General features: G+C 43.8%; 1 protein-coding gene and 1 long non-coding RNA gene across 2 annotated transcripts; both read right to left on the reverse strand.

The window, feature by feature from the left end:
- Positions 1-9,954: 9,954 nt before the first annotated feature.
- Positions 9,955-118,949, reverse strand: LOC130295093 (protein SIX6OS1-like). The gene is made up of 18 exons (XM_056545390.1): positions 118,838-118,949; positions 92,197-92,294; positions 92,061-92,117; positions 83,804-83,930; positions 78,255-78,344; positions 64,948-65,135; positions 64,809-64,851; positions 62,622-62,742; positions 62,270-62,352; positions 57,700-57,836; positions 57,472-57,560; positions 44,308-44,381; positions 42,435-42,487; positions 22,599-22,663; positions 21,554-21,753; positions 18,815-18,938; positions 11,543-11,597; positions 9,955-10,660 (listed from the first exon to the last, which is right to left on the reverse strand). Exons 2-18 carry the CDS (start codon positions 92,243-92,245, stop codon positions 10,479-10,481), a joined length of 1,737 nt encoding a protein of 578 aa, XP_056401365.1. The 5' UTR covers positions 92,246-92,294; positions 118,838-118,949; the 3' UTR covers positions 9,955-10,478.
- Positions 54,983-57,463, reverse strand: LOC130295094 (uncharacterized). The gene is made up of 3 exons (XR_008848697.1): positions 56,519-57,463; positions 55,793-55,834; positions 54,983-55,066 (listed from the first exon to the last, which is right to left on the reverse strand). It is a non-coding gene; the product is annotated as an uncharacterized LOC130295094 (long non-coding RNA).
- Positions 118,950-144,179: the final 25,230 nt, after the last annotated feature.

Here is a 144,179-nt window from a genome sequence, read left to right on the forward strand (position 1 = left end):
CAGGGGCGTCACTAGATTAAAACATTAGGGGCCTGTTTCCCAAATAAAAAGACAAGTGGCCCAATTGTTAGCTGCTGAGTGCAGGGTGCCTCCAGCTGTTGCAAAACTACAACTCCTAGCATTCTCAGATAGCCAAAGGCTGTCCGGGCATGCTGGGAGTGGTAGTTTTGAAACATCTGCTTGGGAAACCCTGCCATACACTCAGCAATATTGGCCTGTCAGCTCAGCTCCTCCCCCTTCTACGCCCCCTGTTGTGCATGTGATCTCAGACTCACACAGAGGCCTGCTGGGGTCAGAGGAAAGATTTGAGACAGCAAGAGAACAGAAGATTAGCAAGCTACAAAGGTAAGAGTTTAAAGGGGTTATCCAGGAAAAAACTATATATAAATATATATATATATATATATATATATATATATATATATATAACTGATAATGTAGAGAGCTAGGCACTGCGTATCCTATTGGGCTTAACTACGAGGCAGGTGTATGAAACAGTCCCTTAGCTAGGTGCGGTGCAAGCGTGGAACAGCAGGTAACTTGTATCACCAATGAAGTAAGAAAAACACTGCAACTCACCACCTTCAAGCTTGTCTTTATTGCCGTCTTATCTTCCAACAAAAGAGTGGTGCATGCGGTCAATCGACATCAGGGCTGTGCTCAGGGGAGAGGGAGATGGTGTGAAGCGGGAGAAAGAGATGGTGCGATATATATCAACTGGCTCCAGAAAGTTAAACAGATTTGTAAATTACTTCTATTAAAAAATCTTAATCCTTTCAGAACTTATGAGCTGCTGAAGTTGAGTTGTTCTTTTCTGTCTAAGTGCTCTCTGATGACACCTGTCTACTGAACTGTCCAGAGTAGAAGCAAATTCCCATAGCAAACCTCTTCTACTCTGTGCTGTTACCGAGACAATCAGAGATGTCAGCAGAGAGCACTGTTGCCAGACAGAAAAAGAACAACTCAACTTCAGCAGCTGGTAATTATTGGAACAATTAAGATTTTTTAATAGAAGTAATTTACAAATCTGTTTACATTTCTGGAGCTAGTTGATATAAAAAAAAAAGTTTTCCCTGGAATACCCCTTTAAATACTATGCCCTGGCCCCTACCATTTTATACTACCCCACCCCAACACAGTGCATATTAACTCTGATCGTTGCACCATGCTGGAGCCGACAGGGAAATAAGAAAGAAGAGCCACAGAAGGTATGTATGCCTGTGGTGGAAATTGCTGCCTACTATAGTGGAACTGTTGCCTGCAATGGGGTAACTGCTGCCTCCTATGGGGGAACTGCTGCCTGCTATGGGGGAACTGCTGCCAACTAGGAGGCAATGGTTGCCTACTATGGGGGGGGGACCTCTGCTGCCTACCTAATGTGGGGGACTTCTGCTGGATACCTAATGTGGGGGATATCTACTAGATACCTAATGTGGGGATTTCTGCTGCCTACCTAATGTGGGGAGCTATCTACTACCTACAAGCTATTATGGAGACTAACTACCAAGCTAATAGGGGTGCTACCTACTACCTACATAGCTTGTATGAGGGTTTTCATTTATGGGACAGCTATCTGGTGGTTTTACTTTTACATTCATTACATTTATTGTTTTGTTTAATATAGAAAAAGCCCGTCCCTGATAAAAACTGAAAGCATAATAAATGTTACATAACATTTAAAATAGTATCGTAATTGGTATCGGCAAGTACTAAAAAAAATAAAATAATCAATACTTGTACTCAGTCTTAAAAGAATGGTATCGGGACATCCCTAATAACTAGATTTATTTGGCATGACTATCTCTCTTACAAGTAGAGAATTTCAAATCTAGAAAAATGCAAAAAACTACAGCATGTATCAACAAAATGTACTACTAATATAAAGTACAATATGTCACAAAAACAACCTCAAGCAAAAAAAAACAAAAAAAAAACAAAAAAAAAGAAAAAATTCTAGTTTCACAAAGGCAAAAATTCTAGTTTGTACGAAGGCGTTCAGTAAATATTCTAGTTTGTACAAAGGCATTCAGTAAATATTCTAGATTGTACGGAAGCGTTTTCACAAAGACGTTCAGTCAAAACTAGTTTTCAATGGGGAGAAGCAGTCAATACTAGTTTCCACAAAGGCATTCAGTCAAAATTAGTTTTCACTGGAGAAAAGGAGTCAATACTAGTTTTCATAAAGGCATTTAGTCACTAGGGAAAACCAGTTTTAGCTAAAAACAAGTTTTAACTGTAACATATACAGTATATATAATTGAGTAAAAATTTTTTATTCTCACTTATTGGTAAGTTGGAAATAACTGTTAGACTCACTGCAGACGACTGGTACCCAGGAGGTAGTAGATCTGTAATACCACGGTGGTCTGGACCAGGAGATATAGGGGATCCGCTGGTCCTGTGAGGAAGATGACGCTGGCCGTGCCAGGGAGGGGAGTCTAAGGTGCCACTGGTTTTCACCAGAGCCCACCACAAAGCGGGATGGACTTGCTGCGGCAGGCGGCAGCCAAGTCGCTACCCCTGGCACGACGCGACCACACAGACGGCTGAGGTGAAGCGTGGCACCGAAGGAAATAGACAGGACGTAGTCAGGCTAGCAAGAGGTAAAGGCAGGCGGCACAGGAGCGTAGTCAGTAGGGAAGCAGAAGTTCAATAGGCAGGCGGCTAGGAACAAGGCCAGGTCATGGAATGCAAGGTCTGGTACACGGCAAGGAACACTAAAGACTGCTTTCTCTAAGGCGCTAAGGCAAACAAAGATCCAGAAGAGAGTGGGGGGAGGTGCAGAAACTTATAAAGAATGTGCAGGTGCAAACATAATTACGGGCGCACTGGCCCTTTAAATCTGAGAGCTAGGAGGTGGGGACACCCTCTTCACTTCCTTGCATTCAGTTCATGAGACCAGACTTTACACCAGTGCATAAATGTAAAACCCACACCATCAACACCACTGGAAAACAGTGAAAAACATAAACATCTCCGATAGTCAGAGTTAGAAAGTAACTTGCTTTGCCAGTCAAAATTAAGTATATGCTACCACTATACCAATATAAACAAAGATACAAAATCTTTGGGGGGAATATTCAAAGACTTGTGTTATTATGGCTCTCTTTTTTTCCAATCAAAGAGTGTTAACTGCGCCTCATTTTCAGAAGTGTGTTTGGTCTTTTGAAAATGTGGGGCTAATAGCACATGATTTAATACCAAGTTTACTGGTGGCAACACTTTTGAGTGCCAGAAAGTTGTGCTAAATCTTTGAAAATAGGTTGTAAATAGCACAAAAAATTTGGCAAACAGGGTGCAAAATCGGGTGCTAAATATCTGAATATGTGGCACTATTAGTGAGCGCCACATTTTAAGTAAATGTGGTGCAGCTAAAGCCAAAAAAGGGGTGCTAAATTCTTTGAATATCCACCCTCCCCCCCTTTTGTCCTTAGGAGGAGCCATGAGGTCACCTAGGTAAGGACCAGTAGTGGTCAACCTCATTGAATCATGTAATCAAGCGTATAACATGGAAGAGAGAGAAAAAAACGTCAAGGCACAAAAGTCAATTTAACAGAACATGAATGTTAGTCCTGATAAATGTGGCAATACCCTGTTAAGTAATCAGGAAATCGTTCTAAGTGCAAGAGATCACTGAAAGAAATGGAATTTCATAATCCCTTTGCTTAATTTAAAGGGGTATTCCGGGAATTTTTTTTATTTGACTATGCTACAGGGGCTGTAAAGATAGTGTAGTTCATAATATAGTGTCTGTACCTGTGTGTGACGGTTTTCTCACAATTCTTATGTGATTTTCACCCCAATATTTATTTTTACCAGCATACAAAATGACTGCTGTCTCGGATTTTTCCCAGCTTGCAATGTGGTCGAGACCTGACTCACTAGTCAGCTGATGACTGGGAGCCTGTCTGCTTCAATGGGTGGAGAGAGCAATCTGCAAGTAATGCAACAGCTGGAGGAACTCTAATTGAAAACCACAGGTCTGCAGCTCATTTATGTTTCAATGGGTGGGGTAGCTGAAGAAGGAAAATTGTATCATGGGATTTGTAGGCAAACAAGAAAACAGAAAACAGGAAATACAAGTTCACAGAAAGCTAGACACATTGTTATGGTAATCTCACAACATAGCCATTTATCCCAAGACAAGCGCAGATCCTTCCTAAGCATGTCCATTACTGTCTGCCAGGTACGTGCTAAAATCACCTTATGGTGGAGAACCCCTTTAACTAACTACAGCGCCAGACGAGGGATTGAAAAACAGGAATAATCATACCCTTATTGATGTTAACCCCTTAAGGACCATGCCATATTACACCTTAGGACCGGAGCGTTTTTTGCACATCTGATCACTGTCACTTTAAACATTAATAACTCTTGGATGCTTTTACCTATCATTCTGATTCTGAGACTGTTTTTTCGTGACATATTCTACTTTATGTTATTGGTAAAATTTTGTCGATACTTGCATCGTTTCTTAGTGAAAAATTCCAAAATTTGATGAAAAAATAGAAAATTTTGCATTTTTCTAACTTTGAAGCTCTCTGCTTGTAAGGAAAATGGATATTCCAAATAATTTTTTTTATTCACATATACAATATATCTACTTTATGTTTGCATCATAAAATTGACAAGTGTTTACTTTTGGAAGACACCAGAGGGCTTCAAAGTTCAGCAGCAAGTTTCCAATTTTTCACAAAATTTCCAAAATCACAATTTTTCAGGGACCAGTTCAGGTTTGAAGTGGATTTGAAGGGTCTTCATCTTAGAAATACCCCACAAATGACCCCATTATAAAAACTGCACCCCCCCAAAGTATTCAAAATGACATTCAGTCAGCATTTTAACCCTTTATGTGTTTCACAGGAATAGCAGAAAAGTAAGGGAGAAAATTCACAATCTTCATTTTTTACACTCGCATGTTCTTGTAGACCCAATTCTGAAGGGCCAGATGTTACAGAACTACAACTCCCAGCATGCCTGGACAGTAAGGGCATGCTGAGGATGTGTAGTTTTGCAACATCTGGAAAGGCACAGTGGTCCCAAAACTGCGGAAATCCCGATGTTGCAAAACTGCAACTCCCAGCATGCCCAGACACCAAGGGCTGTCTGGGCATGCTGGGAGTTGTAGTATACAGGGTCCCAATACAGCAATTCATGTCGCTTTACGGCGACGTGCATTGCTGTAAAGGGCCCGACCGCGGCTGAAGAGGAACTCACCTGTCGCCGCCGTCTTCAGCACTTCCCCGTCCCCCGCCGCGTCCTCCGGTCTTCTTCCCGTCCTCTCTGGACTTCCAGGGGCCGGGCAGGGCAGGAGGAAGTAACCGCCCCCCCTGCGATTGGTCGGTTAGCTAACCGACGGATCCCATGGGATAAGAAGAGGTGGCAGGCTTCCCACCTCACTCCTAGCCTCCGGCATGGTCCTGGCTGTCTGTGACAACCGGGATCATGCAAAATTACCGGGCGGTCGGGTCCCAGAGACCCGATCAGCCCGGTATCGCCGCAGATCGCAAGGGTGATTTCCCTACATGGCCCCCCTCCGCGTTTTGCCCTGGATGCCTTCTGAAGCATTTCAGCAAGCATCCGCTTCCGATCTCTGCCTGGCAAACGGCAGGGACCGGAAAACGCCATGACATTGTGGGACGTCATTGGTCCTTAAAGCCCAGGGTGCCATGACGTTCCACAACGTCATTGGTCCTTAAGAGGTTAAAGGGGTTATCCAAGAAAAACCTTTTTTTTATATATCAACTGGCTCCAGAAAGTTAAACAGATTTGTAAATTACTTCTATTAAAAAAATCTTAATCCTTTCATTACTTCTGAAGTTAAGGTTGTTCTTTTCTGTATAAGTGCTCTCTGATGACACATGTCTCGGGAACCACCCAGTTTAGAAGCAAATTCCCATAGCAAACCTCTTCTAAACTGGGCGTTTCCCGAGACACGAGTCATCAGAGAGCACTTAGACAGCAAAGAACAACCTTAACTTCAGAAGCTCATAAGTACTGAAAGGATTAAGATTTTTTAATAGAAGTAATTTACAAATCTGTTTAACTTTCTGGAGCCAGTTGATATATAAAAAAAAGTTTTTTCCTGGATAACCCCTTTAACCAAGATAGGTGTAAGGACTTGGTCTTCTTTCATTAGTCAGCTTGCCAACATGTAGTTAGTAGTAGAAATAGGCATTACCTTTGATGGACACAGTGGAACACACAATGGTGATGATAGAAATATTATTTATAGTAATAGTGATAATAAAAATTTCATTTCGCATAACAAAAGTAACTCACCGATTGTGTTTTCCACCCAATATAGCACAGAGTTCCAAACAATTAAAAAAGTGATCAACAGGTATATGCCTATCTTAACCAGTGATCCAGATTTCAAACAAGCCTTGATAGGGGGCCATATATGTGTGTCTAAGAAAGCACCCACTATTGGTCAGTGCCTCTCTCCTAGCTTGTTCCAGGATAAAGCTTCTACCAAAACCCACATTGGCTGACCTACATTGGATCATTCAAGTGTGGGGCTAAAAGATGCATCTGCTGCAGTTATGCTTTAAATTCCACCACATTTGTATCTACAGTTAATAATGTTAGTTAATTAGTACGTGAATTGCAACACAACCGGTGTTGTGTATTTGTTCACGTGCAAAAGTTATCAGGTACAGTACGTCGGGTGCACCACGAGCTCTCTGAAAATGAGGATTCGGAAGCACATTTCCGATGTACCACACTTCCTATTTAGGAATGTTTCAATGGTATCTAAGCACTGTGCGGAAGTACATGCTGGGGATACCTCCAGTTTCCAACTTCAGGGGATCGAAAGAGTCACGGTTCTGGCTAGAGGCGGTAATCTCAGACATAAGATTCTGGACCGTGGGATCTTTTGGATCCTGAAGTTGGGGACGAGATATCCATGGGGTTTGAACAAAAGAATGGACACGATTCTACACTATTAATGCACATCTAGAGTTTTTTCTTCTATCCCGGGTTACTGCTCACGTGTTCATATGTTCTTCAGTCAGATTTGTCTAAGTTTCATTTTTATGATTATTATTTTTTGTTTTATATATTTTTATTTTTATTGTTATTCATAATGGTAATTTGTTTTTCCATATGACTCAATCTGACTGACCAACATTTATATTACTCTTTTTTCATATCAGTATAAATTTTGATACATCATCATGGTTCGAGCTGTTATATCTATAGTGCAATAGCATAATTCCGCAGTACACTCATATATGTAAATTATGATTGTGAGTGTCTTTAGGATATGCGGTTTGTCTTTTTTGTTATTATTATGGAACATAGATTTCTGTGATACAAACAGGATATTGACATCTTTCTTCCTTTTAACATATTTTTGTAATAAAGATACTGCTTTGTTTATGTACTTTTAACACTGTTTCATGTAAAACATTTATATTTGGTTAATTACATACAATTTTATAAATATTCCTTTCAATGTTCTATATGTTTTGCAGTGGCGGGTGCTACTAGTTTTTACATGTGGGCGGGCTACACCTGGATTTGTAGGTGTGTTCCATGATGTCATGTCCACCTGTGATTGCAGGTGTGTCATTGTGTCATGTCCGCCCACCCACATGTTTAAAAATCGGTCTTTTTTATACTATCTGTTGTGTATGACTAAGGCCTTATTTTAAGGCCGAAACGCGTCACTGTACCTTGTGTTCCTGTTTGTGACCATCTGGTGAAATAAATATCATCCTCTGAGTTATCGGACGCTGGACTCCTTTCTCTTCTTGCAGTAGTAGAAACAAGTAGTATATTACAGAGGCATGTGGGATGCCAGTTGAATTAACTCCCAAAGTATTAACATGACATGAATACGAGCTTGAATAGTCAAGCTATTCAAGCTCGTATTCATGTCATGTTAATACTTTGGGAGTTAATTCAACTGGCATCCCACATGCCTCTGTAATATACTACTTGTTTCTACTACTAACTACATGTTGGCAAGCTGACTAATGAAAGAAGACCAAGTCCTTACACCTATCTTGGTTAAAGGGGTTATCCAGGAAAAAACTTTGTTTATTTGCATCTTATAGTCTGTACAGTGTTTTAACTATGAAGAAATAAAATTGTGAAGTGTTTATTAATCCGGAGCAGGGGACCATTTCTTTCTTTCTGCCTGATCCATTTAATCCAATATGTAAATCAGCTGCTTGTTGGGCAGGCCCAATTATGGAAAGAGCCTACTTTCTCCTTTTGCTATCCCAGCTCTGAATCTTCTTTATGACTAGATTCTTAACAGCCCTTTTGCTCTCTGAATTCACATGTCTAGTACTGCAACGCAAAAGGGATGTCAGCCAAGGAGGCATGGGGCTGAAACAGGGAAGGATGGCTTGTTTAATGGCGCTAAAGAGTAGCCCTAAAAAATAGTGGTCTGGGGGAAGGTGATTTGCCCATATTACCTTCCTTGTCCAAAATCCACCCATGCTCTAGCTGCACCAATGTATTTACTGTACATTATGTTCTTTTGTTTTAACACAAGTCATTGTGTGGCTATTGTACTGTTTCCTTTTATTCTTACTGCGTACAGAGTTGATGTTTTATCTATTGTTTCTTTTAAAATGTAGAATTTACAATTGAAAATATTGTATCTTACTGCATAAACAAAAGGCATATTTATTAAAGATCTGCTTATACATGAAACAAGCAAAAGCAAATTAGGATTTTCAGAATAGCAATAAAATAATAATAATAAAATAACTACATTATACCAAGTAGTAAACTTTTTTTCAACTTAAACTTGGATATGAAAGTAATTTCTTAATATTTATTTCTTCTCAGACACAGGGCAATTACTGCAGTATGACAGCCTGTGTTTGTTCCCCCGTAGAAGGCATTAAAGGGGTACTCCGGTGAAAAACTTTTCTTTTTTAAATAAACTGGTGCCAGAAAGTTAAACAGATTTGTAAATGACTTCTATTATAAAAATCTTAATCCTTCCTGTACTTATTAGCTGCTGAATACTACAGTGGAAATGATTTTCCGTTTTAAACACAGAGCTGTCTGCTGACATCATGAGCACAGTGCTCTCTGCTGACACCTCTGTCCATTTTAGGAACTGTCCAGAGTAAAAGAAAATCCCCATAGCAAACATATGCTGTTCTGGACAGTTCCTAAAATGGACAGAGATGTCAGCAGAGAGCACTGTGCTCATGATGTCAGCAGAAAAAGAAAATCATTTCCGCTGTAGTTTCAAAAAGAAAATCATTTCCGCTGTAGTATTCAGCAACTAATAAGTACAGGAAGGATTAAGATTTTTTAATAGACGTAATTTACAAATCTGTTTAACTTTCTGGCACCAGTTGATTTATAAAAAAAAAAAAAGTTTTCCACCGGAGTACCCCTTTAAGGCTGATGTATATGTTGACCTGCACTATGCTGAAAGACATTGCAGGCATTAGCAGGCATTTCTTCTCCCCACAAGTGTGCCATCATAAGAATTGCTAAGCATTTATCATAATAGTTATGCCAGGGATCTCCTGTAAAATTCCCTGGTATAAAGAGAAACCTACAGATACAGAAACAGTGCCACCTATGTCTACAGCTTGTGTCTAGCACTACAGCTCTCCCCTATTTTTCAGGCTGTATGAATACCCTTTTAAAGGGGTATTCCACTGCTCAGCATTTGGAACAAACTGTTCTGAATGCTGGAGCCGGCGCCGGGAGGTCATGACGCCATAGCCCTGCCCCCTCATGTCACACCCCGCCCCCTCAATGCAAGTCTATGGGAGGGGGCGTGGCAGATGTCAGGCCCCCTCCCATAGACTTGCATTGAGGGGTGGGGCATGATGTCATGAAGGGGTGGGGCTATGACATCATGAGCTCCCCCGCACCAGCTCCAGCGTTCAGAACAGTTTGTTTCAAACGCTGAGCAGCTGAATACCTCTTTAAAAGGGTATTCATGCAGCCTGAAAAATAGGGCAGAGCTGCAGTGCTAGACACAAGCTGTAGACATAGGTGGCACTGTTTCTGTATCTATCTGCTACAATATATTTGTAAACTAGAAATAATTAGAAGGCCTATTTAGAACTAAGGTTTAACGTCTACATAACAGTTGAGGAACTTTGTAAATACATTGTAATACCTAGCTTGTAATGATCCTGACTACTATATTATATTTCATATTAGGTTATTTTATAGTCCAGAGCTACATTCATAATTCAGCTGACATGCTTGTTGACATTGTATAGAGTAAGAACCCTACATTCTAGAATGTAATTTTTCAGAGCAAACCAACAAAGAGTGCATATAATTTAGGCTGAAACTCAGGATTAGTACAAGATATGCAAGGTCATAATAATATTATTTTTCAAGCATATGCAATAATATTATTTTTCAATGAAAATGTAACATGCTTATACAAAGTATTCTAAATTATGTTAAATGTATCATGCAGATGATCATTAGATATGTCATCTCTGATACTGAATTAAAGGAGGCATGTGGACCTAAAAAAATGAAAATTTTGTTTGGCTTTCAGTGGATTCAGACTCCACAGAGTTTCTTCTATCCTGTCCAAATGGTAACATGAAGGCAAAGTCATCTTTTTCAACATCTGAAGCTTGAGAAGGCTTTGAAGCAAACAAAAATGAAAAATCATCATCTGTCTCCATGTTCTGGAATATATTTCCTGAAAAACATTTAACAGTTCTTCATTAAAAAGCATAAAATCATAATTATGTGAACAGAATTTATAAATGTTAAAGTTATATTTGTGTTTTTATAAGCCCCACCACAATTCATTAGACAGATGTTTTAATTTTAGGATCTTTGTTAGAAACACTAGTGTAAAGAGGCCAATGGATTTTTTGGATGTGCATCCAAAAAACAGCCCCCAACAAAAGAAAGGAGTGATGGACTGTGCTCCTTTTATATATTAGCATTGATCAATATCTGTTGCATGCACACACACACACACACATATATATGTGTGTGTGTGTGTATATATATATATATATATATATATATATATATATATATATAATTTAATTGTAGAAAGTTTGGAGGGCACAGCTCTGCTTCTTAATATTCATATATTTCCGGGTGGTGGAATTGTATATGCAGTATCAGTGGCCGTGGTGCTAAGTGTTACAAAGTACTAGAATACATATATAATAACTGAAGAAAGTTCACTTGCACTCACTTGCACTCACCGGTCTTGTGGTAGTCTGTTTTCCGGATTATCCGTTATGCTGGAAGACGAATGGAGGAGGGTGCTCAGAGGCTAACAGCCGCTTTAACGCACAGCCGTGCGCTTCTTCCGGCCTCCAAGAAGCGCACGGCTGTTAGCCTCTGAGCACCCTCCTCCATTCGTCTACCAGCATAACGGATAATCCGGAAAACAGACTACCACAAGACCGGTGAGAGCAAGTGAACTTTCTTCAGTTATATATATATATATATATATATATATATATATATATATATATATTTCTTGGAGTACATATACATTGATGATGTGGTGTACATAGTATGCTGTGAGTTTCACCATTACCATGAATATAATACTAACCTATGTCTTTTGTAGGTGATTCTGGATTTGTGTCTGGTGCAATAAAGCTATCTTCCTAAATGAAAAGACATGAAAACACACTAAATATAAACCTATAATATTAGTACATTATGATGCTTATTTTAACTGATGCAAGCACTGATAACATCTGGTTACTATAGGCAAAACTAACTGTTACGCCGAGCGCTCCGGGTCCCCGCTCCTCCCCGGAGCGCTCGCTTCACTCTCCCCGCGGCAGCGCTCCGGTCACGTCCTCTGACCCGGGGCGCTGCGATTCCGCTGCCAGCCGGGATGCGATTCGCAATGCGGGTAGCGCCCGCTCGCGATGCGCACCCCGGCTCCCCTACCTGACTCGCTCTCCGTCTGTTCTGTCCCGGCGCGCGCGGCCCCGCTCCCTAGGGCGCGCGCGCGCCGGGTCTCTGCGATTTAAAGGGCCACTGCGCCGCTGATTGGCGCAGTGGTTCCAATTAGTGTGTTCACCTGTGCACTTCCCTATATCACCTCACTTCCCCTGCACTCCCTTGCCGGATCTTGTTGCCTTAGTGCCAGTGAAAGCGTTCCTTGTGTGTTCCTTGCCTGTGTTTCCAGACCTTCTGCCGTTGCCCCTGACTACGATCCTTGCTGCCTGCCCCGACCTTCTGCTACGTCCGACCTTGCTTTTGCCTACTCCCTTGTACCGCGCCTATCTTCAGCAGCCAGAGAGGTGAGCCGTTGCTAGTGGATACGACCTGGTCACTACCGCCGCAGCAAGACCATCCCGCTTTGCGGCGGGCTCTGGTGAAAACCAGTAGTGGCTTAGAACCGGTCCACTAGCACGGTCCACGCCAATCCCTCTCTGGCACAGAGGATCCACTACCTGCCAGCCGGCATCGTGACAGTAGATCCGGCCATGGATCCCGCTGAAGTTCCTCTGCCAGTTGTCGCTGACCTCACCACGGTGGTCGCCCAGCAGTCACAACAGATAGCGCAACAAGGCCAACAGCTGTCTCAACTGACCGTTATGCTACAACAGTTACTACCACAGCTTCAGCAGTCATCTCCTCCGCCAGCTCCTGCACCTCCTCCGCAGCGAGTGGCCGCTCCTGGGATACGCTTATCCTTGCCGGATAAATTTGATGGGGACTCTAAGTTTTGCCGTGGCTTTCTTTCCCAATGTTCCCTGCATCTGGAGATGATGTCGGACCTGTTTCCCACTGAAAGGTCTAAGGTGGCTTTCGTAGTCAGCCTTCTGTCCGGAAAAGCCCTGTCATGGGCCACACCGCTCTGGGACCGCAATGACCCCGTCACTGCCTCTGTACACTCCTTCTTCTCGGAAATCCGAAGTGTCTTTGAGGAACCTGCCCGAGCCTCTTCTGCTGAGACTGCCCTGTTGAACCTGGTCCAGGGTAATTCTTCCGTTGGCGAGTATGCCGTACAATTCCGTACTCTTGCTTCAGAATTGTCCTGGAATAATGAGGCCCTCTGCGCGACCTTCAAAAAAGGCCTATCCAGCAACATTAAAGATGTTCTGGCCGCACGAGAAATTCCTGCTAATCTACATGAACTTATTCACCTAGCCACTCGCATTGACATGCGTTTTTCCGAAAGGCGTCAGGAACTCCGCCAAGATATGGACTCTGTTCGCACGAGGCGTTTCTTCTCCTCGGCTCCTCTCTCCTCTGGTCCCCTGCAATCTGTTCCTGTGCCTCCCGCCGTGGAGGCTATGCAGGTCGACCGGTCTCGCCTGACACCTCAAGAGAGGACACGACGCCGTATGGAGAACCTCTGCCTGTACTGTGCTAGTACCGAACACTTCCTGAGAGATTGTCCTATCCGTCCTCCCCGCCTGGAAAGACGTACGCTGACTCCGCACAAAGGTGAGACAGTCCTTGATGTCTACTCTGCTTCTCCACGTCTTACTGTGCCTGTGCGGATGTCTGCCTCTGCCTTCTCCTTCTCTACAGTGGCCTTCTTGGACTCTGGATCTGCAGGAAATTTTATTTTGGCCTCTCTCGTCAACAGGTTCAACATCCCGGTGACCAGTCTCGCCAGACCCCTCTACATCAATTGTGTAAATAATGAAAGATTGGACTGTACCATACGTTTCCGCACGGAGCCCCTTCTTATGAGCATCGGATCTCATCATGAGAGGATTGAACTTTTGGTCCTCCCCAATTGCACCTCGGAAATTCTCCTTGGACTTCCCTGGCTTCAACTTCATTCCCCTACCCTGGATTGGTCCACTGGGGAGATCAAGAGTTGGGGGTCCTCTTGTTCCAAGAACTGTCTAAAACCGGTTCCCAGTAACCCTTGCCGTAACTCTGTGGTTCCTCCAGTAACCGGTCTCCCTAAGGCCTATATGGACTTCGCGGATGTTTTCTGCAAAAAACAAGCTGAGACTCTACCTCCTCACAGGCCTTATGATTGCCCTATCGACCTCCTCCCGGGCACTACTCCACCCCGGGGCAGAATTTATCCTCTCTCTGCCCCAGAGACTCTTGCCATGTCCGAATACGTCCAGGAGAATCTAAAAAAGGGCTTTATCCGTAAATCCTCCTCTCCTGCCGGAGCCGGATTTTTCTTTGTGTCCAAAAAAGATGGCTCCCTACGTCCTTGCATTGACTACCGCGGTCTTAATAAAATCACGGTTAAGAACCGCTACCCCTTACCCCTCATCTCTGAACTCTTTGATCGCCTCCAAGGTGCCCACATCTTCACTAAATTGGACTTAAGAGGCGCCTATAACCTCATCCGCATCAGAGAGGGGGACGAGTGGAAAACGGCATTTAACACCAGAGATGGACACTTTGAGTATCTGGTCATGCCCTTTGGACTGTGCAACGCCCCTGCCGTCTTCCAAGACTTTGTCAATGAAATTTTTCGTGATCTGTTATACTCCTGTGTTGTTGTATATCTGGACGATATCCTAATTTTTTCTGCCAATCTAGAAGAACACCGCCAGCATGTCCGTATGGTTCTTCAGAGACTTCGTGACAACCAACTCTATGCCAAAATTGAGAAATGTCTGTTTGAATGCCAATCTCTTCCTTTTCTAGGATATTTGGTCTCTGGCCAGGGACTACAGATGGATCCAGACAAACTCTCTGCCGTCTTAGATTGGCCACGCCCCTCCGGACTCCGTGCTATCCAACGCTTTTTGGGGTTCGCCAATTATTACAGGCAATTTATTCCACATTTTTCTACCATTGTGGCTCCTATCGTGGCTTTAACCAAAAAAAATGCTGATCCCAAGTCCTGGCCTCCTCAAGCAGAAGACGCCTTTAAACGACTCAAGTCTGCCTTTTCTTCGGCTCCCGTCCTCTCCAGACCTGACCCTTCCAAACCCTTCCTATTGGAGGTTGATGCCTCCTCAGTGGGAGCTGGAGCTGTTCTTCTACAAAAAAATTCTTCCGGGCATGCTGTCACTTGTGGTTTTTTCTCTAGGACCTTCTCTCCAGCGGAGAGGAACTACTCCATCGGGGATCGAGAGCTTCTAGCCATTAAATTAGCACTTGAGGAATGGAGGCATCTGCTGGAGGGATCAAGTTCTCCTGTTATTATCTACACCGACCACAAGAACCTCTCCTACCTCCAGTCTGCCCAACGGCTGAATCCTCGCCAGGCCCGGTGGTCTCTGTTCTTTGCCCGATTTAATTTTGAGATTCACTTTCGTCCTGCCGATAAGAACATTAGGGCCGATGCTCTCTCTCGTTCCTCGGATGCCTCAGAAGTTGAACTCTCTCCGCAACACATCATTCCACCTGACTGCCTGATCTCCACTTCTCCTGCCTCCATCAGGCAGACTCCTCCAGGAAAGACCTTTGTTTCTCCTCGTCAACGCCTCGGAATCCTCAAATGGGGTCACTCCTCCCATCTCGCAGGTCATGCGGGTATCAAGAAATCTGTGCAACTCATCTCCCGCTTCTATTGGTGGCCGACTCTGGAGACGGATGTTGTGGACTTTGTGCGAGCCTGCACTATCTGTGCCCGGGATAAGACTCCTCGCCAGAAGCCCGCTGGTTTTCTTCATCCTCTGCCTGTCCCCGAACAGCCTTGGTCTCTGATTGGTATGGATTTTATTACTGATTTACCCCCTTCCCGTGGCAACACTGTTATTTGGGTGGTCGTTGATCGATTCTCCAAAATGGCACATTTCATCCCTCTTCCTGGTCTTCCTTCTGCGCCTCAGTTGGCTAAACAATTTTTTGTACACATTTTTCGTCTTCACGGGTTGCCTACGCAGATTGTCTCGGATAGAGGCGTCCAATTCGTGTCTAAATTCTGGAGGGCTCTCTGTAAACAACTCAAGATTAAATTAAATTTTTCTTCTGCATATCATCCCCAGTCCAATGGACAAGTAGAAAGGATTAACCAGATCTTGGGTGATTATTTGCGACATTTTGTTTCCTCCCGCCAGGATGACTGGGCAGATCTCCTTCCATGGGCCGAATTCTCGTATAACTTCAGAGTCTCTGAATCTTCCTCCAAATCCCCATTTTTCGTGGTGTACGGCCGTCACCCTCTTCCCCCCCTCCCTACTCCCTTGCCCTCTGGTCTGCCCGCTGTGGATGAAATTTCTCGTGACCTTTCCATCATATGGAGAGAGACCCAAAATTCTCTCTTACAGGCTTCATCACGCATGAAGAAGTTCGCGGATAAGAAAAGAAGAGCTCCCCCCGTTTTTTCCCCTGGAGACAAGGTATGGCTCTCCGCTAAATATGTCCGCTTCCGTGTCCCTAGCTACAAGTTGGGACCACGCTATCTTGGTCCTTTCAAAATTTTGTGTCAAATTAATCCTGTCTCTTATAAACTTCTTCTTCCTCCCTCTCTTCGTATCCCTAATGCCTTTCACGTCTCTCTTCTCAAACCACTCATCCTCAACCGTTTTTCTCCCAAATCTGTTCCTCCCACTCCTGTTTCCGGCTCCTCGGACATCTTCTCGGTCAAAGAAATTTTAGCTGCCAAAAAGGTCAGAGGGAAAAATTTTTTTTTAGTGGACTGGGAGGGTTGTGGTCCTGAAGAGAGATCCTGGGAACCTGAGGACAACATCCTAGACAAAAGCCTGCTCCTCAGGTTCTCAGGCTCTAAGAAGAGGGGGAGACCCAAGGGGGGGGGTACTGTTACGCCGAGCGCTCCGGGTCCCCGCTCCTCCCCGGAGCGCTCGCTTCACTCTCCCCGCGGCAGCGCTCCGGTCACGTCCTCTGACCCGGGGCGCTGCGATTCCGCTGCCAGCCGGGATGCGATTCGCGATGCGGGTAGCGCCCGCTCGCGATGCGCACCCCGGCTCCCCTACCTGACTCGCTCTCCGTCTGTTCTGTCCCGGCGCGCGCGGCCCCGCTCCCTAGGGCGCGCGCGCGCCGGGTCTCTGCGATTTAAAGGGCCACTGCGCCGCTGATTGGCGCAGTGGTTCCAATTAGTGTGTTCACCTGTGCACTTTCCTATATCACCTCACTTCCCCTGCACTCCCTTGCCGGATCTTGTTGCCTTAGTGCCAGTGAAAGCGTTCCTTGTGTGTTCCTTGCCTGTGTTTCCAGACCTTCTGCCGTTGCCCCTGACTACGATCCTTGCTGCCTGCCCCGACCTTCTGCTACGTCCGACCTTGCTTTTGCCTACTCCCTTGTACCGCGCCTATCTTCAGCAGCCAGAGAGGTGAGCCGTTGCTAGTGGATACGACCTGGTCACTACCGCCGCAGCAAGACCATCCCGCTTTGCGGCGGGCTCTGGTGAAAACCAGTAGTGGCTTAGAACCGGTCCACTAGCACGGTCCACGCCAATCCCTCTCTGGCACAGAGGATCCACTACCTGCCAGCCGGCATCGTGACACTAACCTCTCTACATCTTACAAAGTTATCATTGTTTTATTTATTTTTTGTTATAAAATTGTTACCTTAATTCATTGTCAGATTGGGTTGCTGAGGGTCCAAGCGTACAGTTACTGTACATGGAAATATTACCTATCATTTTAGGTCTCATGCACATAATGGCATGCTTTCACCATATTTAATTAAATGGGCACTGTGCCAATGACCATGCAATCACCATGACGTAAAAGGAAGTCATGGTGCACTTACTATCTATGGCCCTTGTGGTATTGTTATGTCAAGGTGTGGTAAGGGTAGGGATAGAGATGAGCGAACTTCCAGTAATTCGATTCGTCACGAACTTCTCAGCTCGGCAGTTGATGTCTTTTCCTGCATAAATTAGTTCAGCTTTCAGGTGCTGCGGTGGGCTGGAAATGGTGGATACAGTCCTAGGAGAATCTCTCCTAGGACTGTAGCCACCTTTTCCAGCCCACCGGAGCACCTGAAAGCTGAACTCATTTATGCAGGCTAAAGTCCGCAAACGCCGAGCCGAGAAGTTCGTGACTGATTGAATTACTGTAAGTTCGCTCATCTCTAGGTAGGGTTAACCCTTTAGGGTGGGGGTTTACACTTTTTAATTCCCCATGGGAGACTTTGATATGCAATCATTAAATTGCATTCACTGTATGATGCTATGCCAGGCTACATTAGTGAATCGGCGATCGGCGGCAGGTAAGGGGACCCTCCTCCGCCATTTTAGCTCATGATCACGTTGCTGGGGTTCTGTGAACCCCTCTGAGCTTCCATAGATTTTTAGTTTCCCTTTAGACACTGTGATCGGTATTGATCATGGCATCTAAAGGGTTAATGCGGCTTCGGCGGTATTAACAGTGTGTGTCCAGCTACTGTTAGTAGCCGACACTTTCTGTTATGAAGCAAGCGCAGCTCCTAACTCACTTTAAAGCCTCTTAAAGGGGTTATCCAGGAAAATACTTTTTTTTTTATAAATCAACTGGCTCCAGGAAGTTAAATAGATTTGTAAATTACTTCTATTAAAAAATCTTAATCCTTTCAGTACTTATGAGCTGCTGAAGTTGAGTTGTTCTTTTCTGTCTAAGTGCTCTTTGATGACACGTGTCTTTAGAAGCAAATCCCCATAGCAAACCTCTTATACACTGTGCAGTTCCCGAGACAGACAGAGATGTCAGCAGAGAGCACTGTTGCCAGACAGAAAACAACAACTCAACTTCAGCAGCTGATAATTATTGAAAGGATTAAGATTTTTTAATAGAAGTAATTTACAAATCTGTTTAACTTTCTGGAGCCAGTTGATAGAAAAAAAAACGTTTTTCCCTGGAATACCCCTTTAAGGACTCAGGGCATACAGGTACGCCCTGGGTCCTACTCTTTTAGTACCAGGTTGCAAGGGCATACCTATACGCCCTTTGGCCTTAACAGGTAAAATAGGAGGTATGATACATATAAACTTTACCTGATCTTGAAATCTTACTGTTGCAAATGATTTAAAACCACTAAGATTAGGGGTTTTAGGTGTGGAAGTCTTAAAAAGATTTAAACAAGAAGATGCATCTGTGTTTTTTGATGTTCTGGAGAATCTGCAAAGAAATTGATAACAATTTTTACAATTAAAGAAAAACATAACTGAGTTTCAGTATTTTAATTGAATATTAAGATTTTTGAAAAAAATATGTATTTTAAAATGAACTCTTCCTCCCTTGTTAATGTATCACCAATGTGTATTAATATCTTAACCATTGAGTTGTCCACATACAGATGGCCACTTACTGTATGAGAGAATAAGACAAGTGAATTATGGGAAATGCAAATAAAACACTGCTAATTGCCCACTCCTTTTTTAACCACGAAGAGCGAATGCCTGAAGGGTCTTACATATAAATTAGGTCATTGGTGAATTTTAACTAACATATCAATATTCACAAAAGGAATTTGATTTGTGGGGAAAGAAGAGATCTAATTTGATCCGTAAACACCCTAGGTAGTCTGTTGCTTTAGAATGACTAAACGTAGCCCTATGGTTCAGATGACCCCTTCTTCTATGAATCTTTTAGGGTAGGTTAAGCTAACAAGAAAGGTTTCTTTAGACACAGTCGGTGTCCATTGAAATTAACAAACATCCATTGATTTCAATGTGTGCCCTGCAATGCTTTGTTTTCCTTGCAGACGTGTGGACAATGATCATTTAAATTGCAGTGTTTTCCACCAATAGCAGCTGTGAGGAGCGGCTGCTGTGACCATTTTGATCACTTACTAGCAGAGATGGGGGGCAGCAAACTGGACCTTAAAGTAAATGTCCACCCTTTAACATCATTTGTGCTTTTTATTAATCAAATAGACCCAGAATTCTGTATGGATTCATTTCATAGCAACAAGAGTTTGATTTTTCTGATACTATGCTCCAAATCTCCTGTTTAGATATTGGGAGGGATTTAAGTTGTAATGCCAACATTTTATGAAATAAAGTGCACCAAATTTTTCTTAAGAAACAAATTAATACATTTGGCGCATCTTTAACTATCCATGCATAACACTGTGCATTTTGCCTGATGTACATGTACATTTCTGCTATAATCTATACCATTTTATTTTTTTTGGGAAATTTGGTCTGCATAATTTGGGCTGTCTTTTGGGCTGCATAAGAGGGTTTTTATCCCACAAAGCTGCACACATTTTCCAAGTCAGTTTTAAATGGGCACTGTCAGATGTAAAAACCTTTGATAAGCTGTCACTGGTGAAAATTTAACATTTTAAATATTTAATAAATAAAATGTCTCCTTAAAATACAACCATTAGTGGTCTCCATACCTACTGGGACACTAACCAGTCCTGCAACAGCATTGGGCTTGTCCATAAGTTATTGACAAAAGATGACTCATGGACAAGGCTGCATGAGCGGACACACCAATCACCTCCCACCACCACAAGGGAGAACACGCCCCCTGCCTCTAAGAGGATTTTGAACACTTAAGAACACTAATGAAAACATTTATTTTCATAATAAATATAGATAATAGAGGCATAAAAATGAGATGTAAATGGTCAGGATTAGGTACAAAGTAACATATATATTTTTTTGTGGGCTCTGACAGGTACACTTTAAAGGTAACAAATGAAGCACAAAAATGTGTGACATTTATACAGCAAACAATTGAACTACATCACCTTCTCATAGACTTAAAGGGGTACTCCAGTGAAAACCTTTTTTCTTTTAAATCAACTAATGCCAGAAAGTTAAACATATTTGTAAATTACTTCTATTGAAAAATCTTAATCCTTCCAGTACTTATTAGCTGCTGAATGCTACAGAGGAAATTCCTTTCTTTTTGGAACACTGATGACATGCTCTCGCAGCAGATGTATGCAAAGGTCAGCATGGTGGCTCAGTGGTTAGCGCTGCTGCCTTGCAGTGCTGGGGCCTTGGGTTCAAATCTCACTAAGGACAACAATAAATAAAGAGTTATTGTTATTATAATGATGTCAACAAAGAGCACTGTGCCCGTGATGTCATCAGAGAGAATTCCAAAAAGAAAAGAATTTCCTCTGTAGTATTCAGCAGCTAATAAGTACAGGAAATATTAAGATTTTTTAATAGAAGTAATTTACAAATCTGTTTAACTTTCTGGCACCAGTTGATTTAAAAGAAAAAAGGTTTTCACCGGAGTACCCCTTTAAGTAGGTCTGATCAGTGGAGTTAAGACAATGGAACCGGACAGAAGTAAATTTTTTCCTGAGTGAATAGAACAGCGTGCATGCCCAGCCACTGCTTTTTTCATTTTCTATGGGATTTCCAAACATTTTAGAAAGCTAAATTTGGCTATGTTCAATACTCCCATACACAGTAAATGGAGCAGTGGCCGAGCATACACAATGCCACTACTTTAAGAGATGAATGGCCTCCTTCTCAAGAGTCCCAGTGGTCAGACCCCCACTGAACAGCTGTTTATACCCTGAACTTTGAATATAGGATAACTTTCCATCTTGCAGCATGAAGTAAGCTCCTGCCATTATAAATATATATTAAGAAATAATTAACACAGCATGTGAAATCTAAATATGACAAATTAATGTTAAAATGTGGTAAAACCTTGTGTTATGTTTTTGAATCTAATGTTGTGTACCAAAGATGGATTTGTTATACATTTGATAGAGTGCAATTGTGTTAGCAAGTTCTGAAACCAAAGACTGTACATACAAGTTTATTGCAGATTTTGTGATGTTCTGACTTTTTCTTCCTTTGTTTCGTTCACATTTTCGAATTGATGTCTTTGTTGAAACTGACGGAGGGTCAGGTACAATAAAGGGCGATGGAATCTGTGGCAAAGCAAATACTTGATTTGATGACATTTCTCCATCAGTTAAGCAGTCCATGTCTTCGAAACTTGCAGACTTTCCCTGCGCAATTCAAGCATCCATTGAAGTCATATGTTAAATGCCAATAAAACTTTAGCTTTCTTTTTATAGCCTGGGGCTACATATAAGTTATTTATGAAGCATGTAGGGGGAGATTTATCAAAACCCGTCCAGAGGTAAAGTTGTCATCAAGTTACCCATAGTAACCAATCAGATTGCTTCTTTCATTTTTGAAAAAGCCTCTGAACAATGGAAGAAGGGATTGGTTGCATTAGAAATACATTTTTATTGTCATAACATTCCATACATGTTTAGTGTAGTTACATAATATTCTTAAAGTGTAGGGGATACGCAAGTCCTCACTTCAACATTTTTTCTCAGCAAATTTTCACTGGACAGGTTTTATAAATTTCCCCCGTAGTGTGTAACATATGGTGCGGATTTAAGGGGTTGTCCAGGGAGCAATAAAGGTCCTACTTGTTCTCCTCCCTGGTCATCTTGGAAGTATACTGCTTCGAGACAGGTGGAGAGGACTGCTTGTCCCGATCATTGTGTTCAGGCAAAACCAGGTACACATTCAATGTTCAATAGATGAATGATTTCACCACAACATTAGTAACATCATGCAGCTACTGGACATTGCATGCAGGCATAGTTTTGCCTGTACTCAATGGTCAGGACAAGAACAGCCCCCTCCCATCTGGGAACAGTATACTTACAAGACGAACAGGGAGTGGAAGTGGAGCACCAGACAACCCCTTTAAGTTGGAGCTCTTGATCTATGAAAAGTGTGTGTAGCCCTGGCCATGAAGATTGTAAAATTAAAATAATTATTACAAATGAAATCTATAAAGCCATAGCTGAATTATCACACATAAACTCAATACCTCAGAAACATAACCGGAATCTTTGGAATTATCTGGCACTTCAGTGAACTGTTGTCTTCTGACTTCTGCTTAAACAAACAGATAAAAAAGTACTTGTACTAGTTATGTTGGCATGAAGCATCTCACATTTTTACTAGGGGCTGCTCACATAAACTTTTCGCTGTACACCACAAATATACAATGAAATATAGAAAAAAACATAGGAAAAAAAAAAAGAAAAACAACGTCAGTGGGCGTGCTCAATCTGTCAGGTCGTCCGAAAATCCAGTACAGTGTAGACCCCTGATGACTACACCAGGGTTTTTGACAAGAAAAAATAATTTTGACAAGCAAAAAGTAATTAATGAAGAAGGAATGTACTGGTTCTCAAGGACATAGTAAATATGAGCAGACGTGGATGCGACCGTGGCTAAAGATAAAAATATATGAAGCCTAAAATGCCAAAAAGTATATAGGTAGTAAAGATTGATAATTTATTGAAAGTTTATAATATGAGTCCACTCACCAAGAATGTACACAAGAAGCGCCACGGCTACACTTTGCACTTGATCGCGCACTGAAGATTGCTGTGCTCTCTGTAACAATGTGGATGGGTGTGCCCACAACAAAGATGGCCGACGATGTGTATGTTCATGTAGGGCGCATGCGCTACATCGCTCTACTCGCAAGGTCATGTGATTCTCTGACAGAGCCGCAGCTTCCGGCTCCGGCTTAGCGGCGTGTGCTGTTTCCCCTGGCAATGGCGTCCTCGTGGCGCTTCTTGTGTACATTCTTGGTGAGTGGACTCATCTCTCCGCCCAGTTAATTATGAATTTAATCTTCACCTGTGCACTACTATTATGTAATTAATATTTTACACTGTATACTGCTAACGCTGATATGTTTGGGAACAGGATCGGCTTTTGTGAGTGTGTATCCCATGTATATATGCGTCTTAAACACTCCACTATTGTTATATTTATTGTTATTTATGTACTTTTATACACTTTTGTACACTATTTAATGTATTGGATCTTAATGACTGTATACCCTATATATACCTTACACTGAGAGTCATTTATTGCTTGAAAATGGCTGGGTGAGCCAGCTGAAACGTTGCCTAACACGTTTTTTTGAAATAAATCACCTTTCTTTTTTTCACTTGGTGTGCCACTGTTTATTTTTGCTTTGTGTCTTGGAGGGGTCCCCAACCTGGACCTGACACAGTAGGCACCCATGCACCTTTTTTCCTCTGGAGTGCTGCTTTCCTGTTCCTTACATTTTTGGTTTATGAGCTTGCACCCAAATTATTATTTTTTCATCATGGAATCTACTACTAGTACAATATCATCGGATCTTCCTACAGCAACTTCCAATGTGTTTTCTTATACAGAGGGCGATGCAAGCAGGATTATGGGTCTTTTGGACGGTAACCCTTCATTTCTACATACTCCATCTACCATAGATCTACAGAGAAGGTATGAGGCGGAATCCAAACGGTTACTTTCATTGGACTTACATCTTACTACACTTGCTGAATACTATAAACATCAGCGCATACCAAGAGGGATGAGAATGCAACCACATGATAACTCTTTCTCACATGATACAGACTTCCGTGCTCGATATGAACAGATTTCTAACAAGTATTCATTAGATCTTATACTTTTACAACTTGAATTCTTGCAACGTGATGTGGGGGTTTCAAAGAAAAAATTGTTAGACTTGGAACATACATTGAAAGAACATCTACCTTCTGCTGATTATGAAAAACTTGTGTGCAAACAAAATACTTTTTTGGCTAAATATAGGAGTGAACAAGAGGACTCTAAAAGACTCAAATGGGCACGTGACTCTGGGGATTATGATAGTGGAAAAGTATACCGCTGGGGTATACCCGTTGTACCAAATAAGAGACCTGCCAATAGGAGGATACGTGCTGACAAATATGTTGATCAAGCTGCTGACTCCACTGTTGTTCCTTCTACAGATAACCCTAATTTTTTAGGTATCAAGGACTCACCCGACGTAAACGCACTAGAAGAGGAGGGCGGAGACACAAATGGAGTCATCCGCACCAGGGGACAGCGAACCATGACCAACAGCAAGAACGTGACGTCCAAACAGAACCCACCAAGAAAAATAATGAAGAATTAGTGGTAAATATTTCATCCACTAAACTTACTGATGATCAATTGAATTTACTTGCTAAAGGACTTAATTTTTGCCCTGCACAAATGCCAGAATGGTTCCAGCTTGAGCTAGACCTACAACAATTGGTCAGAAAGCTCAAGCTGAAACTATGGTTCTCTACTAAATCTGAGAGTAATGTGTGTCATACAGTCGAGTCCCAAGGTACCAATGCATTTCAGTTTTCAGGTTTGGGGATTAGATCTCCGAGTGATTTTACACCAAATGTAACTTCTCCTTTAATTGATACCTTCTATACCATGGTTAAAAAAGACATGGAGAAATTGAAGCGTGAGGTGACATCATTATCACACCCTAATATAACACACAATCAATTGGAGGCACTTAATGGATTGATCCATGACCACAACCTCATTGTCAAACCTGCGGACAAAGGAGTTGCGGTTGTGGTCATGGATCGATCCAAATACATTCAGGAAGCAAATAGACAACTGAATGATATCAATACTTATTCACCTCTCAGTTCAGACCCTAAATGGCGACTGGGTCGTGAGATTGAGCAGACAGTACGTACAGCATTCGAGAGAAAATTGATTGATAAATCTTTATTTGACTACCTGATTGTTAAACATCCCATCACTCCACAACTCTGTTTATTGCCTAAAATTCATAAGACCTTATGTGACCCCCCGGGCAGACCAATTGTGTCTGGCCGGGAGTCTTTGACTAGTCATATTTCAATTTTTTTGGACAAGATACTGAGACCGTACGTCTATACAGCTAGATCTTATATCCGTGACACTGGGGACCTACTGACTAAAAAAGACACACTGACTATTCCAGAAGGCACGATAGTAGCATCTTTTGTAGCATCTTTTGACATTGTAAGCCTGTACACCTCCATCCCACATGGTGGGGGTGTACAGGCTGTTAAGTCCTTTATACAGAATGACTTGAGTCCTGAAAAATGTTCCTTAATCATTGATATATTTCTTTATATTTTTAGATTACTGGACACTGAAGATGGGATTCACTCACTCAAGAATTCTACACTTTATTTTGTATTTTTTATTTAGAACAGTACACGCCTTCACAATAGAATTTGTATCCCAAAGATGCATTACATCATGAAGCCATCAATATGTATGAAAGCCACCCGAATTGCATCCAAGGAAAGAGGATGCACTTCTTCACATTGTGCCAACAGCGCCCCCGAAACCCGGTGACATCAGGGCAACTGGTGCTCAGGACAGTAGGAGGTATAGGTTTGCCAGACTGAGACGGGAATCCGCCTATTGCTTGGCTACACCTTGCGCTTGATCGCGCACTGAAGATTGCTGTGCTCTCTGTAACGATGTGGATGGGTGTGCCCACAACAAAGATGGCCGACGATGTGTATGTCATGTAGGGCGCATGCGCTACATCACTCTACTCGCAAGGTCATGTGATTCTCCAACAGAGCCGCAGCTTCCGGCTCCGGCTTAGCGGCGTGTGCTGTTTCCCCTGGCAATGGCGTCCTCGTGGCGCTTCTTGTGTACATTCTTGGTGAGTGGACTCATCTCTCCGCCCAGTTAATTATGAATTTAATCTTCACCTGTGCACTACTATTGTGTAATTAATATTTTACACTGTATACTGCTAACGCTGATATGTTTGGGAACAGGATCGGCTTTTGTGAGTGTGTATCCCATGTATATATGCGTCTTAAACACTCCACTATTGTTATATTTATTGTTATTTATGTACTTTTATACACTTTTGTACACTAATTAATGTATTGGATCTTAATGACTGTATACCCTATATATACCTTACACTGAGAGTCATTTATTGCTTGAAAATGGCTGGATGAGCCAGCTGAAACGTTGCCTAACACGTTTTTTTTTTATAAATCACCTTTCTTTTTTTCACTTGGTGTGCCACTGTTTATTTCTGTTTTATATATATATATATATATATATATATATATATATATATATATATGTAGCCTAAGGAAATGTAAAAATACATAGATTAAAATGTTGGAAATAATAGTTTAAAAATGTTTAAAAATGTAAACTGTGAGAGTGGGCATGCAGGAAGGAAGCGTGTCTTGATATATCTTATGTTAAAAAGCCAAATAATTCTAGGTCCGCATTAAGCCCGAAAGGTGCTAAGATGTTGAATTCATAAATCATTTAGCTCTGCTCCCTTGACATTCTTGGGATGTGGTCTCCAGTCAATTTTTTACAGTTTTTAAAGCTAAAAAAAGATATACCGGATGGATCACAATTGTGTGCTTCTTTGAAATGCATGGCTAAAATGTGTTTTTCGAAGCCTATTTTTATATTATGTATATGTTCACTCACTCTTATTTTTAGGCTTCTTTTTGTTTTGCCGATATATTGTTTTTGGCATGGGCACATTATCATGTAGAGTACAGAGGTGCTTGTGCATGTCAGAAACTCTGTGATGTCATATTGGTAGTTGCTGCTGTTAGATTTTATAGTCTCTGTCTTTTTTGGAAATTTTGTCATCTTACAATTGCTGCATTTCCCACATTTATAAAATCCTTTCAAAGCTAGCCATGTTTTCTGTTCTCCTTTCATTCCAGGATTGGTTGTTTGGTTTTAGTCCCAAGTCCCAAGTTTGGCACCTTGGTGTACACAATTCTTGCTTTGTTCGTTAAGATTGGAGCTACAGCTCTGTCCTATTGGAGTAGCGGCCAATATTTGCTTATAATATTTTCCACTTTTTTTGTATTGGTTGTTGAAGGGTAAGATCAATTTCATCTGTTGTTCTTTTTTCTCCTCCATAATGTTTTTTCTTTGAAGTAATCTTCCCTCTTTTGTTCTCTGATTTTGGCCAATGATTCTGCTAATAGTTCTTCTGGATAATTTTTCTCAGTTTTAGGACTTCTTTTTCTAAATTTGCTTGGTCAGTACAATTCCTTTTCAACCTTCTATATTGTCCTTGCAGTACATTTAAAAGCCAAAGTGGTAAGTGGCAACTGGAGAATAGAATAAAATAATTTCTGGACGTCGGTTTCCTGGCTTTCTGGCTTTGTCTCTTTTACCTTAATTGTAAGGTCCAAGAATTTCACATGAGTTCTGCTTGTCTGTGGGGTGAAGAGAAGATTAAGGGAATTGTTGTTTAGGGTAGTTAAAAATGTGTTCAATTACTCCTCAGTGCCTCTCCATATCATAAAAATGTAGTCTATGTACCTGCGCCAGAGGACCAGACTCGCACCGAACAATGGGCCAATGGTAAGGTGTTCCCAAAAAACAGATTGGCATAACTCGGCAAGAACCTGGTCCCCATGGTGGTACCAACTCTCTGACGATAAAATTAAAAAAAAGAAATAATTATGATTCAAAATGAAATCCATGCTGTCTGTTAAAATCCAATCTGAAGGGGTGGGACGTCGCATTGGTTGGTCAAAAAATAAAAAGCGGCTTGAATTCCTTGTTGGTGATTGATGCAAGGATACAAGGAACTCATGTATAAGGTGCATAAAATCCAATCTTTTTCCCCTTCTAAACTTTCTACTGCTCTAATGATGTCCGTTGTGTATTTCAAGTATGAGGGAATCCGCTTTACTAATGGTTGGAGGTACTGGTCCACATATTCTGAAAGGTTTGTGGTTAGGGAGTGTATCCCTGAAACTATTGGTCTTCCTGGAGCTTGTGTAGCATTTTTATGCACCTTTGGTGATACGTAGAATAGTGGAAGTCTTTTTTCGGTACCTAGTAAAAAGTCCCTCTCTGATTTGTTTAACATATGATCCATAAAAGCTTTATTGCACAGTGTTTCCATCTTGGTCACAAATTCTTCAGTGGGGTCCGATGATAGTTTTTTCAGAAGTGTCCTGGCCCTGTAGTTGACGATTACACTCCTGGACATAGTACTCTGTATCTAGGATCACAATCGCCCCTCCTTTGTCTGCAGATCGGATAGTAATTTTATGTTCATCTTGCAATTCTTGTATTGCTTTTATTTCTTTCAGTGTAATGTTTCTTTGTGGTTTCTTCGGAGGTGGTAGTTTTCTGATTTCTTTCTCTACAGCAAACCTGAAAGCATTCATCTCCCCTCCTATTTCATTTGTGGGGAAAAATGTGGATTTCTTCTTTGGATCCGAATGAGTATAGATGTTGTCAGTTTTGTTATTTCTTACAATTGGGTTTTTCATTTAAAAAAATATCAGACTTAGGTTCCTAAGGAATTTCTCCACTCCTATGTACACCTCAAATTTATTCAGTTTTTTGTGTGGGCGCAAATTTTAGGCCCTTGTTTAGTAATCTTTCTTGATTTGAGGTTAAATGAATACTACTCAAATTGATGATGCATGAGTCATTTTCTATCTTGTTCTCCATTTCTGCACAGGGCTTCCCCCTAGATCTATTAGTTCTGGCTCTAGTTCTAAGCCTCTTTTTTGGGTCTCTTTTGGATGGTTCGGATGATTCTTGACCATTGTTTTCTGTGGTGATGGGTGGTTTGAGTGTGTTTCTTGTTGGTGTATTTGTGCTGTCACTATTATTTCTTTTTTTTTTCTGTTGCAGTGGGTTCTGTAGTGGCATGGCTTGGTTGTGGATGGGTTCTGGTAATAATGTCACAGGTTGAATCTGTGGGAGTACCAAAAGGTCTTACACTTTACAAACAATTGGCCACAGATCTTTATAATGAGGACTTCAGTACTACATGGGAAAATTTCTTCAATGAAAAATTAAGGGAACTCATACAATAAATTATAGATAGGAGAACGATCATAACCCATGAGTTGGAAAAGGAATTAAATTTGCATAAAACAGAATAGAAAAGTTCCAAAAAAATGACGAATATCTTAAATATCAAACGGCAGTTGTACATGCACTAAACCAGCAGAAACTAAATACAAGACATATCAGAGGTCATATCATCCAATTTAAAATCAACAGTTCACACCAGATCACGTGGTAACCAGTACGAGGTTCGAGGTTCCTATATAAGACAGAACACCTCATATAATCAAGGCCATTACAATAGAACAGAAACGTATCAGAACAACAGGCAACTCATCCGATACCAACCAACCGACAGATTTAGACCCTATGTCCACCATTCTCATCCACAGAGAAACACTTACCATATGCAAGAACATTTTTTAGGGAGTGGTTCGTTCAATCACAAACATCCACCAAGAACCTACCAAGAAAAACAGAAGACAATGCACCGAACATCTCCTCACCACCCACCTTCAATACCCCCACTGATTCGACCTGTGACATTATTACCAGAACCCATCCACAACCAAGCCATGCCACTACAGAACCCACTGGAACAGAAAAAAAAAAAAAGAAATAATAGTGACAGCACAAATAGACCAACAAGAAACACACTCAAACCACCCATCACCACAGAAAACAACGGTCAAGAATCATCCGAACCATCCAAAAGAGACCCAAAAAATAGACTTAGAACTAGAACCAGAACTAATAGATCTAGGAGGAAGCCCTGTGCTGAAGCGGAGAACAAGATAGAAAATGACTCATGCGGAGATGGCCGCGTAGCTCTGCAGCTCCGGAGCTTAGCAACATTCACAGCGACCTGTGGCGCTCAATCTTTACTTGTTCACCTGCCGGTTACTGCTAAATGGTACCGGAATAGCCCCTGCAGCTATGGCCACCAGGAGATGGGCGAGAATGACGGGGAGACCTAAAAACGAACAGATTTCTACTATACTCCCAGAAGCAGGGTGCCTCAAAATGGCGCTGAGATGCTGAAGCCCAGTTCATCCCCGCCTTCCCCTGCTAGCAGAGACCAGTGCTCACCTAGTGATGAAGGCTCCCATACACAGAGACCTCACAGCAGCTCTCTTCCTGCGCTGGAGGACGGAGGGTCCCGCAACTCATCTGCACCCGTGCTTGGAAAAACACAGATGGAACAGGCGATATACAGGTGCGTGATACAGGCTCAACCTCCTCTGCTTCATCCCCGTCGGGCAGCCCCAGCTAAACAGAGGCCCAGACTTTCATGTACCTCACAGGCCCAGGTTCACCTTACATACCAAGGATCAACATTAACCCTGTCTGATCCGTTTCTCCATCTCACCACATCTGAAGTGCCGGTGACCGAGAGCTCTCCTAAGAACATGCTACAAGCACTGCATACCTCCATCCACAGTAGTATAATCCTCGCCTTGCTACCTCTGCTGTCCTCCATTACTGAAATTGAAGCAAGAGTGGACCGTGCGGAGACTAAAATGGCGGAGCTTACGGGCTCACATAATTCTCTGATAGATGTTCATTATCCTTGAGGAAGAAGTACAGAATCTACGAGCAAAGATAGCAGACATGGAGGACCGCTCCCGAAGAAATAACATCAAATTCCGGGGGGGTCCCTGAAGATGCATCCTCTAAAGAACTGGTCCCCTATATCCAGGACCTTATTAAAACAGTCCTACCAGATTGCACTCTGCGAGACTTGCTCCTAGATAGAGCACACATGGTGCCGAAACCTAAGCATCTCCCTGACACTGTTCCCCGCGATGTACTAGCACGTATACACTTTTATCATATCATAGACGCGTTCATGATGTGTACTAGGAATAAGGAATCTCTTCCAGCCAGGTTCTTCGGAGTTACTGTTTATGCAGATCTATCAGCTGTGACTCTTCAAATCAGGCGCAGTTTAATCCCCATTACTAAAGCCTTACGGGATAAAACAACTCCATATAAGTGGGGATACCCTACTCGTCTTCTCATTCAATACCATGATGGTACTCATGTAGTTCGCTCCATAGATAAAGGCACCAAGCTCCTGACACAATGGAATATCCAGATCAAAGATGTAGGAGAGAAGAATAAGACTGAGACCTGCCGTATTTCTCCGGACTGGCAGATTTCAGGACAAAACGGTCATGAGCGCCGTTGAACTTTCCTGAACATGTAGCTCTTTTCCCCCCAGGCTGCACTCTGCACTTGTCTTGGAAACGACTTACAAGAAACTGCTTGTACCCCCGACTTCCATGGATGTCATCAAGGCGATATCCACTTTCTATATACTCTCAGTTCTAACTCCAAAAGGAGTTACTTTATGTTTTTCTTTGTTTGTGTGTTGTGTTTGTTTGTGTTCTTTTCCAGGCAAAGAATGGCAAGTCTTGCAAGGAATGACAAGGATACTAAGATTCTGATGTACTCGCTGCTTCCATCAAAACCCGATATAGAGACTGATCTAGATACAAGCTCTTCTTTGCTTCTGCCATGACACTGAAGGTTCTTTCTATTAATGCTAATGGACTGAATGTCCCTCAGAAGAAGGCTTCCCTCTGGAATGAGGCAAGAAGGGCGAGATGTGACATCCTATGCGTACAAGAAACGCATTTAGTAGCGGCAGAAACAGACCGGAGGTGCAGCTCATCCTTCCCAGTTTTATATCAATCTCACTATTAATCTAAGTCTTGAGGTGTATTGTTAGCTGTGGACAACTCAATAGCCTTTCATGAAATTTCTATCCATATCGATTTACATGGTAGATACATTAAATTAGTATGCTCCTGTAATAATGTCACTTACACGATTGCCTCCATATATGCCCCCAAAAGGGGACAGATTTGTTTCCTCAACAAAATGTTTTGTATTAGTAACAAGTATAAACAGGGTCATTTGCTCTTGTGCGGAGATTTTAATGTTATATTGGATCCCTGTTTAGACTCCTCCTCAACTAGTAGACCTAAGCCAGTATCTCTTTCGAGTCTCCTTCATAGAGAGGAACTTTTTGATATTTGGAGGGTTTTGCATACCACTGAGCATGATTATACGTTCTACTCAGCGACACATAACTCCTATTCGTGGATAGACCTTTTCCTTGTCAGTCACTCACTTTTACATCTTGTGCGTTCATCTTCAATATTGGACGCCACATGGTCAGATCATTCTCCAATTCTATTGGAGATGCGAGAACTTGATTCGCAACCCCCGATGTACTTGTGGAGCTGCAATACATTTCTGATGCATCACACTTAATATGGGGGAGAGATAGAGGGAGATCTGGCTTCGTATTTCTTAACTAATGTAAACCCGGAGGTAGGGCCATCTACCATTTGGAATGCCCATAAGGCATATATACGGGGCACTTTTAGTTGGGACATATGTACAAAGAACAACAAACTGCCCGAATTAATAGACTTGTACAAACACAACGTCAGCTAGAGTTACACATTAGGAACTCTCCTACCCCCCAGCTAGCTAAGGAATTAATGGAAGTACGTTTACAGATCAGAGAACAGCTCATTTTACAATACGCTAAGTCACTAGCCAGAACCAAATTGAAATTCTATGCATCAGATAATAGAACAGGGAAGTTATTAGATACACGACTGAAAACCACCTACACTAAGTCTCGTATCTCACATCTTAAGGGAGATAGCCCTAATGAGAAGCTATACCATCCTCAGATGATAGCAATTAAATTTATGTCATACCACAAATCCCTGTATAACTTAGACTCTGACCCTCACACCCCCAAGCCCACCGAACAGACTATACATGAGTTCTTAAGCACTTTGGGTCTTCCTTCCTTATCCGAATCTCAACGCCCCCATAACGATGGAGGAAATATGCAAAATAATTACCTCCCTTCCAAATGGTAAGGCCCACGGCCCCGACTGCCTCTCCACTACCTACTAGAAAAGGTTCCTATCTACACTTCTCCCTCATACATTCTTGACTGAAGCGTTCCTTAGGGGATCAATACCAAAAGAAAACCAAGCTGCCCTCATCATCACTCTCCCAAAACCAGGGAAACCCCCAGATACACCCAGTAATTTCCGCCCGATCTCGTTACTCAATGTGGATCTTAAAATGTATGCAAAATTATTAGCATTACATTTAGCTCCTATTCTCCCCCACCTGATACATGTAGACCAGGTAGGTTTTGTTCAGAAAAGGCAGGCATACGAAAAAACTAGACGAGTCCTTAATTTGTTACATGCGGTGGAGCAAAGAGGACTCCCGTCTTTAGTCTTATTCCTTGATGCTGAAAAGGCATTCGACCATATTAACTGGAACTTTGTCTTCTTGGTCCTAAGCAGAGCAGGTTTTGGGGGAAAATTTTTGGGCGCCATGAAGGCTCGAATGGTACCTTATCGGCTGAGTTCAGCATTGCCAATGGGACTAGGCAGGGTTGCCTGCTCTCCCGATTAATCTTTGTGTTGTACATGGAGCCGTTGGCCCGGCCATGAGAACTGATCCTCAAATTTCGGGTATCCAAGTGGGTGGCCATGAACTTTTAGTGTCGCTTTATACGGACAATGTTATTATCAATTTATCCAATCCAGAGCAATCCCTGTCGAGGACCCTGGCTTTGCTGAAAGAATTTGGGGTATTATCTTATTATAAATTAAATGCCGCTAAGTCTCAAGCCCTCCCAATTCATCTCTCTACACTATCATATGAACACCTTTCAACTACCTACCGGTTAGACTGGCAGAAAGACAAAATCTCCTACCTTGGAGTTTCATTGACTAGGACATTTAGTATGCTCTACAAGTACAACTACATTCCTTTCATACAAACTATGCAACAGGATTTGGATAGATTAGGGAGATATGAGATTCCCTGGTTGGGAAGGATCCCAGCGTTTAAGATGCTAATACTACCAAAATTGCTTTACTTATACCGCACATTATCCCTTGGCCTACCATCTACTTTTTTCACACGGATACAATCTGTATTGTCGAAATTTGTATGGGGGAATAAGAAACCGAGGATCTCATGTTCTTTAATGATGAAAGACAAAGTCAAAGGGGGGCTAGGCTATCCGGACTTACGCAGGTACTACTCACATGTATTACTACTACTCACATGTATTATGGTTTTGCCCCTTTTGCGGGATTACTGGTCTGATATTGCGTTGATGTTACGCTCCATATATACCCCTATGCCGGCTTTGACACACAAATTGGCTCTTTTATTGATTGAATAAACAGATTTTCCTGCTGAATTTTGTCCTTTGTTGTGTAAGATAATGGTCATAGCCAAGTTAGTAGTGACCAGACTATTATTCACACATTAACTAATCCCCTATGTGAATGGAAACATGAAGGTGTGTCAAAAGACAAACCTCACATCAAGATGGAATTATATGTACCATATCCTGTTTTTATGCGTAATATCTTTGAGATGTTCAATAGTGCTCAAATTGTACCTTTTTCGGATATATGTACACTGCAACTTTGCCTGGACTTATACCTATACTTGTTCTTTGTATGTTCTGATTCCGCTGTTGGAATTTTGTTACTTTTGGAAAAACTTGAATGGTTAAAAAAAAAACAAAAAAAAAACATTCATGCATCATCAATTTGAGTAGTATTCATTTAACCTCAAATCAAGAAAGATTACTAATCAAGGGCCTAAAATTTGCACACACGCGAAAACTGAATAAATTTGAGGTGTACATTTTCATTAGGAACCTAAGTCTGACATTTTTTTTTATGAAAAATCTGATTGTAAGGAATAACCAAATTGACAACATCTATACCCATTCTGATCTAAAGAAGAAATCCACATTTTTTCCCACACATGAAATAGGAGGGGAGATAAATGCTTTCCGGTTTGCTGTAAAGAAAGAAAGAACTGCCACCTCCGAAGAAACCACAAAGAAACATTACACAGAAAGAAATAAAAGCAATAAAAGAATTGCAAGTTGAACATAAAATTACTATACGACCTGCAGACAAAGGAGGGGCAATTGTGATCCTAGATACAGAGTATTATGTCCAGGAGTGTAATCGTCAACTACAGGACCAGGACACTTATGAAAAACTACCATCGGACCCCACTGAAGAATACACGACCAAGATGGAAACACTGTGCAATAAAGCTTTTATGGATCATATTTTAAACATATCTGAGAAGGACTTTTTACTAGGTACCAAAAAAAGACTTCCACTATTCTACATATTACCAAAGGTGCATAAAATCGCTACACAACCTCCAGGAAGACCCATAGTTTCAGGGGTACAATCCCGAACCACAAACCTTTCAGAATATGTGGACCAGTACCTCCAGCCATTAGTAAAACGGATTCCCTCATACCTGAAAGACACAACTGACATCATTAGAGTCATAGAAAGTTTAGAATGGGAAAAAGATTTTACGCACCTTAGATGTGAGTTCCTTGTATACTTGCATCAATCACCAACAAGGAATTCAAGCCACTTTTAATTTTTTGACCAACCAAGGCGACGTCCCACCCCTTCAGATTGGATTTTTAACAGACAGCATGGATTTCATTTTGAATCATAATAATACATTTTTTAATAAACAATTTTATTGTCAGAGAGTCGGTACCGCCATGGGGACCAGGTTTGTGCCGAGTTATGCCAATCTGTTTAGGGGTTTTTGGGAACACCTTACCATTGGCCCATTGCTCGGCACAAGTCTGGTCTTCTGGTGCCGGTACATAGACAACATTTTTATGATATGGAGAGGCACTGAGGAGTCATTGAACACATTTTTAACTACCCTAAACAACAATTCCTTCAATCTTCTCTTCATCCCACAGACAAGCAGAACTCATGTGGAATTCTTGGACCATACAATTAAGGTAAAAGAGACAAAGCTGGAATGCGAAACTTTTCGGAAACCGACAGCCAGAAATTCTTTTATTCTATACTCCAGTTGCCACTTACCACGTTGGCTTGTAAATGTACCGCAAAGACAATATAGAAGGTTGAAAAGGAATTGTACTGACCAAACAGATTTCAAAAAATGAAACCCTAAAACTGACAGAAGATTTTAAAGAGAAAAATTATCCAGAAGAACTATTAGCAGAATCATTGGCCAAAATCAGAGAACAAAAGAGGGAAGATTACTTCAAAGAAAAAGCCATGATGGAGGATAAAAAAAGAACAACAGATGAAATTGATCTTACCCTTCAACAACCAATACAAAAAAGTGGAACATATTATAAACAAATATTGGCCGCTACTCCAATAGGACAGAGCTTTAGCTCCAATCTAAACAAACAAAGCATTGTGTAAACCAAGGTGCCAAACTTGGGACCTACTACCAAATAACCGATCCTGGAAATGAAAGGAGAACAGAAAACATGGCTAGCTTTGAAAGGATTTTATAAATGTGGGAAATGCAGCAATTGTAAGATGACAAAATTTCCAAAAAAGACAGAGACTATCACGTCTAACAGCAACAACTACCAATATGACATCACAGAGTTTCTAACATGCACAAGCACCTCTGTACTCTACATGATAACCTGCCCCTGCCAAAAACAACAAATCGGCAAAACGAAAAAAAGCCTAAAAATAAGAGTGAGTGAACCTATACATAATATAAAAATAGGCTTAGAAAAACACACTTTATCCATGCATTTCAGCTTTAAAAACAGTAAAAAAAAAAAAAAAGACTGGAGAGGAGGAGACCACATCCCAAGAATGTCAAGGGAGGAAAGCAAAATTATTTATGAATTCAACACTTTAACACCTTTCGGGCTTAATGGGGACCTAGAATTATTCGGCTTTTTAACATAATATATATGAAGACAAGTTTCCTTCCTGCATGCCGACTCTCACAGTTTACATTTTTAAACTTCTATTTCCCACATTTTAATTTATGTATTTTTATATTTTCCTTACGCCATATTTATATATATATATATATATATTTTTATGCATTGTAATAATTTTTACATTTTACACCATTCTAACATACTTTTTTAATATATTTCATATGTGACCAATGATAGCTTTTTACAATCATCCATTCATATTTATTTGTTTCATGCACTTTCACTTTTTCATCCAGTTCGGGTTTTACCTTTTCAGCCACCAAAAGTATGTGGATATAGTGATCCACTACGGGTTTTACATAATGCCTATCAAGAGCCCTATAAATAGAATCTCAAGCACACTAAATCCATGCATCACTGAGGAAGAGCCCAGTAGCCTCGAAACGCCTCTGATGACTAACTGAACCTGCGCCACACTTCCATCTAGCCGTCCTAACAAGCCTGCCACAGCATGACAAAGGACCATCTACCACCCTGCGTATCATCAAAGTGCGCACTATTCCACAAGGACCCACACAGCAAGACACCCTGCACGCCAGTACACTGCTCGCTATCGGGCTTGTCTGTCTTGGCAGACTCCCTGTTACGCCGAGCGCTCCGGGTCCCTGCTCCTCCCCGGAGCGCTCACGGCGTCTCTCTCCCTGCAGCGCCCCGGTCAGACCCGCTGATCGGGAGCGCTGCACTGACATTGCCGGCGGGGATGCGATTCGCATAGCGGGACGCGCCCGCTCGCGAATCGCATCCCAAGTCACTTACCCGTCCCGGTCCCCGGCTGTCATGTGCTGGCGCGCGCGGCTCCGCTCTCTAGGGCGCGCGCGCCAGCTCTCTGAGACTTAAAGGGCCAGTGCACCAATGATTGGTGCCTGGCCCAATTAGCCTGATTAGCTTCCACCTGCTCCCTGGCTATAATACCTCACTTCCCCTGCACTCCCTTGCCGGATCTTGTTGCCTTGTGCCAGTGAAAGCGTTTAGTGTTGTCCAAGCCTGTGTTACCTGATCTCCTGCTATCCATATTGACTACGAACCTTGCCGCCTGCCCCGACCTTCTGCTACGTCTGACCTTGCCTCTGCCTAGTCCTTCTGTCCCACGCCTTCTCAGCAGTCAGCAAGGTTGAGCCGTTGCTAGTGGATACGACCTGGTTGCTGCCGCCGCAGCAAGACCATCCCGCTTTGCGGTGGGCTCTGGTGAACACCAGTAGCCACTTAGAACCGGTCCACCGGCACGGTCCACGCCAATCCCTCGCTGACACAGTGGATCCACAACCTGTAAGCCGAATCGTGACACTCCCCTACTTGAAGCTAGAGCACCGCCGCCACATATTGCGACCTGAAGACTGTGGACGTCCTTCTCCCTGTCATACAATGAAATACTTTAAAATTTATATTGTAGCATATACTTTGGCGTGCTGTAAGGTTCAACAAACCTAATATTGTCTACATGCAACTACTTGCTTCCTTTTTAAGCAGTAGTTTTTAAATGTTACCTCCCCTGCGTGATCTTTTTACATGATATATAACCTAAAAACAACATGAAAATTTGGAGTCATTTGTTGAAAATTTAATGAAAATACTTTATTGATACACAATATTAAATAAAAACACAAGGAAGGGGATTCCACATAAATGGGGGAAGGAAAACAAACAGGTGTCACATGGTACCCTGGCTACATACCACACAGACCAAATAACAAAAGCAAAGGGCTAAATGATATAGACTACAAGCTATTTGGAGAGAGTGCACACAATATGCATGCTACATACAATTATCTCCCACCATAAATGTTACAATGAACTAGATACATACACAGTAAAGCTTGGAGAATTACAGCCTGTAACCAGAGTGACACCACCCCAACGTGGCGTTTCGGTATTAACCTTGATCCAGGATCCCTACTCACTGTACCCCCTAGCGAATACCTTGAGGGGTCTAGTTTTTAAAATGGTGTCATTTGGTGGGGGGTGTTCCTATGTTCTACCACCTTCAAATTTCTGCAAACCTTGCATAGCACATAAAAAAAAGATGTACTTTTCAAATTTAAAATTGAATTAAAAACAAAAAAAATGCTGTCAAAATAAAGTAGACATCTGAAAGTATAAGTTTCATAAACTATTTGGTCAGGAAGTATAAATATATGCACCCTATTAGTGTTAAAATAGCAAAAAATCTAATTTTTTTAAAATAAATTTCATGATTTTTTGCATTGTAAAAAAAAAACTACTAATTATATAGGCTTACTTTTACTATGTACATGAAGGACAACTTGTGACAAAAAAACAATGTCAGAATTATCGTGATTGGCAAAACGTTACCAGAGTTATTCTCTAATAAAGACAGCCATCCCCGATGTGAAAAAACAGGCCTGGTCTTTCAGGGGCGTACAGGTTTATTTGTATTGGTCCTTAAGGGGTTAATATTGTGTATCAATAAAGTATTTTCATTAAATTTTAAACAAATGACTCCAAATTTTCATGTTGTTTTTGAGTAATAGTTGGGAGGTCATATCAGCAATTATCTATTTGGGTTGAATTTTTTGTACAATGGTATATGTAATTTTAGGATTGTTATTCCCTATATACTTAAATTAAAGAATATGCATTTTTGCTACAAACAACCCTGTGTTTGAAATTTATGCTAATGATATTTAACCTGAAACCTTAATTGTGAGATGTTATGGCTCATTCTATCAAAATGGTACAGAATAGGAAAAATTAGTTTTTTGCAGCGGATCGTGGATTTGTGTCGGTCTATGCAGTCTCCTACACGCTCTATGGTTTTGCCAATGTATAGGAGACCGCATGGACACTTGATGGAGTACACCACATTCTTTGAGTCCCATGTGTAAAAGGACTTGATCTTAATATTTTCCCTACTCTGGGGATGTTGAAGGGTGTCACCATCCCCTTTCCTACAAAATAGATAATGTGGTTAAAGGGGTACTCTGGGGCTAAGACATCTTATCCCCTATCCAAAGGATAGGGGATAAGATGCCTGATCGCGTGGGTCCCGCCGCTGGGGAACCCCGTGATCTTTCACGCAGTACCCTGATACCATCAGCCCCAGGATCATGTTCACTCCTAGTCTGATGACTGCCAATCACGGGGCTGGACTGTTGTGACGTCACGGCTCTGCCCCGGTGTCAGCATTGAGGGGGCAGAGCATGATGTCACACGGGGCGGAGCCGTGATGTCACAATACTCCGGCCCCGTGATCGGAAGTCATCAGACCCGGAGCGAACATGCTCCGGGGCCTGATGGTAACGGGGTGCTGCGTGAAAGATCACGGGGGTCCCCAGCAGCGGGACCCCCACAATAAGGCATCTTATCCCCTATCCTTTGCATAGGGGATAAGATGTCTTAGCACCGGAGTACCCCTTTAAGAAGTATTGGTATCTCCTAAATAGGTATTTTCCGAAAATTGATGAGTTTAAATATCCACCACTTATCTGTAATAAAAGGGCACCCAATCTACGTGACAAACTCGTCAGGGCAGACATTGGCTCTACACTCACTACCACATGCCAGACCTTCCTTCAGAGCCGAAAGAATGTGACTTATCCATGCCACCATTGCACCCAATGCAAGCATATAATTAGGGGTGACACCCTTCAACATCCCCAGAGTTGTGAAAATATTAAGATCAAGTCCTTTTACACATGTGACTCGAAGAATGTGGTGTACTCCATCAAGTGTCCATGTGGTCTCCTATATATTGGCGAAACCAGAAAGCATGTAGGAGACTGCATAAACTGCACAAACAAACCTAATTTTTCCTATTCCGTACCAATTTGATAGAATGAGCCATAACATCTAACAATTAAGGTTTCAGGTTATAGATCATGTATAAAGGCTATGCAGGGGAGGTAACATTAAAAAACTACTGCTTAAAAAGGAAGCATTTTGGATCAACTGCCTTAATACCTATAGAACCCAGAGGTCTGAACCAAGACTATGAATTAAGCCAGATCTTGTGAACATGCCATCTTTGATCACCATATTTTAATTGCTTTTTATATTTTCTTTTAGCTACACCATTGAGGTCAACCCACTTCTACAAGTATAGAGCACGGTCAGAATGGTTCCTTATGAATCTCTCTATAGCCTCAGTTCAGGTCGTATACTATATAGTTATGTGCATCTCTGCCTTGAGATATTGCTCTACTTTAGTAATCTATGGTTGTGCTATATATATTTGTATTTTTGGTTATGGTTATTTATACCCTCACTTTGGTTACTGTAAAGTAAAGATACCTTCCGGTTTTTGACAGGTGTTTTTACCTATCACCCAGAAGGGGATGGCTTCCTCTCCCTATATACCTGTGCCTTTATTGTACAGGTAGATCAGTTGATGAAGGCCAAGAGGGGGCCGAAACGAGTCCTGTGTGTCGCTACTATGCTGTATGCATAATTCTGGTCATATACACTTAAGGTGATTCAGCATCTACCTGTGAGTGCTGGGATTTATTCTACCTACTGCATATGTTTACTGGTCCGTGTGCACCACGCTACTGAGACAAGTGCTGACTCCTCCTACCTCTACTAACTTGTATATCTTTTACTGTCTCATAGAGATGCATGGTGGGGGTGTGTCAATACCCACTCTATGCACCTAGATAGTTGGGGTGCCATCCTGTCGATAGGGGGATAAAAAGTAAAGTAGAACAGTACCTCTTTAAGATGTTGTACTGAAACCTAAATTGTTCATTTCCACCACTAGTTGTGTATCACATAATTTGATTGTAAGAGAGTGCCTGATGTAAAGAAGTGGATTAGCCCTTTCCCTGCAATTCAGTTTAAGGGTATGTTCACACGTACGCAGATTTGATGCACAGGAATTTTCTGCTGCAGATTTCAATGTAAACTAAATGACCGAGCACAGCTTCTAATCAGCAGTTACAAATCCTGCGCATCAAATCTGCGCAGGATCCTATATGTGTGAACGTACCCTAACAGGTTTTGAGTTTGTTTATAAAATATGTTGCTACATGAACTGCTTTACGAATGGAGTGTCAATGTTTCAGTCTATATAAAATGATCATTAGGAGATCCTATCTAAAATGTTTCCCGATATTATCTAAAATTTTACTTTTTGCTATCAAAAGATGCAGCAAAGATCTTTTGAGATAAATTAGATAAATTAAGACATAAGGTTGAACGTCTCCTTACCTGATTCTTTGAGATCCAGCTTTGACTGGATTGGCATTTGAATAAGACCCAACCTGTAAAATTAGCACATTTGCATCTAAATGTTAAAAAAAACGTGCATGTTGCAAATTTTATCCTATCAGTTCAATCTCACATTTGGTCTTTTATTTCTTTTGTTTGGAAATACCAAAACTCTAGAGGAAAGCTGGAAACAAACCTGATCTAAATGTTCTCTACGGGAAAAGTTTCTTCTTGTGACAATTGTGGTGTTGGATGTTTCCTTGAGATGTACGGAAAACACTGCATGCAGCATTTAAATAACTGGCTATGGATGATGGACCAATGCACAATGTGCACAGGTTTAATCTTTAGTTGTGTCCAAAACAGACACAAAATAAGTAATTGGACAAAAATCATATCTGTGAACCCACTTTTTTTTGTGTCTTTTTTTTGCCTATATCACTATAACTGGTCCTACAGTGTAATTTGCTTTATTTCAGCACAGCTGCTTTTTTGTGTTTCATTATTCTAAGTAAGTCATGTGATCACCAGTCTGAATCTCCAGATCTTCCAATACTTTATGGTGAAAACACATGAAAACTGCACAGTGTAACTTACAACAACCCACTTATGAGTCTAATGAGTTCACCTGCAGCACCAGCAGACTGATTTGTAAATAGATTTGTAAATTACTTCTATTTTAAAACCTTTATCATTCCAGTACTTATTAGCTGTTATATGCTCCACTGCAAGTTCTTTTCTTTTTGAATTTATTTTCTGTCTGACCACAGTGCTCTCTGCTGACACCTCTGTCCATGTCAGGAACTGTCCAGAGCATTATAGGTTTGCTATGGGGATTTGCTGCTACTCTGGACAGTTCCTGACATGGACAGATATGTCAGCAGAGAGCACTGTGGTCAGACAGAAAGGAAATCCAAAAAGAAAATAACTTACTGTGGAGCATATAGCAGCTGATAAGTACTGGAAGGATTAAGATTTGTTAAATAGAAGTAATTTACAAATCTGTTTAACTTTCTGGCACCAGTTGATTTAAAAAAAAAAAAGTTTTCCATTGGAGTACCCCTTAAAAGCTTTTCACTAAACTCTTAGAGGATTGGTTAAGAGCGGTCCCACCGGGCTTGGTGAGCAAAGATCAGGTGGGTTATATTGTCTATTGACAGGCAAAGGATGTATTAGACATGTCATAGACTTCATTGATGTTCTTCACAAAACCAAAACTTCTGATCTTCTCCTCAGTCTGCAGAAAAGGCATTAGAGTTCACACTACGTACAGGAACCGGATACAGCTGGGGGGAGCAAAAACCGGGCCCTCCCAACTGGATCTGGCCCCAACCCCATTAATTTCAATGAGCCGACCGCTCGATTTTAGGTCCGGTTAGAAAACCGTATACTGTGCAAAAATTAGCTGACCCGAGTCAGCGTTTTACTCCGGTCAGCTCATTGAAATGTATTACATATGGGCCGGGTCCGTGTGGGATTTTTCGCTCCCCCCAGCCGTATCCAGTTCCCGTACACTACAAATGTAGTGTGAACCGACCCTTAGCTGGCCTTTTTTGATTTCAACATTAGAGGTCTATGGTTTCTCTGGTTTGTTCATTACCGTGACTCCATCGGCTTTAGTCTGATTGCCACACACCACCTTGTCCCCACATATTTAATGGTACGGAAAAGCAATGCCCATTAGTTTTTGTACTGAGTATTAAACTCTTAGGGTCTATTCATACGGCAGAATTTCTGCTATTGGAATTCTCCCATGGGAGTGCGGAATCCCATAGAAGTCTATGGCCTTTAATTTGAGGCAGAATTCTGCAAGCACAATTCCGCTATAAACAGTTCAAGTAAAAAAAATTTACACAGTGTTTACTACTTTTACCTTAGCTGACCTTGTCGCTGAACATTTGTTGTTGGTGAAATAATGCCTTTACTTCCATTATTAATAAGTGATGTCTGTAAAAAAAAAAAAGAAAAAAAAAAAAGATACAAAACTTTTTACATTAACAGATACATAATCTGTTATCTTTCAGTAATTCATGCATGACTACAGATATCCCACAAAGATGAATGGCTATTAAACCAAAGGTCAGATGTGGCAGATAACTTTTTGTTACGTGTATTTGAGGGTGAAATCCACTGTAAAAATCCACAAAACCACTAATATGGAACTCATGATTTCAAAAAAAATTTGAAGGGGACATCCATATGTATTGTACGGTAAACTGTCTGCAATTTTCAGTACAGAATACACATCAAAGTTTTTTTTTTTTTTTTTTTTTACAAATCTTCTATGTTTAAAGTCAAGGTTGATCTTTAGTGGGCTATTTTTTACAGAAATTTGTGTTCTATAAATTGGACTGCACACAGTAGGCTAAGTACTGCATTAAAGGCACAGACAATTTGACTTCCTTGTAGCTTTTGTGCTTTATAATTGAATTATTCCCACTTGTAAACAGATATTCCAATAATACAACTGTATTATGAAACTGTGGCATATAACATTTCCTAATATATGAGCCTGTCTTAAATTAAATGGATTTTCCTTTGATGGCCTATCCTCAAAATAGGCCTTTAATGTCTGATAGATGGGGGTCCCACACTGAACACCCCCACAGCCGCGGTTTCTACAATACACAGTAAATGGTGCAAGCAGACAGCACCATACAGTGGCAGTCACCATGCTGGGTTAGGGTGGGTTCACACCATGATTTTGCTATACAGTTTCTGGATACATTTTTTTTTTTTTTAGAAAACCGGATTGCTAAAAAACGCACCAAACCGTATTCAACCATATTCACTAAAAATCCGCTGTATACGGTTTAAAACCGTAAACTGTTAAAAATTTGTAGTCCGGTTGTATACGGTTTTTATCATGAAAAATCTATATATTTTTTATATTCCACCTTTTTTTTTAAATAAAGTTACAGTTGTTCTATTGCAATTCCAAGTGAAGTAGGAGGGGTTTGCCAACTGTCCTTGCCTTGCTAGGTTGGAGAGAGAAGGAAAACAGGTAATTTTTTGAGCTTGAGATTCTGTGTGTATTTTCAGTGATTTAACCATGCCTATTGTGCCCATTTTGTGCCTAAAGCTGTTACAGCTCCAAGAGTGTAAGGGGGAGCTTGTGTGGAGGCGATTTTCACATGTTTTGGGTGCACCCGGTGAATGCCATTCGGCCTAGGCTAGGTGCGTTTGATTCACTATGTCCAATTACGTATGTATCCGGACAACTTCCATGACTATCTGCGGATGGCCCTTCCAGTTTTGACCTCCTGTTGGATCTGGTTAGAGAGGACATTCTGCGGCAGGATACGCAGTTTCACCTTGCTGTATCCCCTGAACAGCGTCTGGTGATCACCCTCAGGTAAGATTTAGTTTTAAATTTTTATTATTTTTTTTATAGTAACATAGTCCACCAGCTGTTTGCTGGCTGGCAAATCAGGGATTGCATGGTCAGGGATATGAAAAGTGTATTGAAGTATCTATGAGTTCTGTGTTGGAATGCTGAGATTTGTAGTTCCCCCAAGCTGCATGGTCTGTGTTTGGACACACTGTCTAGTAGCTGATATTATAATTTTTCTTTTTGTAATATGTTTGCTTTTTTAAGATGCACTGCTCTAATTTAAAAAATGTTTTGCAAGTGTTGCATCTGCCCATAGAAATCATGTAATTCTGTATGTGCAAAGCATGATCTTTAAAGGGGTACTCCGTCCCTAGACATCTTATCCCCTATCCAAAGGATAGGGGATAAGATGTCTGATCGCGGGGGTCCCTTCGCTGGGGACCCCCGCATTCTACCATGCGGCACATACCTGTAACGGCTTCCGGAACCGCTGGAGGCCCTCAGGCTAATACCATCCCGACCACGGGGACGGAAGATCATGACGTCACGACTCCTCCCTCGTGTGACGTCACACCCCGCCCCCTCAATGCAAGTCTATAGGAGGGGGCGTGACAACATGCTGTTTTATATATTTTTTTATATCTTTGAAAAAAAAACAGAGGCAAGTTTTAGTTATAAAACTTTACTTTATAAAAGTTTACAAAATATACAAATGTGTCAGTGTCTTTGGTCAGTACTAGGGATGTCCCGATACCGATACTGGTATTGGTATCGGGGCCGATGCTAGCTATTTGCATGGTATCGGGGAATTGTTTAATGTCCCCGATACCTGCTGCCGCTCCACTGTCCCGTTCTTCCGTCCTCCGGGCCGCATCGTGTCGTCCTATGGAGGAGAATGTGACACAGGCGTCACTCCGCCTCCTCCCCTGCGCCCGGCATAACCCTACGAAGGAAGCGGAGTGACGTGTATGTCACATGCTCCTCCATAGGACGACACGATGTGGCCGCTGTTTAAACGGGGGCCCTGCTGCTGCTGTCTAAAGGGGGTCCCTGCTGTCTAAAGGGGGGCTCTGCTGCTGCTGTCTCAAGGGGGGGGGCCTGCTGCTGTCTAAAGGGGGGGGCCTACTGCTGTCTAAAGGGGGGGGCTGCTGCTGTCTAAAGGGGGCCCCTGCTGCTGCTGTCTAAAGGGGGGCCCTGCTGCTGATGTCTAAAGGGGGGCTCTGCTGCTGCTGTCTCAAGAGGGGGGCCTGCTGCTGTCTAAAGGGGGGGGGGCCTGCTGCTGTCTAAAGGGGAGGGCTGCTGCTATCTAAAGGGGGCCCCTGCTGCTATCTAAAGAGGGGCCCTGCTGCTGTCTAAAGTGGGCCCTTGCTGCTGTCTAAAGGGGGGCCCCTACTGCTGTCTAAAGGGGGCCCCTACTGCTGTCTAAAGGGGGCCCCTGCTGCTGTCTAAAGGGGGGGCTGCTGCTGGTTAAATGGAGGCCCACTATCTAAAGGGGGGCTGCTACTTATGTCTACAGGGGGGCAGTTGTCTACAAGGGGGCTGCTGCTAATGTCTGCAAGGGGATACTACCTACTATTAAAGACAATCTTACAGCAGAGTCACCTGCACTAACTTGAATTTATAGGTAGATAGGTCAGATGACCCGGTTTCTACCGCTGCTCACCATGTTAACATCAGTCTCACTGCCAATGCAAATTCCCTGTTCTGTCCAATGGAGAAGAGAGAAATCTTGGCTCGTACTACAGCAGCCACCTCCATTGTACACAACAAGGAACCCACATATACGGTAACCAGCGGCAGAAACTGGGTCACCCTGGTGTCAGATTCCCTTTAAAATATAAGTACTCGTACTTGGTATCGGCGAGTACTAGAATTAAAGTATCGGTACTCGTACTTGGTCTTAAAAAAATGGTATTGGGACATCCCTAGTCAGTGCACATGAATTTTCTAAAGCTATACTGTTACGCCGAGCGCTCCGGGTCCCCGCTCCTCCCCGGAGCGCTCGCAACATCCTCGCATTTGCAGCGCCCCGGTCAGACCTGCTGACCGGGTGCGCTGCAATACCTCTCTCAGCCGGGATGCGATTCACGATGCGGGAGGCGCCCGCTCGCGATGCGCATCCCGGCTCCCGTACCTGACTCGCTCTCCGTCGGTCTTGTCCCGGCACGCGCGGCCCCGCTCCTTAGGGCGCGCGCGCCGGGTCTCTGCAATTTAAAGGGCCACTGCGCCACTGATTGGCGCAGCTGGCTTAATTAGTGTGTTCACCTGTGCACTCCCTATTTATACCTCACTTCCCCTGCACTCCCTCGCCGGATCTTGTTGCCATTGTGCCAGTGAAAGCGTTTCCTTGTGTGTTCCTAGCCTGTGTTCCAGACCTCCTGCCGTTGCCCCTGACTACGATCCTTGCTGCCTGCCCTGACCTTCTGCTACGTCCGACCTTGCTCTTGTCTACTCCCTTGTACCGCGCCTATCTTCAGCAGTCAGAGAGGTTGAGCCGTTGCTGGTGGATACGACCTGGTTGCTACCGCCGCTGCAAGACCATCCCGCTTTGCGGTGGGCTCTGGTGAATACCAGTAGTAACTTAGAACCGGTCCACCAGCACGGTCCACGCCAATCCCTCTCTGGCACAGAGGATCCACCTCCTGCCAGCCGAATCGTGACAGTAGATCCGGCCATGGATCCCGCTGAAGTCCCACTGCCAGTTGTCGCCGACCTCACCACGGTGGTCGCCCAGCAGTCGCAACAGATAGCGCAACAAGGCCACCAGCTGTCTCAACTGACCGTGATGCTACAGCAGCTACTACCACAGCTTCAGCAATCATCTCCTCCGCCAGCTCCTGCACCTCCTCCGCAGCGAGTGGCCGCTTCCGGCCTACGATTATCCTTGCCGGATAAATTTGATGGGGACTCTAAGTTTTGCCGTGGCTTTCTTTCGCAATGTTCCCTGCACTTGGAGATGATGTCGGACCAGTTTCCTACTGAAAGGTCTAAGGTGGCTTTCGTAGTCAGCCTTCTGTCTGGGAAAGCTCTGTCATGGGCCACACTGCTCTGGGACCGCAATGACCCCGTCACTGCCTCTGTACACTCCTTCTTCACGGAGATTCGAAGTGTCTTTGAGGAACCTGCCCGAGCCTCTTCTGCTGAGACTGCCCTGCTGAACCTGGTCCAGGGTAATTCTTCTGTTGGCGAGTACGCCATCCAATTCCATACTCTTGCCTCCGAATTATCCTGGAATAATGAGGCCCTCTGCGCGACTTTTAAAAAAGGCCTATCCAGCAACATTAAAGATGTGCTGGCCGCACGAGAAATTCCTGCTAACCTGCATGAACTTATTCATCTGGCCACCCGCATTGACATGCGTTTTTCCGAAAGGCGTCAGGAGCTCCGCCAGGATATGGACTTTGTTCGCACGAGGCGTTTTTTCTCCCCGGCTCCTCTCTCCTCTGGTCCTCTGCAATCCGTTCCTGTGCCTCCCGCCGTGGAGGCTATGCAAGTTGACCGGTCTCGCTTGACACCTCAAGAGAGGACACGACGCCGCATGGAGAATCTGTGCCTGTACTGTGCCGGTACCGAACACTTCTTGAAGGATTGTCCTATCCGTCCTCCCCGCCTGGAAAGACGTATGCTGACTCCGCACAAAGATGAGACAGTTCTTGATGTCTACTCTGCTTCTCCACGCCTTACTGTGCCTGTGCGGATATCTTCCTCTACCTTCTCCTTCTCTGCTATGGCCTTCTTGGATTCCGGATCTGCAGGAAATTTTATTTTGGCCTCTCTCATCAACAGGTTCAACATCCCGGTGACCAGTCTCGCCAGACCCCTCTACATCAATTCTGTTAACAATGAAAGATTGGACTGTACCGTGCGTTACCGCACGGAACCTCTCCTAATGTGCATCGGACCTCATCACGAAAAAATTGAATTTTTGGTCCTCTCCAACTGCACTTCCGAAATTCTTCTTGGATTACCGTGGCTTCAACGCCATTCCCCAACCCTTGATTGGTCCACAGGAGAAATCAAGAACTGGGGTACTTCTTGTTTCAAGGACTGTCTTAAACCGGTTCCCAGTACTCCCTGCCGTGACCCTGTGGTTCCCCCTGTAACCGGTCTTCCTAAGGCTTATATGGACTATGCTGACGTATTTTGCAAAAAGCAAGCTGAGACTTTACCTCCTCACAGGCCTTATGACTGTCCTATTGACCTCCTCCCGGGTACTACTCCACCCCGGGGCAGAATTTATCCTCTGTTTGCTCCAGAGACTCTTGCCATGTCAGAGTACATCCAGGAAAATTTAAAAAAGGGGTTTATCCGCAAATCCTCCTCTCCTGCCGGAGCTGGATTTTTTTTTGTGTCTAAAAAAGATGGCTCCCTACGTCCTTGCATTGATTACCACGGACTTAATAAAATCACGGTAAAGAACCGCTACCCCCTACCTCTTATCTCGGAACTCTTTGATCGCCTACAAGGTGCCCACATCTTTACCAAACTGGACTTAAGAGGTGCTTATAATCTCATCCGCATCAGGGAGGGGGACGAATGGAAGACTGCATTTAACACCAGAGATGGACACTTTGAGTATCTGGTCATTCCCTTTGGCCTGTGCAACGCCCCTGCTGTCTTCCAAGACTTTGTTAATGAAATTTTTCGTGATCTCTTATATTCCTGTGTTGTGGTTTATCTGGACGATATTCTGATTTTTTCTGCCAACTTAGAAGAACACCGCCAGCATGTCCGCATGGTTCTTCAGAGACTTCGAGACAATCAACTTTATGCCAAAATGGAGAAATGTCTGTTTGAATGTCAATCTCTTCCTTTCCTAGGATACTTGGTCTCTGGCCAGGGACTACAAATGGACCCAGATAAACTCTCTGCCGTCTTAGATTGGCCACGCCCCTCCGGACTCCGTGCTATCCAACGTTTTTTGGGGTTCGCCAATTATTACAGACAATTTATTCCACACTTTTCCACTATTGTGGCTCCTATCGTGGCTTTAACCAAGAAAAATGCCAATCCCAAGTCCTGGTCTCCCCAAGCGGAAGACGCATTTAAACATCTCAAGTCTGCCTTTTCTTCTGCTCCCGTGCTCTCCAGACCTGACCCATCTAAACCCTTCCTATTGGAGGTAGATGCCTCCTCAGTGGGAGCTGGAGCTGTCCTTCTACAAAAAAATTCTTCCGGGCATGCTGTTACTTGTGTTTTTTTTTCTAGGACCTTCTCTCCGGCGGAGAGAAACTACTCCATCGGGGATCGAGAACTACTGGCCATTAAATTGGCGCTTGAGGAATGGAGGCATCTGCTGGAGGGATCAAAATTTCCAGTTATCATATACACTGATCACAAGAATCTCTCCTATCTCCAGTCTGCCCAACAGCTGAACCCTCGCCAGGCCAGGTGGTCGTTGTTCTTTGCCCGTTTTAACTTTGAAATTCATTTTCGCCCTGCCGACAAGAACATTAGGGCCGATGCTCTCTCTCGTTCCTCGGATGCCTCGGAAGTAGAGCTCTCTCCGCAACACATCATTCCTCCTGACTGTCTGATCTCCACTTCTCCAGCCTCCATCAGGCAAACTCCTCCAGGGAAGACCTTCGTTTCTCCACGCCATCGTCTCGGGATTCTCAAATGGGGACACTCCTCCCACCTCGCAGGCCATGCGGGCATCAAAAAATCCTTGCAACTCATCTCTCGTTTCTATTGGTGGCCGACTCTGGAGACGGATGTTGTTGATTTTGTGCGGGCCTGTACTGTCTGTGCCCGGGATAAGACTCCTCGCCAGAAGCCTGCTGGTCTCCTTCATCCTCTGCCTGTCCCCGAACAGCCTTGGTCACTGATTGGTATGGACTTTATTACAGACTTACCCCCATCCCGTGGCAACACAGTTGTTTGGGTGGTCGTTGATCGATTTTCCAGGATGGCACATTTTATTCCTCTTCCTGGTCTTCCTTCAGCGCCTCAGTTGGCAAAACAATTTTTTGTACACATTTTTAGTCTTCACGGTTTGCCCACGCAGATCGTCTCGGATAGAGGCGTCCAATTCGTGTCTAAATTCTGGAGGGCCCTCTGTAAACAGCTCAAGATTAAATTAAACTTCTCTTCTTCTTATCATCCCCAATCCAATGGGCAAGTAGAAAGAATTAACCAGGTCCTGGGTGACTATTTACGGCATTTTGTTTCCTCCCGCCAGGATGACTGGGCAGATCTTCTACCATGGGCCGAATTCTCATACAACTTCAGAGTCTCCGAATCTTCTGCTAAGTCCCCATTTTTCGTGGTGTACGGCCGTCACCCTCTTCCCCCCCTCCCTACTCCCTTGCCCTCTGGTTTGCCCGCTGTGGATGAAGTGACTCGTGATCTTTCCACCATATGGAAAGAGACCCAAAATTCTCTTTTACAGGCTTCATCCCGCATGAAAAGGTTTGCCGATAAGAAAAGAAGAACTCCCCCCATTTTTGCTCCCGGAGACAAGGTATGGCTCTCCGCTAAATATGTCCGCATTCGTGTCCCCAGTTACAAACTGGGACCACGCTATCTTGGTCCTTTCAAAGTCTTGTGCCAGATTAACCCTGTCTCTTACAAACTCCTTCTTCCTCCTTCTCTTCGTATTCCCAATGCCTTCCATGTCTCTCTCCTTAAACCACTCATCATTAACCGCTTCTCTCCCAAACTTGTTTCTCCCACTCCTGTTTCCGGTTCTTCTGACGTCTTCTCCGTGAAGGAGATTCTGGCCTCCAAGACGGTCAGAGGGAAAAAAAATTTCTTGGTGGATTGGGAGGGCTGTGGCCCAGAAGAGAGATCCTGGGAACCTGAGGACAACATCCTAGACAAAAGTCTTATCCTCAGGTTCTCAGGCTCCAAGAAGAGGGGGAGACCCAAGGGGGGGGGGTACTGTTACGCCGAGCGCTCCGGGTCCCCGCTCCTCCCCGGAGCGCTCGCAACATCCTCGCATTTGCAGCGCCCCGGTCAGACCTGCTGACCGGGTGCGCTGCAATACCTCTCTCAGCCGGGATGCGATTCGCGATGCGGGAGGCGCCTGCTCGCGATGCGCATCCCGGCTCCCGTACCTGACTCACTCTCCGTCGGTATTGTCCCGGCACGCGCGGCCCCGCTCCTTAGGGCGCGCGCGCGCCGGGTCTCTGCAATTTAAAGGGCCACTGCGCCACTGATTGGCGCAGCTGGCTTAATTAGTGTGTTCACCTGTGCACTCCCTATTTATACCTCACTTCCCCTGCACTCCCTCGCCGGATCTTGTTGCCATTGTGCCAGTGAAAGCGTTTCCTTGTGTGTTCCTAGCCTGTGTTCCAGACCTCCTGCCGTTGCCCCTGACTACGATCCTTGCTGCCTGCCCTGACCTTCTGCTACGTCCGACCTTGCTCTTGTCTACTCCCTTGTACCGCGCCTATCTTCAGCAGTCAGAGAGGTTTAGCCGTTGCTGGTGGATACGACCTGGTTGCTACCGCCGCTGCAAGACCATCCCGCTTTGCGGCGGGCTCTGGTGAATACCAGTAGCAACTTAGAACCGGTCCACCAGCACGGTCCACGTCAATCCCTCTCTGGCACAGAGGATCCACCTCCAGCCAGCCGAATCGTGACATATACAAACTCTGAACCATAAATAAAAATAAAGCTACATTTTCCTATAGACTTGACCATCCTCAACCTCAAAATTTTCATCATAATGCACTTGAGGGTATGTGCTAGGGTAGGTTCTGGGTCGGGGTTGTTGAACCAAAGGGGAAGGTGGAGGATACATCTGAGCTTGTGGAGGGTTCAAAAAAATCTTGGGTCATGTGAAGTAATTGCGCCTTATAATTTGCAAGTTGCTCTTCTGACAATTGGTCCATAGATGGGACAAGGGTCATAAGAAAGTCCCTATTAGGACTAGGGGCTGGTCCAGTTACTATACCCTCTTGGCGGAGAAGGCGCACATCAATGTGTAGAAACTTTGATGTGCAGAAATCCTCAAGTTTCTGAATTGCCTTAAGAATTAGATTCTCTCTTTGAGAGGACTCGTTTTTTTTAAATAATGTCTTTGAGAAAGTTTATGCCAGATTCTTCTTCTGTTCTTTCCACCTCAACAACTTCCTGTACTTCTGGTGGCGACGTTGGTGGCACTGTGGTGTTTAAAGTTGTTCTCTTTAGAAAAAATTTATAAAAAATGTTAATTCTATTAAATGGTAACACTTAAAATCTTCTGAAACTAGGGATAATGATCTATTTACTAAAGCAGATATACGTTAAAAATAATTTAACTAGTTCTGTGCCCGGGCTGCAAAAAAAAATAAAAAATTTACTCAACTTCCTACGTTCCCTCGGTGTGGAGATACCGGTTCCTGTTCCTCCGCAGCGGCTGGTTCTGCTTCTCCCTAGGCTCTGAACATCACAGAGCCATCAGCCTATCACCAGCCGAAGCAGGCCATTGCTGCAGACATAGGCTCTGTTACGTTCCGAGACTAAAGAAGCCATAAAGACCTGTGGAGGAATGGGAATGGGATTAAATTTTTTTTTTTTTGAAGCCCAGACAAAGAACAAATTTAATCATTTTTGCTACATATCTACTTTCAATTTTTTAAACCGAATTAACTGTCCAGAGGAAAAGTTGCACAGATGCCCATAGCAACCAATCTGATCACTTCTTTCATTTTTCACATGGCCCACACTAATATAAATAGCTATTTGATTGGATTGCTATGGTCATCAGGGCAATTTTTACATTTACAGCAAAAAATACCAAACATATATTTCTCATTATTAACTTTATTATCCAATTAAATGCAAACTTACATTCTTACTTCCTGTACTTTAGGCAGGAAAGACAACCTGTCTGCATGTTTATAATTAGATTTTTTTGAAGCAGAGCCACTTGGCAAGTTTTGATCACGGAGAAACTTGAAGAAGCTGTCACGTACCGATCTCCAACACTTTTGTACCAACTCCCCTACATTTTTATTGGAAAAAAAAAATCATTATATATTATGTCAATGCATATATATATATATATATATATATATATATATATATATAAAATTATTATTATTATTTTTTTTTTATCTAGTTGTCCAAATTAAAGGTAAATAATAAATATACTAACTAATTGCATCCTGCAGTTTGGACCCATACATCAAGTCTGGAAATATTCCAATATGCACTCAGTCCCATTTTTCCTGTTATAATTGTTGTCAGAATGTTTCGGGTACTCTTTGTCCCAAAGGGATGGACGCTCTTGAGAAAGATCAATTACAGCTTCGCTGCTTAAGTCACTGGGATCTATACTAAACTGTGTATATTTCTTCTTTTTTGTATACTTCAAATTTGCCATATCAAAAAAAACAAAAAAAACAAAAAACGAAAAAAAAAAAAACAGTAAACCAACAAATCTAAAAACATATATAGGGGGATATTTATCTAAACATGTCAAAAGGAAAAGTTGCTGTGTTGCCCATAGCAACCAATCGGATTGTTCTTTCATTTTTAACAAGGCCTCTGAAAAATGAAAGAAGCAATCTGATTGGTAGCTATGGGCAGCTCGTAGAAAGAAGAAAATGTCCAGCGCCAGACTCGTGCAAGGAACTTCTTTATTAGGTTGCCATGGGAAACTACAGGAACTCAAATAATGTGACACGTTTTGGTCCACAGGGCCTTAGTCATACAAGTGTTACATGGATTAAAATCACTTTATATATGCTGATGGGAGTGACATGGATGGGGCGTATCCAAGCCATGCCACTTACACACCTGCACACATAATTACAGACGTTTTAAAACCAACAAAGAAATCAGGGAAATTAATATCCAAAAAACATCATAAAAAATTACGTTTATGAAAAGATAAGAAAAAACATTTAAAAAGGAATGGTTTTATTCGTCAAACACTATCATTGGTCTTTCCCGAGATTAGATAATTTTTTTTTTATCTGTCACATTGGTGACATCCTCAATGGAGGCTGTAAACAACTATGCACATTTACCAATTAGTTAGGATGATACAATGATTTAAAAAAATATAAAACATTTTTTTTTACAAACTTACAGACACCGGTGGACTATCCAAGAGATGTTCTGGGCTTGGAGTCTACAAATTAGTATACAAGAAAGAAAAGAAAAAAGATTTATGCTATGCAATTACAATATTGGCAAAAGCTACCCAAAAAAGTTTAGATACACAATGACCTATCATTATGGCTGCAAGTCCAATTTTAAAAAAATTTACACCCCCATCACCCCCCTTTCAATCAAATTCCAAATACTGAGAATTTTTTCAAAAAAAAAAAAAAAAAACAGCAAAATGTAAAGTGCATAGGTATAATACCCCCCAAAAAATCAGGGGGAGTATTTCATGGATGAGCTTATTTTAAATATTACATAAAAGAAAAAGAAAAACAGTGAATAATCTGCCTATTTGACCCATCTACTATCACAAATACCATGTGTAAATAATCAGCATGAAACTAATTGCATATTCAATAAAGGGTTAAATTAGAAATTAAATTGATTATGGGTGTCTTTCCTTGCAGAGGTTATTATAAAAAACCTTTGCAAAAGATTACATCCAATATAAGTAGTTTATATTCTTGACCCATCCACTGTCTACAAATTTAGCAACATAAAATACAAAAATACATTCAAAATAATTGGAAATACAGTATAAAAATCAATAATAGATATGCAAAATAGAAAGCAATCATTAAAAGTGTTAAATTCTGGTAAAACAAAGGGATAAAATGAAGTAGGAAGTGATATAGAGCAAGGTACTTACTTCAATAAGCAAAATGGCAGCTCTGCAAGACTCTGAGGCAAAATGACTTCTCCGGGGCTTGAGGAAGTAGGGAGGGGCGTTCACAGCATATTCCAGAAGATGGGTGGTTCTTTCGGCTTGTAATGCGCATGTGCAAGGTTAAAAACCGGATAGACAAACCCGGACTGAACTGTAAACACTTATGCTTCTCATAGAGTCCTATGTTAAAATAACTGTATACGGTTGAAATACGTTTTTTTAACCGGACAAAAAAATGTGGTAGGCCATGGTTTTCTGTCCGGAAAAAAAAAAGTTAAAAACCGTATGGTTTGGAAAACGAATACAACCGTATGTATTTATGCATTATGGTGCATACGGTTTTGCATGGGAAGTCTATGGGCACGGTTTTCTGTATGGTTGCATACGTTTTTTTTTATGAAACCGTATAGCAAAATAATGGTGTGGACCCACCCTTACTGCAATTAAGCTGTCATTTACTTCAATGGAATCAAAATTGCTAACCCAGCACAGCCTCCACACAATGTATGCTTCAGGCACACCCAGCATCTAGCACAGCCCCTACACAAGATGTCTACTTCCGACTCCACTCACTGTGTATTGCAGGTGGCCCCAAAAATGTTTTAGGCACCTAAAAAAAGTTGTCCCGTAAAAAAAAAAAAAACTCTTGTCTATGTGCTTTATTGAGGTACATGGGACAGAATAAGGAGGGTTTGGCTGTTTTAGACCCTGTATATTAGCCAGTTGCTGCAAAAAGTGTTTCAGCTGTTGAAGATCCTGCATGATGATGAAATGATTGTGCCCCAATGTAAAACCACCTACAACATCCCCCCAGTCATAACAATCAATTGTCAGCAATTCACCACTTAGAGAAGAGTTTGTTTAGGTAGGAAAATTGTGCCATAGTTATAATACAATAACTGTTTGTCTTTTGAATGTGAAAAATAGAAAAAGACCTGTATTTCCATTTTCACACAAGGGTCCTGGTTGGAAACAATGCTGTTGTTATTTTGGGGATCACCAACAACTGCTCTGTTGTCTGTTCCTGCATGAAAAAAATGCAATACTCTGAATAAATCTGAACCATTATAACACTTTTGCTTAACATATTTTAATATTACACCCCTTTACTGAATATTACTTATAAAATAAAATAAAATGTAGTAAAATATAAAAAAAAATACCTGCTTTACTGAGCTTTAAAGGTAACTGTGTCTCTTTAGGTGGTCGCATTAACCTTTGTAGCAAGTTTGGGAGTTGTAATAGGTGTGGTTTCCTTTCTTTTGCTTGGGTTAGTCTTGCTCCTTCTTCATTGACCTTGCTTTAAAAAAAAGAAATAAAAAATTATTTTTGTTAAAAATAAAAACTCTGCACGGAATGCATAGCCATCTATGAGATGGAGCATTCCTGTGCAGTCTCCGGAATGTCTTCACAGACATTTTCAGTGCGGACATTCTGGACATGTGAATGTAGCCTTATGATAGAGCCTGTCTCGTGCACTGTGACAGACTGATGGATTTTCCCAGCTTATATCTGGGGCTCTAAGGAACAAGACCCCATGGGCTTGTGCCTAGGGCAGCACTTCAGTGAGTAAAATAAAATGATAAATACTTTTGATGTAGCCGCTGCCACCATGCTGTGGCCTGGAGAACAAAAAACTCCTTTGGTTGAATCCCCGTGGTCAGAACAGCACTTTTTGTGCATGGGGGGTGAGATCCATGGTGAATCAGCAACAAAATCATCAGCGTTTTTTGCTGCACATTTGTAAGAGATCTGCATAAAAAAAATCCAGATTCTTGTGGAATGACCCTAATGGTGCTGAGTGCTTAGGGCAGCACTAGTTGTAAATACAGCCTAACCTACCAGTCTGCTGTATCTGACCTTTTGGATTGGAAAGCACAGAATGTTCCGCACTGTATAATATGGGATTTTAGTTCTTGATATAAAGTGAATTCATACATTCCTTGAACAAGATGATCCTGTAGCAATTCTTTCTAATACAACATATCTGAAGTCATATTGCTAAGTATCCTCCAAATATAGAAAGCACAAAAAGCACTCAACAAGATCTAATAAGAAGAAGAATGCTGAAGTGATCCAATACAGAGCAAACCATTATTTTCTTCTGTGTCAAATGAATGACATTTCAACATTTCACCCAGCTACATACTAGTGTGATTATTGGTGTGCAGACCGCAAAGGAAATTTATACTACATGTATTATAAAAAAAAATGTTGGCTCCGCAACTAGATTATATATTGTTTACAATGTAAATAACATCAAAAACTGATATTTAGAGTAATCATACAGTGTTTTAGCAATAGTTCTATATCTTTTCTGCTTTTAAGGATATACATTATATAAGCACTGTGTATTTGTGTCTGCAAGTAGCGTTTTTTGAGAGTAACCATATGCATAGAACCCCCCATTACCCAATGTAGGCAAAAAGTACATTGGCCAGCATTTATCATTGTAGGTGTAAGTGAAGCATTTATCATTGTAGGTGTAAGTGAAGCATTTTTCTACACCTTTTTTTTGTGTGCTGGTAATGTGTAGAAGCACCAAATGTATTAAATGGTCAAAGAGCATTTCATAAATTTTGTGCAAGTAAACACCAAAAAGCTAAGCTAAGTCTGGGCTGGTATAGTTTTAGAGACTTTTCAGTGGCTTTGTGCCTTTCATGCGCCTTTTCACAAAAAGGCGCAGTTCATAAAACCCTTCCATATTGTGTGTATTGCCAAAATCAGTGGATTGCAACTCAAAATCAGCAAAAATGTGTAAACCAAAAGGCGCAAATAAACCCTGCTTGCGCATTTTTTGCACCTTTTCTAGACACAAAAAACTGTCTAAAGACAATGATAAATGTTGGCCATTGGGTTTATAATGCAGACTGCTGTGTATTCCATAGAAAGCTATACAGCAAAAAAAATTATACTGCATGGTTTCCCAATATGGGAGTTTATTAACCACAAATCACACCAGTGACATCTATCAATGGAATTTGTCAGGGAATTCCTTTAAGGTACACTTCAGAAGACATTGCATGACACAGTGTAGAAAAGATCTTAAATATGCAATGACCTTGATGACTATGGCATGACTGGTTGAAATTAAAGGGGTTATCCAGGAAAAAACTTTTTTTTATATATCAACTGTCTCCAGAAAGTCAAACAGATTTGTAAATTAACCCCTTAAGGACCGGGGGGTTTTCCGTTTTTGCATTTTCGTTTTTTGCTCCTTGCCTTTAAAAAATCATAACTCTTTCAATTTTGCACCTAAAAATCCATATGATGGCTTATTTTTTGCACCACCAATTCTACTTTGTAATGATGTCAGTCATTGTGCCCAAAAATCTACGGTGAAACGGGAAAAAAAATCATTGTGAGACAAAATTGAAAAAAAAAAACGCCATTTTGTAACTTTTGGGGGCTTCCGTTTCTACGTAGTACATTTTTCGGTAAAAATGACACCTTACCTTTATTCTGTAGGTCCATATGATTAAAATGATACCCTACTTATACAGGTTTGAATTTGTCGCACTTCTGGAAAAAATCATAACTTCATGCAGAAAAATTTATACGTTTAAAATTGTCATCTTCTGACCCCTATAACTTTTTTATTTTTCCGTGTATGGGGTGGTATGAGGGCTCATTTTTTGCGCCGTGATCTGAAGTTTTTAACGGTATCATTTTTGCATTGATAGGACTTATTGATCGCTTTTTATTCATTTTTTCATGATATAAAAAGTGACCAAAAATGCACTATTTTGGACTTTGGAATTTTTTTGCGCGCACGCCATTGACCGTGCGGTTTAATTAACGATATATTTTTATAATTCGGACATTTCCGCACGCGGCGATACCATTTATGTTTATTTTTATTTTTATTTACACTGTGTTTTTTCTTTTATGGGAAAAGGGGGGTGATTCAAACTTTTAATAGGGAAGGGGTTAAATGATGTTTATTCACTTTTTTTTTGCACTTTTTTTTTGCAGTGTTATAGGTCCCATAGGGACCTATAACACTGCACACACTGATCTTTTACATTGATCACTGGTTTCTCATAAGAAACCAGTGATCGATGATTCTGCCGCATGACTGCTCTTGCCTGGATCTCAGGCACTGAGCAGTCATTCGGCGATCGGACAGCGAGGAGGCAGGTAGGGGCCCTCCCGCTGTCCTGTCAGCTGTTCGGGATGCCGCGATTTCACCGCGGCTATCCCGAACAGCCCACTGAGCTAGCCGGCATGCTTTCGGTTTCACTTTAGACGCGGCGTTCAACTTTGAACGCCGCGTCTAAAGGGTTAATAGCGCGCGGCACAGCGATCAATGCCGCGCGCTATTAGCCACGGGTCCCGGCCGTTGTTAGAGGCCGGGCCCGAACCGCTATGACGCGGGGCCACGCCGTGGCCCCGCGTTATAGATCGGGAGAGGACACATGACGTTCCAGTACGTCATGTGTCCTTAAGGGGTTAAGAAAAAGAAAGATAAGTGCAGCTCACAATTAATACACTAATCCGAGGTTAGCTTGGGTGAGCACCTATACCCTAGGTGCTAAGGAAAAGTATATTAAAGCAAAAGGGTCCTGAGTCACACACCCCCCATGTCGGCGATCGCAGAAAATCGCATGTTAATTCAGACATGCGATTTTCTGCTATTTCAGGCTGATCGGGCCTCTGGTGACCCGATCACCCGGAAAATAGGGATGATCGGAGCTGTCAGTGACAGCCCCGATCATCCTGAGGGCTAGGAGCGAGGTCGCAGTGCTGCGATCTCCTCCTATCCCCTGCCATTGGTCAGAAGGGATTTTGACCAATGACAGCGCAGGACAGTGGGTTGCTATGGCAACCCCCCATTCTGCCCACCCCTGGATGTCGTGGGGAACGTGGGGAGAAGATGGAGGCCGGTACCTGGAGGAGAAGATGCGTGGGGACCCCCGATCGTCGCTGGAGACAGGCACAGGTAGGGAAACGACGGTGGGGGGGTAAATGAAAGTGAAAGTAAAGTGATCTTCACTGTGGCAACCATTAGGAAGGCCAAACTGCAACTTCCAGCATGCCCAGACAGCCAAAGGCATGCTGGGCGTTGTAGTTTTGCAACATCTCTGGAGGGTCACAGTTTGGAGACCATTGTTACAGTGGTGCCCAAACGGTAGCCCTCCAGATGTTGCCAAACTACAACTCTCAGCATGCCTAGACTGCCAAGGCATGCTGGGAGTTGTAGTTCTGTAACATCTGTCCCTTCGGATTTTGCAATTTTCATGACATTTTTGAAAATTGCTGCTCTACTTTGAAGCCCTCTAATTTTTTCAAAAAGCAAAAATATGTCCATTTTATGATGCCAACATAAAGTAGACATATTGTATTTGTGAATAAAATTTTTTTATTGTGAATATCCATTTTCCTTACAAGTAGAGAGCTTCATAGTTGGAAAAATGCTAAATTTTCAACATTTTCATGAAATTTGGGTATTTTTCACCAAAAAAAGGATGCAAGTAACGCCGAAAATTTACCACCAAAATAAAGTAGAATATGTCACGAAAAAACAAACTCAGAATCAGAATATTCAGTAAAAGCGTTTTCGAGTTATTAATTCGTAAAGCGACGGTGGTCAGAATTGCGAAAAAGGGCTCAGTCCTTAAGGTGAAAAAGGGCTGCGTCATTAAGGGGTTAAAAAGTGGAAATGCCACATAATGCTTAAACACCTCAGATACAAGCCACAAATGTAAGTAATCAACTCATTTTAAACCTCACATGTGTTGAAGTTCAGTTGTTTGTTTTTTGTTGCTGTCTTCTCTTCCTGTTTCATTTTCCTTTTCAAAAATATCTTTGCTCTCCTGGAAAAAAATAGTTTAATATTATATAATATGATTTTGCTACCAACTAAAATTTGTATATTTGCAATCTCAGAATTCCACAGATGAACTGGATTGCTTCTATGGTGTCTGGTAAAGTCTGTAAGGCAGGATTAAGTATCTGTAAGTTTCTATGCATTGTCTTACAGGTTTCATGCACTGGCATTATAACTATTGTAACAACTGCATGTGATGATTACCCGATTGATTCTTAATCATGTATAGTTTTTTTTATGCAACAAACAGTTTACCTTTTCAATATACTTTATCTTTTGTTCAAGTTCATCGATTTTCAGCATTATTTCAGATGCTGTACGTGATGTTTGAAAAATATGATGGATGGTTTTATTGGTGTTGTTTCTCAAAGTTGCACTTACAAGATAAGTTAATGTATAACTCATAGAATTGTAATGTTCTATAAACCAAACATAGGTTACTAGTACACTCAGTATAGGAGACTCATTCACTGGTAAATTCACATATCTCTGGAAAAATTCCATACACAGTCACACAAATATAGATCTCCTTTGCAGACCCTTGACAAGGTTCAATCAATAATGCTTCCATAAAAATGTCCTTACAACCACATTAACAATCATTAGATGCAATGTTGTAATGTGATATTACGATCTTCATGATGTAGAACAAAAGTTACTGTGTAGCCTTAGCCTTATAGGGCAGAGTTAGCAGTAGCATTTTTGGTGGCCTAAACAGGAGATTGAGAATTTGCTTCCCCACCCCCACTTCATTAATTTCTGCATGATAACTGTTGGATATAAAATAATTTACTAAAATACATCTAGTTTCCTGCGTCTCTACCAATCCTATTTATACTCTGCAATTCCCCTTTCTCCTCTAGACATGTGGAGTTCGCAAAACAGGACCAACTAGCAAGGTCTGCCATATCCTGCAGCTCCATGAAGCTGTGTCTGGTATTGCTGCTTAGCCCATTCTGTACATGGGTAAATAATAAAGGTGGCACCCAGTCACTGTGTTCTCTCTGATTTGCTGATCAGAACCCTTTTGTTCCACCGGTTATGCATTGATAACTTATCCTACAGATAATAGAAGTTACAAATCCTGAATATGCCATAAAGGGAATTTGTCAGCTCTATTTGCTGCTAAGAGCTGCAGACACAATTTTGTATAGCTGTTAGGGTATAAAAGCAAACTGTACCTTTCCTGTAGCTACCTTGATTGCCAAACTTATAAAATTGCCTTTTCATTTCTCAGCCAAGTGTGAAGGAGGGGGGGCCAAGCCGCACATGTGCAACAGCCTGGCATGCTTCCTCCCTTGCCTTCTCCTACTAACCCCCTGATAATTAAAATACAAGTCCTTTGTCAGAGGTATTCTTGAGAACAAAACTTATAAGACACTTATAGCCTATCCATAGGATAGGAGATGTGTCTGATCGCAGGCAGTCCGATCACTGGGGCCCCGTGATCTCCTGTATGGGGTCCATCCTTGGCATGCTTCGGCCCCACCTTCCTGGATGTGTGCTAATGATGGGCTGCTCAGCAATTGGCTGAGTGAGATGTCATTGCCACATCCAGGAAGGTAGGGGCCTAAGTGTGCCAAAGATGGATAACTAGGATGTGCCCCGTACAGAAGACCGTGGGGGATTCCAGCAGTTAGACCCTTGCGATGAGACATGTATCCCCTATTATGTGGTATCCCTTTTTGGCTGGGAGGTAAGGGCGAGCGAAAAGGTATGTCAGCCTTTAGCACTTAATGGGGTACTCCCGTGGAAAACTTTTTTTTTAAATCAACTGGTGGCAGAAAGTTAAACAGATTTGTAAATCACTTCTATTAAAAAAGTTAATCCTTCCAGTACTTTTTAGGGGCTGTATACTAAAGAGAAATACCAAAAAGAAATGCATTTCCTCTGATGTCATGACCACAGTGCTCTCTGCTGACCATTTCATGAACTGTCCAGAGCAGGAAAAATCCCCATAGCAAACATATGCTGCTCTGGACAGTTCCTAAAATGGACAGCAGAGGTCAGCAGAGAGCACTGTGGTCAGGACATCAGAGGAAATGCATTTCTTTTTTGGATTTCTCTTTAGTATACAGCCCCTAAAAAGTACTGGAAGGATTAAGATTTTTTTTAATAGAAGTGATTTACAAATCTGTTTAACTTTCTGCCACCAGTTGATAAAAAAAAAAGTTTTCCACGGGAGTACCCCTTTAAGCAGCCCAGCCCCACCTCCTTTTCCACTTGGCTGAGTAATAAGGGTAATTTTAAAAGTATGGCAGCCAACTTAGCTCCAGTAAAGAATAAGTATGCTTTTATACCCTAACAACTATACAATGGTTTCTGTAGTTTGTAGCTCACAGATTACTTTATGTATTATCATTTTATGTTTACTACTATTATTATCAGTTTGTGTTTAGTTGTTAAGCATTTAAGGTATGTAAAATTCAGAAAAAAGGATACAGCTTCAAACTCCACTCATTATAGGATCCAAACGATGCAGGCTCTAGTTAAGGGAGAAAAAAAAAAGAAGAAAATGTAATTCTACTTCAATATATTTTATCGGTTTTAAAATACTATAGAAAAAGATGAAATCACATACTCAAAATATCTAGAATGATCTTGTCCTTTAGCTTCTGCTGCTCGTCATATGTATGTATCACCTTCAGAACACTGTCAAGCTCTTCTTTTTTTGTATGGTATTCCTTAGCTAATGTGAATTCCATATATTTCTCTTCATGTTGCTTTAATACCTCTTTACATTTCTCCAAGGAATCTTGAAAGGTATTTCTTAAAAATCAAGCGCATAGAAATGTTTGTTATCAAAAGAACGAAGCTGAAGTATTGTGTAGGTGTAGTTTTATTTACTCAAAAGTAAACCACTACATTGATTAGAATATACTCTATTCAAGAATTGATATATTACCTCTTGAATGGGGAAAAGGTGCTTCAATTAATAAAAGAAATACAGAGAACTATGTAAATAGCAGTTCTCAATAAAGTCACGCCCCCTCCCATAGACATGAATGGAGGGGGCGCAGCGTGACATCATGTCCCCAGTCCCGGAAACCCGGAGGTTTCTGAAACTGGAGATTCAGCACCCGCATAGTATGCGAGTGCTGCAGGGAGATCGCGGGGTCTGAGCATCGGGCCCACCGCGATCAGACATCTCATCCCATATCCTTTGGATAGGGGATAAAATGTTTTTGCCCGGAATACCCCTTAATGAAGCACAGTAGACCAACACCAGCAGATGACATGGCTCCCCAAATCATAGTAATTGGGGGGGGGCTTTAAGGTTTTCAAGAGCTGTAAGCCATAATCATCGCAATATCACAATTATGATAAATTACGGCTTGAACTATAATGTAATGAGTCTCTCTCATATTTTAGTTTCACCATTTAAGTTGCATTACTGAAATAAATGACCTTTGCACAATATTCAAATTTTGGTACTGATAAAAACTACAGATCAAGGTGCAAAAAATAAGCCCTCATACATCTCAGTATATTAAAAAATAAAAAAAAGTTATAGGGGTCAGAAGAGGACAATTTTAAATATACAAATTGTGTTCAATAAAGTTTGACTTCTTATAAAAGTAGAGCAATATTAGATAAACTATATAAGATGGGTATTATTTTAATTGCATTGTGCTACAGAATAAAAAGAACATATCACTGCACTGCGTAAAAACAAAACCTCCCATCCCCCGCTGCCCCAACAAGTTGCAAAATTGCAGTTTTCTCTTCAATTCTCCCCCACAAATAATACTTTTTAGGGTTTTGCCATACATTTTATTTACAATGTACAATTGGTCACGCAAAAAAAAAAAAAAAAAAAAGCCCTCATATGGGTCTGTAGGGATAAAAATAAAAAAGTTATGGTTCTTAGAAGGCGAGTAGGAAAAAGCGAAAACATAACATTTTCCTGTGTCCTTGAGGCTATAATGGGTTGTGTCATCAAGGGGTTAAAGTAGGGGCGTGGCTTGGAACTTACCTAGGCAAGTCCAGCAGAAGAAGTGCAGTGGGCTCCAAGTACCAGCAGGATCACCACATCTCCCTCCAGGATTGGAACATCTGAAGCAGGGCCAGTATGCAATGCTTGCTGCATTTTTCCCACATTGGCCCATAGGTTATAAGGGGGCCAGGGCCGGTTTAGTGTACAGGGCGTGATGTTAACTTTATTAGCATGGAGTTTTTAACTTCAGATTACTTAAATTCACACATTTATTTAAAGGGGTACTCCACTGGAAAAAACTTTTTTTTTAAATCACGTGGTACCAGAAAGTTATACAGATTTGTAAATTACTTCTATCTAAAAATATTAATCCTTCCAGTACTTATCAGCTGCTATATGCTCCACAGGAAGTTATTTTCTTTTTGAATTTCCTTTCTGTCTGACCACAGTGCTCTCTGCTGACACCTCTGTCCATGGAGAGGAGAGGTTTGCTATGGGGATTTGCTCCTACTCTGAACAGTTCCTAAAATGGACAGAGGTTTCAGCAGAGAGCACTGTGGTCAGACAGAAAGGAAATTCAAAAAGAAAAGAACTTTCTCTGGAACATACAGCAGCTGATAAGATTTTTAAATAAAATTAATTTACAAATCTGTTTAACTTTCCGGCACCAGTTGATTTAAATTTTTTTTTCCAGTGGAGTACCCCTTTAACCAAAAATTCTGATAATACAATTTTACAAAAACTATAATTTAAAAAAAAGTGGGCGAAGCAATGCATTTTTTGTTTTGTTTTTGGCCAAGCACATGCTAAATTTTCGGTTTCAGTTTCGGCCCAAAATTTCACTTTTGGCTCTTCCCTAATTGTTAGTTAGTTGGACAGGCCTTGGCCGGGAAAGTAAATGCTCATTGGGGAAGATTTATGAATTTCTATTTTTACTTGTTATTGGTCTAATTTGTGTGTTTGTTTTTTGCTAATTTTTGGTTTTGAAGGTTTTTTGAACACATTTTATTTAACTTACAACATAAGTGATTTCTGAGGACTTGTCTATGTAGGCCACTTTACATGCAGTGGTCATTAATTTATCATTTGTGATGTTTTAAAATACGCAAAATGACAACACAATGGTTGAAAAAAAAACTGCAAACATAGACCTTCAGTGCTGCTTTAGAAAGAGAAGTAATTTTGTTAGTATTGGTGGACTTGCGCATTATTTATCACACACATGATAAATTATGCATCTGTCTGCCAAAAAAAAAACACAACAAAAGTGACTTAAAAAATAAAATGTGTCTGCAGCTCTCTCACCTTCAGAGGGAGTCTGCCTACAGCTCAAAGATTCAAGCACATTTCTACAGAGGTATTACAAAAGGTAGCATTCAGGCATATTTGTAAGGGTCTGATTACAAGGGAAGACTAGGTACACTATTTCTACGGACCTGACCTAGTCATTGTCAGGCTACTGTCTGGGGATTTCCTTTCTTGATGCTCTCAAAGGAAGTCTTGTCTCAGATAACCCCAGAAAATGTAAGTGAGGGAAGGGATGCTTGCACAATTCAACAAGGATCACCCTCGCGAAGACCCCTGATAGTATGTTGAGATGAATAGGACATAAAGCTATGCCAAAGAGGGAACATATATCATTCAGGGTAGACCTAGCCTCTGAGTCTAGCACACACAACAGGAGGAACTAGTCTAAATTTCATCTCTACTACTGGCTCCATACTACTGTGATGCAGGCACTTCATGTACTGATGTATGGTGATCCATAACAAAGCCATCTTGTAATTATATTTGGAAAAGCCTCTGTGTGCCTCTGTATGAAATTGAGGAGAAGCTCCGGTCGCCTGAATTATCCAGATATCAAAAAGAGGGTCTTTGGGGAGCACACCGTGGTGAGAGGGATAAACCGCAGACACCGTGTAAAATAAAAACATGAATTTATTACGGACAACACGTTTAGGAAGCTTGTGCTTCCTTTATCAAGTCTGAACAGTATAAATAAACCAAGCCTTATATGCACACAGATGTACCACATATGTAATGACATCACAGGGTTCAAAGTATCATATCCTGCCAAGCAGAATTGGTCACACACATCAAATAGACATAAACATAGATATACATAAATATAACATTTACATTCACAGTTTATCTTTAGGCAAATTAAAAGCCATTAAAAATCATGGAATATAAAAACAGGAAACCATGACTTGAATGTATGGCTTTTGCATTGCCCCAATTTATATATTTATTTTTTCTATCAGTTCTGTTTGTAGGTAGAAAGGTAAGTTCCTGCTCAGTATTAATTGAGAGAACTGTCTGTGGTGTAGAAGATAGGTACACTTCTTTCATTCTTGTTAAACCATGAGCTGCAGTGTTCACGACCCCAGTGGGCCAAAAAGTAATATTAGATACAATACATTCTTATTGCTTTTTATTTATTTTTTAGTAGATACATCTTTTTACTATTATTATTGCTATTGGTTTGTGTTGTTATAAATATGAGTTAAAGTTTAGATGTTACATTATTATTAACTTTGACATATAAAACTGAAAAAATTGAGTGGACCCGAAAAACCAAAAGGAGTATTTAAGTGTAACAGTGCGCTGTGTTTATGCTGCAAAAGCATAAGAACAAACCTAACAGGGTTCAAGAACAACCAGACAGGAGAAATGTTTCCAATCAAGTCATGTAGGGACTGCCATTCCAGTTATGTCATCTGCGTTATAGAATCAGTACGTTGGCCGCACAACACAAGAGTTGCATGCAGGATTAAACCAACATTGGGCCAATATCCGTAAACAATACAAAATGCAGTTTGTCAAAACATTGTAGCATACAGCATCCTGGGAATTTGGATCTTATCAGAATTTATTCCATTGAACATATACCAGAATGGGTTCCCAACCGAATAAAATCTCTCAATAACAAGGATATGTTTTGGATCTATAGGCTGAAAACACTTCAACCAAAAGGCCTTAATGAAGCCACGGAGGTGGTAAGTTAAAAAGTTGTTTTTCTCTCCATAAGATCCACTTCCATCTCCACCTCCTCCACTCTTAGTTGTTTCCCTTCTTCTCCAGGCCCCATCAACCCCCTATCCTCCAGACTATCCATTGTCATATCAAGATCACCAAGTATTGCCATAACAAAATCACCTACCCTCCTTGGTCATTTCCTCACCTTTTCTCATTAGGTTTACACTCGATCTTTCCAAAATTGAACCAGAGGAGGTTATGTCTCCCCTTCTCCTCATTGTCTCTTCCCCCAGTGTTTATTAAGCACCATCTAGTGGTTTCTGGGTACTACAGCTCATCCCTTCCATAGGAGTGTCAATTAATAATAATGTAACATCTAAACTTTAACTCATATTTATAACACAAATCAATAGCAATAATAGTAAAAAGATGTATCTACATATGAAAAATATAAAAAAAAAACTAAAAACAATAAGAATGTAATATTGTATCTAATAGTACTTTTTGGCCCACTGGGGTCTTGAACACTGCAGCTCACGGTATAAACAAGTGTACCTATCTTCTACACCACAGCCAGTTCTCTCAATTAACACTGAGCAGGAACTTACCTTTATACCTACATACAGAACTGATAGAAAAAAAATATAAATTGGGGCAATGCAAATGCCATACATTCAAGTCATTATTTCCTGTTTTTATATTCCATGATTTTTAAAGGATTTTAATTTGCCTAAAGATACACTATGAATGTAAATTTTATATTTATGTACATTTTCTATGTTTATGTCTATTTGATGTGTGTGACCAATTATTCTGCCGGGCAGGATATGATATTTTGAACCCTGAGATGTAATTTCTTATGTGGTACATCTGTGTGTATATAAGGCTTGGTTTATGTATACTGTTCAGACTTGATAAAGCTTCCGAAATGTGTTGTCCGTAATAAATTCATGTTTTTATTTTACACGGTGTCTGCGGTTTATCCGTCTCACCACAGTGTGCGCCCCAAAGACCCTCTTTTTCCTATCCGGAAAATCCAGGTGACCGGAGCTTCTCTGCATTTCTGTTTCAATAGTTTTTATTGAAAAGATTTTTTATGAACAGTACAGAAGGTGCAGGACCAAAACATATCACAAAGCATACCAGCATTATCTCAAGCTCAGAAAAAGTACAATGATATAAGATCTTATTGCATACATCATAAGTTTAACCAACAAAGTAGTTCAAAATAATTTGTCTTAACCATAAAACAAGAGTATAACCAGGGGATGAGACTGGAGGAGGTTAGTGGGCCAGATAGGGGAAGATCAGAGAATGGAAGCGGAATAAAGAGAGAGACGGGGAGGGGAGGGGAGGGGGGGTAAGAAAAGGGTATGAGCTAAGAAGAGTAAGCAGGGGAGATTAGAAAAAGCTCAGGAGGTAGGATGTCATCTTCCAGCTTGCTATTCCATAGTTCATTGATCATAGGTAAGCAATATAATGGTAGGCAATGTAATGTTATTTCATCCGTTATTAGACAGTAGGTTATTTAGAATATCTATATTGAAGCCAAGGCTGCCAGACCGTTGCCAAGTTTCCAAGGGTTCCGGTATTCAAAGCTACTGCTTTTTCACAGGAGTAAGCCTGTTGCAGAGCTAAGTATAATTCCTCAATATTCGATACGGTCACAGATTTCCAATATCTAGTGATAATCAATTTGGCTAACACAAAAATTTTCACTGTAATGCATCTAAGTAACGGTGGTAAAGCATTTAAGTCTAATAGTAAAATCGCTAACGCTGGAGTCAGCTTAGTCTGGCAGCCATGGATCGTTTGCATCATGGCCTCCACCCGGCTCCAATACTGAGTCTGTTTTGGACACGACCATAACGTATGCAAAAGTGTACCCTTTTGTCCGCATTCCCTCCAACACTCAGGCTTTGTATCCAGGTATATCAAGTGTAGCCTGTCGGGCGTAAAATACCATCTCAGTTTAGACTTAATCGCTGCCTCTAGGTGTGTAACACATGGCAATGCCCTCCTGGTCCAACTACTAGCTTGTGCCCATTCCATGTCTGTAATGGTGCGAGACAAATCTCTTTCCCAAGACCTGTATGGAGCGTATGAGGAAAGGTATGTATCTGCTTCTAATAGGTCATATATTGAACCCTGTAGTCAGAAGGCGGTATGCAATATTATTGTAGCTCCATTTGTGTGAGTTATATTGTTGTAGGAAATGCCTTATGCGTAAGAACTTGTAGAAATCATGTGGGGGTAAATGGTACATACGAGAGATATTTTCAAATGTATGAAGGGTGTCATTGTGGAACATTAGAGTTATGCCTCTATCAACCCATGTAGATAGGTCTATGTCGGAGAGGGATATGTGTAAAAATGATAAAGGGGTCTGCGTGGGGTAACTTGATTGGGGCCTACCAATTAATGACTGTATGATTTTCCAGTAATGGATTCCCGCCATTAAAAGAGGTGACATCAACTGTGGGCATTCAATATTCCATATGTGTGTGAAAAACAATGGTCTGACATCCAAAGGTCTACTGAGGGCGCATTCTAGTGAAACCCACGCAGGGTGGGCTTCTTCCAGCCAGTGAGCATGCATCTGAGCCGTTAGGGTAGCTAAGTAGTAATGGTAGAGTTCTGGAAGGCCTAGTCCTCCTCTGTCCCTGTGTTTGCGCATTAGTGCAGCTGATATCCTCTTCCTACCCCCTCTCCATATGAAAGTAGATAGTATTTGGTGTAGTCTCTTAAAGAAAGTGTTGGGAACAAGAATGGGGAGTGTGCGGTACAAATATAGTAATTTAGGCAAGACTAGCATTTTAAATGCAGCTATCCTGCCCAACCATGAAATCTCATTTTTTCCCAGATTTGCTAGATCCTCTTGAAATGTTAGCAGGAAGGGGCTATAGTTTAAATCAAAAAGTTTATTTGTACTAGGAGAAATTTGTACGCCTAGATACGTGATGCTATTACATTTCCAGTCTAGAGGGAATTTATTTTTTAAAACGTGGGATATCTGCGTGGGGATGTGGATTGGCAATATCTGGGATTTGTTAGTGTTGAGTTTATAAAAGGAGACTCGGCTATATTTGTTAATAATATGTGGTTAGAGATAGGTCAGGGTCGGACATTGACAAGATCACATCGTCAGCATACATAGATATAAGGTGTGTGTCAGAGCCAACTTTAATTCCTTTAATAGATGGGGCGGTCTTAAGGTCTAAATCTAGGGGTTCTATGCACAGAATGAATATTAATGGAGAAAGTGGGCAGCCTTGGCATGTTCCGTTTCCTATGGAAAAAGCCTTGGACAGAGTACTGAGTTGAGTACAGAGCCTTGATGGCCTTGATGGCCGACAAGATTAGGCCCGAGAGACCCAGCTTGGTTAGATTCGAAAAAGCGAATGACCAATTGATGCGATCAAACGCTTTTTCAGCGTCGAGTGCCAATAGGACTGAGGGTATTTTGTGGTAGTCGAGATAGTGTACAATGTTAACTATGCGTCTGGTGTTCTCAAATGCTTGGCGTCCTCTTACAAATCCCACTTGGTCTGTGGATACTAAATGTGATATTATTGGTGCTAGTCTATTGGCGATTATGGAAGCATAGACTTTCACGTCTATATTTAGAAGCGATATCGGTCTGAAATTGCCAGTTATGTCAGGGGGTTTCCCTGGCTTAGGGAGGGTGACTATTAATGCCTCCTGATTTTCTCTAGGGAAGGATCCCAGCTGCATAGCCTCATTGAAAAAATCCCTGGCATGTGGGAGAAGTACTGTTAAAAATGTTTTACAATAGCAGGCTGTAAGGCCATCTGGGCCAGGCGATTTACCTATTGGTAGTTTCTTAATTACATTCCTTATTTCCTGCTCAGATATGGGCTCATTTAAGGATGCAGACTGTTCGGCTGATAAAGAGGGGAGGGGAAGGGTGTTTAGGAATGATTCTATATCTATATCCATGGGTTGGTGAGTGTCGGGGTCAGACGACAAATTATAGAGTTTAGCATAATATTCCATGAAGCAATTGGTTGTGTCATTGGGGGAGCTTAATTTAAAGGTTTTAGTGGCATCCCATAGATAAGGGATTTTTGATTTGGTGTGTTTACATTTAAGCCTACTAGCCAATAATTTACCCGCTTTATTATTGTATGCATAGAATTGAGAGCGCAATTTCTGCAGTTGGCGGGCATAATCATCGTGTAATAGAGAGTGTAAATGTGTCCTGATTACTTTTAATTTTGCAATATGATGTTCAGAAGGTGATTGTTTGTTCAAGTCCTCCACTACCTTTAATTCTGATAACAAGTCATCCATCTTTTTGGTTCGTTCTTTCTTTACAATATGGCCCAATTTTATAAAAGAACTTCTGATGACTGCCTTGTGTGCATTCCACAATGTGCTACTTTTGATCTTTATGGATTTATTCATTGTAAAGTATTGGTGTAGGTCATTTGTTAAGGTCTCTTTATACAATGGATGGCTCAACAAGTAGTTATTACACCTCCATAGAAAGGTGGGGGGTGGGATATCTTTCTCTTTTACAGTTAAGGTGAGTATGGTCCGACCACTTGAAAGGTTCAATAGTGGAGGACTCGAGCATATCTAACATGCCTCGATCTACCAGGAATAGGTCGATTCTAGAATAACTATTTGTGGATGCAGAATGGAAAGTGAAGTCACGTTCATTAGCGTGCAATACACGCCACGCATCATATAATTCTTCTTTGTATAGCAGGGGATGCAGTGCGCAGGTACGACTAGAAGATGTCGGTGAGACATCCACCAATAGGTCCGGAACTATATTAAAATCCCCTGCTATAATCACTCTCCCACATTTATGTTTATTAACAATTCTAAACAATTTCCTCAGAAAATGTATCTGTGTATTCTATTGGGAGCGTAAACGGAGACTATGGTATATGTCACATTATTGATGTTACATTCCAGCAATACATATCTTCCCATAGGATCCGTTACATGTTTTAACAATTGGAAAGCCACAGTGTCCCTGATAGCTATTAACACCCCCCTGGTTTTGTTGTGGAAATGCAAGTGGAAAATGTGAGGATAATTTTTATGATGTAACCTAGCAACGTCTTTCGAGATAAGATGGGATTCTTGGATGCATAACACATCACAGTTCAATTTTTTAGCCTCAGACCATAAATACGAACGTTTCTGAGGTACGTTCAAACCATTAACATTCAGAGATACGACCTTAATAGTCATGGTAAGTTCAAGAGGAGCCTAGAAGAGGTCCATAAGAAATATGGTCTACACCCACAGAATCTCCTGCAGTTGATTGAAGAATGCTGGTCTCGCTGGAACGGACCCTGAAAAGAAAAGGAGAAGAGAGAAAAGGGGGTGGGGAGGGGGGGAAAAGAGGGGGAGACAAACAGGAAAACGGAGCAGTCTATGTCCCGAAGTAAGTGGAGAACTGGAACCAGTATGGAAACGGTGATGAAGCAGTATCATCTTTGGTTTGAGGGGGGAAACTCAAAGTCCATTGTAGGCAGAGCAGGCTTGTCCGTGAATCCAGACCGCGCAGTGATCAACGAATTCCCTCTGGTGGGTTGCCAACAACTCTCCAATCCGGCTTCACTTTGTTTGGTGAGGAAGGAGATCTCCTTTGTGGAACGTCAACTGTAATGCCCCATATTTTAAGTTGTGCGATACCATCCTCCAGGGAACGGATTACATGCATTTTCTCATTGCGATGTATAAGGAGGCGTGTAGGGTAGCCCCATTTGTATAGGATCTTTTTATCACGTAGAGCCACAGTGACAGGGGCTAGGCTCCTTCTTATCTGCAAGGTGACCGCTGACAAGTCAGTGAATAAAGATACGTTCTGGTATTTCTCAGGGATATTTTTTTTGTCCCTAGATTTCAGCATAAGAGCCTCTTTAATATGAAAAAAGTGGACCCGTGCCAAAACGTCTCTAGGCACTTCCTCGGACAAGTGAGACAGCTTTGGGACCCTGTGGGCCCTGTCTAGTAACAAGTCCCCATTGGAGGCTTCAGGCAGGATTGTATGCATATATGAGGTTAGGTATTGAGACAGGTCCCTTGCAGCAATAGATTCTGGGATACCTCTGAATTTAACATTGTTTCTGCGGGACCTATCCTCCATGTCCGCAATTTTTGCCCGCAAAGCAGAAACATCTTATTCTAGTTCATAATGTGAGTCAATGAGGTCATTATGTGACTTCACCAGAACTGCCATTTTGCTTTCTGTATGTTCCACCAGCGTTTCTACTTCAGTGATCGCAGATCTAATAGGTTGCAGGGTGTGCAGCAGGTTATTAGTGATGGAGGAGTTAAGGAGGAGCAGCATCCTTTTGAGTGAGATCTCAGTCACCGGGACCTCAGAAGCTGGGACCGAATTAAAGAAGTCTTCCCCTGCAATCTGGAAGGCCTCTATCAGGGGGTTAGAGTCCTCTCCAGTCACTCCGCCATCCATGCGCGGGCGTTGCTTTAGGGGGCTGTTGGAAGCCGAGGACGGTGAGGACAGAGCAGAAGCGCCAAGTTGGCGCGAAACGAGAGACCCCGTGACAGGACTATTCCACTTCTCAGGCTGATTTGCTCGCTCATCTGGGGCTACGGACTCCGTTACCAAAGGTAAGGAGGTGCTGCGCCTGAGGTGTTCTATAATAAGTACAATGTCTGACCTTGTAGCAGTGTGTCCGTTAGAGCTGCCGCTGTGAGCGTGGTCTCCAGCGCCATATTGGGAGGCCTGTCCGGGTGAGGGCGCATAAATGTCCGTCAATTTGCGGGGTTTATGTGACGGTCTCCCTCTCCTGCGAGACGTCATCTTGTGCTGGAGAGGTTTGGGCGTCTGGTCTGCTATATGGTGAGAGGTTTGCGGGGTTTCTCGAGGGTCACCGTCGCTATAATAGTCGCGTACTGCAGGAGCTCAGACTCTAGGCAGCCATCATGCTCTGCGGCCAAACCACGCCCCCTTCTTTGCATTTCTATGCCTGTTCCGCTGTGACGGTGTTCTGCTGTGACGGCCTTTGGGTTGTGGCAGCCTCCGAAATTGTCACAAGGTCATATAAGATGTTGAGCTCTAAGTTCAACCGTCCCAGGTAGCAGTTTTTCTGGTATCTTTCACCTGAGGTAACGGCACTAGGCAGCGCCACCATTGTGTTTGGTTTTTCTTCACATATCCTTCTCTATATGAAATTGAACTCATATAGAGGTACAGGAGGTACAGAGTGCAACTGGAGTCCATGGGTGCCAAATTGTAATGGCATGGAGATACAATTCTCCAGATTGACAATAACACTATTCGTAGTAAAAATCTAAGTTTTTTCATAATTAAAAAAAAATAATAAAAGGACTACATCCTACCTGAAATTGTGAACCTATTTCCAAATTTTAGAAAAGTTTTCAAAAAGTCTTTTAAAACTTTAAAAATCAATGTTTTATTCCTTTTTGCACAACCCTAGTACACAATTGTTGTATACTGTGTGGTTATTATTTTTAGGATCAATCGCTGTTTTGCAAAAGTTGATTGCAAATGTTAAGAGTTCAATAATGTTGTAGGCCACTCAAACAAAAAAAAAATACATTTTCCATAATAAATACAGCCTCTCTTGGGATTCAATTTCCCTTTCACTTGAAAAGGTATGTACCATACTGAAGAGGCTCCTGAGTGGTTTGCATCAATTCCTCTACCACAATCAACCTCCTGAGACTCACCCAGCCCATGCCAAAAAAAGCAAGTTTTAAATTGCTCAGTATTATACATTATAGAGCCCACTGGCATAGATATGAAATTGATAAAAACAGAAAAATCATTTCTTGAAATATGTACTATATTTCCAAACAATAATTTCAGAAGTTATCCAGCATGATCTATATATGATATTCAAATACAGAGTTTATTTGGAGAACATTTCCAAACCAACTACCAGTTTTTGTAATATGTACAGAATACAATGATGTGAAATGTATAAGTTATAGTTTTATTCCGTGAGGTCAATCAGCAAAACAACATATATCTATCTGTTTAACCAGTTCAAGTCCAGTTTATTTATGGCCTACAGGACCAGACACAGTTTAAATGGTTTTACCACCATTTTATTTGTTTGATTATCTAAATGATTTTTACAGCTTTTTCATGATCAAGTTTTTTTTTCCTTTTTATATGCATAGGGGGACCATTAACTAAATGCAGTGTTTTCATACAGCTTACAGATATGAAGCTCCAGCCATTCTCAGTTTGCTGGATTTAAAAAGAGGCACACACCGCTTAGTAAATCCAGCAGCTCTGTGGCTTGCCATTGCACCCAGAGTACAAATTTATACTGTCTCCTATCTGGCACAGATTTTTGCAACGTTTGTTGCTGCAAATCGGGTCTCAAGTTGCCTTCTTCCCTCCCCCTTGGCGCAAATGATGTATTTGTTTAAACATCACATTTTGACACAAAAAAACTAAAAAATGTTGCAATATCTGTGACTTTTGAGCAAATATGCTGCTGGCGCAGCTTCGTAAATGTCCTCCATAATTTTATTTTTAAAATGAGTCACATTCTAAAATCCTTTTTTTTATTCTCATAGAGAGTTACAGTAAAATAGACTTTTTATTTGTGTTCATCATGTTTTTTTTTAATGCATACCCATAGTTTATCATAATTCAAACATATGCAAAAAAAAGTGTACTTTTGTCATACTTGTTGCTGATATATACCAGGGTATTTTTTAAATATGCATATGTTATAGGGTTTACAGTTTTATTTTATTTTTAATTATAGACAAATACTACAAACATATATACACATATAAAAATACATACAATACAAAAATACACAGATTTATTTAAAGGGAGTTAGTGGAGGACATACACAACTGGAAAGGCAGACAGAAGCATGCATCTCGGGCATACATTAAGAGGACTATGTCATATGGTCCTGTGAAACATAATTCACATATGTGCTATGCACCAATGCTAATATGCTTATGCTTCATACTTATCATTTTCTGTTGCCTTTATGGCATTTTCCAACTGTGTTTGAAGAAATTCTTCTTCTCTTTCCAACACAACAAATGTTGATGTAGACCTGAAGAAAACACAAAGGGGGATATTTATCTAACCTTGTTAAAAAAAAAAAAATACCAGGGGAGCAATCGCTCAGAGCAACCAATCAGATTCCAGCTTTAATTTTTCAAAAAGTCTTTCTAAAAATGAAAAGAAGCAATGCATGGTTGCTATGGGCAACTGCTCATGGGGTACTCTATCTAGGGCCCTAATTTTCTGGAAAGAGTGGAGAATAGTTACATAAAGCAACACGTCTCACTCTGGAGGCCCTGCCTTTGCTGCATTACACAGACAGCTAATTTGTTTTAATGCACACTGTGCAATGATGAATTTCCCCTGTGGTTGTGCTGCAGTGAAATAGAACACTTACTTCCAGGTATTCCAAAGAATAGAGCTAATTGCTGGGGTCCCAGGAGAAATCCTCTTAAAGGGGTATTCTGGGCAAAAACATTTTATCCCCTATCCAAAGTATGGGGGATAAGATGTCTGATCGCGGGGGGCCCGCTGCCGAGATCCCCACGATCTCCATGCAGCACCCGCATTCTATGCGGGTGCTGAATCTCCGGTTTCGGAAACCTCCAGGTTTCCGGGACTGGGGACGTGATGTCACGCCTTGCCCCTCCATTCATGTCTATGTGAGGGGCGTGACAACCATCACGCCCCCTCCCATAGACATGAATGGAGGGGGCATGGCGTGACATCACGTCCCCATTCCCGGAAACCCGGAGGTTTCCAAAACCAGAGATTCAGCACCCGCATGGAATGCGGGTGCTGCAGGGAGATCACGGGGGGTCTCAGCAGCGGGCCCCCCGCGATCGGACATCTTATCCCCTATCCTTTGGATATATATATATATATATATATATATATATATATATATATATATATACAGTACAGACCAAAAGTTTGGACACACCTTCTCATTCAGAGTTTTCTTTATTTTCATGACTATGAAAATTGTAGCAAACAAAGTTCGTATCAGCTCACCCTCGCACCCAGTGCACAGACCAGTCGTGGACTCCCCCCAGCAGGTACAGATAAGAAGAAAAGTTGTCCAGCACTTGACTCGGGGAACAGAAACTTTATTACGATGCCATGGAGAACAAACAGGTACACAAAAACTTGTGACACGTTTCGGCTCTGGTTACTGAGCCTTAGTCAACCAGAGTCGAAACGCGCCACAAGTTTTTGTGTACCTGTTTGTTCTCCATGGCATCGTAATAAAGTTTCTGTTCCCCGAGTCAAGTGCTGGACGACTTTTCTTCTTACCTATGAAAATTGTAGATTCACACTGAAGGCATCAAAACTATGAATTAACACATGTGGAATTAGATATATAACAAAAAAGTGTGAAACAACTGAAAATATGTCATATTCTAGGTTCTTCAAAGTAGCCACCTTTTGCTTTGATTACTGCTTTGCACACTCTTGGCATTCTCTTGTTGAGATTCAAGAGGTAGTCACCTGAAATGGTTTTCACTTCACAGGTGTGCTGGTGTGGAGGAAGAGGTGTGATGGTGTGGGGGTGCTTTGCTGGTGACACTGTTGTGGATTTATTCAAAACTGAAGGCATACTGAACCAGCATGTCTACCACAGCATCTTGCAGCGGCATGCTATTCCATCCGTTTTGCGTTTAGTTGGACCATCATTTATTTTTCAACAGGACATTGACCCCAAACACACCTCCAGGCTGTGTAAGGGCTATTTGACAAAGAAGGAGAGTGATGGGGTGCTGCCCCAGATGACCTGGCCTTCACGGTCACCGGACCTGAACCCATTCGAGATGGTTTGGGGTGAGTTGGACCGCAGAGTGAAGGCAAAAGGGCCAACAAGTGCTAAGCATCTATGGGAACTCCTTCAAGACTGTTGGAAGACCATTTCAGGTGACTACCTCTTGAAGCTCATCAAGAGATTGAGTGTGCAAAGCAGTAATCAAAACAAAAGGTGGCTACTTTGAAGAACCTAGAATATTACATATTTTCAGTTGTTTCACACTTTTTTGTTACGTATATAATTGCACATGTGTTAATGCATAGTTTTGATGCCTTCAATGTGAATCTACAATTTTCATAGTCATGAAAATAAAGAAAGCTCTGAATGAGAAGGTGTGTCCAAACTTTTGGTCTGTACTGTAAATATATGGCTATAAACACAAGCAGAATTTCAATGCGGAAATACTGGCATGTAAATATAGCCTAAGGCCACGTTCACACGGCGAAAGCTCTGCATATCTGCAAGAATTCTGCATCCACACTGGTTCTGTGCAGAATTCCACATCTCACCAAAAAGATAGCCTTTATTTAATTCAACAGCCAACTTTCATGCGGATTCCGCGTGGAATTTGCATGCACTCCTCATGCATTCTGCAGAAATCAAATCCCATTGACTTCAATGGGAATCTGCAGCCAAAATCCGGAAAAATGTAAGACTAGACATATTTTTCCAGACCGCAGAATGCAGAGTCCTATTAAAGTAAATGGGCAATTAAATTATGCAGAATTCTGCGCAGAAAACACAAATGCGGAATTCTGTACTTAATTTCCGTTATGTGAGCGCCATCTAAGTAAGACAAAAGTATCTTTTAGAATCATAGACCTTATGGATTCGGTTACCATAAAAACTGTTCATTTTACAAATAATTTATATCGCAGCAGCCATTTATGAACTAAACCCATGTATAATTGAGAATAACCTAGTGAATGATAGCTCCACAATAATATGGTAGCCAATGCCATGTCCAGCCAAGTTTAGATGGTTTCTATCTGCTGACCTTATATTCGGCGTGGCCAATGTTTGATAATCTGCCTGAAAAAACTCTCTGGTTTTGTCAACAACAACCACTGACAGCTCAGCTTTAGAAACATAGAAAGTGTCGACAGGTAGGAACGATATTGCCCATCTAGCCTTCCCAATATTCTGAATACTATGAATAGTCCCTGGCCCTATGTTATATGCCTATTCCAAGCATGCTTAACCCCTTAAGGACTCAGCCCATTTTGGCCTTAAGGACTCAGACAATTTAATTTTTACGTTTTAATTTTTTCCTCCTCGCCTTCTAAAAATCATAACTCTTTTATATTTTCATCCACAGACTAGTATGAGGGCTTGTTTTTTGCGCGACCAGTTGTCCTTTGTAATGACATCACTCATTATATCATAAAATGTATGGCGCAACCAAAAAACACTATTTTTGTGGGGAAATTAAAACGAAAAACGCAATTTTGCTAATTTTGGAAGGTTTTGTTTTCACACCGTACAATTTATGGTAAAAATGACATGTGTTCTTTATTCTGAGGGTCAATACGATTAAAATGATACCCATTATTATATACTTTTATATTATTGTTGCGCTTAAAAAAAATCACAAACTTTTTAACCAAATTAGTACGTTTATAATCCCTTTATTTTGATGACCTCTAACTTTTTTATTTTTCCGTATAAGTAGCGGTATGGGGGCTTATTTTTTGCGCCGTGATCTGTACTTTTTTTTGATACCACATTTGCATATAAAAAACTTTTAATACATTTTTTATAATTTTTTTTTTATAAAATGTATTTAAAAAGTAGGAATTTTGGACTTTTTTTTCGTTCACGCCGTCCACCGTATGGGATCATTAACATTTTATTTTAATAGTTCGGACATTTACGCACGCGGCGATACCAAATATGTCTATAAAAAATGTTTTTTACGCTTTTTGGGGGTAAAATAGGAAAAAACGGACGTTTTACTTTTTTATTGGTGGAGGGGATTTTTCACTTCTTTTTACTTTTACTTTTACATTTTTTTACATTTTTTTTTACACTTGAATAGTCCCCATAGGGGACTATTCATAGCAATACCATGATTGCTAATACTGATCTGTTCTATGTATAGGACATAGAACAGATCAGTATTATCGGTCATCTCCTGCTCTGGTCTGCTCGATCACAGACCAGAGCAGGAGACGCCGGGAGCCGCACGGAGGAAGGAGAGGGGACCTCCGTGCGGCGTTATGAATGATCGGATCCCCGCAGCAGCGCTGCGGGCGATCCGATCGTTCATTTAAATCGCGAACTGCCGCAGATGCCGGGATCTGTATTGATCCTGGCACCTGAGGGGTTAATGGCGGACGCCCGCGAGATCGCGGGCGTCGGCCATTGCCGGCGGGTCCCTGGCTGCGATCAGCAGCCGGGATCAGCCGCGCATGACACGGGCATCGCTCCGATGCCCGCGGTTATGCACAGGACGTAAATGTACGTCCTGGTGCGTTAAATACCACCTCACCAGGACGTACATTTACGTCCTGCGTCCTTAAGGGGTTAAACTCCTTCACTGTATTTGCAGCAACCACTTCTGCTGGAAGGCTATTCCATGCATCCACTACTCTATCAGTAAAGTAATACTTACTGATAGTACTGTAAAAGATTTGCCCAACTATTTTAAAACTATGCTATCTTGTGGTAGTTTTTCTTCTTTTAAATATACTCTCCTCCTTGTATCCCTTCTGTCTCATCTTTCTTTCAAGCTATACATGTTAAGATCCTTTAACCTTTCCTGGTAAATTTTAGCCTGCCACCCATGGACTAGTTTAATATCTTCTCAGAACTTTCTCTAAAATATCTATATCTTTCTGGATATACAGGGGGAGACTTATCAAAACCTGTCCAGAGGAAAAGTTGCCCAGTTGCCCATAGCAACCAATCAGCTTGCATCTTTCATTTTAACAAGGCCTCTGCAAAAAAGAAAGAAGCAATCTGATTGGTGCTATGGGCAACAGGGCAACTTTTCCTTTGTACAGGTTTTGATAAATCTCTCCCACAGTCACCAGTATTGCTCACAATACTTAAAGTGAGGTCTCATTAGTGCTCTGAACAGTAGCATGAACACTTCCCTATTTCTTTTGCTAATATCTCTCCCTATCAGACGGTGAGTTCCATACTATGTAGCTTCTTCCTTATTTTCTTCTTTGTTATCTTGCTATATTCAAAATAACTTACCATATTTCTGACTGAATATTTTTTGTCTTAAATTAAAAAAGGTGTTTGGGCAGATAGCTATTAGGTTGCAACTTTTTGTTACCAGTTACAATAGAAAGTGCAGCTCTAAAGTACAAGCTGCTGATCTTAATACTATGCAACTGAAGACATCAGGAGTGATAATGCGGTGGCACAGCTTGGATTGCCAATGCACAAGGGAAGGCAGGTATTGTGCAAATATGATATGAGCAGTTATGCCTCGCCGCTCAAAACTCTACAGGAGCAATAGACACTGTATGTAGCACTTCTCACTCCTCACATTCACCGGACCAGATTAGGAAGCTTAATACTCATAATACAGAATTTGCACCCCCTAAGAATTCTATTCTCTGGAAAACTGCCCTCGCAACCCTCCCCATGTTTCACCGTTGTGATAACATGATGGTAAGTTTAAATAAAGAAGTAAATAGATTCTTTTTTTATTTTTCATTTTACAAGTTGGAAATATAATTTTTCATACTTACATAACAAGACCATCACTGTTATTTCTACTATATTTTTGTAAATCTGAAATAATTTCATCACTTAAGCTTATATCCCTTTTTATAGTCTGAATTTGTTGTTTTTCATGTATGATTTTAGCTTGATAACCTGTAAGTGAAAAAAAACAACAAGTTAAAATAAATTATCGAAATACACATTCAATACTTTGAAGCATCTAAAGGGATTTTCCTAGATGACAAAAAAATTGGGCAAAAGGGAGGGGGGGGGAGAATAGATGCCAAAAATAATAAAATATTTACTCACCTGATAAATTGTGTGCCATTTTAGTGCAATTTCTCCCTGCCAGTCTTTGTTTACTGTGCTGCAGGGATGAAGCGCCCAACTACCCATATGACCACTACAGCCAATTAGCGGTCATGTGGGTATACATTCACATCATAACTGCAGCACAGTAAACAAATACTGGCAGGGAGCAACAATGCTGGAATGGCAGGGGATTTATCAGGTGAGTGAGTCCTTTATTATTTTATGGCAGATCAGAAATCCCAAAAATCGGACCAACTCTCTATTTTTATGCAGAAAACCTGGCATGGTTGTCGAATAAGGGGTGTTTTCCCGGCAGTTTCGGAAAATTCCAACATATTCACTTGGAAACTCTGGAAACCCACAGCTCAGAACAGTTGTAAAAAAGGCAAAACGTAGGTAAAAGCACCATATTAGTTAAAAGGGTGCTCCGGGGAAGTAGTTAAGAAAAATAAAAATGTCCCAATGCCACCACAATACTTGTTCTGTGTCCCCTGTAGTTATCCATGTGGTTTTGGCAGCTCTTGTGGCCCCTGTTGTCTCCTTAACCCCTTAAGGACCAACACAAGTAAACCTGTATGCTCCTGAAAGACCAGGCCTATTTTTTTAAATTGTGGATGTCTGACTTTATTAGAGAATAACTTTGGTAACGTTTTGAAAATCACGATAATTCTGACAGTGTTTTTTTTGTCACAAGTTTTCCTTTATGTACATAGTAAAAGTAAGCTGATATCATTTGTAGTTTTTTTTTTTTTACAATGCAAAACTTCATGAAAATGTTTTAAAAATAAAGATTTTTCGCTATTTTAACTCGAATAGGTTGCAAATATTTATACTTTCTGACCAAATAGTTTATGAAACATAAACTTTTAGAGGTCTACTTTATTTTGAAAGCATTTCTTTTGTTTTTTATTAACATTTTAAATGAATTAGAAGCCTAACAATTTAACTTGAAATTTTCAAAATTTTTAAAATTTGAAAAGTATATATTTTTTTATGTGCCAAAGTTTGCAGAAAATTGAAGATGGTAGAACATAGGACCCCCCCCCCCCCAAATGATTCCATTCTAAAAATTTGACCCCTCAAGGTATTTGTTAGGGGTACAGTGAATATTTTAACACCATAGTGTTTTGGCAGGAATTATTACAAAGTCAGTGTTAAAAATTCAAAATTAGCTTTTTTTCACAAATGCATCATCTGTGGGACATATTTTTTGTACATAGCTTCTGATATTGAAAGAAATTCACCAAATATTTTATTGAGCTGCTCGGCCCGTGTTTGGAATCACCCCCGCTTAGGCTATATTTGATTCCTTGGCCACGTGGTAGGACCCAAAAGGAGAGGAGCGCCATTTGTCTTTCAGGGCATCATTTTAGGCCGAATGGATTATAGGCCGCACTTCATGCCTGCAAAGGGTTTTAGCTGCCAGAACCATATAGAACCCCCACAAGTGACCCCATTTTGGAAACTATACCACCCCCTAAAGTATTCAACTAGACCAAAAGTGAGTACTTTGAGTCCTTTTTGTGTGGCAGGAATGGTTAAAAAGTCAGTGGAAAAAAAAATATATATTTCACAAATGCATAATTTGTGGGACATTTTTGGGTACATTGCATCTGAAAAGTAGAAAATGCACCCCATATTTTATTACGCTGTTCGTCCCGTGTTCAGTAATACCTCCGCTTAGGCCATATTTGGTTCCTTGGCCACATGGTGGGACCCAAAAGGAAAGGAGCCCCATTTGGCTTTCAGGATATGATTATACAAATTATAGGCCGCACTTCTTCTTGCAAAGCATTCTAGCTGTCAGAACAATACTGCACCCCCAGAAGTGATCCCATTTTCAAAACTACGCCCCCTAAAGTATTCTCCTAGGGCAAAAGTGAGTACGTTGAGCCCTTACTGTGTGGCTAGAATTATTTCAAAGTCAGTGGGAAAAAATAGAAATTAGCTTTTTTCCCCCCACAAATTCTTTATTTGTGGAACATCATTTTGGTAAGTCGCTTCTGAAATGGAGGAAATGCGCCCATATTTTATCACGCTGTTCGTCCCGGGCTGGCAGTACCCCTACTTAGGCCATATCTGGTTGCCTGACCGCCTGGTAGGACCAAGAAGGACAGGAGCCCCCTTTGGCTTTCAGGGCATCATCATATGAATGATAGACCCCACCCCATAACTACAAAGGATCGGAGCTGTCAGAACAATACCAAACCCCTACAAGTGTATTGGCTGGACCAGGGACCGCTCTGATCGGTCCCTGGTCGGCTAGTAGTGACGCGTGGCTGTAACACACTGCTGAATCGCAGTATGAACAGGACGCAGTGTAGGGTCACATAGAGCACATCCGCGGCTTATTTCACACCGTGGATGCCCCCCGGCAGTCACAAGGGTGAGATCACTGCTGTGGCTGGGTAGCTTAATGTGTCCGCTCATGACTGCCGTCGGGAAATCCGCCGCTATGAGTGGACACAAAAATCTATCCAGCCACAGCAGGAAGCTCAATATTGTGACTGCTGGCAGGCATCCGCAGCATGTAATATGCTGTGGATGTGCGCCATGTGATCTTACACATTATGCATTTTTATTTTTGACTATATTTATTTAATAATTGTATTTATTTATTTTCTACACTTTTTTACATTATAAAAAATGTTTACACAGTTTTTTTACACTTACTGTTTTTACACTTTTTTTTTTTACACTTTTATTTATTTTCTTTTTTTTTTTTACACTTTTTTTTTTACGCTTTGGAATACTTAGTATTCCAAAGCATTGCAGTTATATGCTGTCTGCCAGTTTTACACTGGCAGGCAGCATATCAGGACGTGCCTCAGGCACGTCCTTACAGGCAATAACCGGGGCAGACCTGGGGGTCCTAGTAAAGGCCCCCGGCTGCCCAGGTAACCAGCAGCACCAGCACGATCATTGCGGGGTGCTACAGAAGAGAGACAGAGGGAGCCCCCTCCCTCTGTCAAAACTCCTTACAGCTCGCAGTCGCTTCCGACCGCAGCTGTAAGGGTTAAATTGCCGGGACCGAAGTTTTCTTCGGTCCCGGCAGTGCGGCAGGTCCCCGCCCGCCGGGGATAACACACAGCACCCCGCAATCGCACTGCAGGGTGCTTCAGGGGTGACAGAGGGAGCTCCCTCCCTCTGTCATAACACTTACAGCGCGCGGTCAATTCCGACCGCGGCTGTAAGGGTTAAACTGCCGGGACCGAAGTTTACTTCGGTCCCGGCAGTGCGGCAGGGTCCCGGTTGTGTGTTACAGCAGAGTCCCTGCTGCAATCTCGTGGGTGCACTGGCAGCACTCACTAGAACCATGGATGAGTATACACGTCCTAATGGCGGAATGTGCATCCAGCCTGGACGTGTATACACGTCCATGGTCCTTAACGTGTTAATATTCTTTTTCCTTACTTGCAGCCCAGACTACAACTCTCAGAAGTCAGTGCAGTGGCTGCCAGCCAATTGCTTTCACTGTTGTAAACACAGTCATCATCAAACACGTTGCTTTGTCTTTTCCTTTAAACTATCTTTCCCCCCAGCAATAAATCATGCTATGCTCTGAATGGCAGCAGTCAGTGATAAGATCTACAGTAGGAAAAGAGCAGCGTTATGTGCTGAGTTGGGACTAAGAATCTTCACTGCCAGCAAACAGGGAGGGGAAGGGGAGGTGTGGCTGTGAAGCCAGAAATTACGGGGTGTTTGTCTTGCAGGAGGGGGGGGGCTAGGTCTCAGTGAGGGGTTTAAACAAAGAGAAACAGGATCTGAAAATGACGTCTTTCTCTTTCCCGAGCTGGATGGGGGGCCCCGACCAAAGCCGGTGCTTGCCCGTCCTGTAGCGACGGGGCAATTCCCCCCATCACCATTAAGGACATCCTTGTGTCCCGAAAGATGTTTTCGGGACACAGAGATGCCCTCATTAACTCTCTGCAGCCCTGCGTTAAGTTTAAAAACGCAGGGGCCGCCATCACTGACATCCCGTGCGTGCGCCCATAGGAACAGAGGCGCAGAAGACCAGAGCATCGAGGAGGAGGAAGACGTGCGCTGGCCAGCTTGGTAAGTGACCAGCGGGACGTCATCTTCGGTGTTCCGACTACCGCCTCTCCGCTCCCGGGAACTAATGCTATGGCCGGACCGTAGGAGCAGTGGTCAGAGCACTAAAGTGGGGCAGTACACAGGCATACAGCCTCCAGCCATACACTGTATATGGCTGGAGGCTTTATGTCTGTGGGGAACACTGCCTACCTAATGTGGGGAGAACTCTGCTGCACCTAATGTGGGGGGAACTCTGCTGCACCTAATGTGGGGGGAACTCTGCTGCACCTAATGTGGGGGGAACTCTGCTGCACCTAATGTGGGGAGAACTCTGCTACACCTAATGTGGGGGGTACACTACCTACCTAATGTGGGGAGAACTCTGCTGCACCTAATGCGGGGAGAACTCTGCTGCACCTAATGTGGGGGGAACTCTGCTGCACCTAATGTAAGGGGAACTCTGCTGCACCTAATGTGGGTGTCACGCCGAGCGCTCCGGGTCCCGCTGCCTCCCCGGAGCGCTCGCGGCGTGCCTCTGCATGCAGCGCTCCCGTCAGCCACCGGAGGGGACGCGATCCGAGGCACGGGACGTGCCCGCTCTCGGATAGCGCCCCATGTCACTCACCTGCCCTGTCCTCCTTCTGTCCCGTCCTGGTACGCACGGCCCCGCTCTCTAGGGCGTGCGCGCCCCGGCTCTCTGAAATTTAAAGGGTCAGTGCACCACTAATTGGTGCCTTCCCCAATCAGTGCAATCACCTCCCTACACTATATTAACCCACTTCCCCTTCCTGTCCCTGCCGGATCTTGTTGCCTTGTGCCCTGAGAAAGCGTTTCTGTGTGTTTCCAAGCCAGTGTTTCCAGATCCCTTGCCGTTGCCCCGACTACGAACCTTGCCGCCTGCCTTGACCTTCTGCTACGTCTGACCTTGCCTTGCCTACTCCTTGTGTACCGCGCCTGTCTCAGCTGTCAGTGAGGTTGAGTCGCTATCGGGTGGAACGACCTGGGGGTTACCTGTCACAGCAAGCCCATCCCGTTTTGCGGCGGGCTCTGGTGAAAAACAGTAACCCCTTAGATTCCGTTCCCCTGGTACGGCCCACGCCATCACCTCACTGACACAGAGGATCCACTACCTGTGTCATCCCTGCATACCAGTCCGGATCCTGACAGTGGGGAGAACTCTGCTGCACCTAATGTGGAGGGAACACTGCCAACCTAATGGGGGGGAACTCTGCTGCACCTAATGTGGGGGGAACTCTGCTGCACCTAATGTGAGGGGAACTCTGCTGCACCTAATGTGGGGGGAACTCTTCTGCACCTAATGTGGGGGGAACTCTGCTGCACCTAATGTGGGGGGAACTCTGCTGCACCTAATGTGGGGAGAACTCTGCTGCACCTAATGTGGGGAGAACTCTGCTGCACCTAATGTGGGGAGAACTCTGCTGCACCTAATGTGGGGAGAACTGTGCGGCACCTAATGTGGGGAGAACTGTGCTGCACCTAATGTGGGGGAACTGTGCTGCACCTAATGTGGGGGGAACTGTGCTGCACCTAATGTGGGGGGTGCTGTGCTGCACCTAATGTGGGGGGAACTGTGCTGCACCTAATGTGGGGGCCTCATATCGACGTTCGCTCACGTCGCACTCCCAGAATTCAAGGGCCGGCGTTACTACGTCTTGACGCCGGCCCTAGAGCGTGATGTGCATGAACATCAAGGGGGGAGGGGCCTCCATGTTCATTTTGCTTGGGGCCCCCAAATTCCTTCAAACGGCCCTGCATGTAAGCGACAGCTGAAAGAGGGAAACTGCTCTATATAGCTAATGAATGATATTTAGACAAATAAATAGGTCTGTACTGCAGCAGAGTATAACTGTCGGTATCACACTGACTAACAGCCTGTGCGATCCAGCCTATGGCTGGACCTCACAGGCTGCCGCACTAGGCAGACAGGAGGCCATCAGCTGGCCTCCTGCTGCCATGGCAACCAAAAGGATCCAGCAATCGTATCACGGGATTGCCTTTAATGGACAGGGGGAGCCCCCTCCCCCTATGAAACCCATAGATCCCACGATGAAGAAGACTAATCACGGCATCTATGGGGTTAAGGCTGCCGAGACCGTCGTGATCCTGGTCTCGGCAGCTGCGGTGGGGCCCCGACTGTGATTGACAGCCGGGTCCCACCGGCGATCTCCTACAGTGTATCGTGCCGAGCAAGAGATCGCTAGGACGTATGCAAATGTCCAGTAGCGCTAACTGATATTATATATAATATAATACTATAGGTACAGGTCTGTTGTGGTACTGGCCCAAAGTCTAGCAAAAAAATAGTTTTTGTTAAAGAGTAATAGACTAAATTTTTTTCTTGTGACTGGCCAATTCTTCTCAATAGGGTTTTCAGAAATCAGTAAATATGTTGCAATATAAGGAAATGATGTTAAGTAGCAGAAATGTCAGCAACAAATCTGCTGAAATGAACCAAAAGTTGGCACACAAAAATATCGGTGGTGTCCATACAATTAAAGAACTAATTAATAAGGACCTGTCAGTTGTTATTCTGTTCTGCCAGTTGCTCTCTCTTAGTGCATCTTTTAAGACCTTATGTACATTAAGGGAAAAAAGCAATCTGATTGGTTGCTATGGGCAACTGGGGAACTTTTCCTCAGCACAAGTCTTGATGAATTTCCTCCATTGAGTTATTTTTTTCACATGGATTTTTTATGCTGCTGCAAATTTGTTATCTGCTGCATGGAAAAAAAAAACAGTAAGGCTGGGTTCACATAAGTCCGGCATCCAGCATAGGTGAACTCAGCCTAAATCTCAACGCAACTGATGGCACAACTGATGACAAGTTGTCATCAGTTGTATGCCATCCGGCATCTATTGTTCAAGCTGCGTTCCCCTGTCTGGTGCTCTCCGGTGTGTCCAACCATCCGGCGTCAAAATTGAGACGCTGGATGATTGTGATCTGTCCCATTCAAATGAATGGGATCAGTTCTAGCATCAATTAACGTAGCACTCGCCCCTTATCTTCAGTCTTAGGATACTTTATTCCGAAAATGGCATTAGTATACACATCTCTGCATCATGGATAGAGAAAACGCAAACAGCTCCCTAAACACCTTTTATTGTGCACAGAAGCGCTTTAGCAATAGAACAACGGTAGAGTATAACTTTAAAACTATTGGATGTATTCATGTAAATGATACATTGTTTTACTTCTGTTCTTCTGCACTATAAACAAGTGTACTGGGTTTAGTGTGGGTGAACAGGCTGTAGGTTTTCCTCTAAGATGTCTTGTGTGTCTGAACTGGTGGCATACTTTTAACACATTGGCCCTCATTTACTAAGAAAATCGGGTTGTAAGTCTATGTTGCTTTCTTACCCGATTGCTTTTTTCCCCTGGTATTTATTATTATGTCGCATCCTGTTTGTCGCATGTGGGTTTTGTTGGTTTTGGTTTCCAACTCCTCTGAGCTGTTGGGAAAAAATCCACAACAATTCAACAAATTCGTGTTGGAAACCTTTATAAATACGTGGGAAAGCTCAGAAATGTCGGGTTACGCCCCTTTTTCGGGTTTGGGAGAATCCACATCGGGTCCGTCGGGAAAAAATGTTGCATCGTGTCGCAGACTGGCGCATGATGTCTGCGACATGGCGCAGACAAAGATGCGACAAAAAAACCCGACAAAAGAGGTCGGGTTTAGAATAGTAAATGTGGGCCATTGTGGATGAAATAAACACATTTGTTTTATGGATTCTTTTCTGGACTAGGTTGCTTTTGTCTGTAGTACTTCACTGCCTGCAGCTGGTGGGAGGCCCCTGCATCTCTCCACCTTGAACACTTGCTGAACATAGAACAAATCACTTACAATACTGAGGGGAACCGATGAGCAATTAAAAAAAAAACCTTTTGGAGGTATCCTTTGTATTTAAACTTACGTTGAAGAAGTTCCTTGGCATATCTCTTATTCTGTAATTCTTGTTCATTCTGAAAAACTAAAGATGGTATTAGCATGCATTCTGCATATAAGGAAACGTAAAAGTGCACCGCCATAAAATTACATACTGTACATACCTAGCTCCAAGAGTAGCTTGTCAAAATGGCTAAGGTTAACTTCAGTCATGTTGAACACGCAATGGGCAAATTTAAACACCAGGAAAACATCAAAAAACCTGCACAGAATGTGAAAATAAACATTAAATAGTAACAGAAGGAAGCTGACTGAAATATAATTCACATGGTTTTAAAAATGAAATAATATTAAAAACATATTCCTTTAGCTTTGAAAAGCACATTGTTTACAATGCTAAGGGTAAATGCAGGCAAGTAGTAGCATCGGAAACCTCTGTGATTAATGCCCACCATAACATTAGTATCAACATTTACCTTGTTCTAAGGAACTCAAGCATTAAATAACATCAACTGCTGATTCATAAAAGAATTGTCCATGCTGTGGACAAGTCCCTTAGCAATGTGCTTAAAGGTAAAATCTTACAGCTTAACCAATGAACCAAAATAATTGTTCTAAAATCTCGAATTTAGAGGAGAATTTCCAAACCAGTACATCTGACAATAGTGAGTTGTGGGGAGACTGCAGTCACTAAAGCCTAAGTCCCGAAGAAAAGATTGTGCATGATTTTTGTTTACATAAACCAGAACTGGGATGGATCTGCTATGGAGGGGAAACACAGTATGGGGGAGATTTATCAAAACCTGTCCAGAGGAAAAGTTGCCCATAGCAACCAATCAGATTTCTTCTTTCATTTTTCAGAGGCCTTGTTAAAAATTAAAGAGGCAATCTGGTTGCTATGGGCAACTGGGCTACTTTTCCTTTGGACAGGTTTTGATAAATCTCCCCCTATATGTCTCCTTTTTTATGGTTTTATAATCTACTCCTGATTTGGGTTAACAAATATGTGCAAACACTGCATTTTTGAACAGGAACTTTCTTTTTTCCACTAAAACTAGAATCATGACAGGTATGGCATAGGCCTCTAAGATACCAGCTCCCTGCCACTAAACTAAGCAGTAATGTTGTCTGCTGCATCGCAACTAAAAAAAAGGGGGAAGCGGTAAAGAGAAAAGGTAACCGTTCTCTAGTAAGATCCTTGTGTATATATAGTGTATGGGCGGGGACCGGACCGTGATGCCTGCTGAAATAACTCAGCAAACATTCCGTGACAACACCTGGGGGGGTCCTGAGACTCCCACCCCCCATGTCAGCAATCGCCGCAAATCCCCGATCAATTCAGATCGGCGATTTGCGGCAATTCGGGGCTGATCAGGTATCTGATGAGCTGATAGCCCAGAAAATAGGGATGATCAGAGCTGTCAGAGACAGCTCCGACCATCCTGAAGGATAGGAGCGAGGTGGCAGGGGTGCCACCTCCTCCTATCCCCTGCCATTGGTCGGTCGGGACTGACCGACCAATGGCAGTTGGGGGTGGGGGGTTAAAGTTGAAATCCCCTCCCTGCCCGCCTTTGGATGTACGGACAGAGCGGGGGAAAGATGGCGGCAGGAGTAGAGAGTACGGGAGGACAGGCAATTGCGGTAAGGGACCGGCGATCGCGGTGGGGGACCGGCGATCACGGCAGGGGACCCTTGATCACGGCGGGACCAGCGGCACAAAGCAGGCGGCGGTAGAGGCAGCAGTGAAGATCAGTGGTAAGTGATCTTAACTTCTAGGAGTTGCCTTTGGCTGTCTGGGCATGCTGGGAGTTGTAGTTTTGCAACATCTGGAGGGCCACAGTTTGGAGACTACTATACAGTCGTGCCCAAGCTGTAGCCCTCCAGATGTTGCAAAACTACAACTCCATGCATGCCCAGACTGCCCAGGCATGCTGGGAGTTGTAGTTCAGCAACATCTGGGAATTATGATATTGCTGAACTAAAACTCTCAGCATGACTGGGCAGTCTGACCATGCATGGAGTTGTAGTTTTGCAACATCTGGAGGGCTACAGTTTGGACACCACTACACAGTGGTCTCCAAACTGTTCTCCTCAAGTTGTTGCATAACTACAACTCCCAACATGCCCTTCGGCTGCCTGGGCATGCTGGGAGTTGTAGTTTTGCAACAACTGGAGGCACACTGGTTGGGAAACATTATCTGTTTCCTAACTCAGTGTTTCCCAAGCCATGTGCCTCCAGTGGGAAACACTGAGTTAAGTAACAAACTCAGTGTTTTGCAACCAGTGTGCCTCCATCTGTTGCATAACTACAACTCCCAGCATGCACGGACATCCAAAGGGCATGCTGGAAGTTGTAGTAGTATGCCTCCAGCTGTTGCATAACTACAAGTCCCAGCATGCCCTTTGGCTGTCCGTGCATGCTGAGAGTTGTAGTTTTTGCAACAGCTGAAGGCCCACTGGTTGCAAAACACTGAGAGTTTGTTACTTAACTCAAAGTTTTGCAACCAGTGTGCCTCCAGCTGTTGCATACTACAACTCCCAGCATGCCCTTTGGCTGCCCGTGCATGCTGGGAGTTGTACTTTTGCAACAGCTGGAGGCACACTGGTTGCAAAACTTTGAGTTAAGTAACACTCTCAGTGTTTTGCAATCAGTCTGCTTTCAGCTGTTGCAAAAACTACAACTCTCAGCATGTCAAAGGGCATGCTGGGAGTTGTAGTTTTGCAACAGCTGGAGGTTCCCCCCCCCCCCCCATGTGAATCTACAGGGTACATTCACACGGGTGGGGGTTTAAAGTGAGTTTCTCGCTGCAAGTTTGAGATGCAGCACATCTTCTGCTGCAGCTCAAACTCCTAGCGGGAAACTTGCTGTTAAAAACACTATACTATACAAAATGAAAAGTAAAACACTACATATACACATGCCCCTACACATTTACCCCCTCCCCCCCCAATAAAAATGAGAAACGTCTGGTATGGCACGATTTCTATAACGGAGCCTCTAGCTGTTGCAAAACAACAACTCCCAGTGTTGCCGGACAGCCATTGACTCTCCAGGCATGCTCGGAGTTTTTTAACAGCTGGAGGCACCTTGTTTGGGGAACACTGCCGTAGGGTAATTTTGGTATTGGAGGCAAGTGTAGTTCTTGCATCCGGGTCCTTCCCTGTGCGAATCCCTAATGTAGGCCTCAAATTCGCCTCTCACTTCGGAGCCCTTTCGTATTTAAAGGCAACAGTTTAGGGCCAGATATGGGGTAGTTCCGTACTCGGGAGAAATTGCCTAACACATTTTGGGGGGCTTTTTCTCCTTTTACCCCTTATGAAAAGGTAAAGTGTGGGTCTACTCCAGCATGTTATTGTAAAAAAAAATGTTACACTAACATGCTGGTGTTGGTAAAAGGGAAAAAAAGACCTCCAAAATTTCTAACACAATTTCTTTTGTGTACGAAAATACCCCATATGTGGACGTAAAATGCTCTGCGGGCACACAACACATTTGAGGTGATTTGCACAGGCGTGGCTGATTGTTTCAGAGGTTCTGACATAAACGCAAAAGAAAAAAAAAGAAGAAAACACCCGCATGTGACCCCATTTTGGAAACTACACCCCTCACGGAACATAAAAAGGGGTATAGTGAGCCTTAACACCCAACAGGTGTTTGAAGAATTTTCGTTAAAATTTTCACTAAAATGCTTATGTTATCCCAAATTTTTCATTTTCACAAGGGGTAATAGGAAAAATGTCCCCCCAAATTTGTAACCCCATTTATTCTGAGAATGGAAATACCCCATATGTGGTTATAAAGTGCTCTGCGGGTGCACTGCAATGCTCAGAAGAGAAGTAGCGCCATTGGGCTTTTGGAGAGAGAATGGCCCTCATTTACTAACAGGATTCAGACTCTTTTTGTTGGGTTTTGCGCCCAAATTCTGTCGCACGGAACATGTGACAGAATGTGTGATAGAAAAAACCCGACAGAATCTGATTCACTCTGAGTGAAAAAAAAAACTGAATCAGGCAGGCAAAGGAGCAAACAGCCAGTGAATTTACTCCACGTTCTGAAACTTTATACATGCTTTAAGGTGTAGGGTTTTCTTCCCAGAAAATTCACATGATTTTCAGAGTGGTTTTCAGAAAAGACAAGTGATTTTGGATGAATGTAGGGAACACGCCCCTTTTCCCGAAAACAACATCCATTTTGTAGGTTTTTTTTTTCACTCAGAGTGAATCAGATTCTGTCGGGTTTTGCCTGCCTGATTCAGTTTTTTTTTTTGTTTTTTTTTTTGCATAATTTATTTATTAAACAACGTTTTAGCTTTATTTTTACATTTTCATGAGTCTTTCCAACACTTTTTCTTTTCCCCCCCCTATTGTTTCAGTAATAATGGTGTCTCAAAAAATAAATAAATAAACATCTATATATATCTATATAATTTTAATACATCTATCTATAAGTGTGTGTATATAATGTATGTATGTATATAATATATAATGTATGTATGTATATAATGTATGTATAACATATTATATATAATATATATATATATATATATATATATAGACTATTATATAACATTTATTAATATCTCTCTTTCTCTCTAATCGACAGGGTACAGAGTCCCAGTGACCTTGCACAGAATGTTTCCATCTGCTTCTGAGCTCGGCTGGCGCTGTGGCTTGGACAGGGGTTCAATGGTTCATATCTGGTGGTCCTGTTCCCTCCTTTGCCCCTTCTGGACTTTGGTGGTGTCCTGTATTGCATTGATTACTGGAGTCACGTATCCTAATGACCCTAAAGTTTTGCTTTTGACCATCTTACCTGTGTCCCGTAGATCCCCAGCTAAAGTTCTGGCCCACTTTCTGTTAATGGCAGCACGTACAGTGATTCCCAGAAGATGGAAGAACTCAGTTCCCCCCACTCTGTCAGAATGGTACTCGGAAAACCTTTTCATATGTAGGATGAAGGAGTTAATGGCGGACTCATCGGGCCGAGTTGATCGGTTTGCAGCAATTTGGAGCCCGTGGCTCTCATTTGTGGACTCCCCTCTTTACAGGGAACAATAGACTCCTACCCTCCCCCCAGCCTCCCCCTGGCCCTGCCTAGTCAATGCCAATCGATTAGACGTTCCCTCAAACTGAAGTAGCTTGGAGACTGGCGGATGGCCGAAGGTCGAGGGGGGCTGACCGGCGGACCTCAGGTTAGTGCGCTGCTTTTTCCCCCTTTTTTTTTTCTTTTTCTCTTCCTTTCCTCTTGCCCCTCCTCTTATCTCCTGCTGTTCCTACTCTACCTCTTGTCCCTCTAGGTCTCCCTTGCTTCCCCCTCCCGTTTAGTTGGCTCAATGGATCGATGTTAACTGTCTTCGCCCACCAGTATACTGGTGCTGACAGCATCTCACATGCAAGTCTCTCAATCTCTCAACTTAGCTCCGATTAGCTTAGATTGATACGTGCTACTAGGTGGTGTTCTCAGGATGTTTCCTCATGCCTTTTTGACTTGCCTATATTGTTCTTATGCTGACGATGCTGCTTTTTGTCCTCATGACTTCTGTCTGTACTGTTTTATTGTTTTGTTTTTCTCTTACAATAAACATGTTTTTGAATGCTAAAAAAAATAAACACACTAATTCAATCTACTATTCACCGCTAATATTAGCACACATCAGATAGATTTCCTAGACATTGCCATCAAAGCACAAGACTCTAGACTAATTTCCAACACTTACCGTAAACCCACAGCAAAAAAGTGCTACATAAGATCCGACAGTTGTCATTTACCCCAATGGCTTATAAACATCCCATACTGATAATTTAGACAAATAAAACGAAACTGTGCAGATACACAACAATTTGAACAAGAATCTCAATTACTCACCCATCAATTTCAAGAAAAACAGTACCCCGAAAAATTACAAAAGGACTCATTCAGCAAAGCAAAAGAATTGAATAGAGAAATCATTTTCATAGACAAACTGTCACAAACATGAAACACAACACAACAAGCAGCCAAACCCGTTTTACCTTTCAATACAAGTAAAAAAAAATGATCAATAAACATTGGCACCTACTGCAAACGGATAAAATATTAGAACCAACACTACCATCACAAGCCCCCATGTATTTACAAGAGCACCCAATCTAGTCCTCAAAATTGCTCCCACAACAAAAAACATACGTCAACATAACCACCAATCAACGTGATCAAACGCAAAAGGATTTTTCAGATGCATGCAATGCAATAACTGTAAGATCACCACCTTCCCCAACAAAACAGAAACAGTGACATCAAATTCAAACAATACAGTTTACACCATGAAAGAACTTTTAACCTGCAATAGCAAAAATATTATCTACTGTAAGGGCCATGGCAGGTGGTGGATCCTCTGAGCCTTAGTGGATGATGACATGAGCCATACCAGGGAGTGGAGTCTAAGGTGCCGCTGGTTTTCACCAGAGCCTGCTGCAAAGCAGGATGGTCTTGCTGCAGCAGGCAGCACCCAGGTCGCTACCCCTGGCACGACTCGTCCACACAGGTTGCTGGGATGAAGTGTAGTACAGAGGATAAGGACAAGACGTGGTCAGGATAGCTGAAGGTCAGTGCAGGCGGCATAGTAGCAGAGACAGATCACAGAACAAGGATCAGGTACACGGATAACCTGGAACACAGGAAACACAGTAGCTTTCTCTCAGGCACAAGGGCAGCAAAGATACGCCACCAGGCAGGGGGAGGTGCACACACTTATAGGGAAGGAACAGGTGAAGACACAAATTAGGGCGTACTGGCCCTTTAAATCACAGAGCTCCGGCGCCCTCACGCACGCCGGGACTGAGAACACAGAAGACCAGGGAGGTGAGTGACAGGCTGGAACTCGCATGCGGGCGCATCCCGTGCTGCGAATCCCAGCCCCGCCGACAGCAAAGACATGAGAGGAGAGCGCTCATGGCCAGCGTGTCTGGCCGGAGCACTGACATTACATCTACATTATTTAATGCTCCTGTAAGAAACAATACATTGGTTGAACATCAGGAAACCTGAAAAATAGTATCACAGAGAACTTTTACAACATCAAAAGGGGGGGGTTGAAAAACACTTACTGTCTGCACATTACAAGGAATGCCATAACAGCCACATTAGAGGGACCAGCTATGCAGCCCTCCAGTCTATTCACCCAGACTGGAGAGGAGGACATTTTATTAAAAAAATGTCTAGGTCAGAATCTAAGATGATCAAATGGACACATTAATCCTGAAAGGGCTAAACGCAGAGTTAGAAATTTTTGTTTTTTATTGTTGGAGACTGACCCCAAGCTGCAAGAGGAATCATGAGCCAGACTGCGCACCCAGTGCCTTGACTCCTCCCGCACAAGAGTCTACCCTCCCCTATATTCATTTACCTCTACAATATATACACTGTACAATTTATACTTACATATACCTATACCCTCTAAAAGATATGTCTCACTCCATTAACTATATACTTAAAGGGGTACTCCGGTGGAAAACTTTTTTTTTTTTAAATGAACTGGTGCCAGAAAGTTAAACAGATTTGTAAATTACTTCTATTAAAAAATCTTAATCCTTTTAGTACTTTTTAGCAGCTGTATGCTACAGAGGAATTCTTTACTTTTCGAATTTCTTTTTTTGTCTTGTCCACAGTGCTCTCTGCTGACACCTCTGTCCATGTCAGGAACTGTCCAGAGCAGCATAGGTTTGCTATGGGGATTTTCTCCTGATACGGTTTTCAGGTGTCAGCAAAGAGCACTGTGGACAACACAAAAAAGAAATTCAAATAAATAAAGATTTTCCTCTGTAGCAAACAGCTGCTAAAAAGTACTGAAAGGATTAAGATTTTTTCATAGAAGTAATTTACAAATCTGCAAAAAGAAAAATAGCCAGCACAACAACCTAATACACGGGTGCACGCTGCTGTGGCAAATACAGAGTATACAAAAAAAGAGGATTGCAGCAGCACACATTGGTCAAAAAATTTAGGCACTTAGCGCACCTTTTGATCAAAACGTGTCCCCCATCCACCACGGGGAGGTGGCCTCATTTAGGATGGGACCCTAACACAATCTTTTTCACAGGTGGTGTTTTAAATTGTTAATGGATCCAATGTCACCCAGTCAGAGGCTATATGCCCAGCAGAGGTGAGTGGATATTTGAGCGTTAGGCTCAGAATTTGTGTTAGGGTCCTATCCTAAATGAGGCCACCTCCCCGTGGTGGATGGGGGGACACGTTTTGATCAAAAGGTGCGCTAAGAGCCTCAATTTTTTTACCAATGTGTGCTGCTGCAATCCTCTTTTTTTGTATACTCTGTATATGCCACAGCAGCGTGCACCCGTGTATTAGGTTGTTGTGCTGGCTATTTTTCTTTTTGCTTGTTTGTACAACTCAGGGGGAATGGCACCCTCTTTAGCTGTGCACCCCTCCCCCTTTTCCCACAGGTGGTGTTTTAAATTGTTAATGGATCCAACATGTCACCCAGTCAGAGGCTATATGCCCAGCAGAAGTGAGTGGATATGAGCGTTAGGCTCAGAATTTGTGTTAGGGTCCCATCCTAAATGAGGCCACCTCCCCGTGGTGGATGGGGGACACGTTTTGATCAAAAGGTGCGCTAAGAGCCTAAATTTTTTGACCAATGTGTGCTGCTGCAATCCTCTTTTATTGTATAATTTACAAATCTGTTTAACTTTCTGGCACCAGTTCATTTAAAAAAAAAAAGTTTTCCACCGGAGTACCCCTTTAACCCCTTAAGGACCAAGGGCGTACAGGTACGCCTTTGCTCCCTGGTACTTAAGGACCAAGGGTGTACCTGTACGCCCGTGGGAATTTCGGTCCCCGCCGTGAGCCGGGCGGGGACCGGACCGGGGTGACTGCTGATATCTATCAGCAGGCACCCCGTGCAAATTCACACTTGCGATTTGCGGCTATTCCGGGTCATAAGGGTCTATAGTGACCCGGTGACCCGGAAAATAAAGGGGATCGCGGATGTCCTAGACACCCACGATCCCCTTGAAGCAATAGGAGTGAGGTGGCAGGGGTGCCACCCCTCCTATCTCTGCTATTGGTGGTCTAGACGCAACCACCAATAGCAGATCGGGGGCGGGGGGCTTTACTTTCGGTTTCCCCGTTCTGCCCACCCACAATAGGCGGGGCAGGATGGGGAAACCGACAGGGACCGGCGCCGAAGATCCACTTACCCATCGGCGACGGCAGCGGGTGACGATCGGCGGTGGCAGCGGGCGACGATCGGCGGAAGAAGAGGACGGCGACGCAGCTTCCTGGATCCGACGGAAGCCGGTGAGTTACTTAGCAACATCTGGAGGGCTACAGTCTGAGACCACTATAGTGGTCTCTAAACTGTAACCCTCCAGATGTTGCAAAACTACAACTCCCAGCATGCCCAGAGAGCTGTTTAGGCATGCTGGGAGTTGCAGTTTTGCAACAGCTGGAGGTCTACAGTTTGAGACCACTGCACAGTGATCTCTATACTGTGCACCTCCAGATCTTGCAAAACTACAACTGGGCATGCTGGGAGTTGTAGTTTTGCAACATCTGGAGGTCCACAGTTTGGAGACCACTGTGCAGTGGTCTCTAAACTATAGCTCTCCAGATGTTGCAAAACTGCAACTCCCAGCATGCCTAAACAGCAAACAGCTGTCTCTGCATGCTGGGAGTTGTAGTTGTGTACCTCCAGCTGTTGCATAACTACATCTCCCAGCATGCCTTTCGGCGATCAGTACATGCTGAGAGTTGAAGTTATGCAACAACTGGAGATTGGAAAATACTGAGTTAGGTAACAGAACCTAACTGAAGGTTTTCCAACCAGTGTGCCTCCAGCTGTTACAAAAGTACAACTCCCAGCATGCACGGTCGGTCAGTACATGCTGGGAGTTGTAGTTTTGAAACAGCTGGAGGTTTGGCCCCCCATGTGAACGTACAGGGTACATTGACACTGGCGGGCAAATTTTTCGCCGCAGCGTAAACTCCTAGCAGTAAATTCACTGTAAACCTCTGCCAGTGTGAACGTACCCTAAAAACACTACACTACACTACACTAACACATAATAAAGGGTAAAACACTACATATACACCCCCTTACACTGTCCCCCCAATAAAATAAAAAACGTATTGTACGGCAGTGTTTCCATAACAGAGCCTCCAGCTGTTGCAAAACAACAACTCACAGCATTTCCGGACAGCCACTGACTGTCCAGGCATGCTTGGAGTTTAGCAACAGCTGGAGGCACCCTGTTTGGGAATCACTGGCGTAGAATACCCCTATGTCCACCCCTGTGCAATCCCTAATTTAGTCCTCAAAAGCGCATGGCGCTCTCTCACTTCAGAGCCCTTTCGTATTTCAAGGAAACAGTTTAGGGCCACATGTGAGGTATCTCCGTACTCGGGAGAAATTGCACTACTAATTTTGGGGGCTTTTTTTCCTTTTACCCATTATGAAGAAGAAAAGTTGGGGTCTACACCAGCCTGTTAGTGTAAAAAAAATGGTTTTTTTCACTAACATGCTGGTTTTGTCCTTTACTTTATATTTTCACGAGAGGTAAAAGGAAAAAAAGACCCCCAAAATTTGTAACGCAAATACCCCATATGTGGGCGTTAAATGTTCTGCGGACGCACAACAAGGCTCAGGAGTGAGAGCGCACCATGTACATTTGAGGCCTAAATTGGTGATTTGCACAGGGGTGGCTGATTTTACAGCGGTTCTGACATAAACCCAAAAAAATAAATACCCACATGTGACCCCATTTTGGAAACGACACCCCTCACGGAACGTAACAAGGGGTATAGTGAGCCTTAACACCCCACAGGTGTTTGACGAATTTTCATTAAAGTTGGATGGGAAAATGAAAAAAAAAAAATATTTTCACTAAAATGCTGGTATCACCCTAAATTTTTCATTTTCACAAGGGAAAATAGGAAAAAAGCCCCCCAAAATTTGTAACCCCATTTCTTCTGAGTAAGAACATACCCCATATGTGGATGTAAAGTGCTCTATGGGTGCACTACAATGCTCAGAAGAGAAGGAGCGCCATTGGGATTTTGAAGAGAAAATTTGTCCGGAATTGAAGGCCACTTGTGTTTACAAAGCCCCCATGGTACCAGAACAATGGACCCCCCCCCCCCACATGTGACCCCATTTTGGAAACTACACCCCTCAAGTAATGTAATAAGGGGTACAGTGAGCATTTACGCCCCACAGGTGTCTGACAGATTTTTGGAACAGTGATATGTGAAAATGAAAAATTTTATTTTCCATTTGCAAAGCCCACTGTTCCAAAGATCTGTGAAACGCCAGTGGGTTGTAAATGCTCACTGCACCACTTATTAAATTCTGTGAGGGGTGTAGTTTCCAAAATAGGGTCACATGTGGGGGGTCCACTGTTCTGGTACCACGGGGGGCTTTGTAAATGCACATGGCCCCTGACTACCATTCCAAAGGAATTCTCTTTCCAAAAGCTCAATGGTGCTCCTCCTCTTCTGAGCATTGTAGTTCGCCCGTAGTGCACTTCAGGTCAACTTATGGGGTACCTCCATACTCAGAAGAGATGGGGTTAAAAATTTTGGGGGCTATTTTCTGCTATTAACCCTTGCAAAAATGTGAAATTTGGGAGGAAATACACATTTTAGTGATAATTTTTTTTTTTTTACATATACAAAAGTCGTGAAACCCCTGTGGGGTATTAAGGCTCACTTTATTCCTTGTTACGTTCCTCAAGGGGTCTAGTTTCCAAAATGGTACGCAATGTGTTTTTTTTTTACTGTTCTGGTACCATAGGGGCTTCCTAAATGCAACATGCCCCCCAAAAACCATTTCTGAAAAACGTACTCTCCAAAAACCCTGTCACGATGCCGGCTGGCAGGTAGTGGATCCTCTGTGCCAGAGAGGGATTGGCGTGGACCGTGCTAGAGGATCGGTTCTAAGTCACTACTGGTTTTCACCAGAGCCCGCCGCAAAGCGGGATGGTCTTGCTGCGGCGGTAGTGACCAGGTCGTATCCCCTAGCAACGGCTCAACCTCTCTGGCTGCTGAAGATAGGCGCGGTACAAGGGAGTAGACAGAAGCAAGGTCGGACGTAGCAGAAGGTCGGGGCAGGCAGCAAGGATCGTAGTCAGGGGCAACGGCAGGAGGTCTGGAACACAGGCTAGGAACACACAAGGAAACGCTTTCACTGGCACGATGGCAACAAGATCCGGCGAGGGAGTGAAGGGGAAGTGAGGTGATATAGGGAAGTGCACAGGTGTAAACACTAATTGGAACCACTGCGCCAATCAGCGGCGCAGTGGCCCTTTAAATCGCAAAGACCCGGCGCGCGCGCGCCCTAGGGAGCGGGGCCGCGCGCGCCGGGACAGAACTGACGGAGAGCGAGTCAGGTACGGGAGCCGGGGTGCGCATCGCGAGCGGGCGCTACCCGCATCGCGAATCGCATCCCGGCCGGAGGCGGTATCGCAGCGCCCCGGGTCCGTGGAACCGACCGGAGCGCTGCAGTGAGGAGAGTGTAGCGAGCGCTCCGGGGAGGAGCGGGGACCCGGAGCGCTCGGCGTAACAGTACCCCCCCCCTTGGGTCTCCCCCTCTTCTTGGGGCCTGAGAACCTGAGGATCAGACTTTTGTCCAGGATATTGTCCTCAGGTTCCCAGGACCTCTCTTCTGGACCACAACCCTCCCAATCCACTAAAAAAAAAGTTTTTCCTCTGACCTTTTTAGAGGCTAAGATCTCTTTGACAGAGAAGATGTCCGAGGAGCCGGAAACAGGAGTGGGAGGAACAGATTTGGGAGAAAAACGGTTGAGGATGAGAGGTTTAAGAAGAGAGACGTGAAAGGCATTAGGGATACGAAGAGAAGGAGGAAGAAGAAGTTTGTAAGAGACAGGATTAATTTGACACAAAACTTTGAAAGGACCAAGATAGCGTGGTCCCAACTTATAGCTAGGGACACGGAAGCGGACATATTTAGCGGAGAGCCATACCTTGTCTCCAGGGGAAAAAATGGGAGGAGCTCTTCTTTTCTTATCCGCGAATCTCTTCATGCGTGAAGAAGCCTGTAAGAGAGAATTTTGGGTCTCTCTCCATATGATGGAAAGATCACGAGAAATTTCATCCACAGCGGGCAGACCAGAGGGCAAGGGGGTAGGGAGGGGGGGAAGAGGGTGACGGCCGTACACCACGAAAAACGGAGATTTAGAGGAAGATTCAGAGATTCTGAAATTATACGAGAATTCGGCCCAAGGTAGAAGATCTGCCCAGTCATCCTGGCGGGAGGAAACAAAATGTCGTAAATAGTCACCCAAGATCTGGTTAATTCTCTCTACTTGTCCATTGGATTGAGGATGGTATGCAGAAGAAAAATTTAATTTAATCTTGAGTTGTTTACAGAGAGCCCTCCAGAATTTAGACACAAATTGGACGCCTCTATCCGAGACGATCTGTGTAGGCAACCCGTGAAGACGAAAAATGTGTACAAAAAATTGTTTAGCCAACTGAGGCGCTGAAGGAAGACCAGGAAGAGGGATGAAATGTGCCATTTTGGAGAATCGATCAACGACCACCCAAATAACAGTGTTGCCATGGGATGGGGGTAAGTCAGTAATAAAATCCATACCAATCAGAGACCAAGGTTGTTCGGGGACAGGTAGAGGATGAAGAAAACCAGCGGGCTTCTGGCGAGGAGTCTTATCCCGGGCACAGATAGTGCAGGCTCGCACAAAGTCCACCACATCAGTCTCTAGAGTCGGCCACCAATAGAAGCGAGAGATGAGTTGCACAGATTTCTTGATGCCCGCATGACCAGCGAGATGGGAGGAGTGACCCCATTTGAGGATCCCAAGGCGTTGGCGTGGAGAAACAAAGGTCTTTCCTGGAGGAGTTTGCCTGATGGAGGCTGGAGAAGTGGAAATCAGGCAGTCAGGAGGAATGATGTGTTGAAGAGAGGGTTCAATTTCAGAAGCATCTGAGGAACGAGAGAGAGCATCGGCCCTAATGTTCTTATCAGCAGGCCGAAAGTGAATTTCAAAATTAAATCGGGCAAAGAACAGAGACCACCTGGCCTGACGAGGATTCAGCCGTTGGGCAGACTGGAGGTAGGAGAGGTTCTTGTGATCGGTGTAAATAATAACTGGAAATCTTGATCCTTCCAGCAGATGCCTCCATTCCTCAAGTGCTAATTTAATGGCTAGAAGCTCTCGATCCCCGATGGAGTAGTTCCTCTCTGCCGGAGAGAAGGTCCTAGAAAAAAAACCACAAGTAACAGCGTGCCCGGAAGAGTTTTTTTGTAGAAGGACAGCTCCAGCTCCCACTGAGGAGGCATCAACCTCCAATAGGAAAGGTTTAGATGGGTCAGGTCTGGAGAGCACGGGAGCCGAAGAAAAGGCAGACTTGAGTTGTTTAAAGGCGTCTTCCGCTTGAGGAGGCCAAGACTTGGGATCGGCATTTTTTTTGGTTAAAGCCACAATAGGAGCCACAATGGTAGAAAAATGTGGAATAAACTGCCTGTAATAATTGGCGAACCCCAAAAAACGTTGGATGGCACGGAGTCCGGAGGGGCGTGGCCAATCTAAGACGGCAGAGAGTTTATCTGGGTCCATTTGTAGTCCCTGACCAGAGACCAAGTATCCTAGAAAAGGAAGAGATTGGCATTCAAACAGACATTTCTCTATTTTGGCATAGAGTTGATTGTCACGAAGTCTCTGAAGAACCATACGGACATGCTGGCGGTGTTCTTCTAGATTGGCAGAAAAAATCAGGATATCGTCTAGATATACAACAACACAGGAGTATAGGAGATCACGAAAAATTTCATTAACAAAGTCTTGGAAGACGGCAGGGGCGTTGCACAGGCCAAAGGGCATGACCAGATACTCAAAGTGTCCATCTCTGGTGTTAAATGCCGTTTTCCATTCATCCCCCTCTCTGATGCGGATGAGATTATAAGCACCTCTTAAGTCCAGTTTGGTAAAAATATGGGCACCTTGGAGACGATCAAAGAGTTCAGAGATGAGGGGTAGGGGGTAGCGGTTCTTAACCGTGATTTTATTAAGACCGCGGTAGTCAATGCAAGGACGTAGAGAGCCATCTTTTTTAGACACAAAGAAAAATCCGGCTCCGGCAGGAGAGGAGGATTTACGGATAAAGCCCTTTTTTAAATTTTCCTGGACGTATTCAGACATGGCAAGAGTCTCTGGGACGGACAGAGGATAGATTCTGCCCCGGGGTGGAGTAGTGCCCGGGAGGAGGTCAATAGGACAATCATAAGGCCTGTGAGGAGGTAGAGTCTCAGCTTGTTTTTTGCAAAAAACGTCCGCAAAGTCCATATAGGCCTTAGGGAGACCGGTTACAGGAGGTACCACAGAGTCACGGCAAGGGTTACTGGGAACCGGTTTTAGGCAGTCCTTGGAACAAGAGGGCCCCCAACTCTTGATCTCCCCAGTGGACCAATCCAGGGTTGGGGAATGGAGTTGAAGCCAGGGAAGTCCAAGGAGAATTTCAGAAGTGCAATTGGGGAGGACCAAAAGTTCAATCCTCTCGTGATGAGGTCCGATGCACATTAGGAGGGGCTCCGTGCGGAAACGTATAGTACAGTCCAATCTTTCATTGTTTACACAATTGATGTAGAGGGGTCTGGCGAGACTGGTCACTGGGATGTTGAACCTGTTGACGAGAGAGGCCAAAATAAAATTTCCTGCAGATCCAGAGTCCAAGAAGGCCACAGCAGAGAAGGAGAAGGCAGAGGCAGACATCCGCACAGGCACAGTAAGACGTGGAGAAGCAGAGTAGACATCAAGGACTGTCTCACCTTTGTGCGGAGTCAGCGTACGTCTTTCCAGGCGGGGAGGACGGATAGGACAATCCTTCAGGAAGTGTTCGGTACTAGCACAGTACAGGCAGAGATTCTCCATGCGGCGTCGTGTCCTCTCTTGAGGTGTCAGGCGAGACCGGTCGACCTGCATAGCCTCCACGGCGGAAGGCACAGGAACAGATTGCAGGGGACCAGAGGAGAGAGGAGCCGGGGAGAAGAAACGCCTCGTGCGAACAGAGTCCATATCCTGGCGGAGCTCCTGACGCCTTTCGGAAAAACGCATGTCAATGCGAGTGGCTAGGTGAATGAGTTCATGTAGATTAGCAGGGATTTCTCGTGCGGCCAGAACATCTTTAATGTTGCTGGATAGGCCTTTTTTAAAGGTCGCGCAGAGTGCCTCATTATTCCAGGATAATTCTGAAGCAAGAGTACGGAATTGTACGGCATACTCGCCAACGGAAGAATTACCTTGGACCAGGTTCAACAGGGCAGTCTCGGCAGAAGAGGCTCGGGCAGGTTCCTCAAAGACACTTCGAATTTCCGAGAAGAAGGAGTGTACAGAGGCAGTGACGGGGTCATTGCGGTCCCAGAGCGGTGTGGCCCAAGCCAGGGCTTTTCCAGACAGCAGGCTGACTACGAAAGCCACCTTAGACCTTTCAGTGGGGAACTGGTCCGACATCATCTCCAAGTGTAATGAACATTGGGAAAGAAAGCCACGGCAAAACTTTGAGTCCCCATCAAATTTATCCGGCAAGGATAGTCGTAGTCCAGAAGCGGCCACTCGCTGCGGAGGAGGTGCAGGAGCTGGCGGAGGAGATGATTGCTGGAGCTGTGGTAGTAACTGTTGTAGCATAACAGTCAGTTGAGACAGCTGTTGGCCTTGTTGCGCTATCTGTTGTGACTGCTGGGCGACCACCGTGGTGAGGTCAGCGACAACTGGCAGAGGAACTTCAGCGGGATCCATGGCCGGATCTACTGTCACGATGCCGGCTGGCAGGTAGTGGATCCTCTGTGCCAGAGAGGGATTGGCGTGGACCGTGCTAGAGGATCGGTTCTAAGTCACTACTGGTTTTCACCAGAGCCCGCCGCAAAGCGGGATGGTCTTGCTGCGGCGGTAGTGACCAGGTCGTATCCCCTAGCAACGGCTCAACCTCTCTGGCTGCTGAAGATAGGCGCGGTACAAGGGAGTAGACAGAAGCAAGGTCGGACGTAGCAGAAGGTCGGGGCAGGCAGCAAGGATCGTAGTCAGGGGCAACGGCAGGAGGTCTGGAACACAGGCTAGGAACACACAAGGAAACGCTTTCACTGGCACGATGGCAACAAGATCCGGCGAGGGAGTGAAGGGGAAGTGAGGTGATATAGGGAAGTGCACAGGTGTAAACACTAATTGGAACCACTGCGCCAATCAGCGGCGCAGTGGCCCTTTAAATCGCAAAGACCCGGCGCGCGCGCGCCCTAGGGAGCGGGGCCGCGCGCGCCGGGACAGAACTGACGGAGAGCGAGTCAGGTACGGGAGCCGGGGTGCGCATCGCGAGCGGGCGCTACCCGCATCGCGAATCGCATCCCGGCCGGAGGCGGTATCGCAGCGCCCCGGGTCCGTGGAACCGACCGGAGCGCTGCAGTGAGGAGAGTGTAGCGAGCGCTCCGGGGAGGAGCGGGGACCCGGAGCGCTCGGCGTAACAAACCCCTTGTCGCTCCTTCGCTTCTGAGCCCTCTATTGCGCCCGCCGAACAATTCACATAGACATATGAGGTATGTCCTTACTCGAGAGAAATTGGGCTACAAATATAAGTATACATTTTCTCCTTTTACCGCTTGTAAAAATTCAAAAATTGGGTTTACAAGAACATGCGAGTATAAAAAATTAAGATTATGAATTTTCTCCTTCACTTTGCTGCTATTTCTGTGAAACATCTGAAGGGTTAAAACACTTACTAAATGTCATTTTGAATACTTTGGGGGTGCAGTTTTTATAATGGGGTCATTTGTGGGGTATTTCTAATATGAAGACCCTTCAAATCCACTTCAAACCTGAACTGGTCCCTGAAAAATAGTGAGTTTGAAAATTTTGTGAAAAATTGGAAAATTGCTGCTGAACTTTGAAGCCCTCTGATGTCTTCCAACAGTAAATACACGTCAATTTTATGATTCAAACATAAAGTAGACATATTGTAAAGGTGAATAAAAAAAAATTTTTTTTTTGAATATCCATTTTCCTTACAAGCAGAGAGCTTCAAAGTTAGAAAAATGCAAAATTTTCAAATTTTTTCATCAAATTTTGGGATTTTTCACCAAGAAAAGGATGCAAGTTACCACAAAATTTTACCACTATGTTAAAGTAGAATATGTCACGAAAAAACAATCTCGGAATCAGAATGATAACTAAAAGCATTCCAGAGTTATTGATGTTTAAAGTGACAGTGGTCAGATGTGCAAAAAACGCTCTGGTCCTAAGGTGTAAAATGGCCTGGTCCTTAAGGGGTTAAATATATATTTATACTTGACTATACATTATAATACTATATTTCATGTAGTATTTTTTTTCCATCCTTGAATATATGTATATTTTTACATACATCTAGATCCCCACCTAAGCTGTCTCCTTATATTTCCATTTTCCATTTATTCATTATTTCCCATTGCAATTTAACCCCTTAAGGACCAGGCCATTTTACACCTTAGGACCGGAGCGTTTTTTGAACATCTGACCACTGTCACTTTAAACATTAATAACTCTGGAATGCTTTTACCTATCATTCTGATTCCAAGACTGTTTTTTCGTGACATATTCTACTTTATGTTATTGGTAAAATTTTGTCGATACTTGCATCGTTTCTTAGTGAAAAATTCCAAAATTTGCTGAAAAAATTGAAAATTTTGCATTTTTCTAACTTTGAAGCTCTCTGCTTGTAAGGAAAATGGATATTCCAAATAAAAAAAAAATGTATTCACAAATACAATATGTCTACTTTATGTTTGCATCATAAAATTGACGTGTTTTTACTTTTGGAAGACACCAGAGGGCTTCAAAGTTAAGCAGCAATTTTCCAATTTTTCACAAAATTTTCAAACTCACTATTTTTCAGGGACCAGTTCAGGTTTGAAGTGGATTTGCAGGGACTTCATATTAGAAATACCCCACAAATGACCCCATTATAAAAACTGCACCCCCCCAAAGTATTCAAAATGACATTCAGTCAGCGTTTTAACCCTTTAGGTGTTTCACAGGAATAGCAGCAAAGTGAAGGAGAAAATTCACCATCTTCATTTTTTACACTCGCATGTTCTTGTAGACCCAATTTTTGAATTTTTACAAGGGGTAAAAGGAGAAAATTTATACTTATATTTGTAGCCCAATTTCTCTCGAGTAAGAACATACCTCATATGTCCATGAAAAGTGTTCGGCGGGCGCAGTAGAGGGCTCAGAAGCGAAGGAGCGACAAGGGGATTTTGGAGAGTATGTTTTTCTGAAATGGTTTTTGGGGGGCATGTTGCATTTAGGAAGCCCCTATGGTACCAGAACAGCAAAAAATCCCCACATGGCATACCATTTTGGAAACTAGACCCCTTGGGGAACATCACAAGGGGTAAAGTGAACCTTAATACCCCACAGGTGTTTCACGACTTTTGCATATGTAAAAAAATATATATTTTTTTTCACTAAAATGTGTGTTTCCCCCCAAATTTCACATTTTTGCAAGGGTTAATAGCAGAAAATACCCCCCAAAATTTGTAACCCCATCTCTTCTGAGTATGAAGGTACCCCATAAGTGGACCTGAAGTGCACTACGGGCGAACTACAATGCTCAGAAGAGAAGGAGTCATATTTGGCTTTTGGAGAGCAAATTTTGGTCGGGGGGCATGTCGCATTTAGGAAGCCCCTATGGTGCCACAACAGCAAAAAACCCTCACATGGCATACCATTTTGGAAACTAGACCCCTTGAGGAACGTAACAAGGAATAAAGTGAGCCTTAATACCCCACAGGGGTTTCACGACTTTTGCATATGTAAAAAAATATATATATTTTTTCACTAAAATGTGTGTTTCCCCCCAAATTTCACATTTTTGCAAGGGTTAATAGCAGAAAATACCCCCCAAAATTTGTAACCCCATCTCTTCTGAGTATGAAGGTACGCCATAAGTGGACCTGAAGTGCACTACGGGCAAACTACAATGCTCAGAAGAGAAGGAGTCATATTTGGCTTTTGGAGAGCAAATTTTGCTCGGGGGGCATGTCGCATTTAGGAAGCCCCTATGGTGCCAGGACAGCAAAATAACCCCAACATGGCATACCATTTTGGAAACTAGACCCCTTGAGGAACTTAACAAGGGGTACAGTGAGCATTTACCCCCCACTGGTGTCTGTCAGAACTTTGGAACAGTGGGCTGTACAAAAAATGTTTATTTGCACAGCCCACTGTTCCAAAGATCTGTCAGACACCAGTGGGGTGTAAATTCTCACTGCACCCCTCATTACATTCCGTGAGGGGTGTAGTTTCCGAAATGGGGTCACATGTGGGGTTTTTTTTTTTTTGCGTTTGTCAAAACCGCTGTAACCATCAGCCACCCCTGTGCAAATCACCTCAAATGTACATGGTGCACTCTCCCTTCTGGGCCTTGTTGTGCGCCCCCGAGCACTTTGCGCCCACTTATGGGGTATCTCCGTAGTCGGGAGAAATTGCATTACAAATTTTGGGGGGCATTTTTCCCTTTTACCTCTTGTCAAAATGAAAAGTATAGGGCAACACCAGCGTGTTAGTGTAAAAAATTTTTTTTTTTACACTAACATGCTGTTGTAGACCCCAACTTTACCTTTTCATAAGGGGTTAAAGGAGAAAAAGCCCCCCAAAATTTGTAACACAATTTCTCCCGAGTACGGCGATACCCCATATGTGACCATAAACTGTTGCCTTGAAATACGACAGGGCTCCAAAGTGAGAGCACCATGTGCATTTGAGGCCTGAATTAGGGATTTGCATAGGGGTGGACATAGGGGTATTCTACGCCAGTGATTCCCAAACAGGGGGCCTCAAGCTGTTGCAAAACTCCCAGCATGCTTGGACAGTCAACGGCTTTCCGGCAATACTGGGAGTTGTTGTTTTGCAACAGCTGGAGGCTCCATTTTGGAAACAGTGGCATACCGGACGTTTTTCATTTTTATTGGGGAGGGGAGGGGGGCTGTGTAGGGGTATGTGTATATGTAGTGTTTTTTTTACTTTTTATTTTATTTTGTGTTAGTGTAGTGTTTTTAGGGTACAGTCACACGGGCGGGGGATTACAGCTAGTTCCCGCTGCGAGTTTGAGCTGCCGCGCAAAATTTGCTGCATCGCAAACTTGCAGCCTGATACTCACTGTAAGCCCCCTGCCCATGTGAATGTACCCTGTATATTCACAGGGGGGAGGGGACCTCCAGCTTATACAAAACTACAACTCCCAGCATGCACAGTTTATCAGTGCATGCTGGTAGTTATAGTTTTGCAACAGCTGGAGGCGCACGGTTGGGAAACACTGAGTTAGGAAACAGACAATGTTTCCCAACCAGTGTGCCTCCTGTTGTTGCAAAACCACAACTCCTAGCATTCTCAGGCATGCTGGGAGTAGTAGTTCGGCAACATCTTTAGAGCCAGATGTTGCCGAACTACAACTCCCAGTATGCTGGGAGTTGTAGTTTTGCAACATCTGGAGGACTAGTTTGCAGACCACTAATACAGTGGTTCCCAATCTGTGCCCTTCCAGATGTTGCAAAACTACAACTCCCAGTATGCCAAAACTGTCCAGGCATGCTGGGAGTTGTAGTTCTGCAACATCTGAAGGGCCAGATGTTACAGAACTACAACTCCCAGCATGCCTGGACAGTAAGGGCATGCTGAGGATGTGTAGTTTTGCAACATCTGGAAGGGCACAGTGGTCTCCAAATTGTGGACCTCCAGATGTTGCAAAACTGCAACTCCCAGCATGCCCAGACGCCAAGGGCTGTCTGGGCATGCTGGGAATTGTAGTATACAGGGTCCCATTACAGCAATGCATGTCGCTTTACGGCGACGTGCATTGCTGTAAAGGGCCCGACCGCAGCTGAAGATATACTCACCTGTCGCCGCCGCCGCCATCTTCCTCGCCGGGATCCGGGTCTTCAGGGACGAGGTAAGTACCGGGGCCGGTCCCCAGCACTCCCCCGTCCCCCGCTGCGTCCTCCGGTCTTCCTCCCGTCCTCTCCGGACTTTCAGGGGCCGGGCAGGACGGGAGGAAGTAACCGCCCCCCCTCCTGCGATTGGTCGGTTAGTTAACCGACGGATAGCAGGGGATCGGAGGAGGTGGCAGGCTTGCCACCTCGCTCCTATACACCAGCATGGTCCTGGCTGTCTGTGACAGCGAGCGGCAGAGATCGGAAATACAACAGGACGTTCTCTAACGTCCTTGGGCATTAAAGCCCAGGTAGTGGGGACGTTAGAGAACGTCCTGTGTCCTTAACAGGTTAAAAAAAAAAAAATTAATAAATTTTCCCTCAATATATACATCTTTTACATCAAAATAATCTTATCCTATTTTATATACTACGTCTCCATATATTATGTTTTTCTAAAATAATGCCACATCTAAAAGGTATTTACTACCTTAGATATACACCATTTATTACATACATATACCCATGATCAACTCCATTCCAACATGATCCTCATTCCCTATATTTCTTTTATTTCCTCTATTGTTATATAGGTATAGTTAATGTTTTTAATGTAATTATTATGTATTTTTCACCTTATGTGTCTCTTCTTTATTGTTGAAATACAGGTACATATATCATCTGAATATATAGTAGTCTAATCCTGAATCTTATCACCATTCCATGCCATATCTAACCAATACCAACCCCCTTTTGAATCCAATCCAGGTTTTATTTTCAACCTGTGAACCTTAATTTCTAACCTGTGAACCATTATCCAATCAGACCCAAAGTATCACCACATTTCCTTTTGAAACATGCACAGCTAATTAAAAAAAAGCATACAACGCTCCAAAACGCGTCTAGCCTACTAACAATACAGCACTGCCACTTCAAGCACTGCCACTTCAAGACCTTTAAGTTTATCCTCATCCGACATAAAGACAGGACTTCAGCTCCCGGCGCGCTAAACCCACGTGGAAGACGCTGCCCGTAGCATCTACAGAACTCCTCCGACTCCGGACATCACACAGCGATCTCTCCCTCTCCAGGATCGCCGGCGACAGTGGATCGCCAACCAGGACAGGCGATACCACTATCCGGCTGGAACCATAGGCGGTTCAGTGTGAGAGCACCGTTGGACCGCACATCGGGATCGGTAAGCAGTGCACAGTACGCACTGTTTTCCTCCAACAGGTTTCCTGCACAGGTTACCATTGTACCACGGGGCCTATAGACCATAGCAGTAGGTCGCGGGACCTGAGGAGTGGTGGTTGCAGCACGGAAGCTGACGTGCAGCTGGTAACCTACCATGCCGGCCAGCGCGCGTCCTCCTCCTTGATGCTCCGATGCTCTGCTCCTCCGTTCCTATGGGCGCACGCACGGGACATCAGTGACATCCCTGCGTGCGCTACCTCCCGGTGGCTCCTGCGTTTTTAAAGTTAACACGGGGCCGCAGAAAGGTAACGGGACATCCTTGACACAGGGATGTCCTGAATGTGATGGGGGCCCTTGAGCAGCCTGCAGGGGGGCCCCTGGGGGATGGGGGCCCTGGGAAGGTGTCCGGTTTTCCCCACCTTAACGCCAGCCCTGGCATTTATCATTGTCTTTAGACCGTTATTTGTGTCTAGTAAAGGCGCAAAAAAGGCGCAAACAGGGTGCATTTGTGCCTTTTTTGCACTTTTTGGTTTTCACATTTCTGCTGATTTTGAGTTGCAATCCACAGATTTTGGCAATACACATGATATGGAAGGGTTTTATGAACTGCGCCTTTTTGTGAAAAGGCGCAAAAAAGGTGCATGTATGTGAAGAGTACAATTTCAGAAAATGTCTACCTGCACAAAATTTATGAAAGGCTCTGTGACCATTTAATTAATTTGGTGCTCCTACACATTACCAGCACACAAAAAAAAAGGTGTAGAAAAATGCTTCCCTTACACCTGCAATGATAAATGCTGGCCTATATATATATTTATATATATAGATAGAGATATAATATATATATATATATATATATATATATACACGTGTGTGTGTGTGGCAAAAAAAAAAAAAGAAGAAATTATATCTGTGTTTTTTTGGCTTAGATGTGCCAAATTTATCAAAATGGCGCACTGACTTTGATAAATTTTGCGCAAATGAAATATCACCTCAGAACTTGCTGTAGGGTGTCATTTTTCTAAGGCAGGGCAGAAGTGGTATAAATTTGGTGGGTTATGCTGGGAGTTGTAGTTTGCAACAGCTGGAGGCACCCCTGATTGGAAAACACTGACCTATACTATATACTACTCTACTATACAGTCCAACATACTGGGAGTTGTAGTTTACTTTTAGGGCAGCTACTGAGACACATGCTGTATCGGGGCATTCTGGGAGTTGTAGTTAGTAACTAACTGCAACTCCCCAATTTAATAAAAAAAAGCGTACAAAAAGTCAAATCAAAAAAAAAATTTCCAGTTAAAAACTGAAGATCGGTGGCGCAAAAAATGGTCCCTCATACAGGCCCGTATAAGGAGAAATAAAAAAAGTTAAAGGGGTCAGAATAGGACAAAATTTCCCCTGCCTACGTGTATCCTGTAATGTTACGCATATACCGTGTTTCTCCGAAAATAAGACTGGGTCTTATATTAATTTTAGTCCCAAAAAGCACACTAGGGCTTATTTTCTGGGTAGGGCTTATTTATTTAGGATCTTCCACACTGCTATAGCCCCCCATCCTCCACACTGCTACAGCCCCCCATCCTCCACACTCCTGCAGCCCCCCCATCCTCCACACTCCTGCAGCCCCCCCCCCCCATCCTCCACACTCCTGCAGCCCCCCCATCCTCCACACTGCTACCACCTCCCATCCTCCACACTCCTGCAGCCCCCCCATCCTCCACACTCCTGCAGCCCCCCCATCCTCCACACTCCTGCAGCCCCCCCTTCCTCCACACTCCTGCAGCCCCCCATCGTCCACACTCCTGCAGCCCCCCCATTCTCCCCACTCCTGCAGCCTCCCATCCTCCACACTCCTGCAGCCCCTCCCCCATCCTCCACACTCCTGCAGCCCCCCATCCTCCACACTCCTGCAGCCCCCCCATTCTCCACACTCCTGCAGCCCCCTATCCTCCGCACTCCTGCAGCTCCCCATCCTCCACACTACTGCAGGCCCCCATCCTCCACACTACTGCAGGCCCCCATCCTCCACACTGCTACAGTCCCCCCATCCTCCACACTCCTGCAGCCCCCCCATTCTCCACACTCCTGCAGCCCCCCATCCTCCACAATCCTGCAGCCCCCCATCCTCCACACTGCTACAGCCCCCCCATCCGCCACACTCCTGCAGCCCCCCATCCTCCACACTTCTGCAGCCCCCCCATCCTCAACACTCCTGCAGCCCCCCCCCATCCTCCACACTGCTACAGCCCCCCATCCTCCCCTTGCCCCGTCGTCCTCCACACTCCTACAGTGCCCCCCACCCCTCTGCCATAATAAACTACGGTACCTTACACATTTTTATCCCCAGCGGAGACCAGCATTTCCCCACCTTCGTCCGTACCGTAGCGTCCGCAACTTGTACTGTACCTGTACTGTACGGGATCTCCTTCTGTTGCCTGTTGCTTAGCAGCCGGGGGCAGGGACACATCCGTGACGTGCATACGCGCGGACGTTTTAAAGTGATAGCGTCCCTGCCCCGGCTCAATTACGGTAACTTGCCACGACCAGCTAAAGGAGGTGAGGGGAGGTGAGGGGGGGGGGGTGGTCTGCAGGCATTACTGGCGGCCGCGGTCCGGATCTGGACCGCGGTCCGCCAGTTGATTACCCCTGGCCTAGGTCTTATTTTCGGGGTAGGGCTTATATTGCAGCTCACCCTGATAATCCTGCTAGGGCATCCGGTGAGGGCGGCTCCATTTTCCCTTTTTTAGGACATTGCATGCTCTGTACAGGACCCTGAAGAAGCTTCTGTCCTCTACATCAGGGGTCTCAAACTCAAATTATCCGGGGGCCACTGGAGGTAGCAGCGGGGTGAGGCTAGGCCGTATGCGCCCATTACATATAATGCCCTCATCATACGCCCCTCATCATCCACCAGCAGTGCTGAGTGCTCGGACACTGTGATTGGTTGATGGGGGGGGGGGGGGGGCGTGTGCAGTCTCTGCTCAGCTCAGGACACAGAACTGCTTCGAGACACAGTTTTCTTCACTACATACCTGGCGAGGGCCACAGACTTTCGTTCCGCGGGCCGCAAATGGCCCGCGGGCCGGGAGTTTGAGACCCCTGCTCTACATAGACCAGGGTTTCCCAAAGAGATTGTCTTCGGCTCTCCGGGCATGCTGGGAGTTGTAGTTTTGCAACAGCTGGAGGCACCCTGGTTGGGAAACACTGAAATAGACAGTGATTTACAGCTCCCAGCAGATCTTTCTTACTTTTATGTGTAAGGATTTGCTTTATCTGTATTAGTTATCTACTTATTTATCTTTAATCCTCACTTTTTCCTATTTTTGGATGACATTTTGGGGCTTCAGGGCTTAATATTGTAACTTGAGGGACCACTGTATAATTAATTATGCAAATTAGCATGGAAAGTATTTTTTTTTTTTGCAAGAAAGGTGGCCACCCTATTTGTGGCACATGTATATGTGAACATTACTTTGATAAATGAGTGATCCTTGGGGCAACTATGCAGTCCCACCCATGTTTTGTGTCTTAAAAATGGAGTAAAGGGCTCACAAATATGGCACTGGACCCAAATGTCCTGCTTTGCAATGTATTCCTGTCAGATAAATGTGGTAAAAATACCGGGATATATGAGGAGAATAAACCTAGGGCAGACAAAGAGCTGTGATGGAGGCCTCACCCAGTCAGCACTTTTATTTCAGATGCAGGAAGTAAGCTGGAATCTGATTGGTTGCCATAGGCAACATCACTGCACACACCTGAGCTGGTTTTTATATCTGAGCTCTGAGGTAATTACACAGCTACATCCTGTCATAAGATGGCTGCCTTCTCCCTGAGCTCAGGAGGTCTCTGCTGGCACTTTTAGTTCTCATATCACAATAAAGACTGGTTCAGTGTGGCCCTTATCACCACTAGGAGACATTCTTGCCTGGATACATACAGGCTGTAGCCTCCATCTTCCTTCTCACCTATATATGGTGGCAGCCTAGTCTCCTCCTCACTGCAGTTGTCTACAGGGGAAGGATGAAAATGACTATCCCTGGGTTCATAGTCCTGCTGACAGGACAAACATGGAGGCATTGTCAATTCCAGCCTTATAAAGTTTACCAGAACAGTCGTTCTTGAAAGTTAGTGATTCTACAGAGCATGGCCGTGTATGGCTGCTGGCAGTCGCCATGATGATGCATATGGTGACCCAAGCAAACAGAAAAATCTGCTTCATAGCCATCGGCACATTTTGATATGTCGCCATGCTTGTGGTGGCAATACATTTGTATATAGCTGCATGAGCGACACCAGCGGATCCCAACAGACTAGAATAGACAGACATGTCTATTCTTTCTGCGGACTCCGGAAACAGGATTTCCGCAGAAGAAATATCTGCCGTGGAAATTATGCCGTGTGCACAGCGCAGCAAAATCCCATTGATATCAATGGAACTCTCCTGCTGTGTGAACATACCCTAATAGTTCAATGGGCACTGTCATCAACATTTTTTTTATATATGTTGTAGTACATATGTACTACAACATATCTCTAATATATTTTCATTATTGTTTTTTAATTAAAACCTTTTAATTTACGTTTGAAAATCCTTGTGGCCAATCGGTCCGAATTCATTCAGCCTGCACTCGCTCCCTGCCTGTCAATCCGACAGGCAGGAGCGAGCGCATTGTCTCTCTGGTCACTGGCCGGGAGGCCACTCCTCCCGCACATGTCGCCACGGCTGCTGCCGCATGACTCTGCGGCATGTATGTTTAGGGGAGATATGTTTAGGGGGATCAGGGTTTTAACACATGGGTTGGGGGAGAGCAGGGCTCGGGGATTTAACACGGGGGGGGGGGGGGGGGTAGCGCGGTGCTGTGCCCATGGCCCTGACTTATTGTTTTCAGCACAGGGTGCCTCCAGCTGTTTCACTACTACAACTTCCAGAATGCCCTGACAGCCAATAGATGTCAGGGCAAGCTGGGAGTTGTAGTGGTGAAACAGCTGGAGCACCCTGTGTAGATGAACTAAGGGCAGAAGTCGCCCCCCCCCCCCCCCCCAGCAGGCACAACGTCACTGATGCCTGCTGGTGGGGGCCGACTTCTGCCCTTAGTTCATGAGCACACTACCAGGCAGACAAAAAAGCATTTTTAATATAGTAAAAAAAAAAATAAAAGCAGGGAGGGGGTTAGGGATAGATGGGCAATAGGCAGGGACAGAAAAAAAAAGGATGGTGGAAGCTACACTCTAATGTAATAAATCTGCTGCATTCTTTAGGTAATGTCAAAAATGTTTATTGGACACAATTTTGTGACGTGTGTTCATACATCAGAAAATGTCCATTTTATAGCTGTAGTTTATTTTGACCACCCTAATTATATTAGCTGTGAAATAAGTGCATATTACTTGTTTTGGACTGTTTATGTCTGAAAAATGTTTTTCATTTTGCATTTTTCATTTTGCAGATAAACACTTTCTACAGCAGCATATAAAAACTGCAAGCAAATACCTGATTTGTCTAAAACATCTGTAACACGCCCCCCCCCCCCCAAAAAAAAAGCGAAAACATTCATAAAATCACTCCAGAAAGCAACTCTTGAAAACTTGAGGCTTGTTCTGCTTGTTAACAAGCTATTTTAAGCCAAAACACACTACTGTGTAAACATTGGCTTAGACATTTTCCCCCTAGATTCAATGGGAAAAAATGCACGTAAAGGCCCAGATTTACTAAGATTGTCTAGTTTCAAAATCATGCCACAGTGGGGTTATTATTTCTCACCCTACTAGATTTATTGTCTTCTGATTTTCACTTAGGGGGAGATGTATCAATGTTGTTGTTGGTAGACGTTTTTTGTAGATCATTTTGTTTGGTCTAAATTTGGAGCAATTTCTCCAAATTTATCAAACTTGTGCAAGCCCCATGATAAATTTCGTGCAATGGTCTAAATCTCCACAAAGTTCTATTTGTAGACGTGTTCTACACCTCACAGGAATAGTGGTGTATCCTGGACGCTGGGCTTTTGTTCTATTGTTTTTCAGGATTCCACTGAGGTTTTTTTTTTGTCCACCAGCAAAAACGCCTGAAAAACGGTCCCAGCTTTTCCTGCATTTTGGTAATTTTTCTTGGGGGAGATTTATCAAGAACTGTACAGAGGAAGAGTAGTGCAGTTGCCCATGGCAACCAATCAGATTGCTTCTTTACAAAAATGAAAGGAGCAATCTGATAGGTTGCTATGGGCAACTGCACCGCTCTTCCTCTACATAGGTTTTGATTAATCTCCCCCCTTGTGTTTTTTCTTGCATTTTTGCTGGTGTGCGGAAACAAACATTTTTGTACCCTGTGTGCATTTTTTTCACTGCAGGTACTACTCCATGGGTTGGATGCAGAGCGCCCGCCCCACGGAGTGTAAGGAGTGATGTATAGCATATACATATACAGGGTGCAGAGCATCACTACTTACCTCCGCCCGCTGTATAGTATACAGGGGGCATAGTGTATCCATGTATACTATACAGGAGCCCAGCAGGAAAGAGTTAACCCACACTGCAGTTCTGAGTTAAATCTTTGTGCGCTCTCCTGTATATACCGCCATCTATAAATGACTGTATATACAGGATACAGTAGGCAGACAAGAACAATTGGAGGCTCCCTGTTACATACTGCAGTATGGGCGCACTCACCAGGTGAGATCGCAAATGATGTCCTTTTTTTTTTTCTCATTTCAGATACGTGAATGGGGAGGACTACGTCAGATTCAGTGTATTGCGATGATGAGCAGCTTTTTTTTAATGTCAATAAAAGGTTTAATGAGGGCTGTGTGGGGAGTGTTTTTTTTTTTTAAATACATTTTTTTTTCAATGCCGGGCTTAGCGTTAGCCACAAAAACAGCTAGCGCTAACCCCCAATTATTACCCCGTTACCCACCGCCACAGGGTTGCCGGGAAGAGCCAGTACCAACAGGCTGGGGTAGCGCTCCTGGCTGGGGTTATTTAGGTTGGGGAGAGCCAGTAACAATGGTCCTCGCCCACCCTGGTAACGTCAGGCCGTTGCTGATTGGTTGGTATCTGACTGACACTGAAAATATGGGGAACCACACACTTTTTTTTATTACAAAAAAAAACAACACATAGGCTTCCCCATATTTTCAGTGTCAATCAGACACCAACCAATCAGCAACAGCCTGACATTACCAGGATGGGCAAGGACCATTGTTACTGGCCCTCCCCAGCCTAAATAACCCCAGCCTGTTACCGCCTAGGCCAAGGAGCGCTATTTTTGATGCTCCGGGCCTGTTGGTAACGGCTCTTCCCGGCACCCCTGTGGCGGTTAGTACCGGGGTAATAATTGGGGGTTAGCGCTAGCTGTTTTCGGGGCTAACGCTAAGCCCAGCTTAGTAATAGATTCCGTCTACAAGACGGCTTCCACTACTAAGCCTGAAATTTCAATTATAAAAAACACAACACATGAAATAAAAAATGGATTTAAAAAAACACTCCCCCACAGCCCTCGTTAACCTTTTTATTGACATTAAAAAAATGCTAGTCATCGTCACACTCCACCGAATCTCAGGTAGTCCTCTGCATTCACTTATCTGAAATGACATTTTTGGCGCTCTCCCCTGGGTAGAGCGCACATAATGCAGTGTGTTCCTAAAGAGGGAGCCTCCAATTGTTGCTAAACTACAACTCCCATCATGGGGGCTGTAGGTAAACAACAGCTGGAGTCTCCCTGTTTGGGAACACACTGCCAAAAAGGCTCTGTTCCCATTATGCAAAACGCATAATGAGAACAGAGCCATACTTACCACCCTGGCTTCAGGCCTGGACTGTGAAGCTCCGCCCCCTAATGATGTCATCACTAGGGGGCAGGGGCGGAGAAGATGCAAGGGGTCTCAAGAGTGAGACCCCTGAGATCCGTCAGTCTGCCCTTGGACTACTACTCCCATCATGGGAAATTTTGTGTCCCATGATGGGAGTAGTTGTAGTACCGCAATGCTGAGGGATGGCTCTTACACATCCCCCAGCTGCGAAACTGTATTGCGACTGTTAGGACTACTACTCCCATCATGGACAGACTCTGTCCATGATGGGAGTTGTAGTCCTCGGGCTGAAGGACAGATCGCAGCAGGTCATTCTCCAGAGACCCGCTGCGATCTGCATTTATTAACTTAAAAAGCCAGCGGCAACGCTGCACTCCCCTCCCCCCTCCTCCTGTATACAGATGTCACGATTCATAATCCCCGCCACCGGGAGAGGGGAGCTCTGATTGGTGGAAAGCTATTCACCACTATTAGCCAATCAGAGCTCCTGTCTTCTGGTGGGGGTTATGAATTGTGACAGGTCTATACAGGGGAGCGAGTGGAGCCGCTTCTACAGTACTGAATATAATTGTTATGTATACTGTACCCCCCCCCCCCCAGACTAATACTGACCCCTTCTACAGTATATAATTGTTATGTGTATTGTACCCCCCCTCAGACTAATACTGACCCCTTCTACAGTATATAATTGTTATGTGTACTGTACCCCCCCCCCCCCCCCCCCCAGACTAATACTGACCCCTTCTATAGTGAGCGCCTGGACCGCTGTGTGATTGACAGGTCCCCAGCGCAAGTGTCCGGCCCCACTGACCTTTATATGTTATAAATCTTTATGATACACACTGCCCGTCCTCCTCTTCATTCTTCTCATACCGGAGACGCGCGGCTTCTGTATCATAGTCTATAGACAGAGCGCCCCCTCCCGGCCTCCACACTGCACAGGATTGGGGCCAGACAACGGCAGGGGGCGCTCTGACTGAAAGCAGAAGCCGCTCGTCTCCGGTATGAGAAGAATGAAGAGGAGGACGGGCAGTGTGTATCATAAAGATTTATAACAAGGTCAGTGGGGCCGGACACTAGCGCTGGGGACCTGTCAATCACACAGCGGTCCAGGCGCTCACTATAGAAGGGGTCAGTATTAGTCTGGGGGGGGGGGTACAGTACACATAACAATTATATACAGTACTGTAGAAGCGGCTCCACTCGCTCCCCTGTATAGACCTGTCACAATTCATAATCCCCACCAGAAGACAGGAGCTCTGATTGGCTAATAGTGGTGAATAGCTTTCCACCAATCAGAGCTCCCCTCTCCCGGAGGCGGGGATTATGAATCGTGACTTCTGTATACAGGAGCCGGCGGCAGCGCAGTGGAGCCGCATGTACCGCCGGCTTTTTAAGTTAATAAATGCAGATCGCAGCGGGTCTCTGGAGAATGACCTGCTGCGATCTGTCCTTCAGTCCCAGGACTACAACTCCCATCATGGACAGAGTCTGTCCATGATGGGAGTAGTAGTCCTAACAGTCACAATAGAGTCCCGCAGACAGGGGATGTGCGTCTCTCAGCGCTCCGGTACTACAACTACTCCCATTATGGGACAGATTCTGTCCCATGATGGGAGTAGTTGTAGTATTGCAGTGCTGAGAGACGGCTCCTGCATCCCCCACCTGCATCTTCCACCGTCTGCCATTTTCTACGAGTCCTTGCTAGCACTCTTAGGTTTAGACTACTTTTCTTGCAAAAAAGCGCAATTGCGCAAAAAAAACCATCTACTTTTTTTTTGCGCAATTGATAAATACCAGTCCACTGGATTAGGTGGTGTACGGTAGACCAAACTGGTGACAACTTTAGAAAACTGTCCACCAAAAAAAACGCAGCTCTATGCAAAAAAAGCGCAATTGCGCAAAATTTGTAGACGTGAAAAATGGTCTAAATGCAATGATACATGTCCCCCTTAGTGTATTTGGCTAGTTTTTCACAAGTGACAAGTGTCCACCACATTGCTCCAAACTGCGCAGATCACGTCATTAATGTGAAAATGTACCAATTTAAAGTTGGTTAGAAAAGTGCAAACACCATGTGGTTCCTTTGCACCACTATGAGACAATTTGATCCTAAGGGTAGGGTCACACATAACTAATCCGCAGTGTACTTCACGCTGCGGATCTGCCGTTGACCCAACCCTATATTGTGCCTCCAGCTGTTCCCCCGTGTCCTGCTCCCAGCGGCAATGCGCCGCTCTGAGCAGCCACACAGGGACTTGCGAGTCACCACTCCGTGGCTCATTTTTTGCAGGTAAACCTTTTTTACAGCAATTTATTTTTTGTTTACAGCGTTCGCCGTTTTGGATAAACATAATTTTATAGTTAAGGTCAATACAAATATGGCGATACATGTCTGGTTTATTATGTTTCTTGTTTTCTATCACAAAATTGTTCTGTAGGGGGAAAATGTCGATTATGTCACAAAAAGAACACAGTACTACTAAGCCAAAATGATACAATAAGGTGGTGCTAGTGTCAAAGACGCAATCACGGCCCAAAGATACCAAAATCACTCCAGTATAGTGAAAAAATTTGTGATAATTTCGTTTCCATTCAACCTTTTGTCATTCCCTTAGGGAAATTTTTCAAGCATAATGCTACATATTATTTAGTGGCTATTTATGCCCAGACATGTGATTACATGCATAATAAAGTAAATAATGCATTACAATTAAATAATAATCTCTTGTAGGCATTGTATTGCATTCAGTGTTCATATGTGTGTGTGTGTGTGTGTGTGTATGTGTGCTCGTGTGTAAATGTGCTATATATTTACTAAATAACTGAAAAAGTTAATTGTTGCTATTCAATAATGCATCATAAATGTTGAAAAACACATTAAATAACACTGAGTTCACACATCAGAATTTCCGTGCTGAAGTCCGCTTGAATTAGAGCAGAATTAGAGTCCCGTTGAATTCAACTGGATTCTGCTGTGCTGTGCACATGACCGGAATTTCCGTGCCAGATGTTTGCGGCATGGAAATTCCATTTTCCATGTCCGCACAAAGAATGAACACATTTATTATTTTGTACGGAGTCCGTACGGAATGCCTAGCCATCTATGAATTTGTGAGATGGTGCATTCCTGTGCCATCCTAACACCGGTATATTGTGCCAGCACCCCGAAGTGTCCGGAATGTCTGCATGAAGATTCTCTGTGCGGACATTCTGTTGTGTGAACCTAGCCGTAGGGAGGGGATTGCACAGCTGGAACTGATGACTTGTGTGCCAGCATGACGTTGCAACATGGGTACAGCTGAGCTACATGTCCCGCTCTTGGCAACAGTTGCGTAATCAACTGGAACTTCACAAATCACAATAACTGTCGTTGTGACACCCACAAGTGGTCTCTGCCACTGTTTTTATTGGGGATCTGCACAATATTAGCTATTGTAGCAGAAGTAATGTTTGAGAGTCCCTGATAACACTATGAGCACTTTTGGTGTTGCTATGGGATATACACACAGCCCAGTTAAGGTTAAATCTACTGAAGTGGGTCTTCACGGCTTGGGTCACTCAGGTGAAAATTTAATATCACAGTGCGTAAGGTGAAAAAGTTGTGCCAGGTAGGACAGAGGGCACTAACTCAGTGCAGAAGCCCCTAAGGAGTCCATTGGTAGCAGAAGAGCCCTGGTACAGTTTCTGTCTTTTAGCTTAGAGACAAATCTCTCTTTCTTTGGAGCAGGAACACAAATGTAGGAATAGATACCCACTTCACATGGACTGGAGACAGTTTCTGAGTTTATCATGACTGATCCATAGCTGACTTTACTTGGTTAGCAACCTGAAACACGATTAAAGGGGTACTCCCCTGGAATTTTTTTTTTTTTTTAAATCAACTGGTGTCAGAAAGTTAAACAGATTTGTAGTTTACTTCTATTTAAAAATCTTAATCCTTCCAGTACTTATAAGCTGCTATATTGCTCCGCAGGAAGTTCTTTTCTTTTTGTATTTCCTTTCAGTCTGACCACAGTGCTATCTGCTGACACCTCTGTTCATTTTAGGAACTGTCCAGAGCAGGAGTGTAATGGTCTTACCGTAAATGGCTGAGAGGTGGATCTGCTGTCCTGTGTGGACAATGACTGAACCGTACCAGGGTGCGGAGTCTAAGGTGCCGCTGGTTTTCACCAGAGCCCGCCGCAAAGCGGGATGGACTTCTAGCGGCAGGCGGTACCCAGGTCGCTACCTTTGGCACGATCCGTCCACACAGGTTGCCCAGATGTAGCTTGGCACAGAAGATAGGTGTAGTCAGACGGGTCAGAAGTCAGGCAGCAAAGTAGCGTAGTCAGGTCACAGGCACAAGGTCAGGTGGCAGGCGGCAAAGTAGAAAGATCAGGTCACAAGCAGGAACACAATAAGGCACACAGGCTTTCTCAAAGGCACTAAGCACAAAGATCCGGCACCATAATTGGGAGGTGCCAAACTAATATAGGGTCCGCTCAGCAAGGAACCAATTATGGGCTCACTGGCCCTTTAAATTTAGTAACGCCGGTGCACACATGCCCTAAGGAAAGAGGACGCACGCGCCAGTGTGGCAGAGCAGGAGACGTGCCGGGACCAGGAGGAAGCAAGGAGATACCAGGGGCTCGCATGCTGGCACGTCCCACATAGCAATTCCCAGAGCCACCGATACAGACAGCAGTGGTGTGCTCACAGCCGGACGGAACGGCTGAAGCATTACCCATGGCAATGCCGGGGACACGTGTGCGTCGCCGGGGCCACAGGAGAGAGGGGGCGCTCCTCCCCCCCCCCCCCTACGCTATATACAGGGCAATGTAAAGGATTCCCATTGGGGCAGACAGGTCACCTAATTCTCTCTACACCTTCTCTGCTTACAGACTTAGAGAAACAGTAACACAGACAATTCTAGAATAACAACAATGGCATAACAATACAGTATCCTGAGTAGTGGGCCCAAGACGGACACAGAAGGCATCAGACAAGTATAACTCATAATATCCAGACAGGATATAATTATCAGGATACATTCTACCGATGGGTATACTGCATACTTGCAGGATGTACTTATGCTTAGTGGTTAGAGATACATATACAAATAGTGTGGGTTCTCACAAAGAGGCTCATAGTTGGTTTTACAGTAAGCTGGTGGTTCTGGTGAAGCTTGAACTAAGTTCAAAGGTCCAGATTTATCAAACTGTGTGAGAGAAAAAATGTAAAGATTTTCCCACCGCAACCAATCACAGCTCAGGTTTCACTTTGCCACAGCTCGTTAGCTAAGCTGTGATTGGCCGCTGTGAAAAAATCACTCAATTTTACTCTCACACAGTTTGATAAATCTGGGCAAAAGTGTCTGGCTCTTTTAGGCTGGGTTCCAGAGGCGGCTCTAGACTTTGTGAGGCCTTAGGTGAAACTTCATCATGAGGCCCCCAACCTCCGGGCCTTTTAATTCCAGAGAATGGCAGTGTATACAGTGTATGCATCGTCGCTAATCTGGGGAGCATGCAAGGTTTGAGGTTTAGAAATACAAACTAATTACTCCACACCAGGAAGACATATTACTACTGCAGTGACTGATACCATCATACTGTTATCACATTAAAAACACTATAGAGAGACCAATAACACCACTATACAATGGACAAATAATTGTACCTCACCATGACCACCACCATTACAATCATATAGTGACAGGATAATACTGCTGTTACGGAGCTGGATGTGGATTCTCTAACCTGTGTGGCTGAGGACTCGGACCGTATCGGGAAGCGGAGTATAAGGTGACGCTGGTCTTCACCAGAGCCCGCAACAAGGCAGGATGGATTTGCTGCGGCAGGCGACACCCAGGTCACTACCCCCCGACATGGCTCGACCAGACAGGTAGCTGGGCAAGGCGAGGTACCGAAGGATAAGGCAGTAGCGTAGTCAGACGGTCAAGGCAGGCGGCAAAGGTGCAAAGTCAAATAACGTTGCGGGAAGGTCTGAATACACGGATAAGGCAAACAGGCAATATGGAATGCTTAATCTCAGGCTAGGGGTGCTGAAGATCTGGCAGGGAAGTGGGGGAGGTGCAGGAACTTTATGATGTAGTGACAGGTGTGACAGTAATCATGGGCATACTGGCCCTTTAAATTTCAGAGCTCCAGCGCGTTCACACCCTAGGAGACGGGGACACGCGAGCCGGACCTGAGACACAGAGGAGGAGGCAGCAGCGGAGCATGGTGAGTGACGGGCTGGGATTCACATGCAGGCGCGTCCCGCGATGCACATCCCAGCCCCGGCCAGCAGACTGGGACACAGCGACTCTGCGCTTGCGGCCGGAGCGCAGAGTGTAACAACTGCCATATTGATACTGAATAAAACTACTATACACAGACCAGTATTATCAATAACACCACTATACAACGGGCAGATAATACTGCCACAGCATCACCATTACCATTATCACCATATAGAGCAGTGTTTCACAACCAGGGTGCCTCCATGTGTTGCAAAACTACAACTCTCAGCCTGCCTGGACAGCCAAAGGCTGCCAAAGGCTGTCCAGGCATGCTGGAATTTGTAGTTTTGCAACATCTGGAGGCATCCTGGTTGGGAATCACTGATATAGTGACTGGATAATACCACCATGCTGATACTAAATAAAACCATTATAAACAGACCAGTATCAACAATAACACCACTACGCAAAGGACAAATAATACTGCAACACCATGACTACATATTATCACCATACAGTGACTGGATTATACCACTTTACTGATATTGAATAAAAACCTCTGTACACAGACAGTGGTAACCCCAGCTCTACATAGGCTCTGCAGAGCATATGAGTGATTGCATACAGTTACAGGTAACTCGCAGGTGACGTCTTCTCTTACTGGAGTTGTTCACTTTCCTTTTTCTTCTCCATCTGGCCTAGACCGTCATGTTGATTTCTTCCAGCCATAACTCATCTTCACAGAACCTGCCAGAAAAACATTTTAGGCTGGGCACTTTTCCAGCACCTATAGTGTTCGAAACTGTATTTAAGGGGGTACTCCGGCCCTAAGACATCTTATCCCCTATCCAAAGGATAGGGGATAAGATGTCTGACCATGGGCCTTTTACGGCTGTCTGCATATTGCAGGCAGCCACAAAAGAGATTGAAAGGGCGGGGAGCCAATGGCAATTCACTCTGTCAATCAACAGCGCTGCATTTAGCTATAGGCGCGTCTGTAGTTCTAGTAAAATGCTTCCATGATGCGGCACCGTAGAGTGGCAATGTGTACATTGTACGCATCGCCACTTACTCAGGGATGGCAAGTTAGGTGGCTGCGAGGCCCCCTCCAGAATGAGGCCTTAGATGGCTGCCTAACTCCCTAATGGAAGAGCTGCCTCTGCTGGGTTCACATATATCAGGTGTCCGGCATAGCTTCACTCCGGCGTGCATCAGAGGGAAACTGATGCTAGAACAGATCCCATTCATTTCAATGGGACAGTTCACAATCATCCAGCATCTTAATTTTGATGCCGGATTGTTGGACATGACGGACGGCACCAAAAAGAGGAACGCAGCTTGCTGTGTTCCTGTACGGTGTCCAGAAACAATGGACTCCGGATGCCATACAACTTATGACAACTGATGCACGTTGTCATCAGGCATGGCAACAGTTGCATTGAGATCTAGGCTGAGCTCACCTATGTCAGATGCCGGACATGTGAGAACCCAGCCTTACAGAGCTACTCTAGGTTTACTTGTTTTCTGCTCCAGGAGCTTTATTCTCTTAGCGAGTACCTGTCTACCCACAGCACACTACCCATCACACAGCCTTTGCCCTAGAGTCATATGGCCTCCCTTACTTGGTTGTGGCCAAGCAGCATAAGCTTCACAACAGCTTCTCTTGCGCCCTTGCAATTTAAAGCCAATGTAGAAATCCTCTCAGGTGCACACGTCAGTAGCCTCCAGCAGCATCTCACAGCTCCCCTGAGCCTAACTCAGCAGAGCACAGAGAATACTACACAGTATAAACAGATACCACATCAGATCACAAGTTCTCACACACACCAGTTAATACCTATTTAGTGGGCTTCCAATGCTGCCTTTACTCTCTTCTATAAGCAGAACGGTACATGGGGTTGAAACTTCACAACCACCATTTTGGTTTCACCCCTTGGTAACCACACCAGTATTTCTTAGAAATAAAGATAAAAATCGAAAACATTAGCCTATGGCTGGGTTCACACAATGTTTTTGCAATACAGTTTCCGTATCAGGTTTTTGATTAAAAAAAATGGATTCCTCAAAACCTGACTAAACTGTATCAAAACGTGTGTACAAATTTTAATTTGTATACAGTTGAAAACTGTATATGGGTTAAAAAATGATGTCCGGTTGCATTTGTTATTTAAGGAAAAAACGTATAAGTTATTTACTTTTCATTCCATTATGAAAAACGTTTCACTTGTTTGATTGACATTCCAAGAAAAAAACTGTGAAAGTAAAAATGGGGCTCTCTATTCTCTTGGGATAGCACAGCAAGCTGCCTCAGAAAATGTATAGTAAAGTATGTTCCCACAAGCCATTGAAGTCAATAAGGTCTGCAGCGGATTTTCAACAGTCGATACTCCACTTCCATAAATCTGCTGCAGATAACCTACGGAGACCCTGTCCCTTTCAAACTCGCAGCAGGGAATTTTCAAGGTATGTTCACATGTGCATATTTTGCTGCAGATTTTCCACAGCAGATTTTGGCAGCCATAATACAAAGGGTTGTACAGATTCACAAATCTTTCTGTTTAACTTTCTGGCACCAGTTGATTTAAAAAAAAAAAAAAAAGAAAAAAAAAAAAAAGAAGTTTTCCACCGGAGTACACCTTTAAAGGGGTTCTCCGGTGCTTAAACATCTTATCCCCTATCCAAAGGATAGGGGATAAGATGCCTGATCGCGGGAGTCCTGCAGCTGGGGATGCCCGTGATTACACACGCGGCATCCCGTTTATAATCAGTCCCCGAAGCGTGTTCGCTCCGTGTCTGATTACCGGTCACTACAGGGCAGGCAGGCGTGTGACGTCACGCCTGCGTATCACGCCCCCTCCCATAGGCTTGCATTGAGGGGTGGAGCGTGACGTCACACGCCGGCGCAGGCGTGACGTCACACGCCACTCGCCCTGTAGTCGCCCGTTCTCAGACCCGGAGCGAACACGCTCCGGGGACTGATTATAAACGGGGTGCCGCGTGCATGATCACGGGCGTCCCCAGCTGCGGGACTCCCGCTATCAGGCATCTTATCCCCTATCCTTTGGATAGGGGATAAGATGTTTAAGCACCGGAGAACCCCTTTAAACTATTAATTGAAAGTCACGTCTATAGCAGGGCCCTTGCCACAGATAAGATACACACATATGAATTAGCAATAAATGATAAGAAGATTATAAAAATCTGTATTAAGTCCAATGAAAGACCGCCTGCATAAAAATGTATAGTCACCAGTTGGATATAGTCTATGATGTAATCAGATAGGTAGAATATATTGGCATACTTTATTGCAGACGGATACTCCGATGTAAACCATTAAAGCAGGTGTCTCAAACTGGTGGCCCTCCAGATGTTGCAAAACTTCAACTTCCAGCATTCCCGACAACCGTTAGCTGCAGCAAATGACTGGGCATGGGTGAGTAGAAGCCTTGACAGAGGAATGGCTGTGGATATAGTGTTTCTGGATTTTAACAAAGCATTTGATACTGTCCCTCATAGACGTCTGACAGGTAAGTTAAGGTCTTTGGGCTTGGAAACTTTAGTTTGTAACTGGATTGAAAACTGGCTCATGGATCGTACCCAGTGAGTGGTGGTCAATGATTCGTACTCTGATTGGTCCCCGGTAATTAGTGGTGTACCCCAAGGTTCAGTACTGGGCCCGCTGTTGTTTAATTTATTTATCAATGACATAGAGGATGGTATTAACAGCTCTGTTTCTATCTTTGCAGATGACACCAAGCTTTGTAGCACAGTACAGTCTATAGAGGATGTGCATAAGTTACAAGATGACTTGGATAGACTAAGTGTCTGGGCATCCACTTGGCAAATGAGGTTCAATATGGATAAATGTAAAGTTATGCATCTGGGTACTAAGAACATGCATGCATCGTATGTCTTAGGGGGGATTAAACTGGCAGAGTCACTGGTAGAGAAGGATCTGGGTGTACTTGTAGATCACAGACTAGAATAGCATGCAATGTCAGGCTGCTACTTCCAAAGCCGGCAGGATATTGTTATGTATAAAAAGAGGCATGGACTCAAGGGACAGGGACATAATACTCCCCCTTTATAAATCATTGGTACGGCCTCACCTGGAATATGCTGTTCAGTTTTGGTCGCCTGTTCATAAAAGGGACACTGCGGAGCTGGAAAGGGTGCAGAGACGCGCGACTAAACTAATATGGGGCATGGAACATCTTAGCTTTGAGGAGCGATTAAAGGAGTTACAATTGTTTAGTCCTGAGAAGAGACGTTTAAGGGGGGATATGATACACGTATATTAGTATATTTTATTGCAGGATAATTTTATGGGCCAGTTTGTGGAGGACCCAACAAGAAGTGATGCCTTGTTGGATCTGATCATTTCCAACAACGCAGAGCTGGTTGGTAATGTAACTGTGAGGGAAAACCTTGGTAATAGCGACCACAATATAGTTACTTTTGACTTAAAATGTAGAAAACAAAGACAGACGGGGAAAGCAAAAACATATAACTTTAAAAAGGCAAACTTCCCTGGGTTGAGGGCTGCACTACAGGACATAGACTGGGGGGAGGTGTTCTCAAATGCTGATGCAGAAGGTAAATGGGACATCTTTAAATCAACTCTAAATAACTATACAGCTAAATATATACCAAAGGGGAACAAATATAAACGATTAAAACTAAATCCTACATGGCTGACAAATGAGGTTAAAAGAGCAATAAACAACAAAAAAATAGCCTTCAAAAAATACAAATCTGATGGGTCAGCTATAACATTTAAACAGTACAAGGAGCTTAATAAAATCTGTAAAAATGTAATAAAAACAGCAAAAATTCAAAATGAGAGACAGGTGGCCGAAGAAAGCAAAACTAATCCTAAATATTTTTTTAGATATATAAATACAAAAAAACCAAGGACAGAGCATGTAGGACCCCTTAATAATGATAATGGGGAGGTTGTCACGGGCGATCAAGAGAAGGCGGAGCTACTGAATGGGTTCTTTAGTTCTGTATATACTATGGAAGAAGGAGCTGACATTGGACAGGTCAGTGCTGGTAACACATCATGTAATGTACTGAACTGGCTTAATGTAGAGATGGTACAAGGTAAGTTAAGTAAAGTAAATGTAAGCAAATCTCCAGGGCCGGATGGACTACACCCAAGAGTTCTTAGAGAGGTAAGTTCAGTAATATCTGTACCCTTGTTCATGATATTTAGAGATTCTCTGGTGTCTGGTATTGTGCCAAGGGACTGGCGCAAGGCTAATGTGGTACCAATCTTCAAGAAGGGCTCTAGGTCTTCGCCAGGCAATTATAGACCGGTAAGTCTAACGTGCATTGTGGGTAAATTGTTTGAAGGACTTATAAGGGATTACATACAGGAATACATAGGGGATAATAGTATTATAAGTGATAGCCAGCATGGGTTTACTAAGGATAGAAGTTGTCAAACCAATCTAATTTGCTTTTATGAAGAGGTGAGTAGAAGCCTTGACAGAGGAATGGCTGTGGATATAGTGTTTCTGGATTTTGCCAAAGCGTTTGATACTGTCCCTCACAGACATCTGACAGGTAAGTTAAGGTCCTTGGGCTTGGAAACTTTAGTTTGTAACTGGATTGAACACTGGCTCATGGATCGTACCCAGAGAGTGGTGGTCAATGATTCGTACTCTGATTGGTCCCCGGTTATTACTGGTGTACCCCAAGGTTCAGTACTGGGCCCGCTGCTGTTTAATTTATTTATCAATGATATAGAGGATGGTATTAACAGCTCTGTTTCTATCTTTGCAGATGACACCAAGCTTTGTAGCACGGTACAGTCTATAGAGGATGTGCATAAGTTACAAGATGACTTGGATAGACTAAGTGTCTGGGCATCCACTTGGCAAATGAGGTTCAATGTGGATAAATGTAAAGTTATGCATCTGGGTACTAATAACCTGCATGCATCGTATGTCTTAGGGGGGATTAAACTGTCAGAGTCACTGGTAGAGAAGGATCTGGGTGTACTTGTAGATCACAGACTACAGAATAGCATGCAATGTCAGGCTGCTGCTTCCAAAGCCGGCAGGATATTGTCATGTATAAAAAGAGGCATGGACTCGAGGGGCAGGGACATAATACTCCCCCTTTATAAAGCATTGGTACGGCCTCATCTGGAATATGCTGTACAGTTTTGGTCGCCTGTTCATAAAAGGGACACTGCGGAGTTGGAAAGGGTGCAGAGACGCGCGACTAAACTAATATGGGGCATGGAACATCTTAGCTATGAGGAGCGATTAAAGGAGTTACAATTGTTTAGTCTTGAGAAGAGACGTTTAAGGGGGGATATGATAAACGTATATAAGTATATAAATGGCCCATACAAAAAATATGGAGAAAAACTGTTCCAGGTTAAACCCCCCCAAAGGACGAGGGGGCACTCCCTCCGTCTGGAGAAGAAAAGGTTTAGTCTAAAGGGGCGGCACGCCTTCTTTACCGTGAGGACTGTGAATTTATGGAACGGTCTACCTCAGGAACTGGTCACAGCAGGAACAATTAACAGCTTTAAAGCAGGGTTAGATACATTCCTGGAACAAAATAACATTAATGCTTATGCAGAATTATAAAACTACATCCCTTTCCCTTATCCCCTTACATCCTTCCCTTCAATCCCCTGGTTGGACTTGATGGACGTATGTCTTTTTTCAACCATACTAACTATGTAACTATGTATATGAAGGGCCCATACAAAAAATATGGCGAAAAACTGTTCCAGGTTAAACCCCCCCCAAAGGACGAGGGGGCACTCCCTCCGCCTGGAGAAGAAAAGGTTTAGTCTAAAGGGGCGACACGCCTTCTTTACCGTGAGGACTGTGAATTTATGGAACGGTCTACCTCAGGAACTGGTCACAGCAGGAACAATTAACAGCTTTAAAACAGGGTTAGATACATTCCTGGAACAAAATAACATTAATGCTTATGCAGAATTATAAAACTACATCCCTTTCCCTTATCTCCTTACACACTTCACTTCAATTCCCTGGTTGGACTTGATGGACGTATGTCTTTTTTCAACCATACTAACTATGTAACTACTAACTATGTAACTATGTCCAGGCATGCTGGGAGTTGAAGTTTTGCCACATCTGGAGGGCCACCAGTTTGAGACTCCTGCATTAAACTATAGGATGGACATGATGTGAACAGATGCCTTGCCTATCAGCTATTCAGCAGCTTACACAATGAATGGATGGAATAAGATGGCTCGATTCATTGTGTAGTGGTAGCACCTGTTTATTGCAGTGCAGCTTCCATTCACTATAGTAATCAAGGGCCACTACTACACAGTGAACGGAGAAAACTGCTTCCAGGCATTAATTGTGCATGTGCTGGAGCTGCAGTTCTTCCGGGTGTCAATATCCCATGGTTAGGCCATTAAAGGGTTATTCCAGCCCTATTACATCTTATCCCCTATCCAAAGGGGGTCTATGATCGCAGGGGTCCCACCGCTGGGGACCCCCGCAATCTGTCATTCCGTGCCCACCTTTGTGAGCCCTCCGCAGCGCTGGAAGTTCCGAGTGTGAAGCGTGACGACCACAGGGCCGGAGTATCGGGACGTCACAACTCTGCCCCCGTGTGATGTCATGTCCCGCCTCCTCAATGCCCCCTCCCATAGACTTGCATTGAGGGGGCGGGGCATGATGTCACGATACTCTGGCCCCGTGGTCGTCACGCTTATATATATATATATATATATAGCTATATATATATATATATATATATATATATATATATATATATATACATATATATTGTCACGATGCCGGCTGGCAGGTAGTGGACCCTCTGTGCCAGAGAGGGATTGGCGTGGACCGTGCTAGAGGACCGGTTCTAAGCCACTACTGGTTTTCACCAGAGCCCGCCGCAAAGCGGGATGGTCTTGCTGCGGCGGTAGTGACCAGGTCGTATCCACTAGCAACGGCTCACCTCTCTGGCTGCTGAAGATAGGCGCGGTACAAGGGAGTAGGCAGAAGCAAGGTCGGACGTAGCAGAAGGTCGGGGCAGGCAGCAAGGATCGTAGTCAGGGGCAACGGCAGAAGGTCTGGAAACACTGGCAAGGGACACACAAGGAACGCTTTCACTGGCACTAAGGCAACAAGATCCGGCAAGGGAGTGCAAGGGAAGTGAGGTAATATAGGGAGTGCACAGGTGATAACTCTAATTGGAACCACTGCGCCAATCAGCGGCGCAGTGGCCCTTTAAATCGCAGAGACCCGGCGCGCGCGCGCCCTAGGGAGCGGGGCCGCGCGCGCCGGGACAGAACAGACGGGGAGCGAGTCAGGTAGGAGAGCCGGGGTGCGCATCGCGAGCGGGCGCTACCCGCATCGCGAATCGCATCCCGGCTAGCAGCAGGATCGCAGCGCCCCGGGTCAGAGGACGTGACCGGGGCGCTGCAGCGGAGGAGGTGAAGCGAGCGCTCCGGGGAGGAGCGGGGACCCGGAGCGCTCGGCGTAACAGTACCCCCCCCCTTGGGTCTCCCCCTCTTCTTGGAGCCTGAGAACCTGAGGAGCAGACTTTTGTCAAGGATGTTGTCCTCAGGTTCCCAGGATCTCTCTTCAGGACCACAACCCTCCCAGTCTACTAAAAAAAAATTTTTTCCTCTGACCTTTTTGGCAGCCAAAATCTCCTTGACCGAGAAGACGTCCGAGGAGCCGGAAACAGGAGTGGGAGGAACAGATTTGGGAGAAAAACGGTTGAGGATGAGTGGTTTGAGAAGAGAGACGTGAAAGGCATTAGGGATACGAAGAGAAGGAGGAAGAAGAAGTTTATAAGAGACAGGATTAATTTGACACAGAATTTTGAAAGGACCAAGATAGCGTGGTCCCAACTTGTAGCTAGGGACACGGAAGCGGACATATTTAGCGGAGAGCCATACCTTGTCTCCAGGGGAAAAAACGGGGGGAGCTCTTCTTTTCTTATCCGCGAACCTCTTCATGCGTGAAGAAGCCTGTAAGAGAGAATTTTGGGTCTCTCTCCATATAATGGAAAGGTCACGAGAAATTTCATCCACAGCGGGCAGACCAGAGGGCAAGGGGGTAGGGAGGGGGGGAAGAGGGTGACGGCCGTACACCACGAAAAATGGGGATTTGGAGGAAGATTCAGAGACCCTGAAGTTATACGAGAATTCGGCCCATGGAAGGAGATCTGCCCAGTCATCCTGGCGGGAGGAAACAAAATGTCGCAAATAATCACCCAGGATCTGGTTAATTCTTTCTACTTGTCCATTGGACTGGGGATGATATGCAGAGGAAAAATTTAATTTAATCTTGAGTTGTTTACAGAGAGCTCTCCAGAATTTAGACACGAATTGGACCCCTCTATCCGAGACAATCTGCGTAGGCAACCCGTGAAGACGAAAAATGTGTACAAAAAATTGTTTAGCCAACTGAGGCGCAGAAGGAAGACCAGGAAGAGGAATGAAATGTGCCATTTTGGAGAATCGATCAACGACCACCCAAATAACGGTGTTGCCACGGGAAGGGGGTAAATCAGTAATAAAATCCATACCAATCAGAGACCAAGGCTGTTCGGGGACAGGCAGAGGATGAAGAAAACCAGCGGGCTTCTGGCGAGGAGTCTTATCCCGGGCACAGATAGTGCAGGCTCGCACAAAGTCCCCAACATCCGTCTCCAGAGTTGGCCACCAATAGAAGCGGGAGATGAGTTGCACAGATTTCTTGATGCCCGCATGACCTGCGAGATGGGAGGAGTGACCCCATTTGAGGATTCCGAGGCGTTGGCGTGGAGAAACAAAGGTCTTTCCTGGAGGAGTCTGTCTGATGGAGGCAGGAGAAGTGGAGATCAGGCAATCAGGTGGAATGATGTGTTGCGGAGGGAGATCAACTTCTGAGGCATCCGAGGAACGAGAGAGAGCATCGGCTCTAATGTTCTTATCGGCAGGACGAAAGTGAATCTCAAAATTAAATCGGGCAAAGAACAGAGACCACCGGGCCTGGCGAGGATTCAGCCGTTGGGCCGACTGGAGGTAGGAGAGGTTCTTGTGGTCGGTGTAGATAATAACAGGAAATCTTGATCCCTCCAGCAGATGCCTCCATTCCTCAAGTGCTAATTTAATGGCTAGAAGTTCTCGATCCCCGATGGAGTAGTTCCTCTCCGCTGGAGAGAAGGTCCTAGAGAAAAAACCACAAGTGACAGCATGCCCGGAAGGATTTTTTTGTAGAAGAACAGCTCCAGCTCCTACTGAGGAGGCATCAACCTCCAATAGGAAGGGTTTGGAAGGGTCAGGTCTGGAGAGCACGGGAGCCGAAGAAAAGGCAGACTTGAGTTGTTTAAAGGAGTCTTCTGCTTGAGGAGGCCAGGACTTGGGATCAGCATTTTTCTTGGTTAAAGCCACGATAGGAGCCACAATGGTAGAAAAATGTGGAATAAATTGCCTGTAATAATTGGCGAACCCCAAAAAGCGTTGGATAGCACGGAGTCCGGAGGGGCGTGGCCAATTTAAGACGGCAGAGAGTTTGTCTGGATCCATCTGTAGTCCCTGGCCAGAGACCAAATATCCTAGAAAAGGAAGAGATTGGCATTCAAACAGACATTTCTCAATTTTGGCATAGAGTTGGTTGTCACGAAGTCTCTGAAGAACCATACGGACATGCCGGCGGTGTTCCTCTAGATTGGCAGAAAAAATTAGGATATCGTCCAGATATACCACAACACAGGAGTATAATAGATCACGAAAAATTTCATTGACAAAGTCTTGGAAGACGGCAGGGGCATTGCACAGTCCAAAGGGCATGACCAGATACTCAAAGTGTCCATCTCTGGTGTTAAATGCCGTTTTCCACTCGTCCCCCTCTCTGATGCGGATGAGGTTATAGGCGCCTCTTAAGTCCAATTTAGTGAAGATGTGGGCACCTTGGAGGCGATCAAAGAGTTCAGAGATGAGGGGTAAGGGGTAGCGGTTCTTAACCGTGATTTTATTAAGACCGCGGTAGTCAATGCAAGGACGTAGGGAGCCATCTTTTTTGGAGACAAAGAAAAATCCGGCTCCGGCAGGAGAGGAGGATTTACGGATAAAGCCCCTTTTTAGATTCTCCTGGACGTATTCGGACATGGCAAGAGTCTCTGGGGCAGAGAGAGGATAAATTCTGCCCCGGGGTGGAGTAGTACCCGGGAGGAGGTCGATAGGGCAATCATAAGGCCTGTGAGGAGGTAGAGTCTCAGCTTGTTTTTTGCAGAAAACATCCGCGAAGTCCATATAGGCCTTGGGGAGACCGGTTACTGGAGGAACCACAGAGTTACGGCAAGGGTTACTGGGAACCGGTTTTAGACAGTTCTTGGAACAAGAGGACCCCCAACTCTTGATCTCCCCAGTGGACCAATCCAGGGTTGGGGAATGAAGTTGAAGCCAGGGAAGTCCAAGGAGAATCTCCGAGGTGCAATTGGGGAGGACCAAAAGTTCAATCCTCTCATGATGAGATCCGATGCTCATAAGAAGGGGCTCCGTGCGGAAACGTATGGTACAGTCCAATCTTTCATTATTTACACAATTGATGTAGAGGGGTCTGGCGAGACTGGTCACTGGGATGTTGAACCTGTTGACGAGAGAGGCCAAAATAAAATTTCCTGCAGAACCAGAGTCCAAGAAGGCCACTGTAGAGAAGGAGAAGGCAGAAGCAGACATCCGCACAGGCACAGTAAGACGTGGAGAAGCGGAGTAGACATCAAGGACTGTCTCACCTTTGTGCGGAGTCAGCGTACGTCTTTCCAGGCGGGGAGGACGGATAGGACAATCCCTCAGGAAGTGTTCGGTACTAGCACAGTACAGGCAGAGGTTCTCCATACGGCGTCGTGTCCTCTCTTGAGGTGTCAGGCGAGACCGGTCGACCTGCATAGCCTCCACGGCGGGAGGCACAGGAACAGATTGCAGGGGACCAGAGGAGAGAGGAGCCGAGGAGACGAAACGCCTCGTGCGAACAGAGTCCATATCTTGGCGGAGTTCCTGACGCCTTTCAGAAAAACGCATGTCAATGCGAGTGGCTAGGTGAATAAGTTCATGTAGATTAGCAGGAATTTCTCGTGCGGCCAGAACATCTTTAATGTTGCTGGATAGGCCTTTTTTGAAGGTCGCGCAGAGGGCCTCATTATTCCAGGACAATTCTGAAGCAAGTGTACGGAATTGTACGGCATACTCGCCAACGGAAGAATTACCCTGGACCAGGTTCAACAGGGCAGTCTCAGCAGAAGAGGCTCGGGCAGGTTCCTCAAAGACACTTCGGATTTCCGAGAAGAAGGAGTGTACTGAGGCAGTGACGGGGTCATTGCGGTCCCAGAGCGGTGTGGCCCATGACAGGGCTTTTCCGGACAGAAGACTGACTACGAAAGCCACCTTAGACCTTTCAGTGGGAAACAGGTCCGACATCATCTCCAGATGCAGGGAACATTGGGAAAGGAAGCCACGGCAAAACTTAGAGTCCCCATCAAACTTATCCGGCAAGGATAAGCGTATCCCAGGAGCGGCCACTCGCTGCGGAGGAGGTGCAGGAGCTGGCGGAGGAGATGACTGCTGAAGCTGTGGTAGCAACTGTTGTAGCATAACGGTCAGTTGAGACAGCTGTTGGCCTTGTTGCGCAATCTGTTGTGACTGCTGGGCGACCACCGTGGTGAGGTCAGCGACAACTGGCAGAGGAACTTCAGCGGGATCCATGGCCGGATCTACTGTCACGATGCCGGCTGGCAGGTAGTGGACCCTCTGTGCCAGAGAGGGATTGGCGTGGACCGTGCTAGAGGACCGGTTCTAAGCCACTACTGGTTTTCACCAGAGCCCGCCGCAAAGCGGGATGGTCTTGCTGCGGCGGTAGTGACCAGGTCGTATCCACTAGCAACGGCTCACCTCTCTGGCTGCTGAAGATAGGCGCGGTACAAGGGAGTAGGCAGAAGCAAGGTCGGACGTAGCAGAAGGTCGGGGCAGGCAGCAAGGATCGTAGTCAGGGGCAACGGCAGAAGGTCTGGAAACACTGGCAAGGGACACACAAGGAACGCTTTCACTGGCACTAAGGCAACAAGATCCGGCAAGGGAGTGCAAGGGAAGTGAGGTAATATAGGGAGTGCACAGGTGATAACTCTAATTGGAACCACTGCGCCAATCAGCGGCGCAGTGGCCCTTTAAATCGCAGAGACCCGGCGCGCGCGCGCCCTAGGGAGCGGGGCCGCGCGCGCCGGGACAGAACAGACGGGGAGCGAGTCAGGTAGGAGAGCCGGGGTGCGCATCGCGAGCGGGCGCTACCCGCATCGCGAATCGCATCCCGGCTAGCAGCAGGATCGCAGCGCCCCGGGTCAGAGGACGTGACCGGGGCGCTGCAGCGGAGGAGGTGAAGCGAGCGCTCCGGGGAGGAGCGGGGACCCGGAGCGCTCGGCGTAACATATATATATATATATATATATATATAGCTATATATATATATATATATATATATATATATATATACATATATATATATATATATATATATATATATAGGTAGGGGATTGTGCAAATCAGCTCATTACATCACCTTTTCAGGCGATGTTCCCTGGTATTAGCTTAGCTCCAGTTACGGAATATAATATATATATATATATAGTTAATATCACCACTATCATGGATCTCCAATCCCTGCAAATCGCTTCTGGGTCAGCACATGCCATTGGTCACTAAGCCAATAAGCAGCTGTTGTGGGGTCCAGTTTAAGCTACGTTTGGCTATGTCAATCTTTACTCCAAATGTGTTCACCTAGATACTTGCCCAGATTTATCAATCAGACTCAAACCCGAATTGCCTGGTTTTTCCCATAACAACCAATCACAGTTCAGCTTTTAGTATCTAAACAAGCTCTTGTAAAGTAAAAAGTGAGCTGTGATTGGTTGCTGTGGGAAAAACCAGACAATTAGGGTTTCAGGCTGATTGATAAATATGGGCCACTGTGTTAACATAGCCTTTCATGCAGATCACAGTCAGAAGGAGAGGGGAGATCTTCACAGCTCTAGCATCTTCACATTACTGTGGACTAGAGACTGTGGACTAAACAGTAAGCACATACAACAGCGGAGTGAGTCTATATTTTACTTTTTATAGAGAGGAGCAGGTTGCGGGAGATCCCACACAGGGATTTATCCCAGAAAAACCTCGGCGTGTGAAAGCGCTTCTCTGTTGCAAAAAATAAGGTTGCTGGAAACTTCTTGGATAAGAAGGGGGGGATTTATTGATGGTTGGGTTTACAGGAATAAAGAACACAAAAAGTAAAAAATAAAAAATATAAAGCATAAAGCAAACAGGATTGGACAACGCGTTTTCAAAAGGGTATCCCTTTCTTCTTCAGGAGACCTGAGGAAGAAAGGGATACCCTTTTGAAACGCGTTGTCCAATCCTGTTTGCTTTATGCTTTATATTTTTTCCTTAGAGGGAGCGGCGTGCAACTGGGTAATGCAGCAGGCTGGACCACTAAATCGGAGCTACGGTTCTCTCAGGCTGCTTTATGGTGGCGCAGCATATGTTGAAGCAGGGCCGCGGTGCCAACTTTGGGAACCTGGCCACGCTTCTGTTACGCCGAGCGCTCCGGGTCCCTGCTCCTCCCCGGAGCGCTCGCGGCGTCTCTCTCTCTCTCTGCAGCGCCCCGGTCAGACCCGCTGACCGGGAGCGCTGCACTGACATTGCCGGCAGGGATGCGATTCGCATAGCGGGATGCGCCCACTCGCGAATCGCATCCCAACTCACTTACCCGTCCCGGTCCCCGGCTGTCATGTTCTGGCACGCGCGGCTCCGCTCTCCGCGTGCCTGGCCCAATCAGCCTAATTAGCTTCCACCTGCTCCCTGTCTATATTACCTCACTTCCCCTGCACTTCCTTGCCGGATCTTGTTGCCTTGTGCCAGTGAAAGCGTTTAGTGTTGTCCAAAGCCTGTGTTCCAGATCTCCTGCTATCCTCATTGACTACGAACCTTGCCACCTGCCCCGACC

The sequence above is a fragment of the Hyla sarda genome, chromosome 11 (genome assembly GCF_029499605.1).
Source record: "Hyla sarda isolate aHylSar1 chromosome 11, aHylSar1.hap1, whole genome shotgun sequence".
In the NCBI taxonomy this organism is placed as follows: Eukaryota; Metazoa; Chordata; class Amphibia; order Anura; family Hylidae; genus Hyla; species Hyla sarda.

Coding starts and splice junctions, on each gene's coding strand:
- LOC130295093 (XM_056545390.1), bottom strand. CDS start 92,245: ATGACTGAAGTTAACCTTAGCCATTTTGACAAGCTACTCTTGGAGCTA. Junction 62,353..62,621: donor AGATAAAGTATATTGAAAAG/GTAAACTGTTTG, acceptor ATTTTTTTCCAG/GAGAGCAAAGATATTTTTGA. Junction 57,837..62,269: donor ACAACTGAACTTCAACACAT/GTGAGGTTTAAA, acceptor TTTTTTTTAAAG/CAAGGTCAATGAAGAAGGAG.